The 144179-nt window shown below is 33.3% G+C and overlaps 2 protein-coding genes and 1 long non-coding RNA gene across 6 annotated transcripts; 2 read left to right on the top strand and 1 right to left on the bottom strand.

The window, feature by feature from the left end:
* Positions 1 to 64352: 64352 nt before the first annotated feature.
* On the bottom strand, positions 64353 to 97804 carry LOC143079369 (uncharacterized). 4 transcript variants are annotated; one of them, XM_076254647.1, is made up of 7 exons: positions 97671 to 97802; positions 83293 to 83570; positions 77297 to 77362; positions 76827 to 76913; positions 73910 to 74053; positions 69064 to 69105; positions 64353 to 64850 (listed from the first exon to the last, which is right to left on the bottom strand). In XM_076254647.1, exons 2-7 carry the CDS (start codon positions 83554 to 83556, stop codon positions 64524 to 64526), a joined length of 930 nt encoding a protein of 309 aa, XP_076110762.1. In that variant the 5' UTR covers positions 83557 to 83570; positions 97671 to 97802; the 3' UTR covers positions 64353 to 64523. The 4 variants fall into 4 exon arrangements, 3 of the variants coding, with proteins under 3 accessions (XP_076110762.1, XP_076110764.1, XP_076110765.1); XR_012979400.1 differs by lacking the exon at positions 69064 to 69105 and having other exon boundaries at positions 64353 to 64816; positions 97671 to 97804; XM_076254649.1 differs by lacking the exon at positions 69064 to 69105 and having other exon boundaries at positions 97671 to 97800.
* Positions 97805 to 100972: 3168 nt separating this feature from the next.
* LOC143079370 (uncharacterized) lies at positions 100973 to 102509 on the top strand. Its single transcript, XR_012979401.1, has 2 exons — positions 100973 to 101311; positions 101947 to 102509. It is a non-coding gene; the product is annotated as an uncharacterized LOC143079370 (long non-coding RNA).
* Positions 102510 to 121537: 19028 nt separating this feature from the next.
* LOC143079368 (uncharacterized) lies at positions 121538 to 130545 on the top strand. Its single transcript, XM_076254646.1, has 5 exons — positions 121538 to 122069; positions 126373 to 126555; positions 127699 to 127825; positions 128649 to 128825; positions 130163 to 130545. The coding sequence occupies exons 1-5, from the start codon at positions 121621 to 121623 to the stop codon at positions 130364 to 130366; spliced, it is 1140 nt and encodes a 379-aa protein (XP_076110761.1). The 5' UTR covers positions 121538 to 121620; the 3' UTR covers positions 130367 to 130545.
* The last annotated feature ends 13634 nt before the right edge of the window (positions 130546 to 144179 follow it).

Raw genomic sequence — 144179 nt, 5'->3', positions numbered from 1 at the left:
TATACTTTATAGTCAAGTTAGAATCAACATATGTGTGAAATTATAAAAAATCAAAAGATAATTGTTTATGGTTGATACAAAACTTCACGCCAACATATAAATGTGTCGTATATCTTGTATCAAGATAGTTCTTGTTTGTTTATTGTCGTCAGTACATAATTAAGGCAATCTGAAATTGAGCCCTTGGTCTGGACTAAAGCTAAAAATGAAGGCCACACGGTAACCAATAATTGCTTAAATTCAACATTATTTCCCCTGATAGTTAGCTATCTGATTGTTAATACTGTTAGATATCGACGATTCATCTTTTGTGGTTGAACAAAGGATTTTTTTTAAAGTTTATTTTTTTTGGCTTCATATATATACTTCATCAAATTGTCTGTACGAAATAAAATGCCCCTCCGCACCAAATATTTAAACACATAAAAAGATGGTTCGTTCCTTCTATGATGTTCACATTAGAAAGAAAAATATCGGAACATCTGAGTTGCTATCTCCTTGCCATATTCTACCAAACATCTCTTTAAACGAGTATCCACAGTAAGGTTGAACATATAAATAACGAAGATATATCTTGGGAAGAATTTCTTTATACGAAATATCGAATGAAACAAGTGTGGACACAGACTAGCGTGGACAGTATCCAGCATATAAGAGAATTACTCGGTCAAACTCATAAGACCCAAACAAATTCGAACTTGATCTGGATTTTATCATGGACATTTGCCAACCAGACCATACCACCAGATAGACCACCAGAAAGACAGATAAACAGACAGATCAGACCACCAGAAAGACAGATATACAGACAAATAGGACCACCACACCGACAAGACCATCAGACAGACAGACCGACAGGCAAGACCCCCAGACAGTCACACAAACAAGACCATAAGACAGACACGCAAAGACTACCAAACAGGCACAGACAGACAAGACAATCAGACAGACAGCAAGCCAGACAAGACAACCAGACAGACAGACAGCCAGATCAGACCACCAGATAGACAGAAAAGACCACCAGACAGACAGACATACCAGATAAACAGACAGACAGACAAGAACACCAGATAAACAGACAGACAGACACAGAACACCAGACAGACAGTCATACAAGATAACTAGACTAGACCACCAAACAGACAGACACACAAGACTACCAGACAGATATACAGAGAAGACCACCAGACAGACAAGACACACAAGACCACCAGACAGACAGACAAAAAAGACTACAAGACAGACAGACAAACACCTACAGCTCCACTTCACAGGTCGGGGACTTATATATCTAGTTACGATAGATGATTAACGATCTATATCAATCAACAAAATGTTTTATAGCTAATTAGGCACTAGTCCCACATAAATCAATTTAGTTTAATTACCGATTAAAATTAACCAAACTTAAACTAAATCAGCATATCTTTGCGTCTTGGCTTTCAAGGTCATATATAAATATGTAACATAACGTTGCTATGAAATAAAGAGGAGAGCAAATATATTTGCGGGTTTCTACAATGTACATGAAATACTGTTGAGACCGAATATCTACAGATAAGCCTTTTTCAAATGATTTTTACAGTTCGTTCTTTTGTTGTACTATAAAACCACTGTTCCAGGTTAGAGGAGGGTTGGGACTCCGCCACATTACGTACATATGTGCCTGTCCCACGTCTAGAGCCTGTAATTCAGTGGTTGTCGTTTGGTGTTGTGTTACATATTTGTTTCTCGTTCATTTTATTTTGTACATTAATTAGGACGTTAGTTTTTTCGTTTGAATTGTAAAACGTTTTACATTTGTCATTTCGGGGCCTTCTATAGCTGACTATACGGCATGGGCTTTGCTCATTGATGAAGGCTCTACTGTGACCATTTTTATTAATTTCTGTATCATTTGGTCTCCTGTGAAGAGTTGTCTCATTGGCAATCACACCTCATCTTCTTTTTTTTTATTATTATTTTAAACGAGAAACATTTATCAAACATACGAACAAACGACAAGCACTGTTCCTGACTTAAATTCCTGACTTAGGACAGGTGCATATAATTTATGCTGCGGGTTTGAGCGTTTTAACAGGCACCAACCTTCACCCTAAAACTGATACAGCAGTATAACATTACAATTGAAAAGACGCACTATTAAATATTAATTGAAAATGGCTTTACTCTTAGACTATAAAAAAATGAATGTAATATGAAATCGTGTACCAGTGTTTGACTGAAATTTCTGCAAATTTACTTTGCATGTGTTGTTATGGCTCTTGCTCTTTCTGCATGAAAGAGAATAAACTTTCAGAAAGCAAAAAAAAAATAATTATTTTGCAACCATCAGCTACATTTTCTTTTATCTGTTTTGACTCCTTATAATTATAAAATCTTGATTTATTTCCTTGCAAAAACTTCTAAGCTTGTTCAATTTCATGTAGTATGTGCTGCAACGCATTTAAAAAGATTGGAATTGATGACAGGGAACTCTACAAAGATCCTTTAGTAATCTAAATAAATGTTCATCAGTTGACAAATAACATTGCACATTAACGTAACAACTGTAAAAATACAAATGTCGTCTTCACCGAAAACTTAAATAATCAATTTGGAAAAAAAATGTATAGACGTTATGTGTGATGTTCGTACATAAAAGCGTGACACAACGTCGCTAAAATTTCGTAACGTTCAAACCAAAAATTGGACTGAAACGTTGTTTTAAGCAAGTGCGACATTCTTTTAAGACTCCGCAAAATCGACGGTGCCTTTTAACTTCTTATCGAAAATTGATATATTTTAGTTTTTTGAAAAATTAAGAAAAATAATATTTTAAAAAATCATAAAATTCTACCATTAATAGAGCAAAAGCAATGAATATGATTTCACAAAATTATATATTTTGGACTTGCATCTTGCCAACTACACCGAATTTCCAATGAGGTACGAACATCGCGCGTAACGTCATAACATATGTCAACTTAAATTAAAAGATACTGATCAATTTCATTTTATCTATAAAAATCGTATTTTTTTTTAGCTTACTGTCAAAAAAAAAATATATATCTGTAAAAACAATCACCGAATTACCATCTTACGTATGCAGTCAGTGATTAAGTTCGTAATACATAAGTTTTCACCTTTTTAACGGTCTAAAAATGATTTTGGGAAAAGAAAGACAATCCAAATTAATAATTTTCACTTTCATACGTACAATGTATGCTTGAAAGGTATAAATAACATGAAGTTGACGCTTCATACGTACAAATACCATTATTAAGTTACATTTAATGTATAAAGTAGATACTTATGTCGCTTGTGTTGTTTTCTCTACTAAGACCTACTGGGAAAGGAAGATAGAGTATTTACAAATATCGCAACGTACTGCTCTGATCTTTTTTTAAGATCTAACGTATGACACAACAAAAGAACCGTTTTGACTTTAATACTTTAATACAGTTTTAGATTACATTAATGAAAACCCTTCATATTCATTTTCATAATTATGAATTGCTTGTATGATTGGATAACTATTAGATTACATTTGATGTGTTTAGTTTAAACATATTTGTTTATAGTGGTTGGGAAACAAGTTATTACAACTTTTATTAAATCCCTTCCACTTTGCTGGTGCGAGTGCTGCCTTGTAGCGGCATTAGCCTGCTTTTTCTCGAAATCTACAAGGGTGTATTTTACGTGCAAGAGATATTGCTCTCGCTTAACACGGGTCAGCAATTTATCGTCCGCTTCCGATGGACTATCATCGTTTCTCGGGACCATACTCACAAATGGTGTCAAGGGAGAGCCGAAAATTCAGTCCATGAAATTTTCTCCCCGGAACGGGGATCGAACCAGGAACCTTCGTGTTTATAGGATGAATCACTACCCACTACACCACGAGTCTATGTTTATTGTAACGACGTCGCGCAAGATACTGGTGACAATTTGAAGGTGATTCGAGAAAAATCGGCGAAAAGGCTAACTGTCCGTTTAGGACGCAACAATTTGCAGAATCGCTAAATAATTTTCGTTACCCAATCTAATGGCAACAAAATATCTGTTTTTCATGATATTTTTTTCACGAATAGGTTTCGATTTGAAGCGCTAAATTTTATGAAATAGGCAATTTTGCCGTGTAATGCGTAACATTGAACATTGAGATCTCCAAACATTTTTGAGAATGAAATATGGATTGAGTAGCCAAAGGTAGTTCTCATTTGGAAGGAATTAAGAACCATATGTAAAGTTTTGAATTACATAATTTTACTTACATATATGACGTCATACATGTAGAAAAATGACGTCATAGCAACTTTTTGATCTTGTAATGGTGACAAATAATCTAGACTCCAACTGCAAACTTTGAAGATCAAATTCATATACTGAAGGTAATTTTAAAAGGATATCGTTTATATTTATAATTTATAAATTACAAACATTTCTGTTTAAATTGGTACCAAACTTTTTAAGTTTACTTGTTTTAAAAAAAAACTATTGAAAAAATTTAAAATCAGAAAAAATGTCCCATATCATCTGAAATCCAAACAAATATTCCATTTTGACGATTTTGGGATCTACGATGTATCGCGATTAAATCAGAAGAAAAATACTGATACAGATTTCAAAAATTACAACAAATACTGAACATGATAATATAAATACTGGCTGTTTTTATATTTTATCCTTTTCGCAAATAAAGAAAAGAAAAATCAGAAAAAATGTCCAATGAGACAAAAAACGTCGAAAAATAATGAAACGTCATATTTCACACAGAGTCAATACGCAAAAGAAATTATAAGAAGAACTTGTAAAGAATCGATCTCCAAACATGAAACGATATGGGCATGTTTTTGCCTTAGGGAGCTTCCATTTGATTTTTAAGGGGGGGGGGGGGGGGCTAGAATGAAATTTGAAAAAGAGGGAGGACAGGGGTTTTGAGTGTAAAAAAAAAGGCAGACAGGAGTTTCGAGTAAAAAAATAATGAATAAGAATGGAAACGGGGAATATGTCAAAGAGATAACAACCCGACCAAAACGTAGAAAACAGCTCAAGGCCACCAATGGGTCTTCAACATGCGAGAAATCCCGCACCCAGAGGAGGTCTTGAGTAGGCCCCGAAATCCTAATGTATACTAGATCAAGAAAATGGACGCCACTCTTCACTTCGAAACACAGAGATGCGGTGGGGTTAAAAGGGCAGGATGAGCAGTTGGCAAACAAACCCAGGATAAACTTGTAAAAAAAGGCAGGACCAAATATAGTGAAAATAAAAAGGCAGGACCGAGATAACAACTAAAAAAAATGCCGGACAAAATTTTTCATCCTAGCACCCCCCCCCCCCCATTAAAATCAAATGGTTGCTCCCTTAATGAAATAAAAATATTATTCTATATTAAAATTCGTAAAAAATGATTTGACTTTAGGAAGTTCTGGAACAATCTAAAAGAAGAGTTACCATATTAGATAATTTTCGTAGACAAAACAAGAGGCACCAATCCCTTCAAACAACCGAAATGATCTCTGGTGTTTCAGGAGAATGATTAGTTCCAAAAAAATAAAACACGAGACAAAAAAGACTCATATTTAATTATTGAATGTATTTATAAACCAACAATCAATTAAAATAATCGGACTTAAAAAAATCAGACCAAAATTTTGTGTACATTCAAATATAAATATGCTTTCAGAAATATGAATAACAGAAAAAAAAGTAAACTTTCGGCTAAGGAAATACTTATTAGGAACAGAGAACGAAAAAGGCTTCAGAAAAATGAAACGAGTAGAAAATCTTATGGAAAGTTGTACAAGAATAAAGAGAGCGAGACAAAAACATATAGTCAAACGATTAATGCAAGAAAAAAGAGAGAACAAAGGGAGAAATCTAAGAAAATAAATGAAAGAAAACTGAAAAATAAAATGAATGTCCGTAAACACAGAGGTAAAAAAAATGTAGAACTTTCATCAATGTCACTTGTTGTACCAGAAGGTTCAAATGTTTTCAAAAACAGAATGGAAAAGGCCAGAGCCCTAAGAAAATTTAAAGAAGGTTTACCAAAATCTCCATCTAAACGATGCGCAGTTATATCGACTTATTTGGCCCGCAGATCCCCTCGATCGCCAACAATAGCTAATCTGAAACATTCAGTTTCGCCAGTTGAAATGGCCGTCGTTGCAGATATTCAAGAAATAATAAAATCTACAAAATTAAAGCGATCTAAGAATGCACGTTCGGTAATGAATTCTGTTACTGCATCAATCAGCGGGGAAAATTTAGCAAACTCGAGAGGTAAAATTAAACTGTGTAAAAATTTAGGTTTGCCAGCAAGAAGGGTTGCTGGAGGCCAGCGTATTAGGTCTAGAATTCTTAAAAGTGAATCGTCTGCATGGGCTCTTACGCAACAGAAAACAAGAAAAGATTCCATTTCAGAAGAAACAAAGAAAACAGTTTATAACTTTTGGCTCTCTGATGGCATATCACACCCGACCGGCAACAAATCCGATATCAAAAGAGAACGATTGGGACCAAACTTATATACTTCGCATATGACACACGTGCTGGAAAAAACACAAACTGATGCGTATTTAGATTTTGTCGCCAAATATCCGGAAATTAAAATTGGACAAAGAGCATTTGAGAAACTTCGACCGTTTTTCGTAAGACCTGCATCTGAAAAAGATAGAAATACATGCTGTTGTAGATATCACGTGGAAGCAAACCTTGTTTTCAAAGCATGTATGAAGTTCAGAAAATCGTGTGACAGGGAAACCGATTCGCAAGAAAGTGACTATCCCGTATTTGAGAAAATGTCAGACCTTATACATATTACGCTATGTCCAAAAGTAAATGGATTTTATAGAAAAAATTGTCTTGACCGAAAATGTAGCCTTTGCGGAGTTGGTAATTTCAAACTTTCACCCAACGAATCACAGTCGTCTTCAACTGTTGAATGGCAAAAATATGAATATATAACTGAAAAATCGAAGGGTAAAAATGTAAGGCGCCGACTGACCCTGATAAAAAAGAAAACTAGCGTAAACGAAATGTTTCTCAATTTAAAAAAGCTTCTCGAAACTTTCCCCGCTCACCAGCACCGATCAAACTGGCAAAGCAATCAACTTAAAAGTCTTGTTCAGAACTTGCCAGTCAATCATTGCATATGCATCCACGATTATTCGGAAAATTATCGCTGTGTCGAGAAAGAAGAAATCCAATCCAATTACTTCCAAAGAACTGAATGCAGCATTCATGTAACCGTCATGCACCGACACGCCATTTTAGAATACGATGGTGTAGACAGTACAGAAGAATTTCCGGAAATAATTACGGAACATTTTTTCGTAATTTCCCCGGACCTGCAACATGATAATGATTTTACAAAATATGTCCAAAAGAAAGTTAAGGAATATTTAGATTCAATATCATACACAGTTGATCATATGCATGAATTCACAGACGGTTGTTCTAGCCAATATAAATCGCGGCACTGTTTAGGAAGTTTATCTACTGCCATCCCTGATTTCGGATATAAAACATTCCATAGAAATTTCTTTGAAACAAGCCATGCAAAAGGGCCTCAAGATGCCGCGGGGGGATTTATAAAAAGACAGGCGGACATATCTGTTCTACGTGGCAATACAGTGATTCAGAATGCGAAGGATTTATTTACGTTCTGCGAAAGTAGCCTTAAAAAGCCAAGAAGTGCATTATTTAAAAGAAGGGTATTTCGATATGTGGACTCAATTGATAGACACAATTCCAAAATATTTAAGCCGATCCAGCAAAATAGACAAATACATCATGTTTTTACTAGTACATGTAATGAAATCATTGTTTCCGATCTCTCTTGTTACACGTGCGATCAATGCATTTTGGGGAATTATCTTAACTGTTTAAATGTAGAAAATACCGGGGTAAAGAAAACTATTAAGCCACGCGAAATAACACAAACTTCTAACGAAGAAGAAGTAGCACAAGACACTGACATTCTTTCAGAAGACATATCAGATTTGGTATCCATAAACTCTGTTGTGGCTGTCAAAACCGACGATGATAACTTTGACTATTATTTAATGAAAATTTCCAAAGGTTCACACGTATTGAATTCAGCAGAGAGTGACAGCTGGGGTGCTACATATCCCCCTGGATTCGAGGTTTTCCGGGGTCATTATTATGACAAAATCAGTGACAATGATCCGTTAAAATATAAACTTTTAAAGACAAAGACTGCTTTGGTACCGACGAAATCTCTGCTATACATACTTGCTGATGTAGATGCCTCTTATCGTATAACTATTTCAGAGGACACCCATCTAGACATTCTTTCTGTATTGGACAATTTGGATTGAAATAAGAATTAAATTATAAAACATCATGCACTGTTGTTTAGCCACTCATAAAATATTTTAGTAGACCTTTCCGATTCAAATGAAATGATTCAACGTGGCTCTGCTTATAATTAAAAAATATAAAATATATATATATATATATATATATATATATATATATATATATAAGTACGTCTGAGTCAGTGACAACCCTACAACAGATGTATCCATCGGATCGCCATCAATGATGGTGATACATGGCTGTGTACATAATGTATATACAACTCGTCTAAACATAATGTTTAGACGAGTTGTATATATATATATATATATATACATTTTTCGTTAAATAAAATATACATGAATATCTTTACTGAAAAAAAATATTCCCATGAAAAAAAACCTGAATGAATCAATGCTTACACATTAGAAATCACATTAGAAAAACGTTACGTAAAAAACAAGAAAATAAGACGGCTTTTTGCTATATTTCCGACGTTACGTTATTATCACCAGTATTTTGCGCGACGTCAACGCATATGCTTGTACCTGATTATTAAATGCTGTGTTTTATCTAGATATTTTTCTTTAATGGTAATTGACATTGATAATAGGTTAAGCATGTTGCACGAACACATTGTATATGCACGTTTAGAAGTTTGATTAAAACTCAGTTATATTTTTTAAGAAGATCCTCCTCCTAAGGATCATAAAGGGTAAGTTTTGTTTTTGTCGATTAGTTTCAGAGGAAAATTGTGTTCTTAAATCACGACGGAAAACTGACAACAGAACATACATACGTCGAATTTATTTAAATGAATATGTTTCCAACTTTGTTAAATTATTCAACCATCACAGATAAACCCAGTACACCAGAACAACTAAAGGTTGGACAATACTAATCCACTAAAACCCATGGTGATTTCAGGTACCAGGATATTTACATCTTCCATGTGAAGGTGCTACTGGAAAGTTACTACGTACAATAAAAATGTAGCAATTGTGAATTACGTCGATAGTAGCTTACCAATGTAAAAATGTCGTAAATCGATTAAGAAGAGATTACTCAAAGTAAATTACAAAATCTGAGGGACTTGTATGAACTCAATAAGGAATGTGTTGACAGGGTTAGCGTCTCTTGCTATGTATTCTTTACCTGTCATCACTTAGTCAAAACGCAACAATCGGGAACAGGACACAATCGGTAAAACCACAAATCAGACGACTATTCTGGTATCTTAATATCTAAGAAAGCGCATATGTATCTGCAGCATCATTAATGTCAAATTCAATGGGTTTGAATGATGCTTTTAGAACCTTAAAGACGATGTACATATGTTAAGATTATGTCTGGAAAATAAAATATACTCTTATTTGAAAAACGACACAACTCTTTAATATGTGAGTATACATTTTATTTTTAAATACAAAAATCCTAATAAACATTATCCAAGATACATAGCAATAATGAAAGATAACAGGTAGACTTATATAAGACAGGAACCTTAAAATAAAGGGTAGTCAAAAACAAACATCTGCACTTCAATGTATACAAAATGTACCGATGGGAAAGTGATAGATGCTTACATTATATAATGTGAAATTATTCTTGCGTAACAATAAAAAATCAGTATTACTTCTTGTTTAGAAAAGCTTTAGATGAAATAAAACGAGTCAAAATAACATAAAGTACAATGTACACAGAAATAAACAATAAATCCAAGAAGCAGCGCTTTTATGGTCGTGCTTTATCTTGTCAGTTGATAGACTACGAATTAATTAGAATGTATTGCTGCTTTAAAAAAGACGGTATTTGCCATGGTAAAAAAATTAACAAACTTTTATCCTTTGTCGTTAGAGACTACAATATATGTCCATAAGGGGTCGTCACTTACAATCGTTTGCTAAATATTTCACATAAAACTATGTTTCTTTTTTTTAATTATTATGGTACCATTTCTTGTTTGATTTTAATCAACTTTTTACCAGTACAAAGATTTGTATACTCACTATACAAATCCTTTACCAGTAGTAACAGAATCGTCAAAGGTCTATGTGTTTATTTCGTTATATTGTTGTTACGAAAAGTTCTCATGTCCTTATAATTGAACACGTGTGTTATTATTGGTCTGGAAATTTTCTACATATTTGAACCAAATAAAATTGTAAAAAATAGTATACATGTTCTCATCAGGAGAAAAAAACCCAGCTGATGACAAAATTATAAACAAAAAACGAAAAATCTTCCGACAAAACTGCGTCTTTTGACATCAGCTGGTTTGTCAAAATCCAACCAAAAACGCATTCAATATATTATATATATATGTATATATATTATATCGCAAACAGTTCAACATTGGAATACCAAAGAATATGCATTATAAGACTTTTTTATGCCCCCGCAAGTGAAAGTTTGGGCATATTGTTTTACTTCTGTCCGTCCGTCCGTTCGTCTGTCCGTCCCTCCATCCCATTATTGTTATATAGTTATTCCAGACAAATTTTCCTACAGTTTGAATGCTAGAAGGTTTTTATTCTGCTGGCTGTTTGTACATATATTGAAGGTGTGCATGTGGTCTGGGTTTTGATTTTGATTTGTATTTGCTCTTTTGGGAGGTAGTTGAACTTTGTCATTTTTTACTTGCATAAGAGGTGCATAGCGTTTCCGGACAACTCCTCCTATAGTTTGAATGCTAGGAAGTTTTCACTTTGCTAGCTGTTTGAAGGTGTGCATGTTGTCAGGGTTTTGATTTTTATCAATATTTGCTCTTTTGGGAGATAGTTGAACTTAGTTATTTTTGGAGTATATACTTGCAAAAGAGGTGCATAGCGTTCCCTGATAACTGCTTCTACAGTGAACCATAGACCTTTGTACTCCCATGCTCAACTTTGTGTATTTTAAAATAATACACTTTGCATCTGAGGGGGGAATCATTTGTGTCTCCTAGACATAATAATATATCAAAAAGAGTCCGGCCTACATTGGCTTTGTTATAATACAGTTACTTCAGAGTGGAGTGCTGGGGCTTCTCTTTTACTAGTTTTAAGTATTAATCAACTAAAAATTGTTTAAAGTAACAATGAATGAATCTGCATGTACTAACTTTTTTTTATAATAAGAAAGATAAATATGGAGTGACATTAAAAAGCAGGAATTTAACAGAATCGTAAACTATTTTGTAAACAATATGTCACTTAATTCATTACATGTAATTCTGTCGTATATATAAATAGATTTAACAATTTGAAACACGCGATATGATCAATTCACATCTTTATGTCGACTGAATTATTAACCATTTTACATGTATTTACTTACATTCCCTGAGAACGGGTTTATATTTATGTTTTATACAAGTGTTAATTGATATATAAATGTTATACCCAAAACCTTACCATGTGTATACAATGTATATAAAAAAGCAAATTAATGCTAATCATTAACTATTTAAAAGGTTACTTTGAAAACAATCAATCAATTTCAACGTTCTTATCATTGACTTTTTGTAAACTACCACCAGATAGAGATTGTTGTACCATTCCGTATGGACCTATCGGACACAGTGGATATCATGATGCAGCTGGTGCATAACCCGGAACTTGACCCGCTTCTGTGAACTGCCTTGGCATTTGTCCCTGTTGGTAATGATTAGGTTGGTATCCCATAGGAAACTGATAGCCCGGTACCTGACCTGGTACAACGTTAGCAACGTTTATATTGGTTGGCTTAAAAAATCATATAAAGCTATCATCATGCTATGGTTTACAATAAAATCATCGTATCTAATATAAATTTAGATATAACATGATGTGATATGAGGGCCAATGAGACAACTCTCCATTCAAGTCACAATTTGTAAAAGTAAACCATTATAGGTTAAAGTACGGTCTTCAACACGGAACCTTGGCTCACACCGAACAGCAAGCAATAAAGGGCCTCATAAATGACTAGTGTAAAACCATTCAAACAGGAAAACCAACGGTCTAATATATAAAAAAAACGAGAAATTAACTACACTTATGAACCTCATCAACAAACGACAATCACTGAGCATCAGGTTCCTGACTAAGGACATGTGCAAACGAATGCCTTCGACTGTTATCTGCTCTTTGATCGGGTTGTTGTCTCTTTACTTTCACATTTTCCCCATTTCTATTCTCAATTTTAAATGCAGCGGGTTTAAACGTTTTAATAGGTACCAACCTTCACCCTTACCTAAAACAACAGTGTAACAGCACAACATCGAAAGACACACTATAAAATATCAATTGAAATGGTAAGACATATTAACACAAACAAGTGAAAATACACTGAACGAATAAATTTGATCTACGACACACTGTAAATACAAAATCAATAAAACAAGGGGTGAGATGTAAACAATATCAGAAAGATAACCATAACCTTGGACACAATGCTGATAAATAAAATAATGTACACTGCTAAATGAAAATAATTTTGTTGTTCATAGTACGAGAACAGAAGTGAAAATTTTAGTATAGTCTCACCAAACACTTATCAAAGCACGTATATATTAAAAATAGAGACACGAGATATAACACAAAATATGTAAACATTTAATAACAAAACAAAACATTACAGATTGTACCAACAGGTCAAATAAACACGAAAGTACGATTTGAGAGTACTAGCAGTTACCAAGAGCAAGTTTAATGCCAAAAACAGTTAATAATATAAAAAAAACCATGCATCAGAGACTAAAATCAACGAGAACACATCCCAGGGATTTGAATTTTAACGTCATGGACAGTCAAAGAAGACATGACTTGTTCAATACCAAAAATAAAAGTATCGACAGGCATTAGGATAGTTAGGAGGTAACCTCTATATAAAAAAATGAACGTGGATGTACTGTGAAAGCACAGGCACTCGTCTCAGATTCCCCCTATATGCCTTTATATAACACAAGGTACTCAACTCACGATTTTGAAAAATGTCATACGATGACGAAATTACATTAAAAATGCCGTGTCTTGGTTGTCAACCCCACTAAAACTTGTTATGCCGTCAATCTAAATTGATTTATCTTCACAATGGTGTATAACATGCCTACTGTTGTTGTCGGAATCATCCGTAGCAATCCAACCCAAGTATGTCAATCGTAACTATTTCGTCAACCTACAAAAAATTGGCAATATACGTCTCGCAGTAAATGATTAATTATAAAAATTGTTTCAGAAAAAAAAACTGGTGGTTTTCGTATGAATAGAACTTAACATACAGTTAGTAAAATTGTATCATATAGTGTGAAAAAAATCTAACAAGTGTTGTTTGTGGTATGTCTAATAAGTTACAAATGTTCCCATGACGTCAATATCATGCAGACTCTCTCTTGAATTTACGTATAAAATGAAACAAGATCAGATAACTCCGAGAATCATTTAGACTTTCCCATAGAATTGACCAATCGGAAACCGAGATATAAAAGGAGACGTGACGCGTTTATTGTCAATTCTTCTTCGGTTTGCAAAATTATTACGATTGACATACATGTACTTTGGTAGGATTGCTACGGATGATTCCGACAACAAATGTAGGCATGTTATACACCATTGTAAAGATAAATCAATTTAGATTTACGATATAACAAGTTTTAGTGGGGTTGACAGCACCCATATAAAGCGGCATATAACGGAACTTCGTCACCACCTGACATTTTTTTCTAAAATGCAAGTTAAGTACCTTGTGTTATATTAAGGTATATAGGAAATATTATTCTGAGACAAGTGCCTGTGTGTGAAAGTACTTTAATTCGGGGTTTTCGTAGATGACTTTATCCACGAATGTAAGTGTTCAACGAAATAAAACAACCATTGTCCAAATCAATGTCCAAATCAAGACATGGAACGATCCCCATGTAGGTTTGACTACTGATATGATCTGAGAATATATTGAATAACGCCAAATCTGAGAATACTATAATAGTAGTCACAGGGCAAACGCACTATGAACTACAACTGCAAGCAGGATTATATCCATTTAATCTTTTTAGATAACCTAAACTGTACAACTCTTTTAATTCTCCATAACAAATTAAATTATTTGATCGATGAAAGTCAGATGTCCGGTATTGATATGCTAGTATCATAACGTGTTCATTTTATATCCTCAAAGTGCTCGTACATATGAGAAAATATTAATAATTTCATTCTGGGCTTGATTTTGATAAGAATTATTTTACAATTAAAAATACTACTCAAACCACGAAAATTGATATACCATGAATAAATACTTTCACGGTATATTTATACACCTCAATAAAAATAAACGTTTGATAAGAATACAAATTTAGTTATATTTTTAATTAGCTGATATTTGTGTCAATATAAACTATATTCAAAGACCTAATTACAACATTGGTAATATAACCTTTACTAATAAGTTTGTTTAAAGGTTCGATGAGTTTACACGGAACACATAATGATTTCTTTAGGATGTGAAATACCGTTTTCTACATGTACAGCCAAATTTACTAATCAAATCTTTGTATCTATGAAAGAATATAGTAAAAGTTTTAAGTAATTTATGGTAAAATAATCCCTGACTTAATATTTTACCAGTGATGCATTACGGGAGGGATTGTACTTGATTTTCATATGATGAAGACATTATCTTTCAATCAGTTTAATTATGGTCTGGAGCTGGCATGTCAGTAACTGTTAGTAGTCCTTTGTTCATTTATGTATCATTGTCATTTTGCTTAGTTTCTTTTGTTACCTATTCTGACATCTAACTCCGACTTCTTTTGACTAAGTTTTACTGTGCGTATTGCAATGTGTTTCTTTATTCTACATTGGCTAGAGGTATAGGGGGAAGGTTTAGATCTCACAAAACATGTTTTACCCCGCCGCATTTTTGCGCCTGTCCAAAGTCAGGAGCCTCTGGCCTTTGTTAGTCTTATCTATTTCTTAATTTTCGTTCATTTATATGTTTTAGAGTTTAGTGTGACCTCGTCGATTTTCACTGAACTAGTACACAATTTTATTTAGGGGCCAGCCGAGGACCAGCTCCGGGTGTGGAATTTTCTCACTGTGTTTAAGATCCATTGGTGGCCTTCGGCTGTTGTCTGCTCTTTGGTCGAGTTGATGTCTCTTTGACATATTCCCCATTTCCATTGAATTGTATTGATAACGTTCGTTATAATCTATGACATCACCACACACATAACGAACAAGTTGGGATACATATAAACACCGTATGGTGGAGCAAGAGGAACATCTACGTTTAAAAAAGGAAAATTAACAACAGGGAATGAAAAATCGTCTCTTTTGTCGTAATGTTTGTATCTATAAAAGGACATTTACTGCTGTTTATGTTGGATTTATTTAACTTAAAAGTAAGTTCCTTTGAGTAAATTTCGGAAGTATACTTAGAGAACTATGCATGTATAGAAGGTATTTATAAAATATTACAAAATAGCACCAGTCAATTTATTCTGACATAATGTTCGGCTAAACTATTCATATTAAATTTTGGAAATGATATATACAATAAACCAGGATTTAAGTTCGGTACACGCTATATATATATATAACTCGTCTAAACATCAGCCAAACAATGTTAGATCTGTAAATTTGCTTTCGTAAATTTTTTGTTCTTCCCTCTTTGGCATTCGAACTCATGCTACTGAGATATCGTGACACCAAATCGCCTGTACTGTATGCGACGCGCTAGACCACGCGACCACCTTGACTTCACAATAATAAAGCTTTCGGTGGCCGGGTGTTACATTTCCTCGTCAGTTTTAATCTAGCGTCGTAATATAGTACATGATATATAAGGCATGAAGATGGTATTGTTAAAGATCAGCTGAATTATTTATTGTAAAGGATCCTACAAATTAATGCAAGATACAGTCACAGAAATAATTATATTTATAAGTACGTCTGAACCAGTGAAACTCTACAACAGATGTATCCATCGGATCACCAGCAGTGATGGTGATACATGGATGTGTACATTCTGTATATACAACTCGTCTAAACATAAGCCCAACAATGTTAGATCTGTAAATTTGCTTTCGCAAATTTTTTGTTCTTCCCTCGCCGGGATTTCATACTCATGCTACTGAGATATCGTGACACCAAATCGTCTGCACTGTATCCGACGCGCTAGACCACTCGACCACCTTGGCTTCCCAATAATAAAGCTTTTGATGGGCGTGTGTTGCCTTTGCTCGTCAGTTTTAATCTAGCGTCGTAATACAGTACATGATATATAAGGCATGAAGATGGTATTGTTAAAGATCAGCTGAATTATTTATTGTAAAGGATCCTACAAATTAATGCAAGATACAGTCACAGAAATAATTATATTTATAAGTTCGTCTGAACCAGTGGCAACTCTACAACAGATTTATCCATCGGATCACCAGCAGTGATGGTGATACATAACTGTGTATATTCTGTAAATGCAACTCGTCTAAACATCAGCCAAACAATGTTAGATCTGTAAATTTGCTTTCGCAAATTTTTTGTTCTTCCCTCGCCGGGATTCGAACTCATGCTTCTGAGATATCGTGACACCAAATCGCCTGCACTGTATGCGACGCGTTAGACCACTCGACCACCTTGGCTTCACAATAATAAAGCTTTCGCAGGGCGTGTATTACCTTTCCTCCCAGTTTTAATCTAGCATCGTAATACAGTACATGATATATAAGGCATGAAGATGGTATTGTTACAGATCAGCTGAATTATCTATTGTAAAGGATCCTACAAATAAATGCAAGATACAGTCACAGAAATAATTATATTTATAAGTTCGTCTAAACCAGTGGCAACTCTACAACAGATTTATCCATCGGATCACCAGCAGTGATGGTGATACATGGCTGTGTACATTCTGTATATACAACTCGTCTAAACATCAGCCCAACAATGTTTGATCTGAAAATTTGCTTTAGCAAATTTTTTGTTCTTCCCTCGCCGGGATTCGAACTCATGCTACTGAGATATCGAGACACCATATCGCCTGCACTGTATGCGACGCGCTAGACCACTCGACAACCGTGGCTTCACAATAATAAAGCTTTCGGTGGCCGGGTGTTACCTTTCCTCGTCAGTTTTAATCTGACGTCGTAATACTATAAGTTATATGGTTCGCTACTGACCCCATTCGGATCCATAGAGGGTTAGTAAAATCCACAGGGGGTGAGGCCGGAGGCAGAGTTCCCTATGAATATAATCACCCTCTTTGGATCTGTAGGGGGTCAGTAGTTAACCTATAACGAATTTATCGGACGCTGGACCTTTTCTGCGGCGTTTTGTTGAAAAATAAACAATGAGACACGACAACATTAATAGATGACGTCGCAATTTACGCGTCATGAACCCCATATGAAACTTACTAACCCCATACAGTCTCATAGGAGGTCACCACGTGACGGCGTTTAACCAATCACAACGTGATAATTCATCTGTGGTCCGATAAAGTACATGATATATAAGGCATGAATATGGTATTGTTACAGATCAGCTGAATTATCTACTGTAAAGGATCTTACAAATTAATGCAAGATACAGACACAGAAATAATTATATTTATAAGTACGTCTGAACCAGTGACAATTCTACAACAGATGTATCCATCGGATCACCAGCAGTGATGGTGATATATGGCTGTGTACATTCTGTATATACAACTCGTCTAAACATCAACCCAACAATGTTAGATCTGTAAATTTGCTTTCGCAAATTTTTTGTTCTTCCCTCGCCGGGATTTCAAACTCATGCTACTGAGATATCGTGACACCAAATCGTCTGCACTGTATCCGACGCGCTAGACCACTCGACCACCTTGGCTTCCCAATAATAAAGCTTTCGCAGGGCGTGTATTACCTTTTCTCCCAGTTTTAATCTAGCATCGTAATACAGTACATGATATATAAGGCATTAAGATGGTATTGTTACAGATCAGCTGAATTATCTATTGTAAAGGATCCTACAAATAAATGCAAGATACAGTCACAGAAATAATTATATTTATAAGTTCGTCTAAACCAGTGGCAACTCTACAACAGATTTATCCATCGGATCACCAGCAGTGGTGGTGATATATGGCTGTGTACATTCTGTATATACAACTCGTCTAAACATCAGCCCAACAATGTTTGATCTGAAAATTTGCTTTCGCAAATTTTTTGTTCTTCCCTCGCCGGGATTTCAAACTCATGCTACTGAGATATCGTGACACCAAATCGTCTGCACTGTATCCGACGCGCTAGACCACTCGACCACCTTGGCTTCCCAATAATAAAGCTTTTGGTGGGCGTGTGTTGCCTTTGCTCGTCAGTTTTAATCTAGCGTCGTAATACAGTACATGATATATAAGGCATGAAGATGGTATTGTTACAGATCACCTGAATTATCTATTGTAAAGGATCCTACAAATAAATGCATGATACAGTCACAGAAATAATTATATTTATAAGTTCGTCTGAACCAGTGGCAACTCTACAACAGATTTATCCATCGGATCACCAGCAGTGATGGTGATACATAACTGTGTATATTCTGTAAATACAACTCGTCTAAACATCAGCCAAACAATGTTAGATCTGTAAATTTGCTTTCGCAAATTTTTTGTTCTTCCCTCGCCGGGATTCGAACTCATGCTTCTGAGATATCGTGACACCAAATCGCCTGCTCTTTATGCGTAGCGTTAGACCACTCGACCACCTTGGCTTCACAATAATAAAGCTTTCGCAGGGCGTGTATTACCTTTTCTCCCAGTTTTAATCTAGCATCGTAATACAGTACATGATATATAAGGCATGAAGATGGTATTGTTACAGATCAGCTGAATTATCTATTGTAAAGGATCCTACAAATAAATGCAAGATACAGTCACAGAAATAATTATATTTATAAGTTCGTCTAAACCAGTGGCAACTCTACAACAGATTTATCCATCGGATCACCAGCAGTGATGGTGATATATGGCTGTGTACATTCTGTATATACAACTCGTCTAAACATCAGCCCAACAATGTTTGATCTGAAAATTTGCTTTAGCAAATTTTTTGTTCTTCCCTCGCCGGGATTCGAACTCATGCTACTGAGATATCGAGACACCAAATAGCCTGCACTGTATGCGACGCGCTAGACCACTCGACAACCGTGGCTTCACAATAATAAAGCTTTCGGTGGCCGGGTGTTACCTTTCCTCGTCAGTTTTAATCTGACGTCGTAATACTATAAGTTATATGGTTCGCTACTGACCCCATTCGGATCCATAGAGGGTTAGTAAAATCCATAGGGGGTGAGGCCGGAGGCAGAGTTCCCTATGAATTTAATCACCCTCTATAGATCTGTAGGGGGTCAGTAGTTAACCTATAACGAATTTATCGGACGCTGGACTTTTTCTGCGGCGTTTTGTTGAAAAATAAACAATGAAACACGACAACATTAATAGATGACGTCGCAATTTACGCGTCATGAACCCCATATGAAACTTACTAACCCCATACAGTCTCATAGGGGGTCACCACGTGACGGCGTTTAACCAATCACAACGTGATAATTCATCTGTGGTCCGATAAAGTACATGATATATAAGGCATGAATATGGTATTGTTACAGATCAGCTGAATTATCTATTGTAAAGGATCCTACAAATTAATGCAAGATACAGACACAGAAATAATTATATTTATAAGTACGTCTGAACCAGTGACAATTCTACAACAGATGTATCCATCGGATCACCAGCAGTGATGGTGATATATGGCTGTGTACATTCTGTATATACAACTCGTCTAAACATCAACCCAACAATGTTAGGTCTGTTAATTTGTTTTCGCAAATTTTTTGTTCTTCCCTCGCCGGGATTCGAACTCATGCTACTGAGATATCGTGACACCAAATCTTCTGCACTGTATCCGACGCGCTAGACCATTCGACCACCTTGGCTTCACAATAATAAAGCTTTCAGTGGGCGTGTTTACCTTTCCATGTCAGTTTAAATCTAGCGTCGTAATACAGTACATGATATATAAGGCATGAAGATGGTATTGTTACAGATCAGCTGAATTATCTATTGTAAAGGATCCTACAAATTAATGCAAGATACGGTCACAGAAATAATTATATTTATAAGTATGTCTGAACTGCTGGTGATCGGATGGATAAATCTGTTGTAGAGTTGTCACTGGTTCAGACGTTCTTATATATATATTATAAGTTATATTGTTTGCTACTGACCCCCTACGGATTCATAGAGGGTTAGTAAAATTCATAGGAGGTAAGGCTGAAGGCCGAGTCCCCTATGAATTTTACTCACCCTCTATTGATTAGTAGGGGGTCAGTAGTGAACCGTTTTACGAATTTATCGCACGCAGGACTTTTCCTGCTGCGTTTTGTACAAAAATAAACAATGAAATACAACAACATCAATAGACGACGTCACCATTAACAGTAGACGTGACGTCATGAACCCCCTATGAAATTTACTAACCCCCTATTGATTTCATAGGGGGTCACAACGTGACGTCGCTAAACCAATCACAACGTGATATTTTAACAGCGGTGCGATATATATATAGACGCGCGTTTAGTCTACAAACGACTCATCAGTGACGCTAGAATCAAAAGAGGTTAAATGTCAAATAAAGTACGATGGTAAAGAAAATTGATGACCCAAAATTCCGAAAGGTTTTGACAAAATCAACTAAACTAATTTATCCCTTGTGTAGAATATCCTTAGTATTTAAAAAAAAGTTTTGTTAACAGTTACTTTATAATAATGACCATATCAATGATAATTCATGTCAAAACTGAAGTGCTGACTACTAAAAGTAAAATCATATTCGAATAGAAAATATTCTTTCATTTATGTTTAAAAGGAAAGTTATCATTCTTTACATTTCAGAACAACATATTAATTTGGCAAGTGTCCTTGTACTTAACAACGCAATTAATTTAAAATCAAAATACATGTACAGATCTCTGATTTTATTGTGCTCATAAGATGAATAAGGCAGCTACGACAAATCAGAATGTTAATCAGATTGGACTTACTTTCAAATATCGCTTTTCTTACCGTTCTACTGTTTCTTGTTTAGGAAGGAACTTGAAAAAAGGGGTCTAGACGCCATATTTTAAGGGTAATACCAGTGGTTTTTTTTTATAATTCAAATATTTTTGTTAGCATCTTCGAGCAAATGAGGTTTCAAATCATAAATGATGTTTTTCTGCACTTACACTTTGTTCCTTCTCTTGTTTTGGTGCACAGCAAAGAGAGTACGAACAAGAGACGATGGTCAATACAAACGTGAGGAAAGCTGTAATCATTATTGCCACTGAAGTTGGCCATGTTTCTACTGCCCATGGCAATTTGTGCCTTCGCTGTGAAAAGCAAAATATAGTTTTTGAAACATCTTACAAATCATGTCAACTTATATAACAGTCATTACTACAACATTACATAAAATTTATCATAAACCAGGGTGCAAAGTTTTCCTTCGTATAAGTGAGCATGTACATGTTCGTTTAAACAAGAAAACAGAATATATATATATAATACGTGCACAATGAAAAAAATATATAATTATATAACTAGAGGCTCTAAAAAGTCTGTGTCCCTCACCTTGGTCTATGTGCATATTAAACAAAGGACACAGATGGATTCATGACAAAATGGTATTTTGGTGATGGTGATGTGTTTGTAGATCTTACTTTACTGAACATTCTTGCTGCTTACAATTATCTCTATCTATAATGAAGCTGACCCAGTAGTTACAGTGAAAAATATTTTGTAAAAATTTACAAAATTTATGAAAATTGTTAAAAAAGGACTTAAAAGGGCAATAACTCCTTAGGTGCTCAATTGACCATTTTAGTCATGCTTACTTTGCTGTACATTATTGCTGTTTACGAGTTATCTCTATCTATAATAATATTCAAGATAATAAACAAAAGCCGCAAATTTTTCTTAAAATCACCAATTCAGTGGCAACAACATAACAACAGGTTGCCTGAATGGTCTTAAAATTTCAGGGCAGAAAATTTCAGAGAAGATAGATCTTGATATAATGAACAATTTCATCAATGTCAGATTTGCTCTTAATGTTTTGGTTTTAGAGATATGAGCCAAAAACTGTATACATTATGCACTATTTTTAGCCATATCGGCCATCTTGGTTCGCAGGCGGGGTCATCGGACACAATTTTAAAACTATATACCCTAATGATGTTTGTGGACAAGATTGGTTAAATTTGTCTGAGTAGTTTCTGAAGAGAAGATTTTTGTAAAAGATTACAAAATAAATACGAAAAATTGTTAAAATTTACTATAAAGGTAAAAAACTCCTTAAGGGGTAAACTGACCATTTTGGTCATGTTGACTTAATTGTAGATCTTACTTTGCTGAACATTATTGCTGTTTACAATTTATCTCTATCTATAATAATATTCCAGATAATAACCAACAACGGCTAAATTTCCTTTAAATTACCAGTTCAGAGGCAGCAACCTAACAACGGGTTGTCCGATTCATCTGAAAATTTCAAGGCAGATAGATCTTGACATAATAAGCAATTAACCCCCCCCTTCCCCTCTGTCAAATTTGCTCTAACTGCTTGGGTTTCAGAGATATAAGCCAAAATCTACATTTTATCTTTATGTTCTATTTTTAGCCATGGCGGCCATCTTAGTGGGTTGGCCGGGTCACCGAACACATTTTTAAAACTAAATACCCCAATGATGATTGTGCCCAGTAGTTTCAGAGAAGAAGATTTTTGTAAAAGTTAACGACGACGGATATTCAAACCCACAAGACGACAAACAGACAACAGTACTGTACACAAAACACAAAATATAAAACCAAAGACTGAGCAGTGCGAACCCCACCAAAAACTTAGGGTGATCTCAGGTGCCCCAAAAGGGTTAGCAGATCCATGAAATCGTAACAGATAAATACGTACTAAGATCAAACTAGTTAGTCCCAATCCTCCGATTGTTGGAACTATTGCTGACGCTCCAATAATACTGCACACCATAAACGCCAGTCTCTAAAAAACAAAGAGAATTCAATAATTATGATCTTATAAAAATCTACACGCATTTATTTGACATAAAACAAGAAAGTTTAGAGATAATATAGTGCATTTCTGATAAGTCTTGCGTATCATATTGAGATATAAATACGTTTATAATTGTTTGCCATGGTAAAATGATGCTAATGGTCCATTAGATCAAAAACATATTTCTTCTTCTAACGAAACAGTGTACACAATATAAAAATAAGAAGATGTGGTATATGATTGCCAACAAGACAACTCTCCACCAAAGACCAAACTATACTTAGATAATCAACTATAATAGGTCGATCATGATACGGCCTTCAACATTGAGCAAAGTCCATACCACACAGCTAGCTATAATAGGCCCCGAACTGACAAATGTATAACAATTCAAACGAGAAAAGAACTTTATTTATGGAAAAATCATGAAAAAACCTTACCAGACTTCTCCATTCGGTTTCTCTCTTCTGGGTCATGAACATAGGAATGGCACCCGTAACAATAACCTATATCATTAAACATACATATAGTGCGTATACATTCTTTAGAACATCCAGATTTGATAATTATATATATTCAATTGATAATCTTAGGTTGTTTATAAACCATAGCTCTTTTTAATTTTCTATAAATCCTTCGTTAACGTACATGCTTAATATCAGCTTTATACAGAAGAAGGTAGAAAAAGGTCAACATTTTACCCCTTTTATTTGAAATGAAAAGGGTTATATTTTCATCAAATAACATCATTTAAATGTCCACACTAGTATATCAGTTATCAGTTAATTCATTTGTGAATTGTGTATGGATGTATGTATTTCCGGCAAATTAAATAAACAGCTGCGCCATGAGCCATGTTACGCCCGTCGCTTTTTCAAATAATAAAGTTTAATAACTTTTTAATGTCATATCAGAAATGCATGAAAAACTTAAAGGGAGGTTATCTTAATAGATATAAACCAGTCGACAAAGTTTCATGATAACTGCTTAAAACATTGTCAGAAAACTGGAAAATCTCCCCTTTTTATGAATAAAATCACTTAAAACCAACAATATAAAATCTAAAATTTATAAAATTTGAAAGGGAGCTCATGTCAATAGATATAAACAATTCACCAAAGATTCTGGCAAATTGGTGAAAGTGTTTTTAAGTTATTGTCCGAAAACTGGAAAACCACCATTTTTTAACACCCCCTCCCCCTAAAAAACAACAAAGTCGGAAACTTAAAATTTAAAATTTATAAAAAACGAAAGGGAGTTCACGTCAATAGATATAAACAATTCACTAAAGTTGCATGCGAATAGATTCAAGCGTTTTTGAGTTATTGTCCGACATGTTGACGACGGACAGACGGACAACGGTATACCATAATACCGTAAACGGGCGTATAAAAACTACTCAACTCCTTGTAAAAAGACACAAAGTGTAACAAACTTGGCCACAATCAATTAAGTTTAAACGAATTTTATTTGCAAAATTAGCAAAAGAGACTGAACACTTAATTAGGGATATTGTTTTTTCTAAAGGGGCACAACTCAAGAACGGTAAAAATGACAACACCCGATTTCAAGCTTGATCTGTGTTTTGTGGAAATAAACATTGTGTAGTAATTTAGTTGAGGAGAACGTAAACGATAGTTTAAGCACTTTGTCCATTTATAAAGGGGTACAACTCAAGAACGGTAAAAGTGACGCCAGTTAATTTCAAATTTGATCTGTTTTTTTTTGTGGTAATGATCATAGTGTTTAAGTTTAATAACATTCGGTTGAGGCAAACTGAAGTTAAAATGGAAACGTGGCGCAGTTGTTTATTGAAAACTGTTTTCCATAGAATACAATTTTAGGTAAGTGTAAACGGTTTGATTGTAATGTTAGAAACCATATTACATAACATCGAGTGCAGTGGGGGATCCTTTATCCTGGGTTGGGAATCCCCCTTTTGAAAATGGCTGGATCCGCCCTTGGAGTTCATGATATTCATCTTACAAAGAATGACTATTCTTACCCATATAGATAATCCTAAACACGCACCGTCCATTCCAATAAGATCATATGATAGATTTTTACATTCATTAACATCAACTTTAAAGAAAGAGTGAGTATCAAATGTAAAAGAACAATCCTTTTTGTTCGTATCCAAAATTAAACCGACGCCTCCAATGGTTACTAGGATACCACCTAATACCATCTGTATGACTCCAAATGTCTTTAAAGATTTCAACTCTAAAGCGATGGGATTAAAACGGTCAGTAAACGCAGGTGCAGCCTCTGTCGACATTTTGATGTTATCGTCTGAAACGAAATCACATATGAACTAAATTTTAGGATTATATTATTCTTTTTTTTTATTGGGGTGTTAAAGCGTTTATTTAAGCACATATTGTGTGAAACGCTTCCAAGATGTGCGTACGATCAACGGTTTTACAACCCTATTGGCTATTGATACAAAAAAAAAAGACAAAAAGGGAAGAATACAATTCTCATTGTTACATTTTTATGCTACAACCATGAAATAACGTGTTATATTAATTGTTAAGTAACACGTATTTGCAGGATCTATATAATTTTGAGGTGTCCAATTACTTTGACAAGGATGAACCAAAGACAGTAGAATGGCCATTTAACATATTCGATTGCATTCTACGCCATACTCACTTGTAAAAGGATAATAATGCTATTTTTCTATGAATGCGACTTTTTTCTAATAGAATAGAGTTATTCTTTTTTATCATATGTTTAGTAGCAAATACAGTAGTTTTGAATATTTGATAAATAGCCTGCTGTTTAATCCATATCGCGCAATTTTGATGCGCACCCTTTATCGCATACCCTTTATCACACCCCTACCCTTTATCGCATACCCATTATCAAACCCCTACTTTTCTTGTTTTTTACATAAAGTCAGTTTTCATTTATGTAGAACTGAAGTTAACCCAGTGCTATGTATCAGAAATCAGTTCATATAATATATCTACTCTCTTGTTGAAATATATGATAAAGCGTATAAAACATCGCAAAATCCGTATCACATGCCGTATCACCCTCGACCAATATCATCCCTAAAGGCCCTTGGGCTGATATTGATGATACGACATATGATACGGATTTTGTCATGTATTATTCTCTAATTTATGGAAAAACTTTTCAATGCGATACTTTTTTCATATCATACCTGTCAACTGACCCTGATTCTGCGGGTGTGACCCGAGATTTTCACAATTCTGAGGGATCACCCGGGACACCCGCCGGGTCATTGAAATAACCCGGGAATTCCGAAAATGACCCGATTTCACCCATATTTCTTGGCCTTGAGATTGATTTCATAAGTAATATTCCTTTGAAATACCGGCAAATTCGTAATTCTTCCATGAACAGGAAGTTCATCTAGCTATGTAAACTGTCAAATGAAGTGACCCATTAAGTGCATGGCTTCACTTGACAGCTTTGGTGTCAAACACACTGTTAATTAACACCAATTACCTTAGCTTTAGGTTGTAAATTAATTGCACTATTCAGAATTTACAAAAATATTTCAATTAGAGTTACTTCCCCTTATTTGTCACCATTCAAAATTATTCCTTATATATACGTTTTATGGATGAAAAAGATTAAATCATGAAAATATAAAATTCAAATACCATATTGAAAAATAAATTGTCATTATTTTTATACCTTTATACAATTTTAAAATAAAAGTTGAAAATTATTTTTTACATTTATACTTCCTTCAACTGTATTACTATATTTTATCATAGTCTAATTTCCTAATGGATTGTATGATGGTATGTTTAAAGGCTACATAGCCAGTAGTTGCAAACCTTATAAAATTACATTTGAAAAATAAATTGATCACAAAAAGTAAAGAACATAAGACTGTGTTACACAAATATATAAAAATCTTTAAAAGTGCAATGAAATAATAATTAATAGGATTTAAAATGACTTAATCAAGTGAACATGCATTGATGGTTTGGTATCTTTGATATACATTATAAGAAAATGTACCATAATTACTGAAATTCAGCTCGAAAAAGTTCGTACGCGTTATGACCTGAGATTTGATTCTTCAATGCAGGTCATGACCTGCATTTTCATTGTCACAGGTTGACAGGTATGTCATATGAAAAATTACTTTAATATGACATAATACTTTAAACTTATTAGAAGCATCGACAATAGTGCATAACAGGTTCGATGTTATAGGCAAAATATCAAGGAAATTGTGTATAGATGATGTACGTACATAGTAAACCAAATATACGCCTATGAAGAAGTAGACACAATCTTCATATATTTTAATCAAACTAAATTCTGTGAAAAAAATGTGTACTTACAATTAGTAGTTTTTTTAGTAATAAAACTTTCAAATATTTTAACCAATCCAGTCAGTGTCATTAGCCAAAATGTTGAGAAAATGCGAGAGGTACAAAGAAATGAATTCTACCCAAAATATGTACATGCCATATCAATTTTGTTTTTTTCAAAACTCTTCGATATGTATTTTTTCAATCATTAAAACAAAGAAGTTGAAATAATATGCTTTTTGTTCTAAAAAAAAAACAGAGAGAAAAATCCCAAATTTACAAAATTGACACTTTTCAATTTGACAGGAAAAAGCAATAAAATTTTATAAAACTTTCTAATATAAACACCAACCAATAGTTTATTTAATTTGGACTTATTCAGATTGGTCCACTTCATCTTTAGTGAAAGTATGAAAAACAAATTAATTGTGAAACTGCGATTTTTTTCTTATGAATAGCCCAGAAATGAGTTAAAATGATGAAAAATGAGAAAATCATTAAAAATGGGGTACTTTCAACTGGCCGTATCAAAAAAAAAAAAAAAAAAAGAAGTGCATAGCCTTATGATATATGATATTTTCCATCAATTACTTTCTGACAGTCATATAAACCCAAAATCAGGTTAAAAAAAAGTTTAATTCTAGAAATGTTAGGCTCTTCAGAGGTGTAAATCCTTAAACTGACCTATCAAAAACGTTTACTGTAAAAAGTAAAATGAAAAATATCGAACTGTACAGAAAATTCAAAACGGAAAGTCCCATATCAAATGGCAGAATCAGTAGCTCAAACACATCAAACGAATGGAAAACAACTATCATATTCCTGACTTTGTAAGAGGTGCAAAACGTTTGCAGTCAATGAACCATCGTTTAGGGGACGATGCATTATTATCTCCATGAAAATACGTCAACGATTATACAAAAGAATACCTAATATCCATTGACTTATCGTTAGTGGTCCCCCTTTTATAAAACGTACCTTATCACAAATTAGAAAAAAAAAACATTGTTGCCGCCGCTAAAGCAACCAGAAACAGCACGCCTTCATTTCTTCGTGGAGACGAGACAAAAAATATCTATACTAACATTGTTTCGCCAACTTATATCTGTTAAAACTATATGTGATGTAAAGTTATTACAACTTATCGAATTATGCATGAAGAGTAAAAAAGCCAAGAGCTGCATTCGCTAGGTTAAAATGTTTTTGTAGCTTTTAACTAGGATTACATTTCATATAATATATCTACTCTCCTGTTGAAATATATGATAAAGCGTATAAGACATGGCAAAATCCGTATCACATGCCGTATCACCCTCGACCAATATCATCCCTAAAGACCCTTGGGCTGATATTGATGTCTCGGGATGATAATGATCATATGTCGTATCATCAATATCAGCACAAGGGCCTTTAGGGATGATATTGGTCGAGGGTGATACGACATGTGATACGGATTTTGCCATGTATTATTCTCTATGTTATGGTTCTTATTCCTGCAACAAACCCAGAAATCGATTTTAAATACTTTACCAATAGGGTATATGCAATTCACAAATGTATTGAATTTAAGTATAAAGAACATTTCTTATTTAATTTGGAGCAGCGTGAGGCTCATAATTGAACATTTGATAATTAAATTGTCCAATTATTCTAATGAGGTTTTTTTTCTCTTTTCCATGGAAAGACCTTTAGATCATATTCTGAATAATTTGAGGTAGTAGTAGAATATCTTTTGAGTTTGCACCAATAAGTTTTTTGCCCACCACATTTTGACATGAAGATTATTTTTTTTGGCACGAAATATTAAACGGTTGATACGCTTTAAGCTTTTGTATTGGATTGGAAAATATATACAAAACAAATTTTACGGTCAGATCAGCATAAACAAATAGATGGATCGGTATTTCATTCAGTTTAATTTAGTTTTTGCAACATGATTTTGAGTGTGGTCCGTGATCTTATGATCAGATTTCACCATGGTCCAAATTAACCCGTACTTTAAATAATTGGACTATGTCCTTTGGTTATTATTTGAAATAAAAAGGCTGAAATTTTTTTTCATCACACAGTTTCATTTAAACGGCTATCATTAGCACTATAGGGAACATTTGGATGTCTAACTATGCTTTTAGGAAGAGCTCAGTTAATCTCTCCCTTTCCAACAGAAATAAAATGGCTTAGTATTGGTGATTTACAGATTTTAGATTAGAGACGAGTGAGTTACCCTACACAGAAAAAATATTTTGTGGCATTTAAAAAAAATGTTGACCAGAAGTTATTTTATGTTAACCGAAGAAAAAAACTAACTTTTTCACCTACATTAGATTGAATTACATAAACGGTACCAATTTTTCCTCACCAGATGAGCAGTTCGTCAATCAATGTCTCTTCAGTGATGCTCGAGGCCACAATATTTGAAAATACAAAGCGTATTCAAAATACGAAGAGCTATCAACAAAAAGGGACCAAAAAATAAAGCCAAAGCCGGAAGATACATTCCTTGATTCTAAATAATTTCCAAAATTTTGTAACAACAAATTTCAATAACAAATATCTCGAAACCGATATTTTTTTTATCAGTGTAAAGTAAACTTTGATAATAAATTGGAAGACACATTTTTATAACCAGAAATAACAAATTGTCACCATTTATCAATTCAACTTGCATGGACACCATGCATTTTTAGAATATTGTGAAATAGCATGTAATATGAAATCGAGAATGTTGAAATCTTTAAAAACAAACTATTTTCTATAAATTGATAAACAAAATGGAACCTTTTACTTATCACTTAAATTTCTTATCAAATATGAATTTTGGAAAGTGAAATGACCATCTATTGTTCTGTGAACAACGTGTTTCTGTGTTTTTTCCTTGCCACCCTTTGTTGATTTCAAAAAGATTTTTGACACATCTATTACTGGTACCGATTTCCAACCGTAAAACAAACTTCATTTCCAATGTGCTCGTTATGGCCTCTGGATATTGAACATAATTTGACCAAAGTGATCTGGAGACACAATATGAGAGTTAATTCCTTTATTAATTCAATGAAGTGGAGTTTAACTGTTACTTATTAAAATAAAGTAATTTTTAAGCATTTAAAAGTTTTTCTTTTCAATCTCTTTACAAAACCACAGTTTACCATTTGAATGCAAAAAAAAAGCAAACAAATTGGAATAGAAATTAAATAATAATGATTAGTTTTAAGCGATTGAAACACTGGTAAACTACTGTATCATTCATTTACGTATCAAAGATCATTAAACAATAGTCATATTTTATAAATCTTATGGGAACATAACATTATCGAATGTTCAACAGGTCGAGAACTCTAGATTTTCTGACATCAGACTATATTTGCGGGACGTTAATAGCTTAACATACTTTGTATAGTCTCATGAATCGATAATGTCCGTCTGTTGCTAATTTTATCCCAAATATACCTCAGAGGTATTCGTATCGTTCGGCTGCTGTCCTATTGACGTATGCGCAATATCTCCAATTATCTAAATCCTCTGGGGCCGTATGCATAAAACATCTTAACTTAAGTATTCCTTAAACTTAGATTTCACTAAGAATTTCCTTAGTTAAGTCAAATTCTTAAATGGTATGCATAAACTTACTTAAGTATTCACTTAACTAAGGAATACTTAAATCGGAACCTTTCTCTAGTTACCGTATGATAAATATTAGCTCATCATATGTACTCATCCGTGTAAAAGTTTGTTATGATTATTTTAATTTATTGATCAATGCATGCTTTTATTTTAAAGAGCTGGGGTTAAATTGATATAGGCATGTAAAACAATTCAATAGAACGTAACATAGTTTAATGATGAACAATTGGCGCATATAAGACAACGCTTTTTATGGTTGATGCTTTGACGGATGAGCATTGGTAATCCAAAACTTTCCTCTACCTAATCTTTAATTATCTTTCATGGGTGTAATATTTTCTGGAGACAACAATATGTTTTAAACTCTAACAAAACATGATCAAGGTTAAATCAGTGGTGTAGATCAAGACTGAGTACAGCATTGTAAGCATGCATGTGCTAACAAATAATTTTACAAAACACTTTTTTTCAATAAAATGTTCACTTATCGTTGAGCTTATTATGCGCTGCCATCTCCCTGTCCAGAACCCTTGCCTACATTTGCTTATAGTTTAAAAAAAATCTATTTTGATGTGAAATTAACATTTTTATCACTTCCCTTTTACAACAAAAAAAGGGGGAGGGTAGATTGTTTTCCAGAAATCCATATACAAACTAGGGTATATTTCAAAAGTCCTACAATCTTTACTAAAACAAATTATTACAGTAAGTATATTCTCCACATCTTAACGAACTTAGAAATATTTTCGAACCGCAATATATCTCTCTGAATATATAAGGTAATATGAAAAAATAATTTAAAACGAGTAAGGTATCACAAATACCTTATATAACCGACGAATTCCATGGGGACTTCTGACTGCCGTAACAGTGATTCCAGCAATCAACCTAATTGTTTCATATCCCCCCCCCCCTTTTTTTATGAAAGAAATCCACCTCTGGGTAGGTCTTAAAACTTTTCGATTTTGTCCCGGTAAGTGAACAAAAAATTAGGGTATGCCCTACATCTTTAGAATAAAACTGAATTGAAAGTTCAAATGACGCACCACCCCCCACCCAACCCCATCCACCCGGCAAAACAGAAACCACCCCCACACATATATGAAGTGTGGTTTTTCATGCTCTCTTCATTCCTTGATTCGGTTTTTAACTAACGGTTAAAATTGATACCGCGCGGTGTATTTTAATAATTAAAAAAAAACGTGCACGTACAAAGTAAACAAAAGAAAAAAAGTACCATGAATTACATGTGTGTAACACTCAGTACTTTTCGGTATACATAAGTACATAACATCGAGATTAGGAAATAGTATATATAACTACCCACTGTTATCTCTTGATTTGTTGATTATACGTGATTCGAAGAAAATAACGATGATCTTTAATATTTACTTATTATTTAGCAATAAATAAACGAATAATTAGTTTATTACTGATATATATATTAATCAATCAAATTGTAGGTAACATAATAATGTTCTACCAAAAACGCAAACTTTCGACTAATTTTTAACTATTTTTGAAAATTTAAGGTAGCTCTATAGGTACCTTAGACTTAAGTGTTATCTTAGGCGTTTCCTTAGTATAAGGAGTTTTATGCATACCACTTAAGTTTTGTGGGCGTGACTTAAAACAACTAAGATTTTACTTAGGAAATACTTAGTTTAAGATTTTTTATGCATACCACTTAGATAAAAAGGGCGGAGTTTCCTTAACTTAAGTGTTTACTAAGGAAAATCTTAACTTAAGTAGCTTTATGCATACGGGCCCTGGATCATAGTGGGTTTCAAATTACCTATTAGTTTTTTTTTCTAAAACGTGCCTTGTATATAGAAATAAGAGGATGAGGTATGAGTGCGAAATGAGATATCTTTCCATCCAAGACACAATCTTTTAAAGTAAACAATTTTAAAAGGTTCAATGCTAAAAAGTAAGCTTTAAAAAGACCAAAAATAACATGTGTAAAACAAAAACAAAAAACACAAAAACAAAAAACAACGGCTTTATTTAATATACGAAAGAAGAATAAATGTCTCCAATAAATAAAAGAAATATAACTATGTAACTTTATTTCCAACGCTGCAATTTTCACAAAATATATCAATGTTACTATCTTGTCACACAGAAAATGGGTAACATCATTAATGATTTAAATAAGGTTGGTAAATGTACGAGTCCGTTAAAAAAATCCAATGTCTATATTAGAAAAAAATCAAACTTTGCAAAGACGAAAAACAAAATGAAACTACAGTTGCTGCTTTCTCTACCTTAAGAACAAAATGACCAGTTTGAAAGTCCAAAATACAGAAATATGTCAAAAATTAATTACACCTATAGATTTCGTTAACATTGTCGGACAAGAATTTAAAAAGGTCTTGTGTAGTTTCGATGAAATATGAAGGATGATATAGGTTTTGTGCATCTTCTGTACCTTTAAAATTCTCAAAATGAAAATATTACTTGGTGTTCTACAGACGTTAGTAAATATATTTCATAATGGAAAATCGAACTTTCTGAAAGATGTTTGTATACAAAATAAGGAGATGTGGTATGATTGCCCATTTAAGCTCAAATGAAGTGGATGTAAGTAGTGATAGACATCTGTAATGCCTTCAACAATGAGAAATACCCATACCGTATAATCGGCTATAATTGGCCCCGATTGATTAATATTACTTGTTGTTTAAGACAAAGAAATAAACACATTCTTTTCCTCGATTTAAATTACTTTTTAATCATAAAAGAAGGTACAATATCATAAAATAAATTTTGTGAAATTTTAGAAAGTTTAGTAATCTCATCAGGGCCCGTATGCATAAAGCTACTTAAGTTAAGATTTTCCTTAGTAAACACTTAAGTTAAGGAAACTCCGCCCTTTTTATCTAAGTGGTATGCATAAAAAATCTTAAACTAAGTATTTCCTAAGTAAAATCTTAGTTGTTTTAAGTCACGCCCACAAAACTTAAGTGGTATGCATAAAACTCCTTATACTAAGGAAACGCCTAAGATAACACTTAAGTCTAAGGTACCTATAGAGCTACCTTAAATTTTCAAAAATAGTTAAAAATTAGTCGAAAGTTTGCGTTTTTGGTAGAACATTATTATGTTACCTACAATTTGATTGATTAATATATATATCAGTAATAAACTAATTATTCGTTTATTTATTGCTAAATAATAAGTAAATATTAAAGATCATCGTTATTTTCTTCGAATCACGTATAATCAACAAATCAAGAGATAACAGTGGGTAGTTATATATACTATTTCCTAATCTCGATGTTATGTACTTATGTATACCGAAAAGTACTGAGTGTTACACACATGTAATTCATGGTACTTTTTTTCTTTTGTTTACTTTGTACGTGCACGTTTTTTTTTAATTATTAAAATACACCGCGCGGTATCAATTTTAACCGTTAGTTAAAAACCGAATCAAGGAATGAAGAGAGCATGAAAAACCACACTTCATATATGTGTGGGGGTGGTTTCTGTTTTGCCGGGTGGATGGGGTTGGGTGGGGGGTGGTGCGTCATTTGAACTTTCAATTCAGTTTTATTCTAAAGATGTAGGGCATACCCTAATTTTTTGTTCACTTACCGGGACAAAATCGAAAAGTTTTAAGACCTACCCAGAGGTGGATTTCTTTCATAAAAAAAGGGGGGGGGATATGAAACAATTAGGTTGATTGCTGGAATCACTGTTACGGCAGTCAGAAGTCCCCATGGAATTCGTCGGTTATATAAGGTATTTGTGATACCTTACTCGTTTTAAATTATTTTTTCATATTACCTTATATATTCAGAGAGATATATTGCGGTTCGAAAATATTTCTAAGTTCGTTAAGATGTGGAGAATATACTTACTGTAATAATTTGTTTTAGTAAAGATTGTAGGACTTTTGAAATATACCCTAGTTTGTATATGGATTTCTGGAAAACAATCTACCCTCCCCCTTTTTTTGTTGTAAAAGGGAAGTGATAAAAATGTTAATTTCACATCAAAATAGATTTTTTTTAAACTATAAGCAAATGTAGGCAAGGGTTCTGGACAGGGAGATGGCAGCGCATAATAAGCTCAACGATAAGTGAACATTTTATTGAAAAAAAGTGTTTTGTAAAATTATTTGTTAGCACATGCATGCTTACAATGCTGTACTCAGTCTTGATCTACACCACTGATTTAACCTTGATCATGTTTTGTTAGAGTTTAAAACATATTGTTGTCTCCAGAAAATATTACACCCATGAAAGATAATTAAAGATTAGGTAGAGGAAAGTTTTGGATTACCAATGCTCATCCGTCAAAGCATCAACCATAAAAAGCGTTGTCTTATATGCGCCAATTGTTCATCATTAAACTATGTTACGTTCTATTGAATTGTTTTACATGCCTATATCAATTTAACCCCAGCTCTTTAAAATAAAAGCATGCATTGATCAATAAATTAAAATAATCATAACAAACTTTTACACGGATGAGTACATATGATGAGCTAATATTTATCATACGGTAACTAGAGAAAGGTTCCGATTTAAGTATTCCTTAGTTAAGTGAATACTTAAGTAAGTTTATGCATACCATTTAAGAATTTGACTTAACTAAGGAAATTCTTAGTGAAATCTAAGTTTAAGGAATACTTAAGTTAAGATGTTTTATGCATACGGCCCCAGATCTTTAACAAACTCTAAGTCTTCGCCTTTTTAAGAACAGAAAATTCATAGGATCCTAACTATCTATAGCTACTTGCTATACAAAAGTTACTTTATATCAGGAACTATAAAATTGATGTGGATACAAAAAATAAAAAACTAAGCGATATTGTTAATCCCGCATTGCATGAAAAAATGTGTTGTATTTCAGTTAATGACACGCTTGTTTGGTTGATTGTAAACACGTAGTAGTCCATTATGCATTGTTATTCATTTAGTGGATTGGTCAAAAACTCGGGTAAAAATAAATTGCGTCACACGCAAATAATGCCCGCGTCACACTGTCCCGATTTTTATATACGATGGACACCCGAAAGCGAAAATTGTAAGTTCGTACGAAGTTGGTCCCGATCTCGTTAAAATACCAAAAAGTGACCGAAGCAAGTACGATGAATAACGAAGTCTATACGATGGTGCCGAAATTATATACGATAGCAAAAGATGGACATACGAAGGTTAACCGAAGACGGGTATTTAAGCTCCATATCTCAGCCGAAGCCTACACGATGGATCACGAAGGCTACACGATGGATTACGATGATGGCGCGATGGCCATACGATGTCTAAAAGATACGAACAGAATTTAGATAACATATCGTTTCTGTACAAGTCTGCCATGCATGGCGGGAAATCGATCATTTTGTCTAATTCTTATCAAACTTAGTTGATTATCCCCTCGCCTACTACATGTAAGTTGCGTGTAAATAAAATTGTTATGGACACTCTAGAACCAAAATGCTCAAAACTTGGTATGGTGTTACTCGTTAAGAATATCTTAAGCGCTATTGACTTTAAAGTTCAAAGGTCAAGGTCACAGTGGCAGTTGTAATACAAGGCAATATCACCCTTGTGGACACTCTAAAATCCATATGCTTCAAAAGATTTTAACCACATTTGGTATATTGTTCCTCCTTGTAATGATCTGACATTTTTTACGTTCAAGGCCAAAGGTCAACGTCATGCAGATGGACTTGTTTTTTCTCCTTGAAATAGCATAATACACAGGAAATTGGTTGCTCATATTTTTACCTGCTGGTTCTAAAGACAATATTAAAGGTATTTCCAGTTACTGAATGTTTTGGTTGATTTCTAAAAAAAATAGTTAATGTTTCAAATATGCATATTCAATTTACCATTTCTGCATGTGTCATATACAAATATAGTGTCCATATTTGTCCCCAATATGTTACATACGAGGGGATGCCACGCTCGGCATTGCCTTGTTTGAACTGTAAAATGTGTGCACTAGTCTGAATAATCACCCATAATTATACCCCCGCTTTAAAAAAAAAAAAGGGGGGTATACTGTTTTACCTCTGTCTGTCCTTCCGTCAGTCCGTCAGTCCGTCAGTCAGTCCGTCCGTCCCATGAATATTTTTCGTCGCATATTCTCAGGAACTACAATACAAGGATTTCTGAAATTTGGTTTCAGTGTTTATCTAAGTCAGCTATACCGTGTGATGCGTTTTCAGATTGATCACTTGACAACTTCCTGTTTACCGAACACTTGTATGATTTTACACATGATAGCCAAGTTGAAAATTTTCGTCACATTTTTCTCAGGAACTACAATACAAGGATTTCTGAAATTTGGTTTCAGGATTTATATAAGTCAGCTATACCGTGTGATGCGTTTTCAGATTCATCACTCGACAACTTCCTGTTTACCGAACACTTGCATATTTTTACACTATTAATATTATCCACTTGCGGCGGGGGTATCATCAGTGAGCAGTAGCTCGCAGTTTCCAGGTGCGTAGCTCCCTATACGCTAACACGCAGTTGCGTGCACATCGATTCGGCAAGCAAAAAAAAAATGCCAAAATAAAAATTTATAAATTAATTATGGTTAAAGGAAACACATATGTTGTCACTTTTTTAATTGATGAACTGTCATTAAATAACGGCATTTAAAAATAAACGTTTTATTTGAGATCATGTAAAAATCGGACAGTAACTTGTATCTTTTACCAGATTTGAATTTATTATACTCAGTCTAAGACGTGTAGTTCCGGAGCACATTTTACAGAGTACGGCTTATCTGTTTGCGATGCGATGTACCAATCGACCATTAGATTTATCGAAACCCTTTGATATTATTGAAAATATGCCGAGGCGATGTATTCGACAGACTACCAGAGCCAATCACCCTGAAAACACGCCAAAACAGCATTGGAAAGTCTCATTCTATTTTGCGTTCACACACGTAGACCATATGATAATGGAATTGGAGAGTAGAGGGACGGTCTGGTATTATCGGAAAATAGCTTCTTTGTGTCGTATCTGCTTCCTCGTGTTGTAGGAAATATAACCAACGAATAATTCTCAACATTGTCTGAGACATACAAAATGACCTGGCATGTATTTGGCGGACAATTTCAATCGGGAGGTCGCTCGATGGAGAACACGTACGCTGGTTTATAACATCTCGCGAGTGCTACCATGCAGATCTATCAGTGTATTAAGTCTGTTGAAAACAAATGTACGATCAACAATGAACAACGACAGGTTATTATCGCTAGGATTACTGCATATTGATTGGGATTTCAGTGTGAATGTTGACAAAGTAATAGGGAAGTTCGTTTCTGCTTAGACCAGAAGAGCAGATTTTGGTCAATGTTGAGTAAATTCTGTAATTCAAAAATGTGTTGTTTATGTATTAAATTAGCCATGATTTACTCTATTCAGAAGATTCAAGTATTAATAGTTTTACGTTCATAAATTGTTTATAAGTCCTATTTACATGTAGCTCCTCTTTAAACCGTCTTATGACCGAAAAACGAAAAAAAAAACATTTTTCTGCATTAAAAGGTCCCAAAAAATTTTCGCATCGCTCCGCTCGGCAGTATCTGCTTGCACATCGTTTTCTTCTAGCTACGCCCCTGGTTTCACTTGTTATGCCCATGTTTACTGATCTATCTTAAAGGTAAGGTAATGGATTCGTTGATCCCTTTTATTCAAAAAGAGCTCTTTCCAGGAGAAAATCATAATAATATAGACAAAAGGAAGGATGTGGGGAAAGCAACAAATGCGGCAAAATATGACATATAGAAAACAAAATGGTTATGGAGTAAACATTCGTGCGACAACAACTCAGACAATACATATAAAAATCAGAATGATGAAGAAAAAGTTGGTTTCCCTATATACGTGTACCTGCAGTGTTGGTGTACGAGGCGCGTTTATGATTTTCATTATGTTACTTGATATGGAAAATTGACAAAAAATTATATTTTACTTGTAAAAGTAAATCCTGAGCCTGTAATAGCTGCTCTTCTTGTTCCATTTGAATTAATAGAAACAACGCTGTCGCCTTTCTTGTTCTCATAGAATTATATGGTTTTGTGAACGTCTTTCTTAACTGTCGTATTAGACTGACCAGTGCATATCGCGCATGGCACTTTAAATGTATTTTAGCGCGAAAATTAACTTACATTTAGCTGGATTTATTGCCGTCGTAGTTCCATCTTGTCGCCTTCGTTCTTTTATTCAATGGCAACACGGCGGGATTACAAGGTCTTCACGAAGTCGTGTTGCCATCGTAATGGGTTCGTTGATCCCTTTTATTCAAAAAGAGCTCTTTCCAGGAGAAAATCATAATAATATAGACAAAAGGAAGGATGTGGGGAAAGCAACAAATGCGGCAAAATATGACATATAGAAAACAAAATGGTTATGGAGTAAACATTCGTGCGACAACAACTCAGACAATACATAAAAAAATCAGAATAATGAAGAAAAAGTTGGTTTCCCTATATACGTGTACCTGCAGTGTTGGTGTACGAGGCGCGTTTATGATTTTCATTATGTTACTTGATATGGAAAATTGACAAAAAATTATATTTTACTTGTAAAAGTAAATCCTGAGCCTGTAATAGCTGCTCTTCTTGTTCCATTTGAATTAATAGAAACAACGCTGTCGCCTTTCTTGTTCTCATAGCATTATATGGTTTTGTGAACGTCTTTCTTAACTGTCGTATTAGACTGACCAGTGCATATCGCGCATGGCACTTTAAATGTATTTTAGCGCGAAAATTAACTTACATTTAGCTGGATTTATTGCCGTCGTAGTTCCATCTTGTCGCCTTCGTTCTTTTATTCAATGGCAACACGGCGGGATTACAAGGTCTTCACGAAGTCGTGTTGCCATTGTAATGGGTTCGTTGATCCCTTTTATTCAAAAAGAGCTCTTTCCAGGAGAAAATCATAATAATATAGACAAAAGGAAGGATGTGGGGAAAGCAACAAATGCGGCAAAATATGACATATAGAAAACAAAATGGTTATGGAGTAAACATTCGTGCGACAACAACTCAGACAATACATAAAAAAATCAGAATAATGAAGAAAAAGTTGGTTTCCCTATATACGTGTACCTGCAGTGTTGGTGTACGAGGCGCGTTTATGATTTTCATTATGTTACTTGATATGGAAAATTGACAAAAAATAATATTTTACTTGTAAAAGTAAATCCTGAGCCTGTAATAGCTGCTCTTCTTGTTCCATTTGAATTAATAGAAACAACGCTGTCGCCTTTCTTGTTCTCATAGAATCATATGGTTTTGTGAACGTCTTTCTTAACTGTCGTATTAGACTGACCAGTGCATATCGCGCATGGCACTTTAAATGTATTTTAGCGCGAAAATTAACTTACATTTAGCTGGATTTATTGCCGTCGTAGTTCCATCTTGTCGCCTTCGTTCTTTTATTCGATGGCAACACGGCGGGATTACAAGGTCTTCACGAAGTCGTGTTGCCATCGTAAGACCTTCGGGTATCTTCGTGATTCATTCGTGTAGACATTGTAATGTCAAAACTGCACGATGGAAACGATGGAAACACGAATGCAATACGATGTGTAAAGATGCATTCCCGTTGACATTACGATGGTGAGGATGGTGATACGAACTCAATACGAACCCTCAACATCGGGCGCACCTTCGGGGATTTTTTAACATGTTAAAAAATTTAGAACCCTTCCCGAAGTTGTCCCCGAAGGCTAGAAAAAGTGGCCGATGGTTCTACGATAGTTAAAGATGGCACTACGAATAGCCCGATCTGGATACGATCAGTCCCGATTTTGAAAATTGCCATTATCGTGTTGCCATCGGCGTAAAAATCGGGACAGTGTGACGCGGGCATAAACAATTACATGTGCGAGGACATAAGTATGCTAATTCATGCATTTCCATATAAGGTAGTGTTCCCGACCTGTTCAACCCTGGAAAAAAAAAACAGAAGCAATCATCTGATTTCGAACAGTATAGTTGATAATTTTACGAAAAGATTAATTAGATTGACCATGTAAATAAACTGGATCTCAACTCATTAAATGAAACTTTTAAAGACAATCTCTATATCTTCTTTACCTAATTCATGATTATATGGCTATTGGTTAAAAAAAAACAAAAAATATTTCATAACAAGTTACAAGACACTGACGGGACACGTAATAAGTATGTTCATGTGACGGATCATAATAGTTATCAAAGGTACTAATTTAATACGCCCGACGCGCGTTTCGTCAACATACGACTCATCAGCGACGCTCAGATAAAAAGAAGCCAAATAAATACAAAGTTGAAGAGCATTGAAGAGCCGAAATTCCAAAAAGTTGTGCCAAGTACGGCTAAGGTAATCTACTCCTGGGTGGGGGGTTAAGAAAATCCTTAGTTTTTCGAAAAATTCAACGTTTTGTCAACAGGAAATTTATAAAAATTTATGAAAAAAAGTAGGACTGTTATTGTAAAAACAACTTAATGTGAAGGACATTGTTTCAACAATCAATTTCTCAGTGAGGCAAACGTAGATGTAGTAAAGTGACATATCCAATTAATCGCGTGTAAGTTAATTTTTTATGTAGTTTCAAAATAGATAAGTCGGTCACTAATTGTTAAACATGTCCTGTTATTGTTTTTATTTCTTGAAATTCTTTTGCTATTTTTAAAGAAAAAAGGCGTAACAATAGCAGATCTGATACTGTTCTTTAAGCAATACTCGTTAAAGTTTATATTGAGATCTTATGAATTTACAAACAAGCCTATACTGACGTCCGCCATTTTGGTTTAAAAAAAAATAGCCATTTTTTTTACCGTATTTTTTTTACCGAATACGAAAAATGTTACGAACATGAAACTACTGTTTGTGTTCCTAAAAAACATTTTTTTTATATTCACCATTGTGAAAAAAAAAAAAAAAAAAAAAACAATACATGCCAGGATAATAAGCGCACATTTGGATACATAAAATAACGTTCAAATTTACTTTAATCAAGTAGTTGAACATGTCATAATGCGTCCAAAAGTTCCGTTAAAGTGTGAATTATGATGCTGCTGCGATTGATTTTAATATTGAAAACAAAACTTACGTTCCTCATGACTTACAGTGTCACCGGTACTCGTACCTGCAGACATTGATGAATTTCTTATTTTGACACTTGTCTAATTTTTTGAAGTTTGGATTCTAAAATGTTAAAAAAATTGCAATTTGTATAAACATTATTAAGGTAAGAGAGCATACACGTTGATTATTGTATAATTTAGTTTTGTTGATTTTAGATATTTCTCTTTCACTCTTTGCGAATTATTGCTGAATTAATTACGAATGCTCAACGTTTGGGTTTTTCCATCTCTTTGTTTGTCCTTCTTTTGTTCTTAATGAATAATCACCGAGATCAACTTTTCATCCCGTTCCTTTTTAATTTTGAATTATGGCAACATTAGTTTACCAATGTTTTTGAGAATGAGCAAGATTGTTTCAATTTGCGGTGCATTGGAAGCACTTTACATAACAGATAGGTTATTTTTTGTGTTGCATAGTCTTCATATTTCAAAAGTATGCGGTTCATCTTGTCGTTAAATTCAACATATTATTAATTTGAACGAGTCTTTACAAGGTAATCACATGCTTATTAAATACAGTTCCTGTCAGAAAACTTTCATATAACTTAGTTGTAGAAAAAAGGGGGTAGTATTTCACACCTCTGACAACTTTAGCTGTAATAATAAGCTAATCGATCAATAATGAGATAATATTTAAAGCAAATGATTTAATATAACATTTTCCCCATACAACTTGATTGTCATTCTCTGATTGCAATCCTTTCCGTTAGCTTGTGGAAAGCAGTAGCCTAACTGTAAGTTTCAACTGAGAGACTCAAAGTTTCAAAGATTATTCAAAGTTTTAAAGATTATTTATTTGCAAAGTAAAATAAAATGCTATCGCAATACATAGTATACATGATATATACACATTTGTGAAAAAAATAAAATTTGCAAAGGCCCCTTTCACGTTTTCAAACCCAGTATTTTCCAAATATATGGTTTATAGTTAAAGAAATAACCATTGATGAAAAAAAAAGAAAGAAAAAAAACAGAAAGTATTTACCTTTGATTTGAGAAAATGTATCGACACATATATCAACGATAAAAACAGTTAAAATATCATATAATAGTGTGCTTGTTAATTAATAAAAATGTCCTATATATAGCGTTTCATAGGTAAAGGATACCTAACTTCCTACGTTCGACACAGGTATAAACATTTGAACCCCAAGGAAAAAAACTAATGAAATAAATTATATGCCATTTTACAGGCTTTCGGCTTGACAAGTGAATGCCAAATAGAAAACTTAAAATATACGTTTTGAAAATATAAAATTACACTTTTATTCGGGAGCGATATCACGTGTTTTGGAATGGTGATAAACTAAATAACGCGTCGAAAAACCGCTCACAACCGAAAAACTTAAAATTACGCAACAGCAGTGTTTAGTAACAGAGGAAAAGAACATCCAAAAAAATCTGTACGAAATACGAAACAAACGGATGCAAAACGGAATACCTCAAATAGTTATCAAAGGTACCAGGATTATAATTTTGTACGCCAGACGCGCGTTTCGTCTACATAAGACTCATCAGTGACGCTCATATCAAAATATTTATAAAATCCATAAAAAATCGCGATAGATCACCAAGTTATCCCGGTAACAATATATGGGATAATGAAGAGTGGATACTAATTCGTGGACAAAGAAGCAGGAACACGATAGGACGCGGAAGAAAATCAGGTAATAGTGAAACTGTAAGAGATGGATGCAACAGAGGACGGGGTCCACAAAGAAAAGACTCTAATAGGAGGACCACATCTCGAGGCCAGACACATTCAATTCTTTTTTTGGAAGAGGCTGGAACAAGCAATCGCTAAACCAAGACGCTTCAGCTAAATAAATAAACCTACAGACCGAATTAATCCGAAGGGTATACATTTATCATCTACAAAACTTGACAATTCGCAAATATTTTAAAATCGGATATTCAACAATTCTCAAAACGACTACGCCTACAGGAATATTTCGGAAACGACAAAATTGACGATGGATCACTTGTAAGGAACAAATCTACTTTCACTCCTAAAAACGGAAGAAACGAGTATTTAGATTCCTTAATAGATAGAATGAATTTCATGACAGTGTCGTCAACCATAACACGTTTGTTACTTGTAACTTGTTTGTCAACGGCTATGATTTTTTGCTCACTCAGTCTATCAGAGGCCTTCCAGTGGGGATTAAATAATCACTTGTTACACATTTCGATACATAAAATGAAACTTTCTTTTCACAAAGCTTTAAATGAATTTGTTTTAAACATTTTTTACACCAGAGCTGATAATTATCATTAAATAATAACAAAAAAAAATAGGTTTATTCATTGTAAAAAAAACTTTCAATTTGATGGGGTAAATTCACAACATATCTTAATGACTAAGAGAACAAATACTTCTACGTTGTGATCATTTAAGAGTGGCCTACTATTTATGCAATGCATATATATACATGAGGGTTTTCTTTGTGAAGAGTTCCGGATTTAAAAAAAATCATTTGACTTGTTTGTTTTATACCATAAATCGATTCATTCATTCAGATATTTGTCAATTTGCCTTAGCTTCAAGTCCAACACATTTTTTCACGAATTTTGTATTTTTTTTACAAAACTTATATTCTTGTGATGTATTCTTTAGTTGAAGAATGAATGTTGCACCTTTTTTTGTCGTGTGTGTCTCATTGACGTTTAAGACAACCTGACTAGTGACAACTTTATACATGTTTAAAAACATACGAGATGGCATCAATACAAATTCATGACACAAAATAACAAAATATTTCACGATTCTATATACTAGTACACAACATTTTACATTTTACAAATACAAAAACGTAAATGCAAGTTTCACAAGGTTTATTTCAAATAGTTTTTTTCTTTCCAATAACTTGCAATATGAAAAAAGAAGTATATTCTGTCTATATTGTGTATTTGCAAAACTTTTGAAATTGGAATATGCATTCGTTCTTAAATTAAAGTTTTTAGTTTAAAGTTAAAAGATGACATAATTCGACAACCGCAATTGTTAAATCGTTTAAAATGACGTTCGAAAAAATATAATCAATCAACACTTACATAGTAACTTTTAAAGCCAATTTTGTAAAGAACCTGCGATATCAGTTTAGGAAAATTGATTGACAAAATATAACAAAAACACAAGTACAGAAGGTTAATATTCAATATAAATCAAATCACAAACTAAGGTAATTCCTTATTAGTATTTAAAATTATTTTATTTAGGCGTTGATAACCTTTGGTGACCCCACAGTGAACATTGGGTATTACAGATGGACGTTCACCTAATCTGTCCCAGTCAATGAATGGCCGTAGCTACACTGTTATGGATTTCATTCTAATTCTCAAAACTTCCGATCAATTATCATAATACAATACAAAATCTCTGAAGACGGGAGATAAACATCACTAGATGAATTGACGAATAATCCGTCAATTATATTAAAAGAATCCCATTAAGGAGGAGGAATAGTTAATATGAACAAAACTTTTATAGAGGGAAAGTTTTAGAAAAGCATAATGACAACGAATGTTACACCAAGTTTCGTAACAACCATGATGAAAAAAAAAACAATCAAAAAAATTAAGAAATTGGCGCAAGAATACTCAGAATCATTTACGGATAAAGAAACTGCTTAATTGTGTGACATTCCTCCAAAAGCTAACTTCTACAGATTACTAAAATACACAAAAGCCTTACAATTCAAACAGCTGTTAAACAGAAAAATAGATAGGACGGTGAATCTCCCAACCCTAACGAGTTTGGCTTTATAACTATTTTGATCTGAGCGTCACTGATGATTCTTTTTTTTTTTTTTTTTTTTTTTCTTATGATTCTTATGTGGACGAAACGCGCGTCTGGAGTATTAAATTATAATCCTGGTACCTTTTATAACTAATTAAACTGAGACCAATAGTTGATGGCCCTGAATCAATAACCCAACGAATGAGTCACTTTTTTAGCTCACCTGGCCTAAAAGGCCAAGTGAGCTTTTCTCATCACTTGGCGTCCGGCGTCCGGCGTCCGTCGTCCGTCGTCGTCGTTAACTTTTACAAAAATCTTCTCCTCTGAAACTACTGGGCCAAATTAAACCAAACTTAGCCACAATCATCATTGGGGTATCTAGTTTAAAAAATGTGTCCGGTGACCCGGCCAACCATCCAAGATGGCCGCCATGGCTAAAAATAGAACATAGGGGTAAAATGCAGTTTTTGGCCTATAACTCAAAAACCAAAGCATTTAGAGCAAATCTGACAGGGGTAGAATCGTTAAACAGGTGAAGATCTATCTGCCCTGAAATTTTCAGATGAATCGGATAACCCGTTCTTGGGTTGCTGCCCCTGAATTAGTAATTTTAAGGAAATTTTGCTGTTTTTGGTTATTATCTTGAATATTATTATAGATAGAGATAAACAGTAAACAGCAATAATGTTCAGCAAAGTAAGATTTACAAATAAGTCAACATGACTGAAATGGTCAGTTGACCCCTTAAGGAGTTATTGCCCTTTATAGTCAATTTTTAACCATTTTTCGTAAATCTTAGTAATATTTTACAAAAATCTTCTCCTCTGAAACTACTGGGCCAAATTAATCCAAACTTGGCCACAATCATCTTTTGGGTTAGTAGTTTGAAAAATGTGTCCGGTGACCCGGCCATCAAACCAAGATGGCCGCCGTGGCTAAAATTAGAACATGGGGTAAAATGCAGTTTTTGACTTATAACTAAAAACCCATAGCATTTAGAGCAAATCTCACATGGGTAAAATTGTTTATCAGTTCAAGATCTATCTGCCCTGAAATTTTCAGAGGAATCGGACAACCTGTTGTTGGGTTGCTGACCCTGAATTAGTAATTTTAAGGAAATTTTGCTGTTTTTGGTTATTATCTTGAATATTATTATAGATAGAGATAAACTATAAACAGCAATAATGTTCAGCAAAGTAAGATTTACAAATAAGTCAAAATGACTGAAATGGTCAGTTGACCCCTTTAGGAGTTATTGCCCTTTATAGTCAATTTTTAACCATTTTTCGTAAATCTTAGTTATCTTTTACAAAAATCTTCTCTGAAACTACTGGGCCAAATTAATCCAAACTTGGCCACAATCATCTTTTGGGTTAGTAGTTTGAAAAATGTGTCCGGTGACCCAGCCATCCAACCAAGATGGCCGCCATGGCTAAAAATAGAAAATGGGGTAAAATGCAGTTTTTGGCTTATAACTCAAAACCCAAAGCATTTAGTGCAAATCTGACATGGTGTAAAATTGTTTATCAGGTCAACATTTATCTGCTCTGATATTTTTAGATGAATCGGACAACCCGTTGTTGGGTTGCTGACCCTGAATTGTTAGTTTTAAGGAAATTTTGCTGTTTTTGGTCATTATCTTGAATATTATTATTGATAGAGATAAACTTTAAACAACAATAATGTTCAGCAAAGTAAGATTTACAAATAAGTGAACATGACCGAAATGGTCAATTGACCCCCTTAGGAGTTATTGTTCTTTATAGTCAATTTTTAACAATTTTCATAAAATTTGTAAATTTTTACTAACATTTTCCACTGAAACTAATGGGCCAAGTTCATTATAGATAGAGATAATTTTAAGCAGCAAGAATGTTCAGTAAAGTAAGATGTACAAACACATCACCATCACCAAAACACAATTTTGTCATGAATCCATCTGCTTCCTTTAATATTCACATAGACCAAGGTGAGCGACACAGGCTCTTTAGAGCCTCTAGTTTTTATCTTATTTAAAAAAAAATAAGCTATGTCCACTAATACTCAGTTACGTCAGATATGATATAGACTTTCTGATGTATATAGCTGAAACAGTTCCGAAAGATACATTCCTTACAACATTTGATGTAACACATAAAGGCAAAAGTAGTATACTGCTGTTCGAAATTGATAAATCGATTGAGAAAAGAACAAATCCGGGTTACAAACTAAAACTGAGGGAAACGCATCAAATATAAGAGAACTATGTCACAACAGAAACACAACATTAAAATGTAACACACACAGGAACGAACTATAATATAACAATGGCCTTTTTGATGAAAAAAGTTCGAAAGACAAAACAAGTACAAAGTTGAAGAGCACTGAGGACTAAAAGTTCCAAAAAGTTGTGACCAATACGGCTAGGTTTTTCTGCCTGGGATGAGAAAATCCTTATTATTAAAAGTAATTCAGACTTTTGCAAACAGCAAATGATAGAAAATGACTATATAATAAATATACATTATAAAACTGAAGTGGCGAAGCTATGAATGTGTTTTTAATTTGATAGATATACTTTTTTTGTAAAATTGTTTGTTTTAAGATTGTAACACAGTGATGACTGTTGTATCTGTTCCGGACCATATGAGTATTTGGACCATACGCGTATGGTCATGACCATATGCGTATACTCATATGGTCCGACCATACGCGTATGGTCGGACCATATGAGTATAAATACTCGTTTGGTTATTAACGGGCCGGACCATATGAGTATTTGGACCATATAGGTATATTTATTTTTCCAAATTACATTATAAACGTTTCAATAATACAAGAACTTTATCTAAAAAAAAACAGTGATGGTTTAAAACATGACAATTTTTTAATTTTATAATAAAAAAAACTACGTAAAAAATTAATATTGATGCCATAGTTAGTTTTCATCGCTAGTTACATTAGTGCATGTAGGCTTGGATGACATTCACTTCCACACGGTATCATAGCTTTTTTGCATTTGCAAGTTTTGTGCACGATCTTTTTCATTTACACATTTTGTTTGCGAGTGAAAAACAAGCCTTTTTTGCAGCTGCGTACAGTGATACCGAGGTCTTTGGCAATTCTGATGTCTACAGTGTTTTTAAGAAGCTCTAGATCTCAAATATCGTAAAATGGTTGACTGCAATACACCATCTTCACAACACAACTTAAATAAACTAATAGTATGCTACTTTCCAGTGACTTCTTATGTAACAGTTCATTAAGAAATTTTTGGAATTTAATTTTTTAGTCGACATATTGCCATTTACTCGTAATAAAAATCGGTTACGACCATCGGTAATGACCATCGGTATAAAATGTGTTTACTTTAAATTTGACAATTAAGTAAAATTAACAATGTGAAACTTCTTATTTTTATTTAGCTTATCTTTTTATTATAATATAACGATAAAATTACCTATATGATAGCGTCTTTTGAATGAACGGTCATACCATATGAAGAGTTTAGAAGTATTACAAGTAAACTGTAACAGAGTGTTAATTACCCCGACCATACGCGTATGGTCGGACCATATGAGTATATACCCATATGGTCATGACCATACGCGTATGGTCCAAATACTTATATGGTCCGGAACATATCCATTCTTTTATTTATTATAGACGTCTGTTTTGTTAACGCATCGTTGTAAATATAACGGAATTTGATGATATTGTCGCACAAGTGAGGGGTTAAGCGCACTAAAACCAGGTTCAATCCACCATTTTCTACATTTGAAAATGCCTGTCCTAAACTCGGGAATATGACAGTTGTTGTCCATTCGTTTGATTTTTTTTTGTCATTTGATTTTGCCATGTGATTAGGGACTTTCCGATTGAATTTTTCTCGGAGTTCAGTATTTTGTGATTTTACTTTTAACTACAGAATAAAAACGGATACATTGCATAAAACAACCTAAACCAGCACATAAAAATACACAGCCAAAGCCATCAACGCACAAAATGCCGTCACATTTGAATTTCTAAAAAGATTTCCCAAAAATAAGATAGAATTAGGATAGAATTCAAGATTATATTTGTAAGGCTGATATAACATTCATTGATAACAATGAAAATAACAATACTAATTAATATCAAATTATGGTAGTAATTAGATAATTAATTGTATTATCTACAACAATGTAGCTATGCCGGTGTTTCTTCTGAATCAAACTGTAAACCTGATATATCGTATCAATTTCGTACATCCAAACTGAAATCTAATAAATAAACTGTATGATTATTTATCTTTACTATAACACACCAATACAACAGAAAAAAAGAAGATTTACAACAATCAATTAATAAAAATCTTGTATACAAGTATACCGCACGATCTAGGAACAACGGCAATAAAATATAGGGTTGAAATAAACCGAGAAATTGTGCCAATTGAGTTATGGCTTACTTAGAAAAAATATAATACGCAAAAAGGTCAGATATTTGGAGAGGAATTAAAAACTTATGTTTATGAGCAGTGGAAAGATTTCTAGACGATTGTTTTATATTTTGAAATAAATCAACAGACGACTTAGAAAAATTCCATAAAATTCTTAACTCATTGCATCCGTCGATAAAATTCGGCATTGAAAGTAGTAACTTGAAACTCCCATTTCTAGACATTTTAATTAAACTCTCCAACAATAAAATAATTACAGATATGTATCACAAAAAGACATACATATAGGTATTTTAATTTTGAATCATGCCACCCATCACATACAAAAAGAAACATTCCGTTTTGTATGGCAAGACGAGTATGTTCAATTTTATTCAATTTGGATGAAACTCTTCGCAAAATAAGGTTAAAAGAGTTGAAGATTTATCTATTACAACAGAAATAGCCATTAAAACATATAAATGGCAGAATCGAGAGAAGAAAAAAAATGTCTACAAATCAACTTCATACACCGAAGGATCAGACAATCATGATGTCCTCCCGTTTGTGACTACTCATGATCTGTCATTACCAAATGCCTTTAAGTTTATAAAATAGAATTTTCCGCTTTTGAAACTATTTTTGTGTATTTAATATTAATAAATATATATATATATATGGCTCCACAGTTAATATTTTTCGGAACTCATTGAATTTTAGGTGCTCGATAATTTATGTATATATATATATATAACTCGCCTAAACATCAACCCAACAATGTTAGATCTGTAAATTTGCTTTCGCAAATTTTTTGTTCTTCCCTCGCCGGGATTCGAACCTATGCTATTGAGATATCGTGACAACAAATCATCTGCACTGTATCCGGTGCGCTAGACCACACGACCACCTGGGCTTCACAATAATAAAGCTTTCAGTGGCCGTGTGTTACCTTTCCTCGTCAGTTTCAATCTAGCGTCGTAATACAGTACATGATATATACGACATGGAGATCTTATAGTTACAGATCAGCTCAATTATCTATAGTAAAGGATCCTACAAATTAATGCAAGATACAGTCACAGAAAATAATTATTTTCATAAGCACGTCTGAGTCAGTGACAACTCTACAACAGATTTATCCATTGGATCACCAGCAATGATGGTGATACATGGCTGTGTACATAATGTATATACAACTCGTCTAAACATCAACCCAACAATGTAAGATCTGTAAATTTGCTTTCGCAAATATTGTGTTCTATATATACTTGACATGAAATGGATTGAATCCTAACAAAAATTAAATGCTTTTATCAGACATGCAAACAACGCCCACCAGTCAATTAAATTTATATATGAAATATCCGACTCTAAGATATCTTTCTTAGACACAACTACATCTATAAAGGACGGTGTCATATCAACAGACCTCTACTGTAAACCTACAGATAAACATCAGTACCTTTCTCCCCAAACAATGTACAAAAAGTATCCCGTACAGTCAAGCTCACAGAGTAAAGCAGATTTGCAGATTTGCTCGTCTGAGGAGGCTATCACTCAGCGGTTACATGAACTTCGCGGATTTTTAATCAAACGAGGCTATAAGAAATTGGACATAGATAAGGGGTTTGCGCGTGCTTACAATAACAGCCGCAATGACCTGTTACAGTACAAAAAGAAGAGGCGCAGCAAAATAGTTCCATTTGTGTTAACATACAATCCCGCCTTTACTAACCTTTCACGTTTGATCCGTGCCAATTGGCAAAGTATTGCCAATCACCCAAAATTATCCAAAATCTTTCCCGATCCTCCTGTCGTAGCTTTTCGGAGACCAGCAAGTCTAAAAGACTTATTTGTGAAAGCTGCCGTCTCCTCTAATAAAAGCTGTTCAACTACAGGATGGTGCAAGTCAAGTGGTAACAAACGATGTCTGACTTGCCAACAAATACTGAATACTTAAACATTTACTTGCCACTCCACTGGGTCTGTGTACACAATATTTTGTATTAAATGTAACTTGCAAAACCCAGAATGTTGTATACATTCTTCAGTGTCGATGTGGCATGCAGTATGTTGGCGAGACAGAACAGTCATTCAACAAACGCATGAATGGTCATCGTTGTGACTACACCTGCAAGCCCGACCTCCCCGTAAGTCGTCATTTAAGATCACATGGGCACGCCCAAGCTGATCTTAAAAAACTTACTATCACCATCATAGATCACAACGAGCACTGTCCAAAGGCCGACAGACTTGCTCGGGAAAGTTTTTGGATAAGAAAGCTCAGGACAGTTTCCCCAGAGGGCATTAACGAAAAAACATAGAAGAGTCCCTCATTTTCCCTACCATCACTAATTTCCTGCCATCACTTGTGTCCAGTAACTCCGGCTTCCGTACTGGACTCTTACACTTTTCAGGAATTTTTTAATTATACTAGTTTTAATTACAGTTGGCAGGGATTTGTAAATACGCATCCACGTTCTATTACTTAACCTTAGTAAAAATTTATTACTCATTTTTCCTATCATCTAATTCCTATATTTTTGGGATGTTCAAAAACGCAGTCTCTGTTGCAATTGCTCTACCGTTGTCATATTTTAAATATTATACCAGCTTAGATCTGTCAGGACTGTTTATTGGGACTGTATTTCCACGCAGTTGTTTAACATCTCAACTGTCACCACCTTTGGGAATTTAGAGTTGTGCCAGTTCACATCGTAAATAACTATTTTTATTTTGGCATATCTTTGAAGTTTTTGCGCCGTGTTTGGAAATTTTAAAAATTGTTCCAGCGTTCGCTCAAATTGTATAAATTTCAAAATTTTGATAGAGTCTTAATTTGAATTGACATGATTCATTTGTCATCGTGCAATAATAATAATAATAATAATAAATTCTTTATTTAAAGAGGGTAAACTCAGTTAGTTACAATAAACTAATCTTCCCTGAGGCCCTCACATACAAATTACAATACAATCAAAACAGATATTTACACATAGTTAATTTACACTCATATAGTTCAATGTATTGGTATTAACATAAGATATAATGCATACATGTAGTCAAAAAATCAAATGAAAATAAAAAATAAAAAATATACAAATACATTGTAGCAAACATTTCTTATCAGGGTTGTGTTAAGGTACTTCTTGATACTTTGCTTAAAAGTAAAAGTGTTTTGAGCTTTACGCATTGTGTGTGGTAGTCCATTCCATAATAGTGATCCAGAATAAGCAAAGGATTTCTTAAATAGTTCAGCTTTTGGCTTAGGAACTATCAGATTACCTTGAGTGACGCCTCTTACCGAGGAAGGATATCTGTTATCCGAAATATCTAACATATTGTTCGTTTTATTGTGTTTTTGGTGATGTTGTACCCTTTTAGACTTGTTATATATATAAATAACAATTGAACAGAACGGTAAACCACCTCCATCTTGCAATCAATAAATATCAAGTTAAATGATTTTTTTTCTTCACATAAGTAATAACGAAAACTGACCTAAAATTGGTAAGCAATATATAATGTTGATATATATTATTTTTTATAAGAATCACAAAATAATACAATAACGGGATATACGATGTTGAAGTGCATTGATGACTCAAAAATTCTGAAAGTGTTTGCAATAGTTATCAAAGGTACCAGGCTTATGATTTAATACGCCACACGCGCGTTTCTGCTACAGTAGACTCATCAGTGACGCTCAGATCAAAATAGTTATAAAAGTCAAACAAGTTAAAAGTTGAAGAGCATTGAGGACCTCAAAAGTTGTGCCAAATATAATAAGGTAATCTATGCATGGGAAAAGAAATCCTTAGTATTTCGAAAAATTCATACTTTTGTTAACAGGAAATTTATAAAAATGACCACATTATTGATATTCATGTCAACACCGAAGTGCTCAGTGGCGGATACAGGGGGGGGGGGGGGTTACGGGGGTGCGCACCCCCCTTTATTTTTGCCGATCAATGCATTTGTATCGGGACATATGTTTTGCACCCCCCCCCCTTTGCCCTGTTTGCCCTGGGTTAGCACCCCCCCTTTCGAAAATTCCTGCATCCGCCCCTGAGTGCTGACTACTGGGCTGCATGGTGACACCCTCGGGAACGAAACGTCCACCAGCAGTGGCATCGACCCAGTGGTGGAAATAGTTATCAAAGGTAACAGGCTTATAAATTATTTAATACGCCAGACGCGCGTTTCGTCTACGTAAGTCTCATCAGTGACGATCAGATCAAAATAGTTATAAAGCCAAACAAGTACACGTTGAAAAGCATTTAGGACCCCAAAAAGATGTGCCAAATACGGATAAGGTTATCTATGACTGGGATAAGAAAATCCTTAGTATTTTCGAAAAAATCACAATTTTGTAAACAGGAAATCTATAAAAATGCCCATATATTTGAGTTTCATGTCAACACCGAATGACCCAGTGGTGTACATAGTTATCAAAGGTACCAGGCTTGTTATGTAATACGCCAGAAGCGCGTTTCGTCTACATAAGACTCATCAGTGACTCTCAGATCAAAATAGTTATAAAGTTTATGTTTACATTATATGGTAAATTCAAATAACACTTTGGTGATTTCGTTCTTTCGAAAGACTCTTATGGATTCACCTTCATCAAGAACGCTGAAATACAATCGTTTGAAAAAGCCACGGATGTGTAAAATCAAAAAATCAAAAGAAATATATGACAAAAAGGAACCTGCAAATAATTAAATCAATCTTAGGTTAACTTTACAGTAAGTGCCAAATGTTGAGCAGGATATGCTTACTCTTTTGGATCACATGAGATCGCCGCCTGTTTTTGGTGCGGTTTTTGTTGCTCAGTCCTTATTCTTCTATATTGTTTTTTTTTTACTGTTGTCTGTCTCTTTTCTGTCTTTGTCATGGGGTCTGAGTTTATTTTTTAACACATGAGTTTGAATGTCCCTGTGGTATTGTTGGCATCTCTTTTATCTGAGGTAGATGGAACCTTAGTTCGTTGGGGGAATGAAAGGGCGTGTGGAGACGGTGTTAACAGACGAAATAGTGTGCTGTTTCGTGGAAACACTATATATCTATATTTATAAAATGTTTTGTATACGCCATGAATATTTATATATTCATATCATGACATCAGCTTAAAACTGAACAAAATTAGCCAATATTGTTACTAATGATTGTTTTGTCTTTAGGTGTCAGACCACCAATTACTCCCTCCAATTTAGAACGTATGTAAAAGTAGTCCTACTTTGACACAAAATAGTGCTTTTGATGTCATTGTTTACTTAAACTAACCAACAAATTTGCAGAAATGACACTTTTGGTGAAAGGGAAATATATTTAGACCATTTTGAGCCAAAATTCACTTGTCTATGAGTTTGCATTAAAAATTCAGGATTAATGCGCTACATAGTACACTAATTTAAGATTTCCAGAAAACCGGGAGTTATTTTGGTAGTACCTGTCTTTTCAAAATCAGAAATTTGTTACAAGACTTTAAACATTGGTTGAAAATTGGCATGTAGGAAGGTGATACATGTACAATTCAGGATATACCTGGTTTCCTTGAAGTTAAACTTAAGGTAAAATATTTTGAAAGCTGTGAAAATTGCAAAATTTGGTTGAACAGATAGGGATTTTTAATTGGTGGTCTGACACCTTTAAGACTATAATACTTGAACATGTTGAATATTCCGTACAATATCTAAATTTTTATTTTGATCTGCATATCAAATGGTTTGGGATATTTGCATCTGCATGCAGTGATTGATTGTGCAAAACAAATGAATAAATCAATTCGTATCGAGGATTAATTAAGTTAGAGAAGTCGACTGAATTACAACCAAACAACATAAAAGACAATCTTATTTATTTCACGAAGTAATCTTTATCTTTTCTTTTCTATCTTCAGACATCAGCGTACATACAAGGGATTATGTAATTTATATATATATACAGTATATAACCATCAACAAGGATGTTAAAATTCAGAAAATCGGAATCAACATCGTCATATTTATTAATGCCACCTTAAGGTTGCACTTTGTAAATACAGTTGTTTCTCAAACCATGCCTCTTTTGGGGAGATATATAATATTCATAGATAATTTGATTTGTTGACATACTTGTTCCCTGATATGATCTCTATGTTTCATCTCATAAAGACATAACTTAGGACTGTTACCAGTATAAAAACATAATATTGGGGTGAACAATAAATTATGAAGTAGGCAAAAAGTAAAGGATGGGGTAGTGCACAATTTTAGTAAAAGTTTAAACTCTAACAAGTTCAAGGCATATAAATCTTGAAAATATGCCCTTTGTTTTGACCTTTGAATAAAATAGTAGTGCATATTAACTTACAATTCTAGGATATAATTTTTCACGAAACTTCATAAGTATAAGGGCGTTTTTCAATAAAAACGTGTTTTCTTGTCCCAGCCACTTATAAAAAAAATGTGTTAAATCTTTGCAAGTAATGTTTTCTGCAGTCAGTACATTGAATTAGATTTAACATTTTAAAACAAAGAAACAGTCTAATTTTTAGAGGGATTGATAAGATATTGATTCCTTAATGGTCCAAAACAAACCAAAATGGCATGTGCCTAGACCGCCTGTTCAACATTCATATTCTAAAATATCGTAAAAGAATGTAGAAATAAATGTTATTTTTACTTAATATCAGTTCTTTAATAATTCAAAAGTATGTTTAGAGCCAACATATTTTAATAAACAGCTTTTAACATAGGATTTTTAATTTCAGAAGGTGTGTCCCTGACAAAATGTCCACTACAAAACGAAGTCATTAAAACTTGCCACCTTAGGGTTACACAGTAAGCTATATAACTAATCTTCCCTGAGGCCCTCATCATGAAAAATCAAACAAAATGCAAACATATACATTCCATTAGTATAAAAAGTCAAGTATGATATTTATGTTCAATACAACTTGATAAAATGTGATGAAAAAATAAACATGACGACATAATCAGTTTTTAATATTGTTTATACAGCTAGGTTGATTTCAATAAATGATCTGTTATTTTGTATTTGAAAGAATTAACATGTGTAATATTTCTTAACGGTATTGGCAAAATATTCACAAGAATGGTCCAGAATACATAAAAAGTTTCCTTGAACAGCATTTCTCAAGGGGTATGGATTTCTGTATGAAATATAATGAAACTTGTTAATAAGATATGATGGGGCATCATTTTTAATGCACTTAAATGTCATCACAAACTTGTGATATTTTATTCTCTGTTTAACTGTCATCCAGTTTAAGTGTTTAAATAAGGGCGCAGAAGGAGCGAAAGGGTCTGTTTCTTGTATTAATCTAGCAGCTCTCTTTTTTTAATTTTAATATCCTTTTTAAACCCTCACTGCTACAACTACTCCACACTTTACAACAATAATCAATTAGTGGCAAGATATAACCATTATATAATTATTTTCTGCGGTCTAGATTAAGAAATGTTTTAATCTTTAATAGTAGATATAGTCTAGATGAATTGTTTTAGCAGATCACGTCAATTTGGTTTGTTCATGTGAGGGAAGGGTCAATTTTAATGCCTAAAAGACTTTCGCATGTGGAAGATTGTATCACTTGATTGTTAATAGTTAAACTCTTATTGTCATGTGGCATTGCTCTTTGCCTCATTCCAATAATCATATATTTTGTTTTATTTTTTATTGATGAACATATTGTTATCATTACACCATTCCTCAACACCATGTAAATCTTCTTGTACCTTTGACTGTAGAGTTTGATAACAATTACCAGAAAGATGAAATCATGAATCATCGGCATATAAATCAGTGCAACAATTTTTCATATAAATAGGAAGGTCGTTTATGTATAATATAAACAGAAGGGGGCCTAATATGGAGCCTTGGGGGACACCATACTTGATATAACGTTTTTCAGAATGAGCATTACTAATTTGTACTTGTTGAGTTCTTTCATTCAAATATGATTTAAAAACAGAAACAGCAGTATTATCAAATCCATAAATTTCAAGTTTTTTACAGAGAATATCATGATCTTCTACATCAAAAGCTTTCTTAAAATCCAACAGGACTGCTATGTTGATATCACCGTCATTCATATCCTGTATCCATTTATCTATGATATTGAAAATGCAACCTATAGCCGTTATGTTTTTTAATAATGTGCACCAGTCATTATTTCCTTGAAGTGATCAAACACAGCTATATCCGTAGAAACGAAATCAAATGAAGGCGGACTTTATGAAAGTTTTATTGTATAACTGCGCGCACTCCAAAAATGTGGCAGGAAATTCAACCAGTTGACGGTGGCCGCTTACTGGAAGAAAATGAAGAAGAAAGCGAATTATCAGTGTACAATAGCCGGGAAAAATTATTTTATCATGGATAACTGCAATAATCTTAATCACGCAACTAATGTCACGTAAAAGACTAGCATCAATCAAATCACTACACTTATTTGAAGAAAAAAAACATAACATATACGAAAGAAGCTGCGGTATGGATAAAAAAGGACGACTATCCATCGGAGATGTATACGCAACATCGGCTTATAATTTGGTACATCAGACGCGAATTTCGTCTTCATAACACTCATCTATCAATGGCGTTTGAAATAAATCAGATGAAAGGGCAAATAAGATACGAAATTGAAAAGCCTCAAAAACTTAATATCTCGAATAATTCTATATTTCAGTTACTTTACAGAAAATTAACATACCAATGATATTTCATGGCAACACAAAAGTAATGACCACTAGGCTGGTGACACTCTCACTGGTTCTCTTGTGATACGAAACGCCCAACAGTAGTACCATCGACCTATTGATTGTAAACATGCATTAAAGATACAGGGCTCATAATTAAAACAGTTTAAAGACCGCATGAGCAACAATCAGACATACGTACTTACGCCAATTGAACTGGATTCAACACGACACCTCATATTGACAATACTTTGCAGCATATGTATATATGATATGATTAGTAAAGCATAATGCAGATGACTTAGTTGAATATCTATCATCAGTTACTCAGTAAAAGTAATCGTATCTCAATGTTACCGAAGTTATATGCTGAAAGCTTAACCTTATCATAATTTGTCTTAATTTATAAATGTTCCAAAACTAACCATAATCTTCGACTATGGCAAAGTAAACACATTTCGATTAAGACACTAGATGACAGCTTATCCTTTCCATAAAATATACACCAACTGTCTTGGTAACTCTCCACAATATCCAGATCACTTATCGAATTACCAACTGAAGAGTAAGTGTGAGTGGAGGCCTTTGACTATCTATGGACAATCCAATATATTTTCTAATGATGAAAACCCGGTCTCTATTTCTATAACGTCTTACAATGTATCTGTTGGTATATTCGCTATTCACTTAGGACATCCAGGTTTAGTTCACAATTATCTTGTTCCGTTGATGTATTTTGTCCATTTGCATGGACTTCCCTTATTTGAATTCGCCTAGGAGTTCGGTAATTTTGTAATATTTTTTTTCAAAGAGTAGTAACAATAGTCATAATGCTATCATGATGGCATATGAGATCACTGGCATTGTCATTGACTCGCTAGTTTCAATGCATGGAGATTTGAAATACCGTATTACTTTAGGTAATCATTACGTCGATGTTTTGTTAGAAGTCTAATATTTCCAAATCACATAGTGACTGTCAACTTCGTAATTTATTTGGCCTTTTAAATTTATTTGGATTCGAGCGTCACTGATGAGTCATTGATGAGTAAACGCGCGTATTGCGTAAAAACAAAATTAAATCCTGGTATCTATGAAAATTTTATTTTAACTATACAAGAAAACTGGAATGAACCACGCACCATATTCATTAGGCATATGAGAATTTACATAGCAAAAATTGCAATAGGAAACGATAGAGCAGGGTATCATATTAAAGTTGGAAGAAGTAATGATTTAAATAACTTATCATAGATACCAGGACCAAAATTTTATATTTACGCCAGACGCGCGTTTCGTCTATAAAAGACTCATCAGTGACTCTCGAACCATAATATGTTTAAAAGTCCAAATAAAGTACGAAGTTGAAGAGCATTGAGGACCGAAAATTCCTAAAAGTTATGCCAAATACGGCTATCAAGGCATCACCAAGGATTTTCGCTCGTGGTGCCGAATGGTGAATACTATCATCCAATAATTTACCTATCATACAACAACGGAGTAATAGTTACAACCAGTAAATGAAACGAAAGAAGATGTACCTACACCTTACATTGTAAAAAACTTCTGGTGCCCAAATGATCAACACAGTGTCTTCCCAAAGCAGATTGCATTGGTTTATCACTGAAAAAAATAGATACAATGAAATCCAGTCTGAGTTGATGGTGGTTAATACATCTGATCGATATGAACAACTGTATAGTGCCTTAGCCATCACTAAGGGAACTGACCTTGTTTAAGATATAGCTGCTAAAGGTTTGACCACTTAAACGTGCACAATTGTTCAACAACAGACCATTACAAGACAAAGCGCTTCACACTTTGGTACTATTCAATATGATATTCTTGTTATAAAGGAGTCTTAAATGGGAAATCGTTTTAGAAATTTAAATGTGACGTCACTTTGTGCGTTGAACTGGCTTTGGCTAACTCGGTTGTGTATTTCTATGTGTTGGTATTTAGGTTGTTTAATGTAATGTATCCGTTTTTATACTGTAGTTAATCACCACTTCGGTTTTATCATGTATATCTATTATACAGTAATGTTGTAATTTTAATGTTATATTTAACATTGTCATTAAAGTGGGAGGTTTGGCATGCCGCAAAACCAGGTTCAACCCACCGTTTTTTTTTCTTAAAATGTCCTGTACCAAGTCAGGAAAATGGCCATTGTTATATCATAGTTCGTTTCTGTGTGTGTTACATTTTATTAATGTTGTGTTTCTGTTGTGTCGTAGTTCTCTTATACTTGATGCGTTTCCCTCAGTTCTAGTTTGAAACCAGGATTTGTTGTTTTTTTCTCAATCGATTCATGAATTTCGAAGTAGTAATAAGTTTAACACTTTAAATACAGTTTTATGAAATATTGATGAACAAGAATGTGTCCCCAGTACACGAATGCCCCACTCGCACTATCATTTTCTATGTTCAGTGGACCGTGAAATTGGGGTAAACCCTCTAATTTGGCATTAAAATTAAAAAGATCATATCATAGGGAACATGTATACTAAGTTTGAAGTCGATTGGACTTCAACTTCATCAAAAACTACCTTGACCAAAAACTTTAACCTGAAGCGGGACAGACGGACGAACGAACGAACAGACGGACGAACAGACGGACGGACGAACGGACGCACAGACCAGAAAACATAATGCCCCTCTACTATCGTAGGTGGGGCATAAAAAACTTCATATTCATTTTCATGATTATGTAATGATTAAGATTCCAACACAATGTTGACTGTTGAACCTCTATTTTTGACATTTTTAACTATTATGTCTGTGTGTTTTGTTCACACATCAATATAATGGAATTTTATATGACTGGCACACTAGTGAGATACAAAGCTAGCTATAAAATCAGGTTTAAACCACCATTTTCTGCCTGTCTGTTCCAATTCAGGAATGTGACAATTTGTTTATTCGTTTGATGTCTTTGAGCTTTTGATTTTGCCATTTTATGACAGACTTTCCTTTTTAAATTTTCCCCAGAGTTCGGTAGTTTGTTATTTTATTTTTTTGCTTGTATAATTGAATAACTAACTATTAGATTACATTTGATGTGTAATAGTTTATTACAAATATGCTTGTACCTTATAGTTAAATATGGTGTTTTATCTATAGATATACTTCTTAAGGGGGCTCGCGGGTCTAAATCAAATTTTGTATTTAATATAGGATTTCTCTATATTTTTCTACAAATGAACTTTATCTTATACCTAATAGAAAAATGAAATAAAAAAAATGGGGTCACCGTCCTTTTACGCTCACAATCTGCCTTCGAAAGAAGCATACATTTTTGTTAATGTTCTTTTTTTTCTGTTGAACTAATAGGAGAAATTACAGAAATCGCTTAAATTTTACAATTATTTAGTTTATTCGAAAACAACGATAAAAAAATATAGGTCACCGATGACTTAAAAAAAAGATATTTCAATTTTATTAATGCCAAAGAATGGTATTTTTGCACCAAAGGGAGATAATTTTGAGCTTTTTCAATGATATCTACATTTTAAAAGTGACCTGGGCCCAACACAAATTGATTTTTTGGAATGATTTTTGTGCAATATGGAAAGTATCGACTACTTAAGGTAATATATAAAATTTGTAATGAAAACTAATGTTTAATTTTTTTCTGAAAATCTTATACCCGCGAGCTTCCTTACGTGGTAATTCACATTGATTAAAGGTTAAACATGTTACATTTCTGTTTCAATTCTCAGAAATAACTTCGAACACACTGTAAATCCACTTTTGATTTACAGTCGGTATAATAAATGAAATATTCAACTTTAAAAAGCAGGAAAACTTATTCAACAAATCAAATCCTGATTTTTTTTGGGGAAATTTAGATCCTGTTATACGGAAATATTCACCTTAAGGCGATTCTAGGCGAGTGGTTCATCGATGTTCAAATGACGTTAATCGATTAAGAAGATACAAATAAAAGTAACAAACAAACTTGCATGAACACCAAAGGGAACGTGTTGACAGGGTTAACAGCTCTTGTAATATCTCATTCGTCCTGCAAAGAAGCACTTAGTCAAAGCGCAGCAATCAGGAACAGGAATCAACAGGTTAAACCAGAAATCAGACGAATATTCTGGTACTAGTATCTTACTATCTAAGACAGCGTACACATGTCGCCAACCAACTCGTGATGGTTACCGTAGAACTTATATAGTTCCAATTCCATTCGTTTTTCCTCGAGCTGAAGCAGTTTACATGTCAAGAGTAGGGAGCAAACCCCTATTCATTTGAATATAATCAATCGTCAATACATACAAATTGTAATATGTGTATTAATTTGTATGTTATGGTCAAGCTATGAAGCGCATAAACCTGAAACATCCTTGGTGTTAAATTCAATGGTTTTGAATGATGACCGACAGTAAACCTTATTCCCGCCTCTAACTATAGCTATTAGAGGAGGGGATAAGGAGCTATAAGCTATAGTTACAGGACGGGATAAGGTGTCTCTGCAATGCTAGGCGGTGTTGTCGTAGAAGTGAGAAATAAAAAGTACAGGTTCCAGCCCCGCTTCAGATCTACACTAACACCGTTAGGTTGATTTTCTAGGCACTTTATATATATACATGTATATATCAAATGTCACAAACAGTTGAACGTGGTGAATACCAAAGAGCATGCATTATAAGACGTTATGATTTGCTCCCGCAAGTACAAGTTAGGGGCATATTGTTTTACTTCAGTCGGTCCGCCCCGTCCGTTCGTCCGTCCCTCCATCCCATTATGGTTATATAGTTATTTCAGACAACTCCTCCTACAGTTTAAATGCTAGGAAGTTTCACTTTGCTGGCAGTTTGTACATATATTAAAGGTGTGCATGTGACCAGGGTTTTGATTTGATTTATATTTACGTTTTTGGGAGAAAATCGAATTTTGGAGTATATGCTTGCATAAGAGGTGCATAGCGTTTCATGTTAATACATTCTATTTTAAAATAACACTTTGCATCTGCGGGGCATCATTTTTGACTCCCAGACACAATAATATCTCAACATTGACTTTGTTACTTCAGATTGAGTGCGGGGGCATCACTTTGACTAGTTTTTTAAAAGTATAAATCAACTAAAAAAAAGTAAAAATGAACGAATCTGCATGTACTCCTTTTTTTAATATATATAATAAGAGAAATAAATATGGCTTGACATTTAAAAAGCAGGTAATAAAATGTTATACCCAAAACCTTACCATGTGTAGACAACGTATATAAATAAGCAAATTAATGCTAATCATTAATTATTTCAAAGATTACTTTGAAAACAATCAATCAATTTCAATGTTTTTATCATTGACTATTTGTGAACTACCACCAGATAGAGATTGTTGTACCATTCCGTATGGACCTATCGGACACAGGTTTTTATCATTGGCCTTTTGTGAACTACCATCAGATAGAGATTGTTGTACCATTCCATATGGACCTATCGGACACAGTGGATATCCTGATGCAGCACAACCCGGAACTTGACCCGCTTTTGTGAACTGCATTGGCATTTGTCCAAGTTGGTAAGGATTAGGTTGGTATCCCATAGGAAACTGATAGCCCGGTACCTGACCTGGTATAACGTTAGCAACGTATATAGTGGTTGGCTTAAAAAATCATATAAAGCTATCATCATGCTATGGGTTACAATAAAATCATCGTATCTAATGTAAATATAGATATAACAAGATGTGGTATGAGTGCCAATGATACAACTCTCCATTCAAGTCACAATTTGTAAAAGTAAACCATTATAGGTTAAAGTACGGTCTTCAACACGGAGCCTTGGCTCACACCGAACAGCAAGCAATAAAGGGCCTCAAAAATTACTAGTGTAAAACCATTCAAACAGGAAAACCAACGGTCTAATATATAAAAAAAAACCCGAGAAATTAACTACACTGATGAACCACATCAACAAACGACAACCACTGAGCATCAGGTTACTGACTAAGGACAGGTGCACTCAAATGCCTTCGACTGTTATCTGCTCTTTGGTCGGGTTGTTGTCTTTTTTCTTTCACATATTCCCCATTTCTATTCTCAATTTTAAATGCAGCGGGTTTAAACGTTTTAATAGGTACCAACCATCACCCTTAACTAAAACAACAGTGTAACATCACAACATAGAAACACACTATAAAATATCAATTGAAATGGTAAGACATATTTTAACACAAACAAGTGAACATACACTGAACGAATAAATTTCATCTACGACACACTGTAAATACCAAATCAATAAAACAAGGGTGAGATGTAAATAATATCAGAAAGATAACCATAACATTGGACACAATGCTGCCAAATAAAATAATGTACACTGGTAAATGAAAATAATTTTGTTGTTCATAGTACGAGAACAGAAGTGAAAATTTTAGTATAGTCTTACCAAACACTTATCAAAGCACGTATATATTAAAAATAGAGAGACGAGATATAACACGAAATATGTAAACATTAAATAACAAAAAAAACCATTACAAATTGTACCAACAGGTCAAATCAACACGAAAGTACGAATTGAGAGTACTGGCAGTTACTGAAAGCTAGATTATTGACAAAAACAGTTAATAATAAAAAAAAAAAAAAACATGCATCAGCGCTAAAATCAACTAGGGATTTAGTATTTTAACGTCATTGACAGTCAAAGAAGACATGACTTGTGCAATGCCAAAAATAAAAGTATCGACAGGCAATAGGATTGTTAGGAGGTAACCCATATATAGACAAGAGGCTGTCACAACGACAGCAAACCGGATTTATTAACATTTATTTGTGTCCTGCCAATATCACAAAACCATAACTGATGAACGGTGAAAGTGAAAATCGTCAATATCAAATTTGACCTCCATTTTGTCATCAGTATGAAGATATTAAAATTTGAAAGGCTTAGGTTGAATGGTTCATGAGTAAATGCAACAACATGAATGGAAACGGCATTTTTCTATCTTTCAAGAACCATAACTCCTGAACGGTAAAAGTCAAAATCGACATTATTGAACTTGACCTCCATTTTGTCATCAGTAACAACATATTAAAATTTGAAAAGCTTTGGTTGAACAGTTCATGAGTAAAGGGTGCAATCAACAGTTTTTTCTATGACGTCACATTTTGAGGGACCATGCATAAGTGACCCTTAGTGGTGGACTTATTAATAAAGATACTTGTATAAAACTAGATATTACTGGAATCAGAATGTTCTCTAGTTTATAATGAAATAAAAATAATGTGTACTTTTAATATATAAAAAATATTCCATCCAATGAACATGGGGAAAAAAAGGTCTAATTTGAACATAAAAAACTTGAAACCAGGTCATGTGCACACCCATGAAGCTATGATTCATGCACATTTTACATAATCAAAACTGTATGAAATTTGTAGGTTTTTACCTGGCCTTTCGAAAAAATCTTGTTTCAGGGTACGGTTTCCTGCTCCGAAAAGAGCTACAGTGGCTGCAAATAAGTTTTCAATTTTCACTGCCAAAAAAACAGGATGTTTACAGTGTTGTCTCCCCTCAAAACATGTAAAGTTAATATAATTTTTAAAATTATTTCAATCATTCAACCTGTTTTAATTGAAAGCTAATTAACTAATTTTTACAATCAAATACAAAAAACATGATACTTTTTCACCAATTGAGTAAATAAACAGGGGTTTCCCTCCATGGTTATTTTAATTCGGGGGAATAACCCCTAGTTTTTTTTTATACGAAACTGTTTATAGCACCCAAATGCACGGACACGACTGGAAAAGCCATTTTCACTCTTTCAAGAAACATAACTCCTGAACGGTAAAAGTCAAAATCGTCATTATTGAACTTGACCTCCATTTTGTCATCAGTAACAACATATTAAAATTTGGGAAGCTTTGGTTGAACAGTTCATGAGTAAATGCACGGACACGACTGGAAATGCCATTTTTCAATCTTTCAAGAACCATAACTCCTGAACGGTAAAAGTCAAAATCGTCATTATTGAACTTGACCTTCATTTTGTTGTCTGTAACAACATATTAAAATTTGAAAAGCTTTGGTTGAACGGTTCATGAGTAAATGCACGGACAACATTTGGTTGCCGCCCGCCCGGCCGCCCGCCGTACATCCCCAAATCAATAACCGACATTTTTGTCACAAAAATCCGGTTAAAAATGAACATGGATGTGTATTTATACATCCCAATAAAAAACGTTTGATAAGAATACAAATTTAGTTATGTTTTTAATTTACTGATGACAAAATCGATAATTGTGTCAATGTAAACTATATTCAAAGACCTAGTTACAACATTGGTAAGATAACCTTTACATTGCTTTACTAATAAGTTTCTTTAAAGCCTCGGTCACACCTTACCTTAAGCGTACGTTTTATCCGTCGACGTTCGTTCTGTCCGGTGGAAAATTTTGAGCATGTTCAAAACTTTGAACGGAAGTCCAACGGATAAAATGTCCGTTGAACCTCCGTTGAACGTCCGTTAGGCGTCCGTTTTGTACGGTACTCGTCCGTTTCGTTTCAGTTTTGTATCCGTTACCTGTCCGTTATACATCCGTTGGAGGTCTGGCAGATAAATTCACCAACGGACTTCTAACGGACGTCTAACGGATAAAACGGATGTTGAACGAATGAGAAACGGACTTCTACCGGACGTATAACGGATAAAACGGATGATGAACGGATCTGAAACGGATAAATGCCGATTGAGAATTTCGCGTCAGAAATGCCAATTATTGGTATGTCAGATTTCTTAAGGTTCATGAATTCTTATTCATAATCGATCTTAGAGTAAAGGCACGTCTTCACAATCAAGCAGCTCTTATTTGAAATGGCCAAACACTGCCCTTTGGTTGCATGTTGAAGAACAAACCAAAACCAGTAACACAGAAACATTTGGAATATTTATGCGATTTACGTGTATTCTAATTGTCGTCTTTAATTTTTCCGTATACCTTGTTCATCCGTTTTATCCGGTACGCTTCCGTTGGGTGTCCGTTGTATGCGGTACTCGTCCGTTGGATGTACGTTCGACATCCGTTCTTTCCGGTACGTTTCCGTTTCTCGTACGTTGCATGTCCGGTGTGTGTCCGTTATGCATTCGTTACACGTCCGTTTTATTCGGTCAGGACATCAACGGACTCCCAACGGATAACACTTTGTCAACGGACAACTTTTTGTTCATCCGTTAGGCGTCCGTTCGTGATATCCGGTAAGTAAAAAAAAGTAATCTTTATTTTAAAGTCGGGGTTTCATATATACATAATAACAAAGAACATGAGCTCTTAAGAGCTCTTTAACCGACTGATATTAATAAACAAAACATACATGTAATAACATCAGATACACATACTACACAAACATACAGACATCACACATATATATTAATACATAGATAGCACATGCAGAATAAAAGCTAAGCAAGATATATTAAAACAAATGTCTAATATCAGCACATATATAGTAGCACATAGTATTTATATAAGAGTAGCACATGCAAACTTAAACACTTTAAGCACAAACAAAAGACTGCATGCAGCTATAGCAAAGGTAATGCATAAGCAAAAGAAATAAAGGGCTAAATAAAAAATAAAAATAACTGCAAAAAGATAAAACCATAAAAAAGCAAACAAACAGCAGGCTTCGAGATCAAGTTATGGGGCAGCAAGTAAGTACATTATTTACAAGAACTGCATGTACATTTTTCTGAAAAACACCAGGTGGAGATAAAATTTTTGAACTGGCCAAAAGTTGATAAGCTCCTTGCCTCATTTGGCAAGGAATTCCAGAGTTTTGCTGCCTCATAACTAAAGCTTTTCTTACCATACCTTGTTGTTTTTGGCCGTGGTATATCTGCTATGCCTTTGTACCTGAAGTTATATGAATTTTCTTTAATATTTACTAAATTATGTAGGAATTTTGGACTTGATTTATTTATTATTTTATATGTCTCTAATGCCATGGTTCTCAATCTTCTGATTTTTAGTGCTGGTAGCTTAGATTGTTCAAGAAGTGTATTGTAAGAGTTTGTGTAGTCGTCATAAATAAATCTGAGTGCTCTTTCTTGTATTTTTTCTATTTTCTTTGTGTTTTGTTCACTGCAGAAGTGCCATGTAAGAGGACAGTAGCTGAGGTTTGACATGATAAATGAGTGGTATATTGTAAGTTTTGAAAGTCTGGTGAGATGAGTGCCAATTCTTTTTAAAACGTTTAGTTGTCGTGCAGCTTTTTTGCAAATATTTGAGATGTGAGTGTTGAAATCCAGTTTAAAGTCTAAGGTGTGACCGAGGCTTAAAGGTTCGATGAGTTTACACGGAACACATAATGATTTCCGCGCTCAATATTACCGTAAAATTTAGGATGTGAAATACCGTTTTCTACACGTACAGCCAAATTTACTAATCAAATCTTTGTATCTAGTAAATTTAGTAAAAGTTTTAAGTAATTTATGGTAACGGAATCCCTGACTTAATATTTTACCAGTGATGCATTACCGGAGGGATTGTATTTGATTTTCATATGATGAAGACATATTTTTTCAATCAGTTTAATTATGGTCTGGAGCTGACAGTCCTTCCTTTGTTCATTTATGTATCATTGTCACTTTGCTTAGTTTCTTTTGTTACCTATTCTGACATTGGACTCCGACTTCTTTTGCATGCGCGTAGCTACGTAGCTACATTTACGTCAAAACGCCCGGGCGTACACTTGAATTTTGAAAATAAAACAAACAATCGACATAGAATAAGAAAAACTGGTCAAAAGCACATCAGCCTTGTGCTTCTTTTTTTCAATGGATTGTGATTTTGAATAAAAAGGGACTAACTTTACTCAAATATATTTGTTCGAATCTTTTGTAAAAGTCTGAATCTACTATAAATTCGACGTACCTTTTCTTATATTTAAAGCAATTCCCTATCTGCTCAGATTCGATATGCTGTTTGTTTTATTTGTCGAGCCTGTGATTTATGTCCCAAAAGCGAGACAAAGCGGCGTCAATATTTAGGTTCCGAATGTGGATAAAGTCTTATGAATGACTCTCCGTGAAATTTTACGAAAGTTGGACATAAACTGTTTATGATCAAAAGAGTATTCAGAGCAATATAAAAATGCAATTATATCTTTAATTTTCCCGCATTTTAAGGACAAAATGTATTTCTTTCTGCAATTGATAAGTGGTCGCAGTTTGGGCTTACATTTTGTTATTTCTTAATTACATTAACTGCTTGTCGAACCTTTATTGAATTTCATGAAAATGCCGAAGAAGCTTTTTCTATGACTAATGTCTAAAGCTAAAATTTTGAAAGCATTTGTTTTCGTTCATTTTTCTGTTCTTTTCTGATAGACAGATAGCCGGACTCTTCTTTACGCAATTAATTGTTTTATATGCTCAATTTATAAACCTTCATAGATTGTCGTGAAATATTCCAGATCAAGAAAAAAATATCAAAAGAAAATTTTTGATTTTTTTTAAATCCCTTTAAAGGAATGATAAATTGATTCACTTTTTGTGGGAAGAAATCCTAGGTGTTCAAGATTTTTTTTTATATTGAACCTCTTAGAAATATTTTTTTCGTGTTCATTATAAGGTGCTTTTGTCGATTGTATGCTCACTCACGGCACCCTTTAAACTTATTTAAAAGTAATATTGGTTTGGACGTTTTCTCTAAAACCAATGACCATTAGGCTAGCTTCCAGTTTAACACGATGAATAAGTTAACATATTACAAAATTTAACCAAAACAAACAAACCATTTAGATTCAAAAGTATGTTGCTATCAATGATTTTTGACTGACAGGAATTATTTACGGTATCTCATTCTCGATAGCTTTCGGGGGCTTCGTCACTTTCGAACCCACTACCAGCAGGTGCTTTAACAGTGAGCGGTTGGCATCCCTCATATCCCTCGCCAAGGTTCGGGCGTACACGTAAAAATGACCCAGCTACGCCACTGTTTTGAACTAAGTTTTACTGTGCGTATTGCTATATGTGTTTCATTCTACATTGGCTAGAGGTATAGGGGGGAGGTTTAGATCTCACAAAACATGTTTAACCCCGCCGCATTTTTGCGCCTGTCCAAAGTCAGGAGCCTGTGGCCTTTGTTAGTCTTGTAAGGTTTTTAATTTTAGTTCATTTATATGTTTTGGAGTTTAGTGTGACGTCGATTTTCACTGAACTAGTACACAGTTTTATTTAGAGGCCAGCTGAGGACCACCTCCGCTGCGGAATTTTCTCATTGTGTTGAAGACCCATTGGTGGACTTCGGCTGTTGTCTGCTCTTTGGTCGGGTTGTTGTCTCCTTGGTCGGGTTGTTGTCTCTTTGACATATTCCCCATTTCCATTCTCAATTTAATTGATTGCGTTCGTAAAAATTTATGACATCATTACACACACGGGCATAACGAACGAGTTGGGATATATAAACACCGTATATATATTGGAGCCAGTGGAAAATCTACGTTTAAAAAAAGGAAAATTAGTAACAGGGAATGAAAAATCGTCTCTTTTGTCGTAAATTTTAGTATTGAGTTTCCCTTTAGGAATTGAAATGTTTGTATCTAGAAAATTCTTACGGGTTCCGCGGAACCCAGTGTCTCGCCTACTCTTTCTGTTAATCGCAGGCTCAACAAAAATGAGGAAATAAATCAATAAAATATTCCTAGTGATACTATCTTTTGATTGTTAGAAGCTTCTGTCCAAGTTTGGTAAAAATCCAGGATAGTTTATGAATCAAATAAATGTTTAAAAACTTTAACTGCAGACTGAATGTAATGTTAACCGGAAGAAAACAAAATTTCCTAGGTACTAGCTTTTGATCATAAACAAGCTTCTGTCAAAGTTTGGTACAAATCCAAAATAGTATAAGAAAGTTATTAAAATTTTAAAAGGTTTAACCATAGAGTGAATGTGTTGTTTGCAGAAAATCTAAGTCAATTTAAAAGTAAAATACAAAAAAATATATTATTTATTGTTTTTACAAAATTTCCTTCTAGATACTAGCTTTTGATCATAAACAAGCTTCTGTCCAAGTTCGGTACAGATCCAAAATAGTATAAAAAATTTATTAAACTTTTAAAAAGTTTAACCACAGATCTAGAGTGAATGTGTTGTTTCCTGGCAGAAAATCTAAGTCCATTTAAAAGAAAACAGAAAAACGGATTTATCTTTTTTACAAAATTTACTTCTGGATACTATCTTATGATCATAAACAAACTTCTGTCCAAGTTTGGTAGAAACCCAGGAAAGTTTAAGAAAGTTCTGAAAATTTTAAAAACTTTAACCACAGAGTGAATGTAATTTTCCCGTCAGAAAAACTAAGTCCTTGTAAAATACGGAAAAAAATGGAATTTTATTTTTACAAATTTACTTCTGGATACTATCTTTTGATCATAAACAAGCTTCTGTCCAAGTTCGGTACAGATCCAAAATAGTATAAGAAATTTATTAAACTTTTAAAAAGTTTAACCACAGATCTAGAGTGAATGTGTTGTTTCCTGGCAGAAAATCTAAGTCCATTTAAAAGCAAAAAACAGAAAAACGGATTTATCTTTTTTACAAAATTTACTTCTGGATACTATCTTATGATCATAAACAAACTTCTGTCCAAGTTTGGTAGAAACCCAGGAAAGTTTAAGAAAGTTATAAAAATTTTAAAAACTTTAACCACAGAGTGAATGTTATTTTCCCGTCAGAAAAACTAAGTCCTTGTAAAATACGGGAAAAAATGGAATTTTATTTTTACAAATTTACTTCTGGATACTATCTTATGATCATAAACAAGCTTCTGTCCAAGTTTGGTAGACATCCAGGATAGTTTAAGAAAAGTATTAAAATTTCAAAAACTTTAACCAAAGAGTGAATGTGTGGACGCCGGAATGTAGGATCGCTTAGTATCGCTTTTTCGACTAAAGTCGAAGGCTCGACAAAAAGGACATTTACTGCTGTTTTTGTTAGATTTAGTTAATTTAAAAGTAAGTTCCTTTGAGTAAATTTCGGTAGTATACTTAAGAGAACTATGCATGTATAAGAAGGTATTTAATATTACAAAATAGCACCAGTAAATGTATTCTGTCATAATGTTCGGCTATACTTTTCATAAATTTTTCATAATTCCGAAAGGTTTTGACAAATTCAACTAATCTAACTTATTCCTTTGGTAGAATATCCTTAGTATTTAAAACAAATTAAAGTTTTGTTAACCATGTTAACAGTTACTTTATAATAATGACCATATATATCAATGATAATTCATGTCAAGACAGAAGTGCTGACTACTAAAAGAAAAAGCATATTCGAATAAAAATTATTATTTCATTAATGTTTAAAGGGAAAGTTATCATTCTTTACATTTCAGAACAACATATTAATTTGGCGAGTGTCCTTGTACTTATAAACGACGCAATCGCTTTCTAATTAAAATACATGTACAGATCTCTGATTTTGTTGTGCTCATAAGATGAATAAGCACGCTACGACAAATCAAAATGTTAATCAGATTGGACTTTTCTTACCGTTCTACTGTTTCTCGTTTAGGAAAGATACTTAGAAAAAGGGGTCTAGACGCCATATTTTAAGGATAATACAAGTGTTTTTTTTTTTAAATTCAAATATTTTTGTTATCAACTTTGAGCAAATCAGGTTTCAAATCATTAATGATGTTTTTCTGCACTTACTGTTTGTTCCTTCTCTGGTTTTGGAGCACGGCAAAGAGAGTACGAACAAGAGACGATGGTCAATACAAACGTGAGGAAAGCTGTAATCATTATTGCCACTGAAATTGCCCATGTTTTTACTGCCCATGGCAATTTGTGCCTTCGCTGTGAAAAGCAAAATATAGTTTTTGAAACATCTTACAAATCATGTCAATTAATATAACAGTTATTACTACAACATTACTTAAAATTTATCATAAACCAGGGTGCAAGGTTTTCCTTCATATAAGTGAGCGTGTACACATGTTCGTTTAAACAAGAAAACAGAATACATATATAACGCGCACAATGAAAAAAATATATGATTATATAAAAAGGGAGGAAAACGAACATCATATAGACAAAAGAAAATATATGTGGAGTCATAAGTTGTTTGTTAAGGTGAATAAAATGAATCTTGAGTTAAAACATTGAACATACACTAGTAAATGTAAATGACACTTTCGTTCGAAGGACTTTTCTATATTTAGCTTCATCAGGATGGCTAAAACCAAGACAATTGAAAGACAGTGGCTCTTTTTGCAAAATGTTCACGATATTTTGTGAAAAGAGCCACTGTCTTTCAAATGATTGTAAGTTAAACTGAAATCATGACTTACGAATATTTTTTGTCGTAAGATATTTTGTGAAATGAGTTACAGGGATGTATAAAGACGTAAAAACGTCAGAAGCTTTTTGGCTAAAAGGTACATAAAGAGAATAGCAAATTCATCTTTACTGAAGAAATAATAACCTTTGTTTCTTATAGTAATTTCTTAATTTATCAACGGGGATTTTTTTATATATACATTGCAGTATCTATATTCATTAATTTTATTTTATCGAAATGAAAGGGAAACGAAGGGCACCATAGGACACCAAAGGACACCAAAAGACAAAAGGACACCAAAAGGACACCAAAGGACACCATAGGACACCAAAAGGACATTCAAACTCACAATACAAACAATAAACAGTACACAAACACACAAAACACAAAATATAAAACCAAAGACTGAGCAGCGCGAAACCCACCAAAAACTAAGGGTGATCTCAGGTGCCCCGGAAGGATTAGCAGATTTGTGAACGTGGAAAAAGTCGGACTAATTTATGTATTTCTTATTTCGGACATTTGGACTTGTTTCTTATATTATTTATAGTTTCTGTTTAATCTTTCGGACAATTTCATTCTAATCCAACAGACAATGTACTTTGATTTGCATTCTTAAAGATCTTTCATGTGTGTCACTTTTTAATCTAAAACTGTGGGAAAAAACTACACAAGGGATTGTGTTAATTTATGTTACACAACTATTTCATTTCATAATTATTTTAATCCGTTAATGTCGTACATAGATAAGTCTTTCAAATGTATATGTTTTATCAGTTCTTGTTCAGGACATATATGATAACAATGACATTAATCCGTTTTCAATTATAGTCCATTGTTACTTTAAAGTGTTAACTAGAACACACCCGCGAAATCGCGGGCATTCAGAGCGTAGTTTAAAGTATGTAAAGTGTTGTTGGAAGAATTTTGTGAAATATTGAATGACTGGAGAATTTCAGCAAAATTATCATAAATCATAGGTTATTGGGGACAGGAAAATGTTTTTTTTTAATCCCTCCTCCTTTATTTCCAAAATTCCCAATGTGTGGTTTCTCTATCAATTTCAATATGAATATACATTTAGTATGTTATGAAATTTAAGTAAGGAGCCTGTACTTCAGTGGTTGTCGTTTGTTTATGCGTTACATATTTGTTTTTCGTTCATTTTTTGTACATAAATAAGGCCGCTAGTTTTCTCGTTTGAATTGTTTTACATTTTCATTTCGGTGCCTTTTAAAGCTGAGTATGCGGTATGGTCTTTGCTCGTTGTTGAAGGCCGCACGATGACCTATAGTTGTTAATTTCTGTGTCATTTTGGTCTCTTGTGGAGAGTTGTCAACATGGCAATCATACCACATCTTCTTTTTTTTGTAATCAATGAATTTTGTAAAAGATTTAATGACTGGAGAATTTCAGAAAAGGTATCAAAAGTGCACATGAATAATTTTAGCGCTTATCTGTATATTATGAACATTCACTATATATATATAAAGTGTATTTACTTTCAATTCTAAGTTTTCTAATCGATCCATGGTGGTCATTGATATAGTATACAGACCCTCTCTATTTAATAAACTCTGTGACCACCGTGGATAGTAAACTTGAAAATGATAGCAGATAGAATTCTGAAAATACACTTTATTCGTAGTATATGTATGTTCAAAGTATACAGAAAAACGCAAACCGGAAGTATAATCTGACTTAAAATTTTGTCCAATGACGGGATAATATCCGGATGCCCTTTTTCTCGATTTTCTCCCAAAATAACTCAATCTGAATAATCATATGGATGGATGACAAATGCGACTATGCACTGTACCAATAGGACACAGAGGCGTGTTGATTAATTTATTGTGGAAAGAAGAGAAGCGACACCCAAAATGAGGTCTTCTCGTTTAATAGTATAGATATTATGCTTGTAAAATTTGTCAACTTTATTATTATGTAATCTTAATTCTTTGGCAACCTGTAAACATTGTATATCTTTATAATGTTTCGACTGAAGTTAATTCTTCAGTCGGAGTCAGCCTTTTGAACTGACATCATCCGTTCATTAAAGTGAAAATAAAATCCATACTGAAAGTCTTCGTTTGTATTCGCTCTACCAGTCTGTTAGTTAGTTCCGCCAGTGGATTTATGTTCAATAGGCAGGGGACCAGTCTTCGGTCACTGTCATTCGTTTCGGCATCTTCGCCAGTTTCAGCAACAGAACCTGTTGCACGTTAACAAGCATTCCAGTAACAACATCGTTGTCACAGATCCATGAAATCGTAACAGATAAATACTTACAAAGTGCAAACCAGCTAGTCCTAATGCTCCGATTGTTGGAACTATTGCTGACGCTCCAATAATACTGCACACCATAAACGCCAGTCTCTAAAAAAAGAAAGAGAAATGCAATAATAATGATCTTATAAAAAGCTACACGCACATTTATTTTTCCTACATAGAACAAGACACTTAAGAGATAAGAAAATGCATTTCTCATGTTTCTGATAAGTCTTGCGTATCATGTTGAGACATAAATACGTTTATAATTGTTTACCATGATAAGATGATGCTTAATGGTCTAATTAGTTCAAAAACATATTTCTGCTTTTAACGAAACAGTGTACACAATATGAAAATAAGATGTTGTATATGATTGCCAATAAGACAACTCTCCACCAATAACTATAATAGGCCCCGAAATGACAAATGTAAAACAATGTAAACGAGAAAAGAACTTTATTTATAAAAAATCATGAAAAGAATCTTACCAGACTTCTCCATTCGGTTTCTCTCTTCTGGGTCATGAACATTGGTATGGCACCAGTTACCATAACCTATATCATAAAACATACATATAGTGCGAATACGTTCTCTAGAACATCCGGATTTGATAATTATAAATATTCAATTGATAAGCTTATGTTGTTTAGAAACCATAGCTCTTTTTAATTTTCTATAAATCCTTCGTTAACGTACGTGCGTAATATCAGCTTTATACAGAAGAAATTCACAGTGTAGATACTATTCTGTACGCTATCCGGAAGTCGCGATTTTCGAAGCGAGAACTTTTCGGATCACATTTTAAATTTGATGGGTATACTGAATTAAACGGTAAGTTGATCATCTGTACATTGCTTAATGATTAATTCAGCCGACATCGGTATTCTCAAATGGTTTAGAATTAAATTCCGCACATTCATTATTCGTATCTTTGCCTTAATCAAGACATTTTCAAGTGCATCACTAAGAAAAATCAGTCGGCGAACCTAAAAACAATCTTGTTACCCTCTTAGTGTACAAATTAAAGTAAAAACCTCACTTAATTAACTAAATGAAGTATATTTCAAGTGGTGGTAAAAGTTTCAACCAGATCTTTGAAGCCAGAAATAAGAAAATTACACTTGTTTGAATTTCTCACTGTACGATCAGTCTCGCTTGTATATTTTAAAACTGTATGATCAGTCTTTATGTCACTGTATTCTAGTGGTGATTTCAAAGTTATTTACGATACATTAGAAGGTGGCATTTTTCTAAATAACACAAATATATTTCAATACATTCACATCCTGAAAACTTATGAAACATGTTTTAGCTTGATAGGGTGTACTCGACTTACTACATTAAGTATAAGGATGTTTAAATGTTGCTAAAATAAGAGGGAGGTTTGATGTATACTAGTATATAAGTTTCAGAAATGTCCTCAGTCATACCTAAAATTGTACAAACACACAGATTTAGTTGTTATATAAAAATGCATGTATTTACACACATTCGAGGCCGTACCGTAGCCTATAATTGATCACAGTTCCTTCACTTTGATTAAGATGTAGAGCTGTCTCTTTGACACTCAATTGTACGCCACTTTGTCAAACGGGGGTTATAGTGATAAAGAAGTCCGTCTTTCCGTTCGTCCGTTGGACCGGTACAATATGTTTCGCCGGTTTTGTAAGCGCATCTCCTCATTAACCACTTAATATACATTGGGGGTTCCGGACATTTTTAAATGGAGAGGGGGTCCAATCCAGAAGAAAAGGGGATTCCAAATATTTGTTCCCATATAAATGCATTGATAGTTAAAAAAAAGGTTTCAAACAGCCAGATCCCCTTTTTTTGAATCCGTCACTGATATAACTATTAATTAATCTTATTCGGTTTCCTTATCATAAATGATAACGACTGTATTGTGCACCGTCCATTTCGAATTTTAGTAAAAATCTTTTATGGGGTTACTTTATATAAGATACGGACTTGAACATTGCATTATATGGGGGCACCCATCAGGTATTTCCAACACCTCCTAAACCAATCATTAAAGTTTTCTGAAATTGTTCCATTTTTACTCGATTAATGCATGATATATGGACCTTCTATTTCTGTAAACTTACCAAAATTATATCACATGAATTATCCCCCTACGCAAAGCTGTCTTTATCCATTTTTTGTTATATTAAAAGAGACAGGCTTGATTTATGTTATCATCAATTGGTCAACGGCGGACGGTATAAATAATTTTTAAAAATGTAATAGCTAAACAGATAACTGTAACGATACACTATTACAAAGTCCACAAGCGAATCATGTATTACTTTTTAGGCATTTGATTTTAAATAAGACTGATGGCACAAAAATGCAATTATTTTGCCGTCTAAAAAATTCATCAGAAATATATTTGAATTGTCTGATGAAAGTAATTACACGTTATAGTTCCCTGGATAGTTCATAATATCACATATACACATATATACCTTCAAATTGCTGTTGTTTTTTCTTCAAAATCACGACTGGTCATACAGTCAAAACATCTGAAATCGCTTCTAGAATACAGTCAGTTCTAGACTGATCGTACAGTAATTTATTTTAGGGTCCTCAAGGAAAACATAATTTTTATGGGAAATACGAATATTCTACTTAAATACGAAAAGAATATTGAAACAGTATATATTTAACTGTAAACTGATGCACATATTTGCAATAAAAGATTATTTGCTTTGTACTACGAGAGCAAAATTGTCCATCGATTTCATTTTTTTCTACCAAGTTGATGTGATGCACACGTATATTTTATATTCTAATGCATGTTTTTGTTACAGTTACTCATATTTATGATGGTATATATACCTCGAAGATGTTCAAAGCACTTTGTAGATATAGGAGTAAACAAATGATGAGAAAAGTTACCGTAGGCAAAACCGTCCTGTTAGCCAGTTAGAAATCATCGCTTCGAAAATCGCGATTTTTCTTTCATATATATGATGTCTGAGTCATCATTATTTTTTTCTCAAGAAAATGAAATTGAGCATAGCAACCTAAAAGTTGCTTAGCAACAGTCGAAAAAGATAGAAATTAAATTGAACTACAAAAAAAAAACTTTTTAATTGTACAAATTAGAGTAACATCAGGTTAGATTGGTTAATACATGCAAGAATAACTAGCAGTAAGAAATGAAAGCAAGTCAATTGTATATCATGCTGATAAAAAGATTGGCAACCAAAATAGTGCTTAGCAACGGTTAAATAATGTTTTTTTTTTTTTTGTAAACCGAAGTAGGTTTTGACATTATTATTATATCTTGATGATGTAAACATTAAATCATATATGCTGTTACCAAAAACAGGGTTGAGATCTAAAAAAAAAATGTTTAACCCCGCCACATTTTTGCGCATGTCCCAAGTCAGGTGCCTCTGGCCTTTGTTAGTGTTGTATGATTTTTAATTTTAGTTTCTTGTGTATAAATCAGAGTTTATTATGACGTCAATTAGTACTGAACTAATATACATATTTGTTTGGGGGCCAGCTGAAAGATGCCTCAGGGTGTGGAAGTTTCTCGCAGCATTGAAGACCCATTGGTGGCATTCAGTTGTTGTCTGATCTATGGTCGGGTTGTTGTCTCTTTGACACATTCCCCATTTCATTCTCAATTTTAGTATTAAATAAAAGTTAGCCATCAAGGAAATGGTCGGTTTATTAAAAAAAAAAGGATAAATACAAATCATATTGTCACATAATAATTAGTAAGTATAAACATTAACAAGTTAATATGTAAAATAAACAAGAATGTGTCCCCAGTATAGTATACCGTGAAAATGGGGCAACATCTCTAATGTGGCATTAAAATTAGAAATATCATATCATGATATCATAGGGAACATGTGTACTAAATTTCAAGTTGAATGGACTTCAACTTCATCAAAAACTACCTCGCCAACATGAAGCGGGACAGATGGACGAACGGACGGACGGGCGGACGGATTAACATACGAACGCACAGACCAGAAAACATAATTCCCATAACTGGGGCATAAAAAACCTTGAAATTATATAAGAAGTGGCACACTTATAATTCATAAATAATAGTTGAAGTTATGAATATAGCATTTCACATTTACATGTTGCTTACCGGTACATTAAAAACGCAAATGGATTAAAACTACTATTGAAGATTCAGTATCAGATTTATACAGTATGTATAGCAAATATGCATAGCCTGTACAATGTCATTGTTTGTCAGTTAAAGAATTGTACACTGTGAGCTTTTTAACACTAAACACAATATTTTAAAGACTGAAATGCTGAAAAAAAGTTCAAAGTTTTCAATGAGGTCAGGGTTTAAGACGTTAAAAACTCATTCAGATATGTAGACGAAAGAGGCATGATCATCTTCAAGCTTCTCTAAAAATTCATTATTTCTACGATATATATCCTGAAATTAGCACATTGATCGCCGGTATATAGTATCATGTGCAATCATACCACATCTCCTTATCTTATCCAAAATGAAATGCTTTTTTTAATGAAACAGTTGTTGGTAAGTAGTATTTCATGTAACCCCAAAACATTCGAATTTGATTAGAAACGTAGACATACTTCATTAAAAGGTCTCGGTGGCCGAGTGGTCTAAGAAGTTACTTCTGTAATCACTAGCCAGTCAACACTGAGGTTGTGAGTTCGATCCCCGCACGTGCGGGTGCACTCGTTTTCAACCTTAATTTCTCCTTTTAATGTTGATCTATTTATTATTTTCATTCTGAATGTCTTCACTTGCAAGACTGAATGTCCAGCTAAAAGGTTTCAACTTTCAAGATTTACAGCCGATTTCATCGAGTGTGAAGCCAAAGGTAAAATCTTTGGTAAGCTTGCTTGTTAGCTGAACCGTGAAGTCATTATTATGTCAGGTTAACTACCCTCCTTTCGAAGTAGCATAGTCCATCAGGCAGATAGATTGGTAATCTGCTGGACTAGTATATTCTAAAAGGAGGGTAGTTAACCTGACCTAACAATGACTTTATGGTTCATCTAACAATCAAGCTAACTAAAAATATTACCTTTGACTTCACACTCAATGAAATCGGGTGTAGTATTCACCAAGTTCAACATTTCCGGTATTGAATAAATATTTGAAGTTACTAAAAAATCTTATTTATTGCATTAGGGACATTAAACTGTAGTACTAGTAGTGCAAGTTGTGCCTTCAATAGCAAGTGAGAGGGAAAAAAAGTTCAACTACCGTTTTTGGTGAATATTCAACAACTACCCTAATTGTTTTTTAAGTAGCAAGAAAAATTGACTAAGTCCAAAAATCTGATATTTTTAGAATATTTGAAGAATAATAAAAATCCGATGGCAATACATGCATCAATTATGTGTACAATAAACCTATTAGGTATTAAAGCTGTATTTCAAAAACTGTAGGAGGATAACCGACTCTTTATATATAAAGCTTGTACCAAAAATACCGGACATTTAAAGAAAATTTTATAAAAAAATTAAAACCCTGTAGACATACACACCTCTATTATAAATAAAAAGCCTTTTAGATAAAAAAAAAAAAAAAAAAAAACTGAAGGAGATAGCTAGACGTATATGTCCGGGCAGAAACATACGGTACGGCGGATGGGTGGACGGACAGATCTAAATTAACGAACATGCTCGACATTTTGTCCCGTGAGGGGAGGGGGAATGTGAAATAGAATTAAGAGGACATAGTTTACATGTACATTAAACAGCTAGGTAAGAAGTACCAGTGTACTCCAGGAATCGGTATAGGTTTGGCATGAAATTTTGTCACTTACATAGAACTCCAGACAAAACAAAATACACATTCGAAATGGCAAACAAATACACATGTTTTTTTCGCGCATACTTCATAAGTTTGTTTGCAATGGGTCTTATCCAATTTGTATTTATGCAAGTGAAATATGTTAAAAGTAATTTTGCTATAGCATGTTTTATTTGATAATCCATATAGGATCTGAGTCAATTGAATGCTACATGTGTACTTTTATTTCGTCGTCGGCTTTTCAAGGTCTCAGTTTGAACATATTTGAGTACATAACACCTAAAAATAAGGTTCTACATGGACGATCAGATACTGCAGTTCATTACACAGGCGTGATAGGTTTCAACTTCAAAGTTTAAAAATTCTGGAAAAAGGGGGGCCAGAAACGGCCCTTATCATACCTTGTTATCTGGGTTTTTTTTTTTTTTTTGTGGTAATGAGCATAGTGTTTAAGTTTAATAACATTCGGTTGAGGCAAACTAAAGTTAAAATGGAAACTTGGCGCAGTTGTTTATTGAAAACTGTTTTCAATAAAATACAATTTTAGGTTAGTGTAAACGGTTTGATTGTAATGTTAGAAACCATATTACATAACATCGAGTGTAGTGGCGGATCCTTTATCCTGGGTTGGGAATCCCCCTTTTGAAAATGGCTGGATCCGCCCTTGGAGTTCATGATGTTCATCTTACAAAGAATGACTATTCTTACCCATATAGATAATCCTAAACACGCACCATCCATTCCAATAAGATCATTTGATTTATTTTCACAATCCAATTTAAGGAAAAAGTAGGTATCTAATGAAAAAGAACAATCCTTTTTGCTCTTATCCAAAACTAAACCGACGCCTCCAATGGTTGCTAGGATACCACCTAATACCATCTGTATAAATCCAAATGTGTTTAAAGATTTCAACTGAAAAGCGATGGGATTAAAACGGTCAGTATTCGCAGGTGCAGCCTCTGTCGACATTTTGATGTTATCGTCTGAAACGAAATCACATGTGAACTAAACTTTAGGATTAAATTATTCTTTTGTTGTTTTATTGGGGTGTTAAAGCGTTTATTTAAGCACATTTTGTGTGAAACGCTTCCAAGATGTGCGTACGATCAACGGTTTTACAACCCTATCGGCTATTGATATAAAAAAAAAAGACGAAAAGGGAAGAATACAATTCTCATAATTACATTTTTATGCTACAACCATGAAATAACGTGTTATATTAATTGTAAGTAAAACGTATTTGAAGGATCTATATGATTTTGAGGTGTCCAAATACTTTGACAATGATGTACGTAAAAAGATAATAATGCTATTATTCTTAAATGAACGCGACGTTTTTCTAATAGAATAGCGATATTTTTTTATTATGCAAAAACTTTTTCAATGCGATATTTTTTCTAATAGAAATGGGATACTTCTTTCATATGAAATTCAGAAAAATTACGATAATATGACATAATACTTTAAACAAAGTAAAAGCATTGACAATTGTGCATAACAGGTTCGATGTTACAGGCAAAATATCAATGAAATTGTGTATAGATGATGTACGTACATAATAAACCAAATATACGCTTATAAAGAAGAAAACACGATCTTCATATATTTTAATCAAACTAAATTCTGTGAAAAATATATGTCCTTACAATTAGCAGTTTTTTAGTAATAAAACTTTCAAATATTTTAACCAATCCGGTCAGTGTCATTAGCCAAAATGTTGAGAAAATGCGAGAGGTACAAAGAAATGAATTCTACCCAAAATATGTACATGCCATATCAATTTTGTTTTTCAAAACTCTTCGATATGTATTTTTTCAATCATTAAAACAAAGAAGTTGAAATAATATGCTTTTTGTTCTAAAACAAAACAGAGAGAAAAATCCCAAATTTTCAAAATTAACAGCATGTTCTATTTGACACGAAAAAGCAACAACATTTTATAAAACTTTCTAATATAAACACCAACCAATAGTTTATTTAAGTTGGACTAATTCAGATTGGTCCACTTCATCATGGCTTTAGTGAAAGTATGAAAAACAAATAAATTGTGAAACTGTGATTTTTTTCATATGAATAGCCCAGAAATGGGTAAAAATGATGAAAAATGAGAAAATCATTAAAAATGGGGTACTTTCAAATGGCCGTATCAAAAAAAAAAAGAAGAAGTGCACAGCCTTATGGTATATGATTTTTTTTCCCATCAATTACTTTCTGACAGTTATATAAACCCAAAATCAGGTTAAAAAAAAGTTTAATTCTAGAAATGTTTGGCTCTTCAGATGTGTACATCCTTAAACTGACCTACTGTAAAAAGTAAAATGAAAAATATTGAATTGTACAGAAAATTCAAAACGGAAAGTCCCATATCAAATGGCAAAATCAGTAGCTCAAACACATCAAACGAATGGACATCCACTCCCGCTCTCTTCTCGCTGAAGAGAGCGGGAGTGGATCGTGGCTTTAGTGAAAGTATGAAAAACAAATAAATTGTGAAACTGTGATTTTTTTCATATGAATAGCCCAGAAATGGGTAAAAATGATGAAAAATGAGAAAATCATTAAAAATGGGGTACTTTCAAATGGCCGTATCAAAAAAAAAAAAAAAGAAGAAGTGCACAGCCTTATGGTATATGATTTTTTTTCCCATCAATTACTTTCTGACAGTTATATAAACCCAAAATCAGGTTAAAAAAAGTTTAATTCTAGAAATGTTTGGCTCTTCAGATGTGTACATCCTTAAACTGACCTACTGTAAAAAGTAAAATGAAAAATATTGAATTGTACAGAAAATTCAAAACGGAAAGTCCCATATCAAATGGCAAAATCAGTAGCTCAAACACATCAAACGAATGGACATCCACTCCCGCTCTCTTCTCGCTGAAGAGAGCGGGAGTGGATCGTAACCCTTGGCTAACGAAGATGTAGCTGACTATGCGGTATGGGCTTTGCTCATTGTTGAAGGCCGTACGGTGACCTATAGTAGTTAATGTCTGTGTCATTTTGGTCTCTTGTGGACAGTTGTCACATTGGCAATCATACCACATCTTCTTTTTTATATATGTCCATAAAGAAATTTTACCTTGTTGCTTGTTTTTGGTCCTTTTGACATTTTACTGTAAAACGGCATCAAAAGGCTGATAATAATCGATTTCACACTCTATTGATTAATGCAAATACATAAAAATCGTCTGTGTGTCGCTTAATTTAATTTCGGACTGAACGTTTTTATATCTTTTGAAAAAATTTTAACACAAAAAATCATCTATTATTTTCAAGTTTACTATCCAAGGCGGGCACAGAGTTTATTAAATAGAGAGGGTAATATATATAATATGTCCATGACCGCCGTAGATCGATTAGTAAACTGTGAAGTCATCTATAGTAAAAAGAAAATGCACTTTATGTATAGTAATGAATGTTCATAATAAAATACATATAAACGCTAACTTTATTTAATTAATTGAAAACAAACCAAATTGGAATTTTGGTGGGAAAAAAGAGGAGATGGGCTAGAAAAACAATTGTCATATCCCAAGGCTCCGTGTTGAAGACACGGTACTTTGACCTACATGTATAATGGTTTACATTTACAAATTATGACTTTTGAAGCCTTTTCTGAAAGTTTCTAGTCATAAAATCTTTTACAAAAATTCATCGGGTCACTTAGTATATTAAATAGAGAGGGTATCAATAATATATCAATGACCACCGTGAATTATTTAATACACTGAGAATTGAAAGTAAAAAGCAAAGACTATGGCATGGTATTGGTTGCAAAAGTTCGATATTTTTCATTTAAATGCAATATTTTATATTTAATTGGTATATTTCTTCATTTAAATGCAATATTTTTTCATTTGAATGGTATATTTTTTCATTTAGATGCTTCCGCGCTTCATACAAAATGTACTTCGGTCAACGCTTTTACACCCCAATAAATTTACAAAAAGAAGCATTCAATTCTTAAATGAAATAATTGCATCATGGGAAATTCTTTGACGCCTTAAGGCCAAATTTGCAACAACGTTTGTGATTGGTCGGTATTTATTTGGATTTTCTCCCCTTTCTTTCTAAACTTGAGTAACCAATAATTAACAAGGGCCCCTCTAACTAAATTTGGCGTTCTTGCGAGTCCTGCACTGGCTGTTTTATTAAAATCTTGTGCTCCTGACTAGTATTTCTATTGCAAAATTTCGATGGTCACAACGTTCGGGCCACTTTTCAAAAACTTCCATTGTATATATAGATATATATGCAAGTACATTGTTTACCTTTTTTTTAAATAGGTTAGACTTTAAATGGCTTAACACTAGTCATTTTTTGAGGCCCTTTATGGCTTTCTGATCGGTTTGAGCCAAGGCTCCGTGTTGAAGACACGGTACTTTGACCTACATGTATAATGGTTTACATTTACAAATTTTGACTTGGATGAAGAGTTGTCTCACCGGCACTCATACCACATCTTCTTATATCTATATACAACGTAAACTAGACGTTTCTCAGACTGTTTTTTTTAAATCCTTTGCCGCGTGTTGTGTACTGTTTGATAACTCAATCAGGAAGAACAAGGTTTATTTTAGTTCTAGTTGTTACATGTATTAGCTTTGAGCAAATTTCCAGTAATTGCAAATACTCTTATGTCGGTGCTTTGTGTCTATTGTCTTCAAATTAGTTTTTTGTGTGTGTCTCGTTCCGATCTTTTGAGTAATTGTAACTGATTTTACAGGTTGTTAAATTACTGTACTGTTATACCACTGTCCCATATTCGGTATGGATTGAGTGCTTACAAACATGTTGTTGTACTGTTACACCGCTATCCCAGATTAGGGGGAGGATTTGGGATCCCGCTAACATGCATGTTTAACCCCGCCGCATTCTGTATGTATGTGCTTGTCCTAAGCCAGGAGCCTGTAATTCAGTGGTTGCCGTTTGTTGCTGTGTTATACATATTTGTGTTCGTTCATTTTATTTTTACATTAATTCGGTCGCTAGTTTTCTCGATTGAATTGTTTTACAATTGTGATTTCGGTGCCTTTTATAGCTGACTATGCGATGTATGCTTAGCTTATTGTCGAAGGCCGTACGGTGACTTATAGCTGTTGATTTCTGTGTCATTTGGTCTCTTGTGGAGAGTTGTCTCATTTGCAGTCATACCACATCTTCGTTTCTATATCAACCCTGTCACATTCTTTATTTACCTGTCCAAGGTCAGGAGCCTGTTGTTTAGTGGTTGTCGTTAGATCATGTCTCGACACATTTTGAAATTTTGTAAATTGTTTTGTTATGTATAATTAGGCTGTTAGTTTTTTCGTTTGAATTGTTTACATTTTCATGTCGGACCTTTTATAGACGACTTTACAGTATTAGGTTTTTGTCATTGTCGAAGGCCTTACGATTGTCTATAATTGCTTACATCCACTTCATATTTGAACTCCGGTGGATAGTTGCCTTATTTGCAATCACATTACATCTCTTCGTTTTTATATTATATACCTGACTTCTAAACTCGTGTTTTCACGAACAAGCATGAAATATTTGTCACTGGGTGTTAAAATTAGCAACATACAATCAATCAATTTAAATTGTGTTAAATACGAGCCATTTTATATTTATTTATTTGTTCGGGTGGGACAGAAGGATTTCATATATGAATATGGTTGCCTGGTAAGAGCTGAAAAATATGCATGATAAGAGACAGATTGAAATGAGTAATAATGCTCTCCCTTCCCTTCCCCATCCTTCATTTATAAATTTAAACCGACCACCACGGATCGGAATAGCCCAATAGTTTATAAACAGCTCACATTCTTATATATCTGCATTCATAAATTAATAATTTCATTTAGACTAAACGACGCCATGTTTGTTATGTGCATCTACCGTCTTAATAACCTAGAGCCAGAAGATCTTCCAAATGCAAAAAAAAACCAACAGAAATAGACTTCTTCTGGCTCACTTCAGAAGAACAAAAAAAAAAAAAAAAAAAAAAAAAAAAAAAAAAAACGCGACCCATTAATATGTTTTTAAAAACGCCTTGCCCCCTACCTTTTCTCCCTCAAAATGGCATTATCAAATATATAAACAAAAAAATAGATAAGGGGCGGGACCAAACCTATAGATAATATAATAAAGAAATGATGAAATATACAGAATAAGTTGATTGATTTTTTGTTGCCTTATGTCCAGTGGCAAATATGTCACTTATGTTTAGGACAAATATAATACAGATCAAAGGATAAAGAATAGAGTGAAATGGTAAAAACTAAAAGATATAGAATTATAGAATTATAGAAACGATCTTTGATCTGAAACCCTCCCTACACACACACACATCATAACCATTGCTGCCAATACTCGCATATATACAACTCTATACAAATATCTAAATTTGAACCTCCCCCTCCCCCCCCTCCTAAGACACCGAGGTTTTTTTTATACGCCTCTGTTATGTGTGTCTTAATATATACATTTTGTACCGATCTAGATAATAGCTAAACGTACAATCATATAATTTGTTGGATACCTATACATATTATATACTGTATCACAAAATAAACTTGTATACCCTCCCCCCCCCCCTTCCTTTCCCAATGCAGAATTGAACAGTAAATCATTTAAAAGTCCTGAAGATAAAATATGTTTTGAAATATGCTCTGCATACTTATTTAAGCAATGGCATATAGTAATAATTGAACTACTGTGGGGCTTGAAAAAAGTCTATTTAAGGGATTCAGAGATGAGAACAGTAAAAAAAGCTCAGCAACGAATCCTAAATGTAAAATGATTTGCGGTATAATACTTGAGAGCACATATTATAGATAGTATTTAATATGAAATTCACGCCTCTTACAGTGAAGTCCTATGTCATAGGACTATTGTTGTAACATAATAAGTTACATGGGTTGGCAACTGGTTCCAATTTATCCTGAATTGTCTTTATTAAAGAACTAGTTCCGGAGTATAACAGCTTATGTCTCTCCTTGTCACGGGGTCACTGGTTCTGCTGTTGTAATTTATAGTTGATTTTTTTTTCATCATGTAGCAAAAAAAGAGGTGGCTTAGTTCAAATAATTATAACGTCCTCGAAGTCTTTTTATTCTTTTTTCATGTTTGCCCAGCTGCAACGTGTCTGAGTATCAAGAAACTTGAAGTAAACAAAATAATATACATGTAACACAAAAAAACGTCATGATAACATGTACTTGGACTTAAAGGGGGAGGGGGGACTAGCTATGTATATATTTTTTTATTTCAATGTGAAGACTGTAGGGGAGTTTCTTCAGAAAGTGTTTTTATTGGAGATGGTTTTGCAATGAACGCAGGCATCTGTTTCTATCCATGAACAAGTTGTGTGTCAAATTAATTATTATTACTTGTCACTCGCATTTTTTGCTCTGCCTAGCCATACTTGGCATTAATTGCAAGTGCACGAACTCGCACGAACGCCAAATTTTAGTTAGATGGGCGATATTCTGAGGCTGACCCGTTTTTTAATTCTTGGTCACTCAAGATTAGAAAGAAAGGAGAGAAGATCCAAATAAACACCGACCAATCACAAACATTGTTGCAAATTTGACCTTTAGGCGTCAAAGAATTTCCCATGATGCAATTATTGCATATAAATAAAAAAAACTATTATACCAATTGAATAGAAAATACTTAAGTTGCATGCAAATGATTTTTTTATACCAATTGAATAAAAAATATTGCATTTGAATGAAAATTATACCATTTGAATGAAAAATTATACCATTTAAATGAAAAATTATACCACTTAAATAAAAAATATACCATTCAAATGAAAAAAATATTGCATTTAAATGAAGAAATATATCAATTAAATATAAAATATTGCATTTAAATGAAAAATATCGAATTTTTGAAACCAATACCATGCCATAAAAGACACGTTATTTATAGTAATGAATGTTCATAATATACTAAACGTATGTTCATATTGAAATAAATAGAAAACCAAATAGTGAGAATTTTGAGGGAAAAGGTGAAGGGATTAAAAACAATTGTCCTGTACCCAAGTGGTCCGTGCAACACTTATCAATTCAAAGTTTTAAAAAGTTTTGAAATTTTGAAATCTTAACCAAATAATAAAAATATTAAAATTCTAAATATCGTTTTTAAATTTGATAGTTTAGAAATTTGATCAAATTTTTAAAATACTAAACTGAACGTGAAATTTTGATTATTTCACTTTTTGAAAGTTTGATTTTTAAATTTTTGATTAAAATATCAAAAATAGAAAAGGGGCTACCTGTAAACACGGCTCTGATTATAATCATTCTTAGTTTGGAATAAATAGCACGAAATATATCAAACAATTTTTAATTACAAAATAAAAAATTAAAAGAAGAAGTCGGTTTTTTTTTATTTTAGCATATTAAACATCACATGGGATAACCGTACTGAAATTTTAAGATTGTGCACCTATTAAAAAAAATTCAAACCTATTTAAACCGGCATCAAAAAGGCCAGAGGCTCCTGAATTGAACTGGGACAGGCGCAGGCGCACAAATGTGACAAGGTTAAACATTTTTCGTGAGATCCACCCCCTCCCTATACCTCTAGCCAATGTAGAATGAACTAACACATATCAATTATACGCACAGTAAAACGCACTTTGAAAGAAATACAAGTCCTATGTCAGAATAGGAAGCAAAAGAAACTAATTAAAATGACAATGATAATAAATTAACAAAGGACTACTATATATAAAGCTAGCAGTTACTGATATATGCCAGCTCCAGACCTCAATTAAACTAATTGAAAGATTATGTCTTCATCTTATGAATAACAAGCACAATCCCTCCCTGTTGTATTTATTGCTATCATTCATGAAATATTTGTCACTGGCAACCAAAACTCGATAATTCAAAAAAGGTTTAACTTTTTAACATACAAATTTCAAAAAAACTTAGAATTCAGCTGGCTCGGGCAAAGTAGCCCTCATAGATGGATTTTGATATGTTTAATAGATATAGGAAGATGTGGTATGAGTGCAAATGAGACAACTCGACATCCAAGTAACAATTTATATAAGTAAAACATTATAGGTTCAGGTAAGGCCTTCAACACGGAGCCTTGGCTCACACCGAACAGCAAGCTATAAAGGCCCCCAAAAATTACTAATGTAAAACCATCCAAACGGGAAAACCAACGGTTTTATCTATATCAAAACGATAAACGAGAAACACGTATGAACTACAGTGTATGACAAAAAATGGAAAAATTCATCATGCAGCTGACAGCGTGACACTCTCTCTACACGTACCTGTGTTCTTTTACTTTGCTCAAAGTTGATTCTCGTACGATAACTTAAAAAAAAATAACAAATACGGAACAATGATATCCCTTGATACAAAAAAAAAAAATCCTTTTTCCTTTTACTTGCTATTTAAAAACACAGGTTGATTTAGGGCCCCTAATGGAGCTACGTATATGATAAATGCATATACTTTTTACAAGCATCAGTCCAAACGTTGTCTAAGGGAGCAACCATTGAACTTCAAAAGTGGGGATATGGCTGTTTTATTGAAGTGAAGAAAAAAAAACGCGCTAAGCGCTTACAATTTTATTAAGTTTTTCATCGCTATTGATCAAATTATTTTGGTTCAAAATTTCACACTATAATGTATCCGGGGGATATCTTGATTCAGAATATTTGTTTTGTCCTCTGCTTGCACAGATTTTTTTTCATCAATCTGGGGTTTATAATATTTTTATGTATCTTTACTGAAGTCCCTCGTAGAAGTATCCAAATAAGATAAAAAAAAGTGTCGACACCTTAGTGAAAATATTTATATATCAGATTCCCAAAAAGATTACCATTTATCGCTGATATAAACTATTCCAAATAGTTTTTAATTTTCAAAATGCCGACACCTACAAATGGATAGATGGGCGCATAATGTACAGCGGCAACTTTTACATAATATGAAGGCTGAAAATAATAATGATGGTATACGTTTATATGATGAATGTGTTCAGATTTTACAAAACCAGAACGATAACTTTGATGTTAACGTTTCTTTTTCTTTTTTTTTTTTTTTGCCTTTTTATTTATTTAATTTGATTTTATTGGCTTTTTTTTTTTAAACTTATTTTGATTCGAGTGTTTTTGATAAGTCTTATGTAGACGAAACGCGCGTCTGGCGCAAATACAAAATTTACATCCGGGTATCTATCTATGAAGAGTTTATGTAGATACCTTATAACAATTTCCTGATTCTAGGATACTAATATTTGATCTTAGTCTTAATGTCGGCGTTAAAAGATATCAAAAACCTCCCACATTCCAGACTTGCACAACGTTCATTGCGACAGCTTGAATTCATAATTCCTACCGTACCAATACTTAGAACTGAAAACATTGATACAAGGCAATATATGATCTTCATGCAATCGATAAAAAATGAAAACAAAACGTTAAAAGTTATGACCGAAGCGCTTTTCTGGATCAGGAACGCTCAAAGCTGAATGTCTAAGGCCAACAATTAATAACATGATAAAGAAAGGAATAGTTGATTAAAACGTTAAAGATGATCGTTAAAGATATATTCATCTGCCGACATGATTGCAGACAGTAAGAAATCGTAGAGCAAAACAGATAAATTTGAAATCAAATGAGATAATACAACGTGTATTGAACCATTTTATTGCTTAAAGTCTAGTACAAAAAATATATACATACTCAACCTAACCATACTATTTGACCTACTGCGAGTTGGTCAGTTTTTACTGTTACTCCTAAAATATGGGAGCTAAGTAAACCATCAAGTAAAATGGTCATTATCAGAGCCGTGTGTCTTGTTTTAAAATGAATTCTCTTCTTTTGAGAAATATTTATTTTGTCATCCTATTTTTCACCACTTACAACTGTCCGTGCCTGTGGTTTTATTTTATACATTAACTTTTATGTATCAGCATGTTTTCATTTCATTTTGTTTCGTTTCGTTTCGCAGTTTACAGGTACCCCCCTTTTTGCCCCTTTTCTATTTTTGATATCTTAATCAAACATTTAAAAAAATCAAACATTCAAAGAGATAATCAAATTGCACGTTAGGTTTAGTATTTTTAAAGTTTGATCAAATTTCTAAACTATCAAATTTAAAAACGATATTTAGAATTTTAATATTTTAATTATTTGGTTAACATTTCAAAATTTCAAAACTTTTACACAATTTGGAATTTTGATATTTTAAAACTTTGATCAAAATTCCAAAAATCTAAAATTTCAAAACTTTTTAAAACTTTGAATTGATAAGTGTTACACGGACCCCAAGTACCCATACCTTTTGATACCTTTCCTGAAATTCTCCAGTCATTTATCATCCTTGCTTAAAGTATTTCTGTTTCGGTTATTTTGGGAAGAAAACGAAAATAAAGACATACAGATATTGTTTCCGTCATCGGACTGACTTTTTGAGAAATATAAAAGAATCCCGCTGCCCTTTAGGCCTATTTAAAAATTAACATAATTTGCATAAGTACTTGGGACTGGACAATTATTTTATGTTTTCTGTATACTATAATCATGTATATACTATAAACAAAGTGTATTTGCTATTTACTATCAATTCCAATAGTTTACTATCCACGGCGCTCACTGATATTCTGTAATTAAAATTATTTTATTTATTAATATTACTTTTACTGTTAACCCTCCCCTTTTTTTGTGATATACATTTGACGTGACTCTGTACTTATGTATCCCGTCATACTTTGAACCACACTATTATTTTATTTGTTATTATTACTTTAACTGTCAAGTCAGTTTTTGTTATTTGAGACAATATCTGAAAAAGTCTAGTTTTTGGCAATAAGAAAAAAACAAAAAGAATTCTTTAGACCCGGTATTTTAATAGCACAAATCGAAGAACACACATTGGGGATCTAGGAACTGTTGTCTGTAATTCAAATACTTGTTTAATAAGGAAACAATGGCAATTTAAAAAATGGTACAAAAAAAATCCAGTTCTTTCCTGTTACCAAAGTGAATCAATTTTAAAAAGTTTCTAATGGGAATAAGGAATAAGTTTAAGACACTATTTGTGGTTTACTAGTATATCCTGCAATAGTTTATCAAATGCCAATTATTGATTTTAGCATTTGCAATACAAAAGGTTTAGAAATATACTTAAATATAGTCAGATATGTCGGTAACATGAAAGAATCTTGAGTAACAGGACAACGGTAACAGGACAGAGTTGGTAACAGAAAGGATTTTTCTGCTTTATTTTAAAGTTTAAGAAAAATAAATCATTTTAGATTGGTCACAATTGGAAGATAACAGCAAACAATGTCATTTATCCTTTGAAACTGTATTTGAAAGATGAAAAATCTGCCCAGGTAATGAAAAATTCTAAAATAAATTCCTTTCTGTTACTATCTACTATACTAGAATTGCACAATGTTCTCTGCTGTTATCAAAAGCAAAAAACCAATTTTTTTTTTATTCAATATACTAATTGTCTTGAACATCCTTCCTGTTACTGATGATGGTTATGCTGTTACTTTTGATCAGGTAACATGACAGAACGTAACAGAAAGGAATTACGCGATAGTTTTTGTCCTTTTTATCACATTAAATGTAAGTGTATTTCCTGTGACATATAACTTTTAAAAAGATGATATAAAAACACACTTAATGTTGTGGTGCACACTTAAAAAGATTCTCAGAAAGTGTAAAAAAAGGCTATAACAGGATAGAACACCAATAAGTATTTTTCTATAAATTCTTACCTTGGATGGGCTTGAATTTTCAAACCTGGCCGCCTTTCCAACTATTTTTTTTTTACTAATACATTCAGGGAATGATGCTCTTCACAATACATAATGGGAAAATAACTTTTGGTCTTGTAAACGTTTCCACAGGTAAAAAAAACCCCAGTGGTAACAGGAGGGAAATCACCCCTGGGGACAATTTTTTTTTCTCTTAAAGTTTGCAAAATTTTATTACATGCTATAGTTATAATATAAAAAGACAAATTAGGGGCAAGTTTATTAAATAATATATAATATATGTGAGAATCGGACGCCTGTTTAGTTAATTTGGATATTATTTGAATGATTTAGTTTTCAAAAAAACACAGGGGACAACATGATTTTAGGGGGGTTGAACATTTAAATTACAATATTTTATTGGAAGAAATATAAGAATGAGTGTTTAATTGGCAGGCCATGGTGCATTATATAATTTAGTTTATAATACTAAAACTTAAAATTTTCAAAAAAGATGGTTGAATAAAAAAATAATTGCTGGTGAAGTGCGGGACATGGAAATTAGACTTTTTCAGATATTGTCTCATTTCTATTTTGCGTGACTGTATTTATACATCACGTTATACTTTGAACGACAAAATTATTTCATGTCTACCTGTGCGAATTTCAAACGCGCAATTTTACACCGGTACTCAAAACCCTCCTTCCTTGATGGGTTCATTTTACATAGACAAATAAAATCGTATAATATAATCAAAATGAGGATGTTAATTTGATGTATGCCTTTTTGTGCTTCTTCGTTACATTTGTTGTTTTTATAGTGATTAAGATGATAACACAATGTTGACTGCTGTACCCCAGACCTATTTTTGACATTTTTACCTATTGTGTCTGTTTGTTTTGTTCACGCATCGGTGACAATATAATGGAATTTGATGCGATTGTCATACAAGTGAAAGGTTTAGCTAGCTATAAAACCAGGTTCAATCCACCATTTTCTACATTTGAAAATGCCTGTACCAGGTCAGGAATATGACAGTTCTTTGTCCATTCGTTTTTATGCGTTTTGTCATTTGATTTTGCCATGTGATTATAGACTTTCCGAATTGATTTTCCTCTGAGTTCAGTATTTTTGTGATTTTACTTTTTCATATACTATGAATAAATTGTATTTGTCGCATAATTTACAATAAATTCCAATGGTTTACTGGGGGGGAGGGGGGTTCTGTACTATTCACGGCGGTAATTATAGTATATATATATATATATTTGTATGTTTATAGTATACAGAAAACAGAGTTAATAAAAATCGGTATTTGGAAAAAGGGGGAGGGCAAAAAAATGTGCCCAGTACCCCAAGTACCTTTGACTTATGATACCTCTCCTGAAATTCTCCAGTTATATATTTTTTTTACAGTTTTCATACGCTCTCGGTCCCCGCGATTTCGCGGGTGTGTTCTAGTCATTTTTATTATTATGAATGTTATCTTATTACATTTTTTAACTCTGTTCTACTTATTAGTTGCAGATGCATTATATTAACTTGCATAGCCAATGTATGTCACCTCTGACGTAAAATGTTTTAAAAATAGAAGAAAACGCCGATGCTTCTGATAAAACTTGATGAAACGTAGTGTTTTTTCCTACAGATATTTTTATGTAATAAATAGTTTTACAATCAAGATAAGAGGTTGTGTAATTTTAAGAAAACTAGTGTATGTTTTCAAGTTGATGATATATCATTTTACTTAATGCTGAGTGTATTTTTTAATTCCTTAGACATGTTATTCATTTTCTAAATCTTGCATCCTTCTTTTTCTGGTATACACGTATTGTTGTCCAGTGTATGTAAACTCTATGACATCTTGGAAGCAGAATATACAAAATCATAAAAATAGAAATACTCATATTCTACTGATTTTAATACTAAAAGACTTGGTACAATATAAGTTTTCGAGTTTTTCAAATCATGTTTAACACGAGAGACATTATTAGCTAGAAAGTACTAAGTATATTCTAGTATCTTATACAGTGTACTAGCTGCGGAACGGTAACTCTTAGGTCCTTATGATATTTTTTGACTATTTGCGGACCATCTATGGTCTTAGGTCTTATTGTTTGACTATTTGCGGACCATCTATGGTCCGCGAATAGTAAAAAAAATATCATAAGGATCAAAGACCTACGGTTCCGCAGCTAACAGTGTACATGCTTACGATTGTTTACTGTGAGTTTATCGTTTTATAATATGTCTGCATAAATTTTATGATATATCCAACATTGAATGTAACATAATCATGATAATATAAAATTGTATTTAAACAAAAACATTCAATGTAAAAACTTACCTTACTGAAGAAATGCATCCAATTCAAAACACTGTTAATCAAAAAGTTTAATTTAAACTAAATCAAATTAGATGCAGATGCATTATATTAACTTACATAACCAATGTATGTTGTAACAGTATTGGCTATAAATACCTTATCTATTTATACTACAGTAACACGACCTCATTATGTTAATGAGTTACACGTGCTAGGATAAGACATGCATTGTATACTGTGTATTGCTATAGTCGCCATTAAATAGTTATAAGTCTACTTGGATTATATACATCTCTATGCCTGCATCCAAATACTTAAATATGGTGTCAGATGTGGTAAATTAACTTTGACAAAGAACTAATATCCACGGAAAGCTCAGAAAGCGACACAGCCATCGGAGAAGAAATTGCACATGAACTAAAAGAACCACAAATAAACATGGCTGCCGCCGTCCCATCTTTAATTCCATTTCCTCAAAAATTTGATCTGGATGGAAATATTGTGACGAATTGGAGAAAATTCAAAAGAACATGGGACAACTACGAGATTGCGTCAGGACTATCAGAAAAAGATGCAAAATTACGCACAGCAACACTTTTAACTTGCGTCGGATCAGATGCAATGGACATTTTTGACGGGTTCGCGTTTGAAGAAGAAAATGACAGGAAAGATATTACAAAAGTTATTGAGAAATTCGAGGCATTCTGCGTAGGAAAAACGAATGAAACTTTTGAAAGGTACTCTTTCAATATGTGTGACCAAAAAGAATGCGACAGTATTGATGGATACGTGTCGAAACTAAGAAAACTCGTGAAAACGTGCAATTATGGACAACTTGAAGAAAGTCTCATCCGCGACAGGATCGTGTGTGGTGTAAGAGACAACACTTCGCGTAAGCGCCTACTTCAAGAGGATGGACTGACTTTACAAAAAAGTATAGACTTGTGTCGCTCATTCGAGCCAACTACGAAAAAACTACAAACAATGGCAGGATCTAACGGGATAAATGAAAGCACAGACATTAAAGCGGTAAGACACAAAACTGCTAAATTTCATAAGCGTAGACAATACAAGCATGACAAACAATCAGACAATAAGAAATTTCCAATGAAAGCAAACAATTGTGATTATTGTGGAAGGCAATGTGAGAAAGGAAAGTGCCCCTCATATGGCAAAAAATGCGATTCGTGTGGAAAATATAACCACTTTTCATCTCAATGCAGACAAGGAAAGTACATGAAAAGACGCTCTGAAGTAAAACATGTTAGTGTAAATGTATACACAGATGACAGCGAAAGTGAATTCGAAATCAACACAGTAGAATCAAGTGAAATAAACATGGTTCAAAGCAAAATATTCGCTAAGATGCTTCTAATTGATCAAAACAAGCAGATAAAATTCCAATTAGATAGCGGTGCAACAGCTAATCTAATCCCGAAGTCACTGGTGCATGAGTCACTCATTGAAGAAACTGATAACACACTAACGATGTATAACAAATCGCAGATGTCAGCGTATGGAATTTGCACGCTACGGTTGAAAAATCCTAAAACAAACAAACGCTATAATGTGAAATTTATAGTTGTCGGTGATGAATACACACCTCTGCTGGGGTCAAAGGCAATTCAGCAAATGAATTTGATTAAGATACAGTTTCACAACATACTGACGTATGAAAGGGGAAGTAACGTAAACGATTTTTCAATGCAGAACATTGTCAAAGAATATGCAGATATATTTGACGGAGAAGGAAGCTTTCAAGGACATTTGCACCTTGAAATTGATGAGACAATCACACCGGTGAAATCACCGTTAAGACGCATTCCAATCGCGATGAAGCCGAAATTGAAAAGTGAACTTCATCGCTTAGAAACAAACGGAGTGATTAAAGCGGTCGATACACCAACAGACTGGGTATCAAGTCTTGTAACCGTCAAGAAGCCGAATGGGAAACTTAGAATATGCATAGACCCAAAGCCTCTTAACAAAGCGTTAAAGAGAAGTCACTACCCTCTTCCGATTATAGATGATTTGTTGCCCGAGCTGAATAAAGTGAAAATATTCAGTAAATGTGATGTAAAAAACGGATTTTGGCATGTGAATATGGACGAATCGAGTAGTTACTTGACTACATTTGAAACACCGATGGATGAAAATGCCTTTTGGAATCTCGCCCGCCCCGGAATATTTTCAACAATTTCTAGAGCGCGAAATCGAAAATTTACCAGGTGTACGCACAGTCGCGGACGACATTCTTATATACGGTGAAGGAGATACGGTAGAAGAAGCAACTGCCGATCATGACATTAAGCTCAAAGCATTTCTCGACCGATGCCGTTCCAGAAATATAAAGCTAAATCGAGACAAATTTCAGTTACGCCTTACTGAAATGCCTTATATCGGACACCTACTTACAGCAGACGGCGTTAAGCCCGGTCCGGAGAAAATCGCTGCAATAACGCAAATGGATAAACCGAAAGATGTAAAAGGAGTTCAACGTTTACTGGGAATGGTAAACTATCTCACGAAATTTATGGAAAATCTAAGCGATTTGTGCGAGCCGATCAGAAATCTTACACACAAAGAAAATGCGTGGAAATGGACAGATGATCACGATAACGCCTTCGCACGAATTAAAGACGCAATAACCAAAACGCCAGTGTTAAGATACTTCGATCCGAAACTTAGCACAACCCTACAATGTGACGCGTCCGAAACCGGACTTGGTGCAACGTTAATGCAAAACAACCAACCAATCGCATACGCAAGTCGAGCGTTAACAAAAACAGAGCAAAACTACGCACAGATTGAAAAAGAACTGTTAGCTGTTGTATATGGTATGGAAAAGTTTCATCAATACACATACGGTAGAAACATGTTTGTGGAAAGCGACCACAAACCACTCGAAATTATCTACAAGAAGCCACTGTTTCAAGCGCCGAAACGACTTCAATGAATGCTCTTGAGATTGCAACGATATACCATAGAAATCAACTACAAACCAGGAAGATACATATACATAGCAGATACTCTATCGCGTGCGTACCTGAACAATGGAAACAACACATCGGAGAAACAGGACGAGATATGTCATGTTAGATCGGACATTGAAATGGAACTAGAAAACATAAACATGGGGGATTACCTTGCAATATCAGCAAAACGTCAGAAAGATATTGCCGATGCGACAATGAAAGAACCTATATTACTCAAACTTATCGACAAGGTAGCTAAAGGATGGAGAGAGATAAATATTCAACAGGATATCGCGCCGTACTATCACATCCGCGACGAACTTTCGATACAAGGTGGAATTATTGTGTAATTCCTAAGTGCATGCGGACAGAAATTTTAGAACAAATTCATACACATATCGGAATAGAAGGATGTTTAAAAAGAGCCCGTGAATGTGTATATTGGCCGCGTATGAATAGTGAAATCCGAGATTACATCAGCAAATGTGAAACGTGTCAGTCATACGGAATGAAACAACAAAAAGAGACTCTAGTGTCACAAGTTATTCCAGACCGACCTTGGGTTAAAGTAGGGACAGATCTATTCTCGTTAAACGATCACGATTACTTGATTACAGTGGACTATTTTAGCAGTTATTTTGAAATTGACAGATTAAGTGATACTACATCAAAAACAGTAATCAACAAGTTGAAACAACACTTTGTGCGTTACGGAATTCCACAATTCGTTTGCTCGGACAACGGACCACAATATTCATCTGAGGCATTCTGCGAATTCAGTAAGAAATGGGACTTTAAACATATATCACCTCAAGCCCAAGACATCCACAATCGAGTGGAAAACGCGGTGAAAACAGCAAAGCGTTTGATGAAAAAAGCCAAAAAGTCGCAATCCGATCCTTTAATTAATAGCGATTTTAAATTATCGAAACACTCCTCAACAAAGTACAAACTATAGCCCGGCTCAACAACTTATGAATAGGAGAACTCGAACACTGCTACCAACCAAATCTAGTTTACTCAAACCGGAACTAGCCGAAAGTGTGCGCGAGAATATTGAAAAAAGTAAAATAAGACAATCTCATTATTACAACCGCGGTGCGAGTGATCTTAAACAACTCAAACGCGGAGATATTGTCCGAATCGCGCCAGAAAGTAAGAAACAGTGGGAAAAAGGAATTGTCACGAACACTCACAGTGCAAGATCATACGACCTTAGAAAAGAAAATGGACAAATGATACGCCGAAACCGACGAGCCGTGCAAAAACAAATGACCAATACAAACCGTTTAATGAACCGGAGAACATAGAAGTTAATATAGATGTTCCTAAAACTGACAATCAAAACGAGACGCTAAGCAATTCAAAAGACAAAACAGAATCGGTACCGTCCGACCCATTGGTTACACGCTACGGGAGAAAGATTGAAAGACCAGCAAAATACAAAGACTTTGTTATGTCATAATATGAACTGAATGTACTTCGACTCTAGTTTTAGAATTAGAATAGAATAGAAAAAAGGACTTTAACTAAAATATTAATTTGAAAGTAATTATCAGTAATTTGTTAATTCAGAAAATAGACATTCGATTTTGATAGTTAATTTGGTTAAGTAATGTTAAAAGTAATATCTGTTAAATTCTTATAATTGATTTTAAAGCTTGATATATTATAGTAATTTAATTACACTCATTTGACAGTTTAAGATAAGACATTATCTTATTTTCTAAAAGAGAAAGGATGTAACAGTATTGGCTATAAATACCTTATCTATTTATACTACAGTAATACGACCTCATTATGTTAATGAGTTACATGTGCTAGGATAAGACATGCATTGTATATTGTGTATTGCTATAGTCGCCATTAAATAGTTATAAGTCTACTTGGATTATATACATCTCTATGCCTGCATCCAAATACTTTAATATATGTCACCTCTGACTTAAAATGTTTTAAAAATAGAAGAAAACGCCGATGCTCGTGATAAAACTTGATGAAACGAAGTGTTTTTTCTACAGTTTTTTTTATGTAAAAAATAGTTTTATAATCAAGATAAGAGGTTGTGTAATTTTAAGAAAAGTCGAACAACTAGTGAATGTTTTCAAGTTGGTGATATATCATTTTAATGCTGAGTGTATTTTTTAATTCCTCAGAGATAAGATAAGATAAATTTATTTTATTAAAGTGTCACATATTGATCTTACACCATAGTGAAATATTTACACAAGTACAATCACATAAAAAAAGATCAACACCCAGCCTAAAAAGACTTGTGAGACACTGTTATATACATATAAAACAGCTCAATCATACAATGTAAAAAAAAAAAAATAATAATATAAAAAAAAAAAGAAAAAAAAAGGAAATGATAAGAAATCTCATGTATTTATATTGCAAACCTGATAAATTAAACGGACTAATAAAAATTAGATTTTGAAAGAAATGTAAGAATGTTAAATACACCTAGTTTAAAAATTGCGTCTAACGACTAAAACAAAGTTATGGGTAAAACTACGATAAGAATAAAATATTTCTATACATTGTAATTTAAAATTAATAAAAGTTATAGAAAAAAGAGAAAGTAAATTGAATCAACAGTACATTTAAACCACTTTCAACAATTTAAAAAAAATATAAAAAAAATATATATATATATTTAAAATGTTCTATCGACATATTACATAAACTATTACAATACATATATTTTCATTATTTATGTACCAAAAGTTATTTCCCTTAATTAATATATATTTTCTTTAAATTATCTTTTTACCCTGATAAAAAGAATAGGCTTTATGGACAATTATGCGTTATAAAAATTTTTCCTCCTGACATAGAATTAGTGAATAGAGTAGGACAGTGTTACTTGAATGTCATTACATGTCATTAAAGCATTGAACTTGAGCTCTGTACTCATGTTTTCAAAATTTTCAATACATTGACGTGCCTTTTGAAACAATTCATATCTAATGTCTTCATACAGAGTGCAAACCATTAAAAAGTGAGTTTCGTGTTCAATATCATTCAATTTACAAAATTTACATATAGTCTATTATTCAATGGAATCTGCGGTCTGGTGTATCTCCCTGTCTCTACAGCTAGGGGTAGCGATCCACTGCGGAATAATGCCATCATTGAGTTCGAGTTACGTTTCTTGGTAAAAGCGAGAGAATATACTGTTCTGTTTTAACACTTTGCTTGTAAATACGGTAAGTCCTTAGCTTGTTGCCGTTAGCATTGTTTCTGTCGATATATAAATCTTTCTCGAAATCAGCCTGGTCAAAGTTCGTTAGTTTTTATACGACCGCAAAATTTGAAAAATTTTTCGTCGTATATTGCCATCACGTTGGCGTCGTCGTCTGCGTCGTCGTCGTCGTCGTCGTCGTCGTCGTCTTCGTCGTCGTCGTCGTCGTCGTCGTCGTCCGAATACTTTTAGTTTTCGCACTCTAACTTTAATAAAAGTGAATGGAAATCTATGAAATTTTAACACAAGGTTTATGACCAGAAAAGGAAGGTTGGTATTGATTTTGGGAGTTTTGGTCCCAACATTTTAGGAATTAGGGGCCAAAAAGGGCCCAAATAAGCATTTTCTTGGTTTTCGCACTATAACTTTAGTTTAAGTTAATAGAAATCTATGAAATTTTGACACAAGGTTTATGACCACAAAAGAACGGTTGGGATTGATTTTGGGAGTTTTGGTTTCAACAGTTTAGGAATTAGGGGCCAAAAAAGGGCCCAAATAAGCATTATTCTTGGTTTTCGCACAATAACTTTAGTTTAAGTAAATAGAAATCAATGAAATTTAAACACAATGTTAATGACTACAAAAGAAAGGTTGGTATTGATTTTGGGAGTTTAGGTCCCAACAGTTTAGGAATTAGGGGCCAAAAAGGGACCCAAATAAGCATTTTTCTTGGTTTTCGCACCATAACGTTAGTATAAGTAAATAGAAATCTATGAAATTTAAACACAAGGTTTATGACCATAAAAGGAAGGTTGGTATTGATTTTGGGAGTTTTGGTCCCAACAGAATAAGGGGCCCAAAGGGTCCAAAATTAAACTTTGTTTGATTTCATCAAAATTGAATAATTGGGGTTCTTTGATATGCCGAATCTAACTGTCATGACTGTGTATGTAGATTCTTAACTTTTGGTCCCGTTTTCAAATTGGTCTACATTAAGGTCCAAAGGGTCCAAAATTAAACTTAGTTTAATTTTGACAAAAAATGAATCAGTTAGGTTCTTTGATATGCTGAATCTAAAAATGTACTTAGATTCTTGATTATTGGCCCAGTTTTCAAGTTGGTCCAAATCGGGGTCCAAAATTAAACTTTGTTTGATTTCATCAAATATTGAATAAATGGGGTTCTTTGATATACCAAATCTAACTGTGTATGTAGATTCTTCATTTTTGGTCCTGTTTTCAAATTGGTCTACACTAAAGTCCAAAGGGTCCAAAATTAAACTTAGTCTGATTTTAACAAAAATTGAAATCTTGGGGTTCTTTGATATGCTGAATCCAAAAATGTACTTAGATTTTTTATTATGGGCCCAGTTTTCAAGTTGGTCCAAATCAGGATCTAAAATTATTATATTAAGTATTGTGCAATAGCAAGTCTTTTCAATTGCACTTTATTGCGCAATGGCAAGAAATATCTAATTGCACAATATTGTGAAATAGCAAAATTTTTTTTAATTAGAGTTATCTTTCTTTGTCCAGAATAGTAAGCAAGAAATATCTAATTGCAAAATATTGTGCAATAGCAAGATTTTTTTTTAATTGGAGTTATCTTTCTTTGTCCAGAATCAACTTAAATCTTTGTTATATACAATATACAATATATATTCACTTTTTACTACCAACTGATAAATTAAAATAATCTTTACCATTCAGTGATAACAAGCAGTTTTTTTACATCTTAATATTTTATGATGTATTTAAATGAGTAGTTATTGTTGCAAACTCCATTAGAAATTTTAATTGAGATTAGTTTTGGAATAAGGGAAAGGGTGATGTGATTAAAAAAATTGGGTTCAATTTTTCTCATTTGAAATTTCATAAATAAAAAAGAAAATTTCTTCAAACATTTTTTTGAGAGGATTAATATTCAACAGCATAGTGAATTGCTCTAAGAGAAAACAAAAAAATTTAAGTTCATTAGAACACATTCATTCTGTGTCAGAAACCTATGCTGTGTCAACTATTTAATCACAATCCAAATTTAGAGCTGAATCCAGCTTGAATGTTGTGTCCATACTTGCCCCAACCGTTCAGGGTTCAACCTCTGCGGTCGTATAAAGCTACGCCCTGCGGAGCATCTGGTTCACTTATGAGGCGCATCGCCGTTTTAACACTGATAGTGGCGTTATGAACAATATCAGCAACATGTATATCGTTTGCAAGTTTGTCTTTGATGATTCTACCCTTTTCGTCGCCGCGAGGCCCACGCTGCTACTTTTGATATAAGTCTATCATCCTTAACTCGTATGATTTTACATTTTAGACGTAGGCATGATAGTTTTTGCTTCGTATAACATGAGGTTAGTCCAAGATCTCCGCGCACCGCTGTGTTGGAGGTTCGCTTCCCAACTGCAAGAAAGTATTTTGCAGCTTTTTTCTGTACATTGTGAATTACTCTGTGAGATTTGTATCCCCAAACAGAACTACCATAGAATAAAACTGGTTCTACCATCGTCGTATAAAGTTTGTGATAAACGTTACAGGTCATACCACCTGTCGCTATGAATTTACGAAAAAGGGCTCCCAAAGCTCTACTGGCTGATTTAGAAAGTTCTGTAACTGCCTTTTCTAGTGTTAAGAACTCATCGAACCAAAGTCCAAAATATTTGTATGAGTCAATATATTCTAAGTTGTGAGCTCCACATTCAAAATCAAAGTCTGACTGAGGTATCGAAGGATTTCTAAAATGCACTACTTTGGTTTTTGACCGATTGACTTCAAGTTTCCAGTCATCACACCAAGACGCAACCTCATTAAGCATTCTCTGTAGTTTGTGTTCATCCGGCGCAATAACAGCTATGTCATCGACATACAGTAGTATGCTTATTTGATTTGAAAAACTCGAAAACTAATATTGTACCAATTGTTATTTGTATGGAGAGTTGTCTCATTGGCACTCACACCACATCTTCCTATATCTATTAGCTCAATATCGTCAATCTTAATACTACACTTTAAAATGTTTACTCGTTCAGCCAGGTCATTTATATACACCGCAAAAAGACTAGGCGACATCAAACATCCTTGTTTAACCCCTGAATCGACGTTGAACCATGGTGTAAGACGGTTGTTAACTTTCACGGAGCATTTAACATCAAAGACATGTTATTCATTTTCTAAATCTTGCATTCTTTATTTTCTTTATTACATGAATCTTCTTTTTCTGGTATACATATGTTGTCCAGTGTATGTAAACTCTATGAAATGTTGGAAGCAGAATATACAAAATCATAAAAATAAAAATACTCATATTCTACTAATTTTAATACTAAAAGACTTGGTACAATATTAGTTTTCGAGTTTTTCAAATCATGTTAAACACGAGAGACATTATTAGCTAGAAAGTAATAAGTATATTCTAGTATCTTATACAGTGTACTAGCTGCGGAACCGTAGCTCTTAGGTCCTTATTAAATTTTTTGACTATTTGCGGACCATCTAGGGTCTTAGGTCTTATTGTTTGACTATTTGCGGACCATCTATGGTCCGCGAATAGTAAAAAAATATCGGCATAAAGACCAAAGACCTACGGTTCCGCAACTAACAGTGTACATGCTTACAATTGTTTACTGTGAGTTTATCGTTTTATAAAATGTCTGCATAAATTGTATGTTATATCCAACATTGAATGTAACATAATATAAAATTGTATTTAAACAAAAACATTCAATGTAAAAACTTACATTACTGAAGAAATGTATCCAATTCAAAACACGGTTAATCAAAAAGTTTAATTTAAACTAAATCAAATCCGACGTTATTTTCTACAAGTGCATGAGAAAACAATTGTGCGTGCATCTTGATTGGTGTTTATGAAAATGTTGACAGACATATGATCAGATATTTTATTCCAATAAAAGGGCCCATGAAGAGCAAAGTAAGTTATTACAATGATTTTAATATTTGACACAATAATATTGATAATCATTTATAGATTAAACTTGGCACTTGTGTTTGACATTTCGAAATTTTTACAACTTATCAAAATGGTACCATATAACTTTTTTCTCAAGGGATTATAAAGGTTACATTGACATATAAAGTGTTCTTCATCTCAACCTTTTCCAATGCTGGGAATACACAAATAGAATCTATTTCTACTGCCTATCCACATAGTACAAAGTTTTAAAGACCTGTACCTCCTTCTTATTTCCATTGTAATCAAAAACATTTTTTTTTTATATTCGATGAAATTCTATTTGAAGGGAAAGTTCATTTACACAGCTGGACGTAATACGCTAGATTAAGCTTTGCATGAACATGAATATAAAAATGCTCCTTTTTGTAATTCCCAAACTTTGATGTAAAATTAAAATATGAATTTGATTTGATACTGTCCACTAAGATACAATGGCGTTATCGATTTACCCGCTATTGTTTAATTATTATAGATCTATCAAATGTTGAGAGGATCATACAGATTGTACACAACTTAGTTTTTTTATACCCTCTGAAGCATTCCCCATCCCCCCCACCCCCCACCCCCACCACCACCACCAAAATCAACGATAATAATATAAAATATTCTTATTATATATATATAATAAGGATATAAACAGATTTTTTCAAAATTAATTAAATCAATGTAAACTACTGCTTACAGTATACAGTATAACATTACATATTATGTAAATAATCTAGATATGAATATCATTTGAAGAAAAAAAGATTCAATCCAATCCAATTTTATATTTGTCAATTTTGACGTCCCATTTTGAGAGTAAAATATCTATCGCAATTAATGTAGAGCTGATAATGGCTTTGATTTATTGATATTTTTCTCAAATCGATTCATACATTTTTACACAAATAATATGTATGTATCAATCATCTAATCTTACAACTACAGGGCGGTTCTAACAGATATATTTGGGAATTCAATGTGTCGCCGAACATTAAAAACCAATAAGAATGCAGAGTGTTTGCGCATGACGGTTTCGATGTCATTCCGTTTTTAATAATTATTTCATTCAGAATACTTTTAAAGCCGGAACTGTTAACTGCAACATATATGCATACATTAATCTCTCCAATAGAGATTTAATATTTCGCATATTATTATACATTAATCTCTCCGATAGGGATTAATTATCCAGTCAACTAAATTACATATTTATCTCTCCAATAGAGTTTAATTATTGTAACAAATACTGCAACACTTATCTCTCCAACAGAGACAGTGATCAGTATTACAGTCAACTAAATTACATATTAATCTCTCCAATAGAGTTTAATTATTGTAACAAATACTGCAACACTTATCTCTCCAACAGAGACAGTGATCAGTAATACAGAATCCACCTATTCAATATATTGCCTGCTAACAGGTCAATTTGAACTTACTACTAAACGTAAACAAATTAACGTGAGAACCTTAAGATAATGTCTATGAAAAACAGACACATCAAGTCTCGTGATGAAATCACCCATTATTGCATACCAGAAACACAAGAACTTGAAAGAATATTTAACATCTTGTAAACTTAAAAAGAATGTAGTAGATTAAGCTATATCACAATCTTCGCAATTTAATATAAAGAAAACAGAAAGATGATTCACTGAGTGTCGTGCCCCAGAATTTTCGTTTATTTTTATCATGTTGCTGTAAGGCTAGGGTACCTGATGAGGATAATGCCTAGGTAATATAAAACCTAAACCGAAACACCAGGTGAAATTACATCATCAAATCAATTATTTCTTACCAATATCTATGCGTATATATGCGTGTATGATTTTACTATTGAAGTAATAATAAATAGATACTTGCCTACATAGTTTGGTTCAAAACGAAACTAATAGTAATATTTACAGACTATTTCAAATATTTAAATACATGAACATAAACTATATATGTATTTAATGATACGATAAGTCACTGATTCTCTGAAGATATCTACTGTTACAAAAATAGAAGAGTGTGTCCTAGAGATAATATGGAGATGTTTGGATTGCTTAAGGACTCGTTCTTATTTCAACATCTCTGAAGATTTATGCTGTTACAAGAAAAGGAGAATTGTGTCTTAGGAGTTGTATTGAGATATTTGGATTGGTTAAGGACTCATTTTTATTTAAACAGAGCCGAAATATTGTAAGATAAATTACAAATGTAAGAACAGTGTTCCCATTTCTTTTTTTTTGCTAGATTGGAGAACATATAAAAAGGGATCGAGACATCAAATACATCGCAGATATAATTTTCTGTAAAGTGTTTGTTCAGCTGAAGGGCCACTCATATCTTATTAATTAAGTTTAAACTTGGCTCTTCTAGTCTTAAAGTCATATGAAAAGAGTTTCTTAAAATTATAATGTTATCGAAATTATTAAACCAATGCATGCATATATATATATACGTTACTAAATCCTTTAGGCCTATGCATATATACGTTACTAAATCCTTTAGGCCTATGCACATTTTTTTATTACGAGTCCATAACATATAATCGACAAAAATATTTCGTTCAGTAGAATCTTTGACAGCTGATTAACTTTCGTGATTTATTGCCGAAGTTTACCAAACGTGGCCGTAATACAAAATTAACACAGACTCATGGAGTACGTGAATAGTAAGTGAGATGATAGAAATAAGAAGATGTGGTATGAGTGCCAATGATACAACTCTCCATAGGCGAGTGACTTAACCAAAGACGCTTAGTTAACGACTTTAATGCACCCACCTAACACACGGCTGTATTATATATCATTCGAAAGCTATTAATCTGTACTTTCTGTTTTGCCCGGTCGTAAAAAAATCGTACGGTGCAATTTTTGTTAAATCAAGGTCAAAGGTCATGAAAAAACATTCCAATTTTTGCGATTACTAAATAAAACGCCATTTTCTAATTCTTGTACCATAAAATTTTCCAAAAGATCATATGAACTTTATGGAACATGATACATAATTTCCAAATCAAACAAAAAATACGAGATTCGATGCGCAAAATTTCCCGAAAATTGAAATTTATCACAAATCCTAAAAAAATGAAAAATTATTCAAAAAGCAAAAAATATCTTGGGGAATCGATATTTGTATGCTAAAAAAATAGATCAATGTATATGTTTTAGGTCAAGGAATATTTGTTTTGTAATTTTAAGATGCAATTATAAATTATTGTTCATGGAACAGCTTTCTATTGAAGTGTTTGCAGTTGCCCAAAAATCTGCCATCTGCACATCGCTAATTGTGAATATCAGGGAGGAGAATGATTTTCCATAATAAAAGAAGGGGTATTTAAAGTAAGAAAAGAATATATGCGAGGTAATTGAGGTTAAAATATGTTTTTTTACGAAGTCAAATTTTTTTACTTTTTGTAATCATGTTTAAATGCAAACATTACTTTGCGACTAAATCGTAGGCAACATTGAAATAAGTAACCTTGTTTAGAAACACTTGGTTGTCTAAAGCGGGATGTAAACGAACTAAATAAAATGCGACTGCTTCTTATTTAGTTTAAAATCGTGTTATAGTAAGTCATATTAAATGTGTTTAGAAGTTTAATCGCTTTAATTATTTGAATAAAAGATGCTTTGAGTATTTTCTACATAAACTTTAAAAATACAAATGCATGTCATTGTGTATGTAAAACACTATAAGCAGTTGTGAAATAACAAAATGAAAAAGTAAAATACCCTTCCTGACCTCATAAGATCATTCGCTGTTTTAGGAGTGTTCGTTTTCATGGTATGCTGTGTTTTTTGGACTGTTGTTTGTCTCTTGGACTTTAATTTTATTTTGTTCATGGTTTTAATTAACTTTATTTGATTCATGGTTTGAGATGTTGATTGTCCCTTTGGTATTATTTTACTTTAAAGACATTAACTTGCAGTTATGAAAATCGGCCAAAAAAACACCTCAATTTTAAAGTAAAGTGAAGAAGATTAACGCAATAACACAAATATCCGCGAAAATAAGTTAATTTGCTCACGGTGATATATATATAGAACCAAATCGTTATCATGATACATTTAGCTACACTGATCTATAATTTTAAAACCTTTTACTACTTGAATAGTGACGAAATATATCAAAGGGACATCAAACTCATAATTAAAAACGAACTGACAAAGCCGGGCAAAAAACTAACAAGGCAAGCAACAGTATACAAAACACAACATATAAAACTACAGATTGAGTAACACAAACCCCCCAAAAAAATTTTGAGTGAACTCAGGGGCTCCCAAAGGGTAGGCAGATCATGTTCTACATGTGACACCCGTCTTAGTTTAAACATATTTATTTATAGTGGATTGGGAAACAAGTTTTGCAACTTAAATTATTCGCCTTCCACTTTGCGGGTGCGAGTGCTGCCTTGTAGCGGTATTAGCCTGCTCTTTTTCGAAATCTACAAAGGTGTGTTTAACGTGCAAGAGATATGGCTCTCTCTTAACACGGGTCAGCCATTTATCCTCCCCTTCCGACGGACTTTCATCGTTTCCTCAAGACCATACTCCCCAATGGTGTCAAGGAAGAGCCGAAAATTCAGTCCCTGAAATTTTCATCACGGAACGGGAATCGAACCAGGAACCTTTGTGTTAGTAGTCCGATGCACTAACCACTACACCACGGCTCTCTTTTACCCGTCTTGTGGCTCATGTATTTCCTAACTCGGTGCCAAGCCTTATTCGGTTGGTGACATTCATGGCAGAATTGACGGCAATTTAGTTACGTCGATGGAACTTATCAGTCGTCATCTGGCGAAACAGATATCTCATAATTGTCAACCAACTCGTAGTGGCGTCCATGAAATTTTCAAAGGGATGATTTCAACTTTGCATTTGAACTCTGGTTTAAAACATGTTTAAACCACCATTTTTCTTCAAATGTCCTGTACCAAGTCAGGCATATGGCAGTTGGTATCGAATAATCTGTTTCTTTGTATGTTGGCGTTTGTTTTTGTAGCAGTTCTGTGTTTCTGTTATATCGTTGTGATCCTCTTATAGTTCATGCGTTTTCCTAGTTTTTGCTTTGTGACCCGGATTTATTTCAGTTACTAGTAAATCGATTGATGACCATTGAATAGCGGTATAATATAGTTGCCTTTATTTCAGAGGAGTTGAGGCTCAATGAAATCGGTCTCCTCCTTTAGTAGTATAGATATGCAGGCGATGCTATAATGCTGTTACATAGAAATGAAAAGGTTATAATTTGGTAGTAAGGGGTGTTTTTATGGGTTGTTTTATGCTCATCTCCTTTGTCGTAAAACTTGTTCTCAACCAACCCTCATCATCGATTTCAAGATACGTGATAGAGTAAACTATATTTGTTGAGTCTTTTATTTTCAATTTCAATGGAAAATACGAGTCCAACATTGTCACAAATTTTACACTATTCAGTGAGATGACATCATCTATATAATGGAAAGTGAAGTTTCAAGATAATGATAGCTTCTTGTCAGTCGTCATCAGAAACTTTTGCATGAAGTCATTCTCGTATGAAAAATGAACTAGTCATTCAAGCTATTCAGGAAGTCTAGTTGTAACTAGAATCGTTGCGTATTAATGGATATTTTTCTTCAAAATTATTCTTATTTGATGAATTAATGCATGTAAACAATAAACAACAGAATTTAAGCAATCAAGTAGTCCAGTTTTATAATATGTTTACTAGTTTTTGAAATTCTTTGAAATTTCAATTTTCATCAATTTATTTTCTATTTATTTTGGTCTAGATTTTCAATTCACATTAAATAAATAAAATGTCTTTTCACTACATCAATATTTATAATGAAGCTACAAATCAAACAATTAGAAAAGTCGAAATATGTTTTTTTCAGTCTGGTAGTTACAATGCAGATTGCAATCTCTTGGTTTCACTCCCTTTATTTCAAGCAATAAGATGATTCGCGCACATATTTTTTTACTCTAAATTTTTCAGATTCTTAAGAATTTGTTTATTAAATCTTATATTGACCACATACAATGTTTAAATAGGAAGAAATGCTTAAAAGCTGTTTTTTCGCAGATGGCGGTATTTTGGGCAACTGTATGAGTTGTTATGATTTGCTGTTTGATTAGAAGTAAGCATAATTTTAGGAAATTTTATGATGTCAAAAACTTCTTTGATAGTCATTAAAGGATTTTACTTAGTTTTAATTGATTAGTATTTGCACCAGAAAGAAAAATTTGGGTTTTCACACATTTTGTTAACTTTTACTCGAATTTCAGGAAACATGTGCTCTCTGTTAAACATGTCAAAAACACGCTTTAAATATAAAAAAAATGCATTTGAATAATTACTGTTAATCTCTCTGCTAAAAGTTTAAATTGTTTGCATATGTGAATTTAGTATATAAAAGTCATATTATGCAATCAGGCTGAAATCTTAGAAAATATGCACTTATTCGTCCTTGACCTTTGATCTTGATTTGACGGAAATTGCACCGTACGATTTTTTTACGACCGGGCAAAACAGATAGTACAGATGTGTAGCTTTCAAATGATATATAATTTAGCCGTGTGTTAGGTAGGTGCATTAAAAATTTAATTTTATGGTTAAAGTCACTCGCCTTCCATCCAGGTCACAATGTCGGTAAAAAGTAAACATTTATAGGTCAAAGTACGACCTTCAACACGCAGCCTTCAATTTGGTTCACACCGATAAGCAATCTATTAAGGGCCCAAAAATGACTTTTTAAAACAATTCAAATAGGAAAACCCAAGATCTAATCTATATAAAAACGAGAAACGAGAAACACTTATGAACCATATCAACAAACGACAACCACTGAACAGGCTCCTGACAGGTGCATACGAATGCACCGGGTTTAAACGTTTTTAACTGGTGCCAACCTTCACCTTAACCTGAAACAGTGGTGTAATATTATGTACAACATAAAAAAAACACTATAAAATAACACTTGAAATGTCTTAACTCGATCAAAAAGACATATATATAATAGACAAAAACAAGCAAACATATACTAAACGTAAACTTGCACAAAACGGCGTTATATAAAATAACCGGTACACAGGTAAATTTAAATATACTAATTTTGTTGTTAGGAGTACGGAAATACTTTTTACAAAATAAATAATTTGTAGTTCACAATATGAATACAGAAGTGAACATTTATCGTCATACTTAATACTTTAATATTAAAGGTGGTACATATTAAGAATAGTGAGACGAGGTATAATACAAAATAAGAAAACATTGAATAACAAAAATGCATTACAAAATATGTCAAAAGGTAAAATTAACAGGAAAGTTCGATTTAAGAGTACTCTCAGTTACTGAAAGCTAGTTAAAAGCCGAAAACATTTAATAATAAAAAGTCATGCATCAGAGACTAACACTATTTTACTTCCACGTTTGTCTATCTTTCTGTAATCACGGTTTTCCTTCGCACTTGCGCTATGCTGTTGCCGAAGTTCAAACGAAGGTTCTCATACAGTCAGGATTCTACTTCGTCAAAAGTATCTCCCCATTACGCCAGTTCATTTTCAAAATCGTAGAAATGGAAGCCATTGTAGGGGTGACGCGCTGCCAATTTTGCTCATGGAAACCGATAAATTTATCCACATTGCGCCATTACGATCCTGATATGCCAGTTGTATTTTAAAAGACAAATATATCAACTAGCAAATGAGCATCAGTTAAATAAATGATCTTGTCTGCATTGATTCAACTTAAAACTATTGTCTGATCGGTTGTCAGGTGGAATTTTCGAAAATTCATAAACATTTAAAAAAATTCTAATTAAATATTTCGCGGAAGGGCAGACTAGATTTTTTTTAGTGGTTGAAGACTATAAACCCTAGTTATCATACACACAAAATTATAATTTTTCGAAGATATGCAAGTACTTTTAGTAAAAAAATAGCTATTCGAATACACCTACTCTGTTTTTGTGATTCATTAGATAGGTATTTCCCTTGACCCATATATTTCATCTTTTAGCACTGTGATTTTTTTATGTTATAAAGTCAACCTGTAGCTTTGATATGTAAAAATGATAGAAACCGTGAAGCGAGACGATGTATGAAATATTCTTGCTTTCAACGATATCAAGACAAAATATTCAACTCAAACACGCCCTCTTTTCGATACAATTGTTATCCTTTTTTTGGAATTTTTTCTTGAGTCACATAATGGACGGGCAGACACGAAAATTACTGAACTAATAGATTGATATGTTTTCCGTCCGTGGTAAAAAAAAAAAGTTAAAAATCGGAGGTTATGCATTTTCTACATCCAACTTGAAAGATACTCATGTCGTCGACTTGATATCTAATTGTTCTGCTTAACTATGTTCTAGATAAATTGAAAAATTATGCAAATGGTGTTTTTAAATAAAACACTTCGTAATTAAGAAGAAAATTGTCATTTTATTTGTTTTATATTAACTTTTAAATTTTTTGTCACTATAGTAAACATTACAGTAAACATTTATCGCCTTCTCTAACAAAGAGCTTCGATTCTTTTGTTCTATTTCAACCGGGTTTCCGACTGCATAGTGATGGTCACTGCATACAGAAAAGCTATCGGCAAATTAGCGTACGGGAAGACAATAATTCAATAGCAGTACATTTATGAAGATTTTGATAAGATAAAGGATCATTTTAAAAGAAAGTCTATGTATACGTATTTGATAGTAAAACTTAGCTATCCAAGTATATAAAACATCTCAGTGTTAATTCGTGGGGGCATACGTGACTCAATTTGCGCAATCCTCCCAAAATCGGTAGGAACAACACCAGCGAATTTCTTGTCTCGCCTGTATATATCTCAACAAAGTTCAGTTCCAGAATTAGCTGACATACAGCATGGAGTATTAAGAAAACTATTGGTAAAAGACGGACAGGGACAACTATAACAGGTCCAATGCAGGTTTGTACTCACCCTTGTGATAAGTCGTGTTCATAGAAAAATGACCACGACCAATCAGTGGACAAAGAACGGCTCTTTTAATGCCAATTCCGGTCCATTTAAGGTCGGCGATCCTTTTGTTAAAGTCAAGACTACAGGAGTATTATAAGCCTTCTTTGTCCTAATGTACAGTATAAGTGTGGAGGGAGTAGGGAAATTGTGGATGTCTTGGGAGCGGGAATCGTCAATTCTAAGTCAATAACTACAGGGAAGAGGTAATGTTTTATCATACTCAAGCTAAGGCCAATATGGGGGTAAAACGAATTATTTACTGGAGAAAATAAATAATGGTATCACAGTGTAACGAACTGAATAGACAGCTGTCACGGTGTCATGTATCGGAAATCAGAACCTTAGGTTTAACCCTAATTTGAATGAATTATATGACCTGTAATCTTTATAAAGTATCTTCACAAACTTTATGTTGATTAATTAGGAAGTACTATATTGTATTTGTTTTATTTGAGATGAATGTGTTTAATAATAATTTACGCAATGCTTGATTTCACTTTGAAAATCAAAGATACTTACAATTATGGATGTTTGATGTTGGAAATTCTATGAAAATCACTGAGATCATGTGAAGCATAGATATTCGGAATTGCATGAAAAACTACATGATTTATTGATTGGTCATTGATTCATTGATTAATTGGTTGATTGATTGATTAAATTCCAATAGCACATACTTCATGATGCATATTGAGGATGAGAACAAATTAACAATTATTACAATTGGTAGGTTATTCAAACATAATTATAATAAATAAGTATACATCTATAAAATAAATATAGAATCTATAGGCTATGATGGAAAGCTTTGTCTCTTTCTTAAATAAATGAGGGTGTGGATGGGGTTTACAGAATAGATAACTAAAGGCAAAATGTGCAGAATAAGGGACAAAAAATAAACAATACAGAAAACTAGGTAAAAAAATGAAGAATACAGAATAATTAGAGAATAACGGGGTGCTAAAATTTAGAGACTAAAGAATAACAGGCAAAATGTATAAAGAATAGAGAAAAAATGGTCTAAAAAAATTAAAGAATACAGAAATGAAGTGACCCCCTCCCCCATCCATACCTCATAAATGAGGGGAATGAAACTGTCAAAAAGATGCAAACTAGGTACCATCACTAAAAATATAGTTATGTGGCCAGTTTGCATTTTTGGAGACCTTCTTCTTCTTCAGGAAGTCCACTCTATCTGCATTAATTAGAGAGCCGTGGTGTAGTGGTTAGTGCATCGGACTACTAACACAAAGGTTCCTGGTTCGATACTCGTCTGGGATGAAAATTTCAGGAACTGAATTTTCGGCTCTCCCTTGACACCATTTGCGAGTATGGTCTCGAGGAAACGATGATAGTCCGTCGGAAGGGGACGATAAATGGCTGACCCGTGTTAAGAGAGAGCCATATCTCTTGCACGTTAAAGACACCCTTGTAGATTTCGAAAAAGAGCAGGCTAATGCCGCTACAAGGCAGCACTCGCACCCGCAAAGTGGAAAGGAATTAACATAAGTTGCAAAACTTGTTTCCCGATCCACTATAAATAAATATGTTTAAACTAATTAATTAAAAAAAAGACCGTTCTTTGGCTATATGACTGTCAATGATATAAGTGACAAGCTTACCGGTGTTGGAAAGGCAGTTGACTCATTAGATCCCATTCCCGCTATACAGATGCAAAGAGGTTACAGGGGCACAGTTATATTATAGAAAAAAGTTGTAGACTCTATAATTTCATCATTAACAATAGGAAACGAACGAATTCAAGGAATAGAAGTCACTAGTGATCCTAATTTAATTATTCTCTCTGTATATTTGCCTTGTAAAGGATTAGTGATTTTCAAGACTGTATTGCTCAGTTACATAAAATAGTCAGTCGTATAAACAAACACACCAAATAATTATTGGAGGAGACTTCAATGAGAGATTGTAAATGGTACAACATCACAAAGAAAGACCTGTGTCAAGGACTTCATTAAAGAGCATGATTTAGAAACAAAATATAATGGTAGCACTTTTATACATTCAAACGGCTGTGATACCACTGCCATTGACTATTTTATATTTCAAAATTTATATAAACATACAGTCCTTAAAATCTCGAAACTGGACATAATATCTAATGTATCAGATCATTATCCAATTAAACTGATCCTTCAATATCATCATCCAGTGAAACAAATCAAATCAAGCAATACTTCTGTCAAACCTCAGACCAAATGGGATAAAGTTGATACGCATGTACATCTATATGAGAGTATTATTGCTTTAGAAATATCAGACAGCAATCCAACAATAGAGACAGTAGAAGATATAACAAAAGCATTCAAGTATCTCAATGAAATTATTGTTAAATCTACTAAAGCTGCAGCACCAGCAATTAAAATGGGGTAAAAAGACCTAAGCTACAAGTAATGAATGACGCCATTAAAGAAGCTATAAAAAAAGAAACTTGCTTTTCACGACTGGAAGTTAAATGGACGTCCAAAAGAATCCGATAGTATATATTTGAAAAAGAAAAAACTAGCAACGCACATTCTACGTAAAGAATGCAGATTAGAAGTAGCTAAACGTAGAATAAATGAACGTCAAAAACTAATTAATGCTAGAACATCAGACAAAAACATGTTTTATAAAATTATAAAAAAAGTCAAAGAGGAAAATCATCTAGATGTATAGATCAATTACATGTAGATGATAATACCTATTACAACGATAATATCATTGAAGGCTGGCGTTCACACTTTCATAAGCTTGTAAAAAAGGAACCAAATCAAAATTACGACACTCAATACCTAGCTATAGATCTCATTGAAAAAGAAGCTAAAATTATAATCGACATATGTAAAGATCGTTTCAAGCATAACCCTATTACAGAAGAAGAGATTTCAAAAGCAGTATCATGTTTAAACAGGAATAAAGCTGCTGACTACTTTGGTGTAAATGCTGAAAATATCATACAAGGTGGTAAACAATTGCAACAATATTTACAACTACTTATCAACAGATCTTTTGAACTAGGCTGTATATTTGATATTCTGAAAATTGGTACACTATTTCCTGTATTCAAGAATAAGGGTGATGCAAGATATGCGAAAAACTATAGAGGAATAACAGTCACACCTATATACTCCAAAATAATTGAAAAGATAATTAAATTACGGGAAAACCCTATCATCCTGGAGAAACAAAACCTATTACAAAGAGGATTTACTGAGAACACCACCCCTCTGTTATGTGAATTAATTATTGAAGAGTGAGTTTGAGCGTGAACGTAAAGATCTCAAACTACCAACATGCATAGCTTTACTTGATGGTAAATCGGCATTTGATGTGTTTGTACATTCAAATCTTATGAGGAGATTAGATCAAACAGGAATGATCAATCCATAATATTGATAAATAGCCTCTATAAAAATGCAACATCTTGTATAAAATGGAGAAATAAAACTTCAGAAGTCTTTGAAATTGAACAGGGTGTACGCCAAGGTGGTGCCAACAGAATACCTATTAGAACTAAAGTTGCAACAGGAAATTACATACTGCAAATCAAATAGAGACAAATTCAACAAATGTGAGGTATCAGCCACCTGCAAAATTTGTAATAAAGAGGACGAGACGATTGAACAATATCTTATCTCTTGTATTCATCTAGAACCGGACAGAGAAATTTTTTTAAAAGTGATACGTGAGCAATGTCTAAGATTGGTAGAACTATTTAACATTAGTTTGGATATAAACTTAAGGTTTATGACCCCTTCTGTAGCCATTTTTGTACGAACTTTTCAAACTTCAATAGTATCAAAACTACAGATATATGAATAATAGAGATAGGCCATTTTGTACATATATCAAGGGGAAACTTGATGCAAAGCATTATTATTTACTGTTTCATTGCATTTAATAGAAACAGAGGACTTTGTGGCAAATAAACCAAGATTTTTATAGAAAATCCACAGCCTTTAATACAGAGATTTCTGTTATAAAATTTGAAACATGGAATATTTTACTCACTTGCTTTTCTATGATGTGCTAGCGTTCATTGTTTACAAAAAGTTCTAAACAACCGGCTGTAAATTCCAAAACACCTCGTGCTGAGTCACTAAAGTCGAGCGCATCCCAGTAAAAGATGTTGTCTCTTTGGCACATTCCCCATTTCCGTTCTCAATTTTATTGGTTTGGTCCATATTTATATTTGTTTTAACCAATAACTACATTAATAAACTTGTTTCAAGGAAATCAATGCTAGCACTGCATGCAATAATCTTATATCTATCAGTCACCAAATTGCCACATATGAGAGTACAAGGATAAAGGCTGTGGATTTTCTATAAAATTTTCATATGTTTAGCATTGAATCAACACAAGGGTACATAATCCTTAATCCATGTGATTATTAACCCATACTATCTCGTGAAATTCTGTGCTTGCACTCAACCTAGTGATTTATGTAGCTTTATTAGCTTGCATGTTGAACCTGCTTGTAGAACACTTATATATAACTGACCTGCATATGCAAAGGTACAAGCTCCTAAAAACTGGACAGAAAAACTTAAGAAAGTCATATTTAGCTAAGTAGTAATTGTGTGTGGACTGTAAGTTATCAGTATTAATTTAAATGAAATATATTCTAAATTCCGTAAGTAAGACTTAATTTGATATGTGATATTGGTGAAGGAATATATTGGCATACTTTTATTGTGTACAGACTATTATAATTCTATTGGTGATTGGATTTATATTGGATTTATTACTTCGTACTGAAGGTGTGCCTATATTGGCAGAATATATGAAAACTATGAAGATACAGAATACCGAATACAGATACAGTAATAACATTGGTTTCTCTCCCCTGTACTAAAATTACCCTAAAGTAAACATGTTTTCGAGCTCGACAAATCAATCTACCAAAAGAAAACTTGCAACGACAGAAATAGATGACTCTTCGGACCCATCAGACAACAGTGCATTAGGTAATCGGGATGAAGAAAGGTTTCGAGCGATGGAATGGAAAAGAGAAAAGTTGGGTGACATTGGAGTGTATTTTTCCCAAAATCCTATTCTTTTATCAGATTTGTTAGATAAATTAAAATCACAAAAGGGGACAAGAGTTACCATGCCAGGTTTTACGAAACATCTCATTAAGTTTACGAAGGAAGTGTTACCTTTCTCTTTGAATGACATTAATTGGAATAAAGATATCAGTATTTGTTTTGACCGAGAAAGGGAAGCAATGGAACAGATTCGGGAAGTACAAAGGAATTTGGTCGATTTTGCAGACAGAACAGAGAGTGAAATCCCTTTTTCAGTTGATAAGCTTGCTAAAAGGTAACTTGGTATACACAGAGATGTCAATGTAGACTTAGTCATGTTAGTATAGGAATCCTATTCAAATCAGCATGATCAGATCATTTTAAACACGTTATCGCTATTTATAATTCAGTCCATTCCTAATCCAAATAATTCAGTCCCTCCCCATCATCGATCTCACCTACTTGTGAGTAAATGAAGTAATCGTAGATCACAGGAATATAAATATAACGACTGAATTATCCAGTTAGTCCAATCAGGAAAGAACAGTCACTTAGACAACTTCCTGTATTTGTCAAATATCCCCAAAACAAAGGTCATCAGTAACGAGCTGAGGGAGGAGAAAGTTTAAAAAGAAATCTTTGTGAAACTTTGATACATGTAGATTATGATCCACGTTTTCAAACACAAATTAAAGTAATAAAAACGTTTTTGTTTTGAAGTGTTTTAAATATGATGGTTTTATTAAACAAGTCTCTTTGAAAAGTTTTATGCATAATACATGTACATGTAGATTGTTTAAACATGGCCCCAGATAGCTCAACTGGATTAAAAATTCAGAACTTATCTGGATTGCAATAAATAGCGATAAGGTGTATTGCCAATATTGGTTTAAAATTCAAATATTGGGTTGTTATCGACAAGACAAACATACAATATTCAAAGTTATCCAACATTCATATTATGTAAGTACATGTATATCATAATTTAGATCTTCTTCTTCAGATGTACAGTATCAGCTTCCATAATATTGAAGATAACAAATGGTTGCATGTGCAGCATATGTGATTAAAATTATACTCCTTCACATTAATCTTTACTTAAAAAAATATTTTGGAGGAGGTGATTCTTTTGCAAATTTTAAAATGAAAGTACAATTCTGAAAGTACAATACTCATGACAGCTTGCCTCAGATCAGCTTGCATCACAAATGAAAAGGACTTGCATTGAATCTTACTGAGTAAGGATCTACCACCTTGACCATAACCATGTTGACCAACTGATTAAAAGGAGGTTAATCCAGCTTTATTAAAAAACCTACCAACCAGTCCCACTTATCGTGCTATAATGAAAAGGAGTTTTATCATGCTTGAATTTATGACTAAAATCAGCAAAGACCAATCTGATACAAAAATATTAAACAATACTTTTAGATATTTGGATGATATATTGGCTCTCAATAATGATGACTTCAGTTTGAATACTAAAGAAATTTATCCTGTTGATCTAACTTTAAATAAAGCTAATACTAACAATGAACACTGCCATTTCCTCGATCTTGATATATATATCATTAACGGGAAGCTTAATACCAAAATTTATGATAAAAGATATGATTTTACATTTCCTAATGCTAATTATCCATTTTTTGATGGTGACGTTCCCTTGTCACCATCTTATGGTGTTTACATATCTCAACTTGTAGGATTCACTCATTTATGTAACGTATTATATTTTAGCGAGAGAAACTTATGTATTACTGAAAAATTATTACACCAGGGTTTTTTGATATCACAAACTAGTCAAAACATTTACTTAATTTTATCATCGGTACAAGGAGATCATTCGTAAATACAACATGCAGACATCTTATATGTTCAGGTATTTCACATCCAATTTTTTATGGTAATATTATTCACAAAGCACAAAAATGTTGACATTCATCTCAAAAGCTAACAAAACCTTTAAACAGACTTATTAAGAAGGGATATAGTTACGATACTGTTGTTGGGGTCATTAAAGATTGCATATTTTGGCTCTAATATTGATTCACTTACATGTATAGGGTCTTTGCATCGGAAATAAACACATTTATTATTAAACCAGTTGTTGGCATGATACAGGTTATGTTCTTCTCATATATTTTATGATGGTATAATACTAAACCCCTAACGGGAAGGATTATGCTTGATATTCATATGATGAAGACATAATCTTTCAATCAGTTTAATTGAGGTCTGGAGCTGGCATGTCAGTAACTGCTAGTAGTCCTTTGTTAATTTATGTATCATTGTCATTTTGTTTAGTTTCTTTTGTTACCTATTCTGTGGGATTTTCTCGCTGCATTGAAGACCCATTGGTGGCCTTTGGCTGTTATCTGCTCTTTGGTTGGGTTGTTGTCTCTTTGACACATTCCCCATTTCCAATTTTATTGAAAAACATCTTCTAACTTGTCCCCCCCCCCCCCTCACTTATAGATTATTACATGTACATGACATTTTTCATATGGGCCCTACATGTAGTATCAGAAAGAGACTCTCATATCCAAACGAGGGCTTCAGCCAAAGGTAATACATGTACATGTAGAGGAATTTAAAAACTGTTTACATTGCATAGCAATGCAAGGATCTACATTTGTATTTATCACATAGATATGAAATTGGAACCAAAGCATTTTTTTTAACATTCCAAAGAATGCATGTATTTTCTATAGCCTAATTAAGCACAGTTTGTCTCCTCAGACTTTCAACAACAACATCCGATAATTAAAAATTATGTAAAAGTAAAAGATAGGATTATTTCATATTTGTTTTACTTAAATGTACAAAAAAGTTTAGGTGCGAAAGTCTTATTTTCTTTTCTTTTTTGGGTAAAGATTGCATGAAATGCAATCAAAACCCTATGTTACTGACTTGATATCTAAATCTTCCAAGGCTGATTACTACCTTTTTGATACACAAAATTTAGTGCATTGGTCATAACATTCTATACATCCTATCCATGAACATTTTCAGATATTTATCAATGTAATATATGCTCAGATATTCAAGTCACAAAATAATGCTACATATGCACCTGTCAAAAAAATTACATAACATTTGCAAGGTGCAGGAATCTAATATCTGTTCTAAAAATATAAATGATGTCATTGTTAAATTCATCTTTAAAAATTGGAGTTATCTCCCATTGTCCAGAACTACAACCAATGCTTTATTTAATGTAATGTTTATTAATTTTACTTCACACTGATACATTAAAGCAATCTTTACCCTTCAGTACAGGCACTTTCATTAATTTCTCTTGACTTCTTTTCTCTATTAAATCATCTTCCCTAGCCAAGGGTTACGATCTAGTCCCTTTCTTTTCACCCTTGGTGGATAAAAGTATCATTTCCGAGATGCGATATATTGATTTCTATTAGTCGCAGTTGCATCCAATCAAAAGGCATTTTTAAGATGATCACGTGTAAATGAGAAAATGTAAAAAAATGTAAAAAAAACCCAATGCCACGTGTAACAAGTCTTTACGTAGAAAGATATTTGGTGACCATTTTAAAGTTCTTAATTAACTAATTGAAGTTTCTGGGTACATTTTGTATGTTTCTCGCGCAAATGTTGGAATGTCAACATATATTTTCAGTTCCTGCTTCAGAAAATTTGTAAACGCAAGACACAACCATTTTTGCACCTCTACTCTAAAGAGAGTTCAAGTGTTGCCATTGGTCAAGAATGATGATGTCAGAATGGGCGTGACTTTTATATTCTTGTAAATGGGCATTGTAATCACAAATGTTGGCTTAATCTGCCAAGGGTGGAGATAAAAGGACTGGATCGTAACCCTTGGCTAGCAAAGATGCTATTAAATAATTAAATAGAATGTTTTTAAATTGTCTGTCCTAAATAATTTTCATGAAAAGTATAATTTCATGGACAATTAAAATCTTGTTTGTCAGTTATTTTTGAAATACTGTACATTGTATCTTTTACAATTGCAAGTGTCCAGGGAGTAATTTATTAAGGCCTTGCACAGTTGCATTTATTGTGACTTAATTTGAATACAAAACTTGCTATCTATTTATATTATTTTCTTCAAAGTGACATGTATAATGTAAACAAAATATGAATCAATGTAAAAAAATTATAATTGATACATGTAATGAAATGTCTATACATGTATAAACATTACAAAACTTCTAAACCATTGAATTTTTGCAACCTTTTATATGATTTTTTCACTTACATGTAAGTGGGTATTGGCTGATTTTTCAAAACTTCTAAAAACATTCAGGGAGTCTGCCATTCCAAATTATTCTAACTAATTTCTCAAGTACAAAGTACATCATCAAAACCAAAGATAAGACATTTATTTTAGATTACTGAAGTACAATGTACTTTGTTGTGTGAGCAAATACTTGACCTCTACCTATTAACTTGGAATCTAAAATTCCTTATTTTCTCCCTGTCCTTTCATCAAGAGGAAGTTTCACCATTTAAGTCTCAGAATTTGAAGTACATTAGAACATGTATTTATGTACAGAATTTGATTTTTGAATCTGTAAACTGTACATTTTGTAACTTATTTCTAACATTTGACTTTGTAGACTATTGCACCGTTGGTTTGAGGACACATTTGACTTTCTTGCTGAAGTAAAAGAAATGCTACAAAAATTGAATAATCCATATCTAAATCATGGAGTTTCTAAGGAAGGCACAACAATTTTGAAGGATTCTGCATTTACAAACTTATTCATGAAATTTACCGAAATTTTCTTCCTGAAGCCAGAGTAAGTACAATGGATGTATTTTAAATTAACCTGTAGTCATTGTACATTTAGTTGTGACAGTGAATGAAATTTTACATATATCATATTTTCACACATTGGCAAATTAAACATTTAAGTATTTTTTTTCCCCCAGTTACATGAGATTCCTCAGAATCTTGCAATTGGACTTAAATATGGCATAGACGTAATAAATTTTTATCTCTCCCTTACACACACAAATTTAAACTTTTGGGGTATATTATAATTTTATTATATATTGGATTCCTCTTGACTGTCCATTTGTTTATAAATTTTGTACATTGTACACCCAATACCCCACTGGTTACTAGATAGATTTGTGTAAAACTTTATCATCTAAAGGTAGTTATAATTGTAAGTAAATCATATGAGGAAATAAATATTATTTTAGTCAAGAAATCATCCAGGGGAGATAAATTAACAAGTTCTTTGTTTTTATGCCCAAGCCGTAGCGGAGGGGGCATTAAGTTTTACCCTTGTCCGTCTGTATGTCCCAAAATTGGTTTCTGTTCTCTAACATGAGTTTGCCTCAACCAAATGTTATGGAACTTATACAAATTACCAATTACTACATATCACAGATCAAGTATGAATTTTGGTGGCGTCATTTTAACTGTTCTTGAGTTATGTCCCTTTTTAAATGGAAAAATTGCAAAATTTTTAGTTTCCGTTCTCTAACTTAAGTTTGCCTCAACCAAATGTTATGAAACTGATACACAATGCTTATTACCAATAAATACAGATCAAGTTTGATTTTTTTTTTATTATCATATGGCTATGATTTGTTAGCAAGAATAACTATACACAATATGTTGATTATCACAGACACTGTATGCATTGACTGTTCTATGAGGATGTGGCCAAAATTATGAAATACAAATTTTATACTGCCAGCCCCACAAGATTTACCAGTCTATAAATTGAGAAATTTTTGTGATGTTTTCAATAATACTAAAATTGAACAAAAATAAAAACTCGGATTGAAATTTCCTGAGTGTAAAAGGGATTGGTCAGTGTTAATTTTTCTTATGAAACTCTGCAACTGGTGTGAGTTTGAGGATTTGATGAAATTATTTTGGGGTTTTTGAGCTACATTTTCATTGCAATATATGACTTCCTTTGCAGAGTTAGTGAAAACAAGAAAACAGTTTTGAAGATCAGAAATAAGGTTGTTGGATGTGTTCCTGATATTGGTTTCTATGAGCATGATGGTGAAAGACACAGGGCTCGTCTACTAATAATGTTGACTGAGGTATATAAACTGTTAAAAACATTGTTTATAAAAGTAAGCATCCACCACATTGTTGAAACCTTGAACTTTTCATATTCCTGTTCCAAGGTAGGCCCCTTTCTGTTATCTATTGGGCGTCAGTTTTTGTGTTCTACATAATTGGATTTTTTCGTTCTTAAAATGAAAAAAATAGAAAACAAATAGAAATTATTTATGTGTGTGCAGCTAAGCTTATGTTACATGTATGGAGATGAAATGTAATAATATTAGCTACACCAAGGAATAAACTTTCCAAACCCTAAAATTATATTAAAAAAAGTTATTTCAAATCTAATTACATCAAAAACAAACTTATTGTATATCAGATGATCATTTCAAAATTTTGAATTTGAATTTTAAGAATATAATAATTTTTCAGTTGTATTTATACATTAAATGTTTAATTTTTAACTTTGTTTTTGTTATCATCTACTTTCAATGACTTTTATATGAAAGACATATATATTTCATGATATTGGAGTTTGAAGTGACAAATTTTAAATCCTTCAAAAATCCCTTTCTTTCTTCATTCGTATGTTTGATATAAATGTAATCATAAGGTATTAACTGATGGAATTTAAAAAAAAAAAATATTTATTTGGAAAACATTCGGATGCAACATTATGGTTCACACTGTAATATATTATAATAAAAACCAAACATTGAAGCACTGCAAGGGAATACACACTTAATTCTTTTTCAAATCTCACCACTTCACCCTATCATTTTTAAAGAGAAGTCACTTCTCACTATGATTTGGAAGTAGTGTGAGCCCTGAATCTAAATTTGTTTTTGTTTTATTTAGCTTAAAAGTAATGCCTTAAAGAAGAGATCAGATGTAGAAGAAGATTCAAACTTGCCTTTGATAGAGAGCTATTTGGAATCAGGTGTAAAGGGACAAATAGGAATACAACTGGTTTCTGAATGCTGGAACTCTACATTTTGTCCAAACACATTAGGAATAATTTGTATGAAAACAAAGGTTAGTGTGAAATAAACAAAGATTAAAAAGATATATTTTTGTGTGTGAGTGTTAATTTATATAGTCAAGGAACAGTAGATGGGCTATTTCACAGATTTATGAAAATTTTTGCATGCAACTTTGGCTCGTTTAACTGTTATTGAATTTTTTAAAAAAATAATGCATTTATCTAGTTCATTGTCTGAAAAACTACTAATTGAATTATCTCAAAATAAGTGAACATTTGTATAGAAAAAACATGAAATATTCAAAAAGCATTCTTTTATCTGTATGCTGTTTTTTTTTTATCAAAATTGGTGACATATCCCATTTATCATATCTCTACCGTAAGTCCATTTAAAAAATAACAACATTTTGTAATGTTACAATTTCCGTAATAAAATGTTGTATTATATTTCTGATGGATATCCCAGAATGTGAGACAAAAGGATTCCAGCATAACAATTAACTTTAACTGAGTGTAATAAGCAGTATCATCTTTATCAGTAATGGGTCAATTATATTTGGTAAATATAGTCATTTCAAAATTTGTAGGTCTGAATTTTCAAGTTTAATTGAGGTGGTAAAATAAGGAAAGACCTAAGTTTTATAGTGGGGTGCTAATTTTCGCCATATCTTTCCATGTTTTCTGCAGTTTATGTTCAGGTCTATTTGTTTTTGAAGTATACTGATATTTCTATATGAAGATAACTTCAAATGCAAAACATTCCTAAGCTTGAAAACGGCATGTTGTTTGTTTAAAAATAATCACCTGTAAAGTTAGATTAAAGGGTGTTTGAAATTTCCTGATGTTTTGTCAATGGGGGACACATATTCGCCTTTTTACATATCTATTTAAAACCAAATAACTGCAGCTTTATATAATATTTATCAAATAAATTTCATTATAGATGAACAGCAGACATTTCAAAGATGTAAAAAACAGAAATTTAGGCCAATCAGTCAAAAAATTACTACGAAAAACTTCTTTGAAAATCGTGTTTTTCATTCAGGAAATTGACCGAAAATCGTTGTCTGTTTTTCGGTCCTTTGCAGTAAGTGCAGCAATTTTGTTTAAGTTTTAAAAAATAATCATTTGTTATAAAATTATAATTTATTGTCATATTTCTTCCATTTCAGCCATCTTTTGAAGTGTTTACACCTCAAAATCATAAATAGGTGAAATTGTGTCCCCAGCGAATATGTGCCCCCCACTCTACATATTTTACAACAATTTATATTCTCGTCATTTTTTTACTGTTGAGAATAAACCCTAGAAGCATATTAGTTAGTGAACAAGAACTATTTGAACTTTTTATACTTTAATTTGATATCGTTTTTTTTTTTGTTTTTTTTAGATTATGTTTATGTACTTGGAAATGAATCCTGAACAGTGTGAAGCATTGACAAAAAACAAAGATTTAAAAGGGAAGACTTCTTGCATCCAGTACTCTAAGCCTTATGACATAATGAAAAAGGAAGACAGGGATCAACTTATAGACATACTCTTTTGGTTAGGATGTGTTCAAAAACATGATTTTTATAGTTATTATCTGATGTAATTATGAATAAGTTGGCAAACAAAACTCGCAGCAACATGTTGCTTTTGTGAGGTTGCTTAGTATTCCCAAGCTTGCAAAGCAGAAGAGGATCAAAGGCTTGATTCTGTCTGTGTGTCTAACATGCATTCAATCTGTCATAGTTCTCAAATCTTTCTGTTGACATGCTTGAACCAATTGGTGTAAAGCCATATTGTTGAAAGAGTAGAATGGTTTTTGAGGGAACTGTAGCCCAAGGCCATGGGGAATTGTATAAAAACAAGATTGTCACACATACAGTTGTCTCGTTGGCAATCATACCACATCTTCTTTTTTATGTATACCATATCTAACATCAGATTGATATCTTCAAGAATAAGGAAAAGCAAAATTGGACAACTGATTGACTTCAGAAGGTTAAAGAAGACTAACTGCTAACAGCTGTTACGCAAGAGGAAAATCGTTTTTTCTCTTGATTACATAACAAGAAATTTCTATAGACTTCCACAGGTCTCTATTTAGCAGATACGCTGCAAGTTTCATTTTAAAATCTATGGTTTGACCGACCAGGGCACTGACTTTTGAGTACCATTTTCAGGAATAACACATGACTACTGAGATTGTTCAAATCGATAAATATGTAAACTAATGTTAAGTACAGCTCTTTGTAAGAACCAGGCAGAGTGCGATACATGAAGGTTTCCAATTTTTCCTATAATTGGCCTAGTAGAAGCAATAAATGAATATTGCTCAAAAAATAATTTTGAGTGGGAAAATATGAGTGGTTGCCATGGTAATGGACACTCTATTTTTTGGTTGTTAAGCGTTGTAAAATCTTTCAAAAATCAGCTAAATCACCACAATTCAGAGCTTGAGTATGAATAGAATCGTGCATTATTCATTAATTTTCATATGTAACATTGATAGAACTTGGTTTAAGCTTCATTTTAGTGAAGATTGCATGTCAACCAAATTTGTAAATTTTTTGAAAAATTTTACGAAAAAATGCATATTTTCAACTTTTCTGAAATTGGGATTTTTGCTGAAATATCAAATTTTCTCTGGTGTTTTTCAGAAAAGTGCAAACGTGTACAGAATAGTTAGCACTGAAGTTTGGATACTTCTTTACCAAATTAAGTAGTGAAATGCGTGGGATTTTTTCAAGTTTTATCACCATAGCAACCGATTTTTTCCTTGGACACGGAGTTTTTATTTGCAGAATATTGCAGTTTAAGAGCTTAAATGTCCTGAATTGTTTAATAACCGATAAGAACAAGAATGTGTCCACAGTACACGGATGCCCCACTCACACTATCATTTTCTATGTTTAGTGGACCGTGAAATTGGAATAAATTCTCTAATTTGGCATTAAAATTAGAATGATCTTATCAAAGGGAACATGTATACTAAGTTTCAAGTTGATTGGACTTCTACTTTATCAAAAACTACCTTGACCAAAAACTTTAACCTGAAATTTGCACTATCATTTTCTATGTTCAGTGAACCGTAAAATTGGGGTCAAAACTATAATTTGGCATTGTAATTAGAAAGATCATAGCATAGGGCACATGTATACTAAGTTTCAAGTTGATTGGACTTCTACTTCATCAAAAACTACCTTGACCAAAAACTTTAACCTGAAATTTGCACTATCATTTTCTATGTTCAGTGAACCGTAAAATTGGGGTCAAAACTATAATTTGGCATTTAAATTAGAAAGATCATATCATAGGGCACATTTATACTAAGTTTCAAGTTGATTGGACTTCAACTTCATCAAAAACTACCTTGACCAAAAACTTTAACCTGAAGCGGGACAGACGGACGAACAGACGGACGGACGGACGGACGGACGAACGGACGCACAGACCAGAAAACATAATGCCCCTCTACTATCGTAGGTGGGGCATAAAAATACATAAAAGCTAACGCAAACTTTAAATTACAATCGTCAAGTGTTAGTGACTTTAATTGTTACCACAGAAACACATATTATCCATAACAACATTCAATCTGAAATTGCATAAATAGAAATTTATGTAAAAAAATACTAATGTTGGGGTTGGAAGGTTAGAAAAAGTGGGGGGTAGGTTTATTTTTTAAAGATATCATACATGTAGATTCTTGAAAAGATTATGTTTGGTCGGAGAGCCTGATTATAAATAGAATCATTTTTTTCTTCAAAAATTTCATATATAAGATCGATAATCTATAACTTGGTTTTAGCTTCAGAGCTTAGTTAAGGTACATTGAAGTTCGCTTGTCATGTTTTGGGATTTTTGTCAGATTTTCGGAAACCTCATGTTTTATTCATTTGAAAGCCTTAAAAAAAATGGCATTGACCCCCATTTATCTTTTTATAAATCTTTTACATGTAAAATGATAAGCCATCTGTAAAAGTCTTATAAAATTTAAATTTTTCTTTGATAGTTTTTGAGAATGTAAACCTGTCAGTGTCAATGATAAAGCTATGAAAAGTCAAGAGAGAATATTTTCCCGCCAAAATTTCAATGGCTAATATCTCGAAAACAAGCACATTGATTTGTATATTTTTTTACTCTTTTGATTCCTTTATTAATCCCCTATCGACATTCACTTATATTTAAATAGAAAGATCCAAAATAATGTCACACAATTGTGAAACTCCAAGTCAAATGGACAAAGGAGTAGGTCCGGTAAGGGCCCATTTTGGCCTCAAATTTCAAGTTCATCTAACGGAAGATTTAAGACACTTTTTAAACACTTTAAGTGTCTATTTCAATAGATTCGATTGGTTAATGTGAAAGATTTTAATTGATTTAGTCATTAAAAACGCTCCGATGTGAGCTTAAATATGACAAATCTGTCAAATATGCCAAAAAATGCCACTTTTCATACTGTTTTTGTCAAAAATAAAAGTGGCCGCATCCATGTTCATCCACAACCTTTATATATGTTATGTATTATCACTAAATACAACTTGCATTCAAATATTATGGATGAACACGAATGCGGCCTCTTTCGTTTAAGACGGAAACCGTCTAAAATTTAACTAAAATGCTACAATTGTGAAGATTTCAGTAATTTAGCATGACTTAATGATGCTAGTACATTGTAGTACGCGATATATGTGTATTGTATGGTCAAAAACAGCTCATATTTACATGTATGTAGCAGAAACGTTCTACTTTCCAATAGATAACTGAAAGATAACATTTTCACAATTTTGTAAAACTGCTATATTTTGGGGCCAAAAAGGGGTCTTACTGAACCTACTCCTTTATCTTTCTGCTTTAAAATGAATTTTTAATAAGGAAACATTTTTTTTCAAATCTCAGAATATGATCAAGATTCTTTGATAGAAAGTCATTGAATTTTCATTTCAATATAATGAAGTATTTTTAAGATGCTTGGGTAGCAATTTGAATAGAGAGAACAAAATTTTATTAATAAAACATCTTCATTCTATATATTTATTGCCAACCTACTTTACACAGTTCTCAAACGAGAGCTTACTTTGGAAGTATATTTATATTCGGTTATAGCTCTATTTATAGCAGGGTTGTTTTTTTTCTTCCATATACTCAATTTTCTTTGTAATATATATACTAGTAACAAGTATATCGTTTCTGGGGGCCTTTATAGTTTGTTGTTCAGTGTAAGCCAATGCTCCGTGTTGAAAACCGTACTTTGGCCTAATAGTATGATGGTTTACTTTTACGAATAGTGACTTAGATGGAGTTTTCTTATTGGCATTCATACCCCATTTTCTAATATTATTCTACTCATTATTGAAGTCAATGATATGAATTAATTATACAAGCATTTTACTTTGCAATGACTACAATGGTGATACATTTTAATATATACAGCCTCCTCTATTAATAACTACTGTTTCCTTTGAATCTTAAATAAGAAATAAGATAACACAAAGGTTTGCATTATTTCGCAAACATTGGAGAAAAATTTTAAAAAATGTGTGGCGCTAATACGCTTCCGTAGATTTTAAGAAAGGTAGTGCATATGTTAATTAAGAATCGGTGCTCCCCCATTACATAAAGAATTGAAAAATGCCAGATACTCGTAACGTACAACTGATAGAGTTGAGTATGAGCGTCATTTTTCAATCGAATTCTCACTTCATAATAATTTGAGGGAGGAACTCTTTCAACACATTTCTAGCACATCATGCACATCTCGATGTTAACACAAGAAAACTTTACTATTATGGGGGATACTGACGATCGTATTGTTAAACAATAGTTCTTTTGAATTATGTAGTACCTGTCTTGATACTGACTGTTATTTGATATATATATAGTGGTTTTTTTTCTATTTTGTTTTGGCTCCGATTGTGTCTGAGGCTTATGGTGCTATAAAGATAATTATATCATATTATTATTGTTGTAAAGTCTTCATGTTGATCCAATCATTATACCGCCGCTTCAAAAAAGTGGGATATACTGTTTTACCTCTGTCTGTCCGTCCTTCCAACCGTCCATCCGTCAGTCTGTCCGTCAGTTCATCCCTCTGTCCCATGAATATTTTCGTTGCATTTTTTTCATGAACTACATTACAAGGATTTCTGAAAGGTTTGTTGAAGTCGGCTATATCTGTGATAAGTTTTCAGATTCATTACTCAACCACTTCCTGTTTACCGAACACTTTTCACATGACAGCCAAATTAAAAAAAATCGTCATATTTTTCTGAGGAACTACAAAAAAATGATTTCTGAAATTTGGTTTCAAGGTTTATATTGGTCAGCTATACTGTGTGATGCTTTTTCAGATTCACAACTCAACAACGAAATATTTAAGCGGGGCATCATCAGTAGTTCGCACAATCACTGGTTGTTTATATGCTTTTTATAGACCCTTTAATTTGGAAAAATGAAATATTCTGTTCTGTTTTATTCTATATCATACAGATTTCTAATTGAGTATATAGAAAGTTAAGTATTCGAACTACCTTAGCCTTATGTTATATATATGGATTTATTTCTTTATAAACATGTTATTATATCTAAACGTGATAATACAGACAGACAATTTTTTTTATCCTGTTACCCTTAGGCTTGACTTGATGAGTGTTGGACTTATGGGTTGTCCGAGTTTTGGGCTGTCGAAGCAATGGATTGTCGGACTATTGGGTTGTTGGACTAATGGGTTGTTGGACTAATGGGTTGTCAGACTAATGGGCTGTTGGACCAATGGGCTGTTGGACCAATGGGCTGTCAGACCAATGGGTTGTCGGACCAATGGGCTGTCCGACTAATGGTCTGTCGGACTAATGGGCTGTCGGAATAATGGCGTGTAACCGTCTCATTAACAATTATACCACATCTTCTTTTTTAAATTAACAGAAAAGATTAAAAAAAAATCTACATGAAAGTCGAAAAATACAATATTGTATGTATGACAAAAAGAGGGCTCCAGAAAGGTTCTAAGATCAAATGGTCACTTTTAGAAATTTCTTTAGTTAACCAGGCCATTTGAGGCAAATTATACAGTTAATAGTGACACCAACAACATTCAAACTTGATCTCTGTGTGTATACATTTTTCATAAGATTTGATTGAGGCAAACTAAAATTATAAAATGGAAACCAACTTTGTGACGACTAATGTACTGACGAACATGGGTTAAACCTACTACAACCCCCCCCCCCCCCCCCCAAATTGCGGTTTGTTAATATTATGTTACGGGATAATTTTGTGATTTATGCTGGTGGAATAACATCTCCGACGGATGTGTGCCATAAGAAATTAAGAATTTTCTTACAATTGTTAGGGTCATATCTTGCCTTTCCATAAGTCAGGTTGCAATCCCATGAAGTTCATCATATGTTAACCTTAAACCAGATGCTCCACAGGGCACAGCTTTATACGACCGCAGGGTTCGAACCCTGAACAGTTGGGGCAAGTATGGACACAACATTCCAGCTTGATACAGCTCCGAATTTGGATTGCGATTAAATAGTTGACACAGCATAGTTTTCTGACACAGAATGAATGTGGTCTAAGAACTTAAACTTAAAAACTTAAAAATTGGACATTTACCTATCATGATCCAATATCCAAAATCTAAATACATGGTTAGATTCAGCATATAAAGAACCCCAAGAATTCATTTTTTGTTAAAATCAAACTAAGTTTAATTTTTGACCCTTTGGACCTTAATGTAGACTAATTTAAAAACGTGACCAAAAAATATGAATCTACATTCACAGTCAGATTCGGCATATATTCAATTTTTGATGAAATCAAACAAAGTAAAATTTTGACCCTTTGGGTCCCTAATTACTAAACTGTTGGGACCAAAACTCCCAAAATCAATCCCAACCTTCCTGTTATGGTCATAAACCTTGTGTTTAAATTTCATAGATTTCTATTTACTTATACTAAAGATATGGTGCGAAAACCAAGAAAAATGCTTAATTGGGCCCCTTTTTGGCCCCTAATTCCTAAACTGTTGAGACCAAAACTCCCAAAATCAATCCCAACCTTTCTTTTGTGTTCATAAACTTTGTGTTTGAATTTCATAGATTTCTATTTACTTATACTAAAGTTATTGTGTGAAAACCAAGAAAATGCCTAAATGGGCCCTTTTTTGGCCCCTTATTCCTAAACTGTTGGGACCAAAACTCTCAAAATCAATCGCAACCTTTCTTTTGTGGTAATTAATCTTGTGTTAAAATTTCATAGATTTCTATTAACTTAAACTAAAGTTATAGTGCGAAAACCAATGTGTCTTCGGACAACGAAACGCAATTATCTTTTCAAGTATCTACTTGTATGCAACATTTTAAAAAATCAACATACCCCCTCCCCCTTTTTCCATGCCCCCCAACCCCAATGTTTCATTATATATTACATTTATTGAACAATCTGAAGAAAAAAACCCAGACAAGACTGTGAGTGAAGCAAAGAATGAAGTCATATTCCAATTTGAAAATAAACACCCTCTATTTATATATTTTTTTACATAAATTTCTATTTATGCTTTTTTTTAGTGGATGTTGCTATGGATAATATGTCTTTCCGTGGTAACAATTGAAGTCAACAACACTTGACGATAGTAATTTAAAGTTTGCGTTAGCTTTTATGTATTTTCTTATCGGTTATTAAACAATTCAGGACATTTAAGCTCTTAGACTACAATATTCTGCAAATGAAAATTCCGTTTCCAAGGAAAAATCGGTTGCTATGGTGATAAAACTAAAAAAAATCCCACACATTTTTCTATTAAATTTGGTAAAGTAGTATCCAAACTTCATAACTACAGTGCTAACTATTCTGTACACATTTGCACTTTTCTGAAAAACACCAGAGAAAATTTGATAATTTCGCTAAAATCCCAATTTCAGAAAAGTTAAAAATATGCATTTTTTCGCAAAATTTTTCAAAAAATTTACAAATTTGGTTGACATGCAATCTTCACTAAAATGAAGCTTAAACCAAGTTCTATCAATGTTACATATGAAAATTAATGAATAATGCATGATTCTATTCATAATCAGGCTCTGAAATGTGGTGATTTAGCTGATTTTTGAAAGATTTTACTACGCTTAACAACCAAAAAATTGTGTGTCCGTTACCATGGCAACCACTCATATTTTCCCACTCAAAATTATTTTTTGAGCAGGATTAATTTATTGCTTCTACTAGGCCAATTATAGATAAAATCTGAAACCCCCCATGTATCACATGTATATAGCACTCTGCCTGGTTCTTATAAAGAGCTGTACTTAAATCTTGAATTCAAAATATTTGATACTTTATGGCTTATACTAAACTCATCATAGATACCACAACCAATGCAGTAATTAATTTTACTTCCCACTGATAAATTGAAGCAATCTTTACCATTCAGTGCTTCCAAGCCCTTTATTTGGCTTATATCTCTGAAACTAAAGAAAAAGTATAACGGTTGCATTATTTCATGCATCGATTGTAAATAAAAATAATAGGTTAGCAACGTAGTTTATTTTTGTATTGTATTTATGTATGTTCAACCAGCCATTAAGGATTGAAAGTACTTGGACTGAATCATTACCCTGATAGGCAAGTGGTAAGATTAACATTAACTCTGACGTAGAATAGCACGTTTGAGGTACATCAGTTGATCAAAACTTAAAGGTCACACCGGTAAAGATATACAATAATTTTATCGTTTATGAATAGTATGAATAGAATATAGTTTAGTTCTTTTAGGAACATCCTCTGCAGAATGTAAATAAGAATCTTCCCTTGTCCTTCTTGCTGCTTGTCTATATTATCCTTATTGTTAATTTCTTTAAAAAAAAAGAAAGAGCCACAGCGTTTTGCGTCAAAGAAAACAACAGGGCATACATAGACAAAACATTAGCAAATATAAATGACAAGAATACAAAAATGATCATAGAACAATTTAACAATGGTTGGATGCTTGAATACAGAGCCACATAAATGATTGTAAGGTCTTTATGTCTATTTGAGGAGTTAACGAGATCTTGACCTCATTTTAAGGGTGATGAGTCAATGTTATATATTTTTTATTTGTTCTGGTGGTGAAATTGAAAGGCGAACTTATTTGGTTTTTGAATTGATTGTTATGTTTGTGTCATTTCTTCGACAACATTAACATGGTTAATAAAAAAAGTAACTATTGGTATATCTTTCCCTTATTTAGCCAGATACTTTGAGCAATATGTTATCTATGTTTTTGTCGAGCTGCAACTTTTGTTGCAGAATGCTCGACATAGGGATAGTGATCCGGCGGCGGCGGCGTTAGCTAACTTCTTTAAAGCTTTATACTTTAGAAGGTGGAAGACCTGGATTGTTCATACTTTGTATGTGGATGCCTCATGTTACGAAGTTTTCGTCAGTCACATGACCAATGTCCTTGACCTCATTTTCATGGTTCAGTGACTACTTGAAAAAAAAGAAAAGATTTTTTGTAATGTTAAATTCTCTCTTATTATAAGTAATAGGATATTTGTTATGTGCGTACCTTGCAAGGTCCTCCTGCCAGTCAGACAGTTTACACTTGACCTCGACCTCGTTTCATGGATCAATGAACAAGGTTAAGTTTTGGTGGTCAAGTCCATATCTGAGATACTATAAGCAATAGATTTAGTATATTCAGTAAATGGAAGCACTGTAAGGTGTAAATGTCCAACTGGCAGGTGTCATCTGACCGTGACCTCATTTTCATGGTTCAGTGGTCAAAGTTAAGTTTTTGAGTTTTTTATAATACTTTATGCAATAGTTCAACTATATTTAGTGTATGGAAATATTTTATGATCTATATGTCAGTCGCGCAGGTTTTATTTGATCTTGACCTCATTTTCAGGGTTCATTGCTCAGTGTTAAGTTTTTGTGTTTTGGTCTGTTTTTCTTAAACTATAAGCACCAGGTCAACTATATTTGTTGTATGGAAGAATTGTAAACTGTACATGCCTGTCTGACATGGTTCATCTGACCTTGACCTCATTTTCCTGGTTCATTGGTCAATGTTTAGTTTTCTTGGTTAATGATTAGTAAAGAAGGCGAGACATTTCAGCGTGTGCACTATTATGGAAGGATTGTATATCGACTTGTTTGTCTTTCAATTTTCCTATGACCTTATTTGTTGATTGTTCAACGTTAAATTGTTTGTTGTTAAGTCTGTTTCTCAGATACCATAAACAAGAGGTTAACCAAGTCTGTTGGATCTTCTTTTGGCCTGGTAACATCATTACATGTCTGTCTGACAAGGTTCATATCAGTAAATTCTACCATATCAACATGGTCAATAAAACAAAGTTATGTTTTTAGTCCCCTACCGACAAAGTCCAAGGAGACTTTAGGTTTTCAGTCCGTCTGTCTGTCTATCCGCCAGTCCGGCAAATCAATTTTTCTTCTTACTTGAAGATATTGATTTCATATTTGGTGTATTGTTTTATCATGACAATTTACAGATCAAGTCCGAATTCTGTTTCGGATTGATGATTTTGTGCAAAGTTATGGTCCTTTCATATAGAAAATTCACTAAAATAATCCGTTTTCTGCACTTGTTTTCGTCATGCTTGAAAATATTGATTTGAAGGCAGTGAGGTCGTTGATACAAATCAGAATCAAGAAACTGAATGGGTCTATCAATGTCCATGCTACGTCAATCTTTAAAGACCCAAATGTTGCTAAACGCCTTGTCAAATATGTTGTCCCCGCAGATAAAGCCCCAAACAACATCGTTTTTGTGTGTAAAACGCATTACATTAACTGCTTGATAAACGAATTAGGTATTGACAATTCACTTGGAAACTCAACATATACCCTCACGACACTTACCAAGAGGAAATCCTGGATAATCATAGGTCTGTTCTGTGTTCCTTTGAGATTTCAACCAAAGATGAAGAACTTGATCTTCCATCACTGTATTGGATACCTAAACTACACAAGTGTCCTTACAAACAACGGTATATTGCAAGTGCTCCACGAAACCTCTTTCTAAATTATTAACATCTATTTTATCAGCAATCAAAGACGGGCTTTAAAGTTATTGTGAAACTGCCTATTCTAGAGGGGGCGTGAATCAGATGTGGATACTTAAAAATTCCAAAGATCTTTAAGAGTACATACAATCTAACTCTCTTTTATCTTGTAACAGTATTAAAACATTTGACTTTTCTACTCTTTACACTAGTATTCCACATTCCAAACTAAGAGACAAATTAAAAGAGTTGGTATTACTTTGCTTCATAAAAAAGAATGGCCAACGTAGATACAAGTATCTTGTCTTAGGGAGGGATAAATCCTACTTTGTAAAGGATCACTCTGATTCAAACAAAAAATTCTCTGAAACTGATATTATCAAGATGCTTGATTTCTTGATTGACAACATATTTGTTACGTTCGGAGGACCTGTTTTTCAACAGACTGTCGGCATTCCAATGGAACAAACTGTGCCCCTCTACTTACCGACTTGTTTCTTTATTATTATGAGGCCGACTTCATGCAGGAACTTCTTAGGAAGAAAGATAAGAAGTTATCAATATCCTTTAACTCTACTTTCCGCTATATAGATGATGTTCTTTCACTAAATAATTCAAAATTTGGTGACTATGTGGAACGCATCTATCCCATCGAGCTAGAGATAAAGGATACTACAGATACAGTTAAGTCGGCCTCATATCTTGACTTACATCTAGAAATTGACAATGAGGGTCGGTTGAAAACAAAACTTTACGACAAAAGTGATGATTTCAGCTTTCCAATTGTGAACTTTCCATTTCTAAGTAGCAACAATCCAGCAGCACCTGCATACGGGGTATATATTTCCCAATTGATACGATATTCCTGTGCTTGCATTTCCTATCTTGATTTTCTTGATAGAGGGTTGCTGCTCACAAGGAAGCTATTAAACCAAGTGTTCCAAATGGTGAAGTTGAAATCATCCCTTCGTAAATTTTACGGACGCCATCACGAGTTGGTTGACCGTTATGGAATAACCGTTTCACAAATGATATCGGATATGTTCCTTACGTCGTAACTACAATCCCCTTCCCTTTCATAAATGTGACCTACCGAATTAGACTATTTACCGGATTTGTTATCACATGAGTAACACGACGGGTGCCACATGTGGAGCAGGATCTGCTCACCCTTCCGGAGCACCTGAGATCACCCTTAGTTTTTTGGTGGGGGTTCGTGTTGTTTATTCTTTGGTTTTCTATGTTGTGTCGTGTGTGCTGTTGTTTGTTTGTCTTTCATTTTAGCCATGGCGTTGTCAATTTGTTTTAGATTTATGAGGTTGACTGTCCCTTTGGTATCTTTCGTCCCTCTTTTATAGATCAAATTGAAATTTTGTTCCTATACGATGAATTTTTAATCGGTACGAGACTATGTATTGCCATGCAATATTCACAGAATGCTTGTTCATATTTGTATCCATTTTTAGGATACTTGCAACACGATAGGTACTACATGTGGAGCAGGATCTGCTTACCCTTCCGGACAACCTGAAATCACCCCCATGATAGGGCTCGTGTTGTTGTTGTACCCTATTTGTAACATTTTTTCACGCATCATTGTCAATATAATGGAATTTGATGCGACTGTCGTAAAAGTGAGAGGTTAGCGCTATGAAACCAGGTTCAATCTACCGTTTTGTACGTTCGAAAATGCCTGTACCAAAACAGGAATATGACAGTTGTTGTCCATTTGTTCGATGTAATTTGTCATTTGATTTTGCCATTTGATTAGGGTCTTTCCGTTTTAAATTTTCCTCGGAGTTCAGTATTTTTTTTATCTTCCTTTTTTTTATCATTAGATTATTTATATAAAAAAATATTATGGAAGGATTATATGATCGACTTGTCCGTCTTGCAATGTTCCTATTACTCCATTCGTTTATTGTTCATGTGAAATTTGTTTTGTGGTTTGGTCTGTTTCTCATATACTGGAAGCCAGAGGTTAGCCAAGTCTATTGGGTCTACATTTCCATTCCGTAACCTCATTGTGTGAATCATTGATAATTGTTCATATGAGGTATGTGTAGTGAAATGTAAAATCACAAAAATACTGAACTCCGAGGAAAATTCAACACGGAAAGTCTTTCATTTGTATGCCAGTCGCATCCGTTATACTTACAACGATGCGTGAACAAAACAGTTCAAACAATAGATCAGATGCTATAACAATTTTTATTTTCAGTCAAAATAAATAAATACTAATGTTAAGGGTTGACATGATTACTGTTTTTATTCATACAAAAAAGTTGTTTCTTTAAGAGTTACTTGGGGCTTTGATAGTGAATCCTAACAAAATTGCATCGTGTTACAAAAGAATCAAGGTAACAAAATAGTAAATCGGATAATTAATCTACCTCTCCTAATTTTCAAATAAAGATCCCTAGTCATATTGTTTTGATTGGTAAAAACTATAAAGTTGCATTTTTATTTCTGAAATTAGAATGCAATTGACTACAACCTTTGAAATAAATAGCAATGTTTTTTTTTTAAAAGTAATTTTGACACTCTAAGACCATTATGCAAAATTTTATATCAACACAATGTAATTCAAAATTATACTGCTTGAATGGTTTATCCTAGTCATTTTTGGGCTCTTTATAGCTTGATTCTTTGTGTAAGCCAATGCTCTGTGTTGAAAGACGAAATCTGAAATGGGTTACTTACACATATTGTGACTTGGATGGAGAATTTTTCTCATTGGCACTTTTACCACATCCTCTTTAATTTATCTATATACTAGTATCGTGAGCAGACATCACTCCAAATCTTTGAAGACAAACTGTCCAACAAATCTTCGGAGACGTGGAAGTGATGACCAGAAACCGTTGATAATCTATATCCAAGTCGACGATTATTTTTCCTGCGATTGGATCCATATCTCTTCGAAGTGGTATAAGGTAAGTGTACGAATACCACAGAAATAAAGATCATCAATAACCAAAAGATATTTAAAACACAATTTTTGCATAGCCGATCACTTTTGATGTCTACAATTTCAGCTGCAGTCTATTAAAGTCAGCTAATGCCTACGTCTGAGTGCAGGAGTTTCTCGCTGCGTTGAAGACCAATTGGTGGCTTTCGGCTCCTGCTGCCCATTGGTCGGGTTGTTGTCTCTTCGACATATTCCCCATTTTCGATTCTCAATTTGATATGTTATTTTTTTTTAAAGAAAGTCAAAAAAGATAAATCGAGAATCGGGATTCAAGGACAATGACATTTACAAGGGGTTCTTTTGTAGATATAGTGCTGTTCAGGTTTGTCATTTTTGTTGTAAATTTCAAGTCACAATCTTTATTACTAAATTTAGTAAACTATCAACATCGGCATCCAGTAAATTTGGCAGAAAAGGGAATACTGCTAGACCTA

Source organism: Mytilus galloprovincialis, chromosome 6, assembly GCF_965363235.1.
Source record: "Mytilus galloprovincialis chromosome 6, xbMytGall1.hap1.1, whole genome shotgun sequence".
Taxonomy (NCBI): Eukaryota; Metazoa; Mollusca; class Bivalvia; order Mytilida; family Mytilidae; genus Mytilus; species Mytilus galloprovincialis.
The sequence above is the reverse complement of the archived record's forward strand: the minus strand, read 5'-3'. Positions and strand labels throughout refer to the sequence as shown.

Bases quoted from the DNA above. Each gene is read 5' to 3' on its own strand.
- LOC143079369 (XM_076254647.1), bottom strand. From the start codon at position 83,556: ATGTCGACAGAGGCTGCACCTGCGAATACTGACCGTTTTAATCCCATC. The intron at 76,914-77,296 runs GTAAGATTCTTT...TTCTTTTTTTAG, and splicing joins AAACCGAATGGAGAAGTCTG to AGACTGGCGTTTATGGTGTG. The intron at 69,106-73,909 runs GTAAGTGCAGAA...ATATAACTTCAG, and splicing joins AACCAGAGAAGGAACAAACA to GTACAAAGGCATAGCAGATA.
- LOC143079368 (XM_076254646.1), top strand. From the start codon at position 121,621: ATGTTTTCGAGCTCGACAAATCAATCTACCAAAAGAAAACTTGCAACG. The intron at 122,070-126,372 runs GTAACTTGGTAT...TTGACTTTGTAG, and splicing joins GTTGATAAGCTTGCTAAAAG to ACTATTGCACCGTTGGTTTG. The intron at 128,826-130,162 runs GTTAGTGTGAAA...TGTTTTTTTTAG, and splicing joins TAATTTGTATGAAAACAAAG to ATTATGTTTATGTACTTGGA.